The sequence below is a fragment of the Myotis nattereri genome (assembly GCF_964212035.1).
Source record: "Myotis nattereri genome assembly, chromosome: 3".
In the NCBI taxonomy this organism is placed as follows: Eukaryota; Metazoa; Chordata; class Mammalia; order Chiroptera; family Vespertilionidae; genus Myotis; species Myotis nattereri.
Window position 1 is genome coordinate 168,114,767 of NC_138077.1, and position 143,538 is coordinate 168,258,304.

The 143,538-nt window shown below is 41.2% G+C and overlaps 2 protein-coding genes across 5 annotated transcripts; one reads left to right on the forward strand and one right to left on the reverse strand.

Annotated features, from left to right (window-relative positions):
- The first annotated feature begins 16,018 nt into the window (after positions 1 to 16,018).
- SERBP1 (SERPINE1 mRNA binding protein 1) lies at positions 16,019 to 31,725 on the forward strand. 4 transcript variants are annotated; one of them, XM_081087632.1, is made up of 8 exons: positions 16,019 to 17,039; positions 20,437 to 20,587; positions 21,201 to 21,341; positions 21,453 to 21,542; positions 22,183 to 22,257; positions 25,056 to 25,233; positions 27,753 to 27,926; positions 29,553 to 31,725. In XM_081087632.1, exons 1-8 carry the CDS (start codon positions 16,727 to 16,729, stop codon positions 29,607 to 29,609), a joined length of 1,179 nt encoding a protein of 392 aa, XP_080943758.1. In that variant the 5' UTR covers positions 16,019 to 16,726; the 3' UTR covers positions 29,610 to 31,725. The 4 variants fall into 4 exon arrangements, with proteins under 4 accessions (XP_080943758.1, XP_080943756.1, XP_080943757.1 ...); XM_081087630.1 differs by having other exon boundaries at positions 16,081 to 17,039; positions 22,138 to 22,257; XM_081087631.1 differs by having other exon boundaries at positions 16,081 to 17,039; positions 21,471 to 21,542; positions 22,138 to 22,257.
- Positions 31,726 to 40,195: 8,470 nt separating this feature from the next.
- On the reverse strand, positions 40,196 to 108,480 carry IL12RB2 (interleukin 12 receptor subunit beta 2). The gene is made up of 16 exons (XM_081087642.1): positions 108,397 to 108,480; positions 106,293 to 106,404; positions 103,852 to 104,139; positions 100,698 to 100,812; positions 99,606 to 99,790; positions 98,235 to 98,377; positions 96,905 to 97,055; positions 87,568 to 87,647; positions 75,154 to 75,373; positions 64,316 to 64,516; positions 60,097 to 60,195; positions 59,847 to 60,005; positions 51,725 to 51,862; positions 49,077 to 49,167; positions 46,990 to 47,089; positions 40,196 to 42,336 (listed from the first exon to the last, which is right to left on the reverse strand). The coding sequence occupies exons 2-16, from the start codon at positions 106,366 to 106,368 to the stop codon at positions 41,800 to 41,802; spliced, it is 2,583 nt and encodes an 860-aa protein (XP_080943768.1). The 5' UTR covers positions 106,369 to 106,404; positions 108,397 to 108,480; the 3' UTR covers positions 40,196 to 41,799.
- Positions 108,481 to 143,538: the final 35,058 nt, after the last annotated feature.

Below are 143,538 nucleotides of genomic sequence, written 5' to 3' on the forward strand. Positions count from 1 at the left end.
GTCCTAGGATGCTATTCTATGTGGGAAAAACCAGGGGCCAGGGCTGGGCATTCTGTAACCTTGAGCCTTTACTTTCTCCGGATAGGATGCTTATGCCTAGGAAAGAAGATCGTGGTTAAAAATATGTTATCCTAGAAGTATGGTAGTCAGGCTATGAGAAAATGGATCTTAATCTGGGAGACAGAAGGGAAGGAGTGTTGAGGGAAGGCAGTCCTGAGGAAGGAAAGGTGGTTAGGCTCCAGGAATAGGACTGGAATTGGATCTGACAGTTTCCTCCCCCATTCTCTCTACTTTCTTCCCCATCTCCTCTCTCAATTCCTTCCTCCCTCATTCCCTTGGCCACCATCTTACACACTTTCTGTATCACTCCCTACCCACCTCCCCACCCTCTCTATCTCCCACTTTTCCTTATAAATGTACACCCTCAGACAGAAACAGGTTCTGAAGAAAGTACAAATGCCTAATACATTTAAGAAAAGCTGCCAATCTCTCTGCAAACATAGGAAATTGAAAACAAAGCTAACAAACGTTGGGGGAGATTTTAAACAGGGGAGGGAATATGGTGAGAACATTTTTTTTAAACATGCACCTTTGTTTGACTCAATATTTTAATGCAGTGTATAATTCTCAGGATACATCACCAAAACAGAGGATTTAAAACCTGAAAGTTTTTTTTTAAATGCCAACAAAAATAGACTAGTGTTTTGGTATTTTAAAATAACATAATATTGTTATATATGGAAAACTAGTTTCACAATTACCAGTTAGCTTTCTTTTTCCATATCTGAAGGATTTCTTTTACCTTGGGACCTTAATTGAAAAATAATGATCAGTGATAAAAAAGCAAAGGGCAAGGTATATTCTAATATGAACAATTTAAAGTTTTTTTTAAGAATTATTGAAACATATTTAGATATGTATCAATTTCATTTAATATGAAGACACACCTTTGAGTAGTTCTGGGGTTAACTACATAAGTCAGAAATCTTTTGAGAAGTTCTAAAGCTAAAAGTTGGTGGTGTTTTGTTTTGTTTTGCAACTCATTCCTGGTAAGACCTAACCTGACCTGAATTTATTTAGTGGCAAAACCTGAACTGAGCTCACATGCCATGTGTCTATTTATAGTCTTTACTAGAGGCCCGAGTATGAAATTCATGCACGAAGGGGGGGGGGGGGGAGGAGATCCCCTCAGCCCAGCCTGCACCCTCTCCAATCTGGGACCTCTTGGGGGGTCGCCCACAACTGCCCCCCCACCGGCCTAGTCACCCCTCACAGCCCCCCCCCCCCCCGCTAGCCTAATTGCCCCCAACTGTCCCACCTACCAGCCTGGTTGCCCCCAACTTCCCCCCTCTGCTGATCTGGTCACCCTCAACTGCCCCCCCCCGATGGCCTGGTCATCCCTCAATAACCCCCCTGTGGGCCTGGTCGCCCCACGCAGCCTGCTGTTCAGTCGTTTGGTCATCCCTCACTAACCCCCCTGCCGGCCTGGTTGTAGGAAGCTATCTTGTGAGGGAGTGAGGGTTAATTTGCATTTTGCCTCTTTATTATATAGGCTTTTCCATTTAGTATGAATATTCATATCTTTCTCTGAAGAAATAATGTTTAATTACAGGTGTGCTGTATACCCCACCAAAGTGTTATATATGTTATATATATATACTAGAGGCCCGGTACACAAAAATTTGTGCACTCGGGGAGGGGAGTCCCTCAGCCCGGTCTGTGCCCTCTCTCAGTCTGGGACCCCTCAGAGGATGACCACCTGCTGGCTTAGGCCTGCTCCCCAGGGGATTGGGCCTAATATGGCAATCAGACATCCCTCTGGCAGCCCGGCAGCCCTCGGGGAATGTCCACTTGCCAGCGGGGAGCAGGCCTAAACTGCAGTTGGACATCCTTAGCGCTTCTGAGGAGGCAGGAGAGGCTCCCACCACCACCGCTGTACTGGCAGCCATCAGCCTGGCTTGTGGCTGAGCAGAGCTCCCCCATGTGAGAGTGCCCTGACCACCAGAGGGCAGCTCCTGCATTGAGCGTCTGCGCCCTGGTGGTCAGTGTGTGTCATAGTGACCAGTCATTCCCAGTCTTTCTGCTGTTAGGGTCAGTTTTCATATTACCCTTTTACTATATAGGATAGAGGCCTGGTGCATGGGTGGGGGCCGACTGGTTTGCCCTGAAGGGTGTCCCGGATCAGGGTGGGGGTCCTGCTTGGGTGCCTGGCCAGCCTGGATGAGGGGATGATGGCTGTTTGCAGGTGGTCACACCCCCTTCAGGGTGGGGGTCCCCACTGGGGTGCCTGGCCAGTCTGGCTGAGGGGCTGAGGGCCGTTTTCAGGCTGGCAGGTAACTGAAGCTCCCAACCTCTCCTTTTTTTCTTCTTTTTTTTTTATTCTGGGATTTATTTACCTTCTATAGCTGTCACTGGAGCTGATAGCTGGCTTTAGCTCTGAGGCTCGGCTCCAGCTCTGAGACCTCAGCTGCTGAAAGCAGATATCTGGGCTTTGTTTAGCTTCTATAATTGAAACACTGTTGCAACTCCAGCTCTGAGGCCCGGCTGGCTGAAAGCAGGTTTCTGGGGATTGTTTAGTTTCTATAATTGCAACACAATTGCTTAGAGTGCAGCTTAGAGCGGGGTGGTGGCAGGCAGGGAACCTTGGCTTCCTTCATCACTGGAGCAAGCAAGCCTCCTGTACGCTTCAGCTGCCTGGCTGCCGGCTGCCATCTTGGTTGGCAGTTAATTTGCATATTGCCCTGATTAGCCAATGGGAAGCATGTCGAAGGTATGGTTAATTAGCATGTTTGTCTATTAGTAGATAGGATACTAGAGGCCAGGTGCACAAAAATTTGTGCACTTGGGTGGGTCCCTCAGCCTGGCCTGTGCCCTCTCGCAGTCTGGGGCCCCTTGGGGGCCCCTTCCCTTGGCTGCTGTCACCAGTTTTCCTCTGGCGCCCAGAACCCAGGCCTTCTCTCTTCGCCGGGAGGGGCCGGCACGGCGGGCGAGGGGCTTAGCTCCTTGCTGCTCGCTGCACGCGGGCCCTGGGGACGTGGTGGAGGCCAGCACATGGTGAGCAGCAAGGGCCCCGGGCGTGTGGCCCCAGGGGTGTGGTGGAGGCCGGCATGTTGGGCTTCCCTCTTTGCTCTTCGCTCACCACGCCGGCCTTCACTCGCTGCTCCTGCCCGGGGCCAGCCGTCTTCACTCTGTTGCTTGGTACCTACGTATGCAAATTAACCGCCATCTTTGTTGGTGGTTAACCGCCATCTTTCTTGGCAGTTAATTTGCATATCGCCCTGATTAGCCAATGGGAAGCATAGCAAAGGTACAGTCAATTACCCTTTTTGTCTTTTATTAGATAGGATTGCTTAAATAAACACATTATTTTGCTTAAATCTGACAAGTTCTCAATTCTGAAAACCTGTGGTTCCAAAGGTTTGGGTTAAGGAATTGAGGATCACCTTTCTCAACTCGGGTATTAATAGCTGCATAAAAAATGTTAAAGAAAGAAAATATCTTAGAGATCTTTCAGTCCAACATCTTCCCCTTTTATAAAAGTGAAAACTAGTGTATATAGAGGAAGTACTTTCAAACACACAAATGGTAACTCATAAAGCTAGAACAGCATTGCCAAATCCTGTCTCTGATTCTGGAGAAATTCAGCCAGGGGGCTCCTGTGCTGTCGGGCCTGAATCATCTACTTTCACTCTCATGATTCTGCATCTGGCTTTCATCTGCCTCTCTCAGAGGCTGAGAGAAGCACAGGCCATGCATGGTTTTTGAGAATCTTGGTATGTTTTTTTAAAATGCTAAAACAGGATTACAAAAATTGTCATGCTTATATTAAGAGGTTTTTAGTAACATATGATAAAAGCAATATACAGTATTTTTGCTATGCACAAAATAATTACAGGATTATCTTACTAAACTTATTAATATTATTACAAATATCAATTGATAAAACATTATAGGTATTATCGTCCAGCCCTGAAAAGCATGTTTAAAATTGTATAATGGCCTGGCCAGCGTGGCTCAGTGGTTGAGCATTGACCTATGAACCAGGAGGTCATGGTTTGATTCCCGGTTGGAGCACATGCCCGGGTTGTGGACTTGACCCCCAGTGTGGAGTGCAGGAGGCAGTCGGTCAATGATTCTCTCTCATCATTGATGTTTGTCTCTTCCTCTCCCTTCCCCTCTGAAATCAATAAAAATATATATTTTTAAAAACTGTAAAATGAGCATGACCTTCTTTCAAGTCTGGAAGTGTATTTCTAAGACAGCCAACTATATAACCTTATTTGGCGATAACAACAAAAGTCTGGAGGGGCTTTGAATGTGAGGTCCAGGCCTTGTGTCCAGCCATCTGGACTGTCCCTGAATTGTTCACTTTTATGTTTTAAGGCTTATCTGCCAACTGCACAAAACTCTCAGTGTCTGAAGCTGCCCAAAGTTGGGTCTTTCAAGCATGGGTTTCCCTCCACTATATATTTCTTTTGCTGGATTTATATTATTCTTATGTTTTGCTTCTGTACTTAATAGTTATAGAAAAGATCCTCATATATCAGGAGCCGTTTACTCCCTCCAGTTAAAATCCATCTGAAGGCTCTAAACCAGTGGTTCTCAACCTTGGCTGCACATTAGAATCACCTGGGAATCTTTTTAAAATCCTGATTTCTGGGCCTCATCCTCCGGAAATTCTGTTTCTTTGTTATGGGTGGGGCCACAACAGGATTTTAAAAAGATTCCCAGGTGATTCTAATGTGCAGCCAAGGTTGAGAACCACTGCTCTAGAATGTCAGCCACCCTTCTCAGTCCTATAGTGAAAGGACAGGCTTAGAAACCTAAGTCTCTAAAAAAAGTCTATTGAAAAAAAGGCTGACTTTTGAGCCAAGTATTGCCTGGAAGACTCTCCTCTCACTCAAAAACCTTTTCCTCTTTGGTTGTTTTCTGCCTCTCACTGTAATTGTCTCCCTGGCAGAGGAACCACCTGCTCTGGTCCTCTGGGAGCTGAATGTAGCCAACTGACCCGAGTTTTTCTCATTAACCACTTCAAGCCTATCACATATGTGTTATTATTTACTCTCTGCAGGCAAGGAGGCAGAGGTTGAGAGAAGTTATGTAATTTGAGGTCTTATTGCTAGCAAATGGTGCAGCAATGGCATCAAAACACATGCCTTGCCCTCACCAATTTGGCTCAGTGGATAGAGCATCGGACTCCAGACTCAAGGGTCCCAGGTTCGACTCCCATGAAGGGCATGTACCTTGGTTGCAGGCACATCCCCAGTAGGGAGTGTGCAGGAGGCAGCTGATCGATGTTTCTCTCTCGTTGATGTTTCTAACTCTCTATCCCTCTCCCTTCCTCTCTGTGAAAAATTAATAAAATAAAATAAAAAAAAACCACAAAAAAACCCATGCCTTATTCCACTACCCTAGATAGGTCAGGTGGTTTATTCCTTCTGACTTCTATAAAGTTAATGACTTAACTCCACTATTCTGTGGCCCACATTTCTCTCTCTTTCTTCAGGGAATTCATGAAATGCTTTTCTAAATGCCTTGAATTCTTTATAAAATGTCTGGTAATGCCTTTAAAAAATAAGATTAATTCTTGATTACCTACTGTGTACCAAGCCCTCTGTCTACCATGACTTATTCCAAGTGAATCAATGTGGGATCCTAGTGGTCAATTCTTCTTCTTAGTAATTCATAAATGATTCCTTTAACCTGCTATTTCAAGAATCTACCCAGGATGCACATTGAAGTAACTAAGTTTGCAGAATTCAAGTTCTTCACCTTTTTAGAAAATCAAACTATTTATACATCTACAGAAAACTTTCTCATCCTCCCTGATACCTCAGAAAGATAACCAAAGTGGGCTGGCTTCCTCATTTTTAACTTCTTCCCATCACTCCAACAAATCTAATAGAATACAACTTCATGCATATTTTGTTTGACTTGTTTGTGTTTTTTAAAAGGGGCTACCTCTTCCCTTAGTTGTTACTGAAGCAGCTGTATTGACTGCCTTTTTCTTCCAGGGTCTGCCCAGATGAGAAAAAGCTCTCTGACCCCAAGGAAGCCTTACTCCTAGATCTGGGATTTATGTGTTTAATTGTATAAAATCAAGCAGTAGGTCCTTTTATAGACTTGCTGCCTTTAACACTTTTCTGGTTAGGGTTACCTGCAGCTGTTTTGTGGAATTGTTCTGACTTTCTATTGCTGCATAACCACCCCAAGGCTTTGTGAATTAAAATAACAATTTATCATTGGGTCTCGTAGTGCTGTGGGTCGACTAGACTCAGCTGGGAAGTTCTCACTTGGGGGAGTCTCTCAACTGTTTGCAGTGAGTCTACCACGGTCAGTGCAGGCTTCCTGGCATGTGACCTGTGTGGTCACGCAGGGCCCGCTGTTTAGAAGAACCTCACACTTGATTCAATACCTGCTGTTGCTGTCTTTAATTTCTTAATACTTTTTAAACAGGGAACCCAAAATATTCACTTTATACTAGGTCAGTGATGGCGAACCTTTTGAGCTCAGCGTGTCAGCATTTTGAAAAACCCTAACTTAACTCTGGTGCCGTGTCACATATAGAAATTTTTTGATATTTACAACCATAGCAAAACAAAGACTTATATTTTTGATATTTATTTTATATATTTAAATGCCATTTAACAAGAAAAATCAACCAAAAAAATGAGTTCGCGAATCACCTCTGACACGCGTGTCATAGGTTCGCCATCACTGTACTTGGTCCTATAAATTATGAAGCTAGTCTTGGTTGAGGTTGCAGTCAACTGAAGACTTTTACTAAGCTGGATGTCCAACATGCCTCATCACAAAGCTGGCAGCTGATGCTGGCTGTTGACTGGGAGCTCCACTGACATGTCACCTGCAGTCCCCACATATGACTTCTCTGTGTGGTCTGGGCTTCTCAGAGAATTTCAAGAGCGAGTGCTCCAACAGTCACAAGCAGAAGCTGAAATGCCTCTTATGACCCCGCCTCAGAACACACAGAATATCTTGTCACTTGCGACATTCAATTGGTCAAGCTAGTCATTAAGACCAGCCCAGACTGAAGGGTAAGTGCAACAGACTCCACCTCTTGATGGGGAGTTGCAAGATCACATTGCAGAAGCGTCTGTGGGATGAGATATTGTTGTGTTCATCTTTGGAAAAATACACTCTACCACAGAGCTATTTGGGGCACGGCATTGCTTTGTTTGGGTGCTCTGCCTCACTCAGGCTTCCCTGCAAGCTCTGCCCTGTTGGTAGGCATTACCCAGTGTGGATAGAAAAGACAGCTTCTGAGTATTAGCCCTGTCTTTTGGTGTCTTTCTAATATGATTAAAATGGGTCTTGCTCCGAATCTCTTCAAACCAATCATGTGTTTATGAGAAGTGTGCTTATGAGGGATTCTGATCTTAAGGTGGAGTAAGGACTGCTGGGAGGAACTACCTTTTGCCACAATTCATGTTGAATAAAAATATTAAGCTTTTCTAGATTACATTGCTAAATCTTGAAGCCTTCAGATCTAAGACCTTAGAGATGAAAGAGAAGAAGGTTTGGTCTTTGATAATCCTGTAATAAATACCAATTCCACACTTATTAGATAGGTAAACCTCTGAATACTTTAGTTTCTCTACTTACAAAGTAGGACTAATGATACTCACATAGGGACTATTGTGATGATTAAGTAGGATAATGTATTAAGTGTTCAAATAGGTAGTTATTAATAAGTATATCACTTGTCTTTGATTCAAGTCACTACCTTTTAAATTTCCTTTGCCCTGAACACTCATAGTTGAGTTCTTAGACCCGCCCAGATCCTCTGGGTGATTTACTGGTATAGACATAATGAAAGCAAACAAAGAATGGCATGGTCCTGAAGCCTCTGTACTAGAAGGTGTAGTGTAAGGTGTTGGTTCTCACTTGTCGATGTTGAGGACTGGCAAAATTAGTAGTGGCGGTAATTAACATTTACTGAGCAGGTTAAATGTGTTAGAAACTTTCGATTTAATCCTCACTACAACCCTGTGAGGTGGTTACTGTTTTATTCCTAATATTAAAGATGAAGAAATAGTAATTTGGTAAGAATAAGCAATTTGTGCAAATTCACCAAGGTGGTAAACAGTGAGCCAGGATCCAAACTGAGGTTTCTCTGACCCCAACGTGCTTTACCAACTGGCTATCTAGCCTCCCAGATAGATTAAAGCATTAACATATCTGAATCCTTTACATGTTTAGTGACTGATTTGGGAGCTTAAGAACTTAATATTTTAATAAGCCTGGTTGTAAGACCTTGTTGAGGAAAGTTTCTAAAGTCATCCAATTTTTAGGCTGCCGGTATAAATTCCCTTGGAGGATTGTTATCTTGTGGTGGGTCAATCCCTCATGTTTGTGGCTGGGTAGCTTTCAGCGAGGCCTCTGCCATTTGGCATTTTTTTCCTGGCAGGCAGCCAAAGGAACTGAGTATTTCTCTGTTTTTCTTTTACTTTAATTCTTAACCATTTCCTCTCAACATAAACAAAAGGGAACTCAGAGATTTTACTAGTGGAAATGCATTTCAAAAAACTTGTGGGGGAAATGTGTAGCTAGAGGGGAAAGGGAAAAAAATGATTGAGGGAAAGAAGGAAACAGGGTCCTTAAACTTATTAACAGAATTCAAAATCTACTTGAGCTATAAAGGTTCTGTCTAATTTTAAAAGCTACTTAAATTCCTCAAAAGGGAGGTTCTCTAAGTATAAATATGTGGTTAGGAACCTCTTAATGAGCCATGGAGAATCACTAAGGTGATTATTTATTTGTATTGTGTCCTCAGTATTTCCCTTTAACAAACATTTACAATGGCCTCTTTCCAAACATTTAATTTCTAAACTTGATGTAAAGTAGCAGGATTGGCTTAAGTTTGGATCCTTTTTCTTTCCTCTTCTACTGACTTAGAAAAGGTGCTGGTAGCTCTTTACAAACCACTGAAATGATTACTGGGCTTTAGTGATCCTTCCCAAGAGGAAACCACTTTTCCCTCATCTTTCTTTCTTTTTTTTCTTTGATTCTTTTTTCTTTTCTTTTTTTTTTTTTTAGCACTCTCTGTTCTGCTTTAAGTATTTTACATGTATGAACTCATTGAATCTTCAAAATCCTAAAAGATCTCTAAAAATTACAACCCTATTTAACAGATAAGGAAACAGGCTTAGAGAGGTTAAGAAATGAGCCCAGGTCACATGGCCATTAAATGGGGTGATGGTTAGATTTTGATTTTTGTTAATCCTCACCCGAGGATATCTGTCCCATCAATTTTTCAGAGAGAGTGGAAAGGAAGGAGGGAGGGGAGAAGGGAGACACAGAGTGAGCGTGAGGGAGAGAGATAAACATTGATATGAGAGAGACACATCAATTGATTGTCTCCCGCACACACCCCAACCAGGACCAGGGATCAAACCTGCAACCCAGGTATGTGTCCTTGACTAGGAATTGAATCCGCAACCCTTCGGTGCATGGGCCGATGCTCTAACCACTGAGAAACACTGACCAAGGCATGGGGTAACTGATGGGAGGTGGAGAGCAGGCTTTGTTTCATATCATCCCAATGGAATCAGTTTCACACAGCTGGAGAGGAAGCCCAGGCTCTGCTACCCCTCAACTCACAATTGCTTATGCTGCTTGTAATGTCCCTGAAGTTCTCACAGTCTGTATTTCAACTGATCCCAATGAAACCTATAACCTAAGCCGATGAGAAATTAAGTCTGTTCCAGTCCCTAATGCATTTTCTATCCTCCCTCCTTCAATAGGTTCAGAGCTTCTGGGCTGTATTCCTAGAGGTTGGAAGGGATTCTATTTCTTTATTCCCTCACTTGACAGACACTCACACACACAGGCAAAAAGGCATAGTGTCAGAGTGCAGACACTGGAACCAGACTTTGAATTGTCACTTTACCATTTACTCGCTCAAGGTCACACAGCTTGTTACTGAAATTTTTGGTGCCTCAATTCCCTTATGTAAAATGGGTTAATGATAACATTGATCTCACACAGTTATTATGAGCTTTAAATGAGTATTAAAAGCTTAGATCTGTGCCTGGCACACAGTATATGCTCAATAAGTATAAAGTATCGTTAAACAGATATTTAGAAAATAGAAATATGCTAAGCACTGGAAATAAAAGGACTTGTAATCTACTGGGAAATAAGAGGCACAGTCCTCCAACAGATCCATTTACATGCTAAGCACCAGGGTGGGGGAGGTGCGAAGGTGCTAAACAAAACACCCTCATTGCCAAATATTTACAAACTACTAGAAGAGGTAAATAAACAAACAATGACATTTCAGCGTGGTAAGTATTGCAAATGGGGTAGAAATGAGTAATATTAGACACATGGGGGGAATGAGGTCATGGTGTTTGAGGGTGAAAGAGGGCTCCTTACAGGAAGTGAACTCAAAGGAAGACCTGGCAGACAAGAAGGAATTATTAGGACGATATGTGAATTGTAAGGTGTATGAAGGACATGGAGCATGTGCATGTGCACGGTGTAGAGTGAGTAGTCCTGCATGGCTTGAGGGTTAGGGTACATAGGGTGGGAGACAGGAAGAAGGGGGCTGGAAAGATGGCACCAGATTACATAACAGGGAGCCATGAAAAGCTGTCAAGTCTAGGAGTGATATAATCACATGATCCAGATTTTAAGTCAGGGCCACCAGTTACAGTGATACTCCTAGAGAGAAATGAAGGCCTGCATTGGAGTGCTAGCCCTGGGGATACAGGGAGGAGATGTTTGGGAGATAATAGGAAGAATTGTTAGAATGTAATGACTGAATAGAGCAGAATGGAAAAGCAGTACATTGCCACTGAAAAGAGGTATCTTTAAAGCTATTATGGCTACTTCGCTGGTGGCATATGGGAAGAACGTGAGTTTGGGGAGCTGAGTGGAACTGAATTCAAATCCAGTCTCTACCATTTACTGGTTTCATGTTTAGTGTGGATAATAATCCTACCTCAAAGTTTGTTATGTAATAATACACGAATACATGTGGAGCACCTAGTACAGTGGCTGAAACATAGTAAGCACTCAGTACATGATAGCTGTGAGTATCCTGGGATTGGAAAATAGAACATGATCGAAGTTTCATGCCAGGCAGCAATGGTTCTTAGTCCTTTGATTGTCAAAGATGCTTTTTATTTATTGAGATATAATTCATATACCATCAATTCACCCATTTAAAGTTTATAATTCAATGTATTTTTTTTTTAAGTATATTCACAGAGTTGTACAACCACCACCACAACTACAATCTAATTTTAGAACAATTTACTGGCCCCTAAAAGAAACTCCATACCCATTAGCAGTCACTGCTCATTCTTCTCAACTGCCCCTCCACAGCCCTAGGCAGCCAGTAATCTACCTTCTGTTTTTGTAGATTTGCTCTGAAATATTTCAGGAGTCTGATGAAAGTAGCTTCTACCCTGGTAATATGCAAAATTTTGTGTGCAATGTCAAGGAAATCAGACCCAGGTTAAAATTTAAAAGAAATACCCAATTGCTAAAATCTCTACTAGAGGAAGAAGCTCCCAATGGGGGTGGTGGGCAGCTAGTCCTTTTAGCCCTCACTCCGGTATCTCTCCCTGATCTGAGATCTCTGCGCAGGCATACACATACACACAGTGCTCCAAAGATTCTACACGTGACCTCTAGCCATGGAGGCTCCATTTCCTTCACGCTTACAATCCGTTTCCTCTGGGAGCAGCAGAAACCTAAGACATTCCAGCCAGCAATCAAAAGTAGCACCTCTGATTGGTTCAAGCTATTGAGATAATGGTTACCATTCATTCAATGCTATTATGTCTCAGCATTGTGCTTATAATGGTCTCTTCTAATTTTTCAGTTTTAGGAATACTACCTGGACATGTTCTGTCTCAGCTCTCTGGTAGCTCCTGGTAAATAATGATGCCACCGTGAAGAAAGCTTCTGCCAACATCTTTGTTGGGTATTGTTGCCTTTAATCCACTTCACAGAAGCCAAAAACAGTTGCAGTATAGAGGTAATGTTTCTCTTAGTAAAAAAGAGCAATAGAGTGATGTTTAAGTTCCCATTGGATCAGGAAGAAATGTCATTGCCATCTCAATGCATAAACTATCAGGTTAAAACTTCAAGAATGTGCTGAGCTGGCCTCTTTTAGAATAACAAATGAGAATTTTGATTACAGAATATTTTCCTGGTTTCAGTTTAAACCTTATTACCATGTTAGTTGAGGGATTCTTTTTGAAAAAAAACAAACAAACTGGAAGCAACTTAAAAACACAGATGGAATTACCTGGTATTCACTACAGGATCTGTCTCTTCAATTTGCCACCCCAAACTCAGCTCATTTGCTACAGACACTTGTATGTCTACACAATCCCTGCAAACAAATATCATAACAGCCAAAAAAAGCAGAACCCAAATATCCACTAATTGGTGAATGAATAAAGTATAGTCTCTTCATACAATGGAAAATTATTAATACATAAAAGGAAGTACTGTTACATGCTACAACATGGATGAACCTAGAAAATATGCTGAGTAAAAGAAGCTAGTCACAAAAGACCACGTACTACAAGATTCCATTTATATGAAATGCCCAAATAGGCAAATCTATGAGACAGAAAGTAGATTATTGCATGCCTAGGACTGGTGTGGGAGAGAATGAGGAATGACTGTTAATGAGTATGGATTACCTTGTGGGGAGGGGGTGTGTGGTAAAAATGTTTTAAAATTAGATAGTAGTGATAATTGTACAACTCTGTGAATAGACTAAAAACCTTTGAATAGTACTCTTTAGATGGGTAAATTATGTGGCATGTGAATTATATCTCAATAAAGCTGTTTTTATTTTTAAGAGTACAATGTAGGAAAAAAAGGTAAGTTTAAAATCAAGAGGATCGACCTTCAAAGTAAGTTTGAGGTGACAAAATAGAAAGTGTAATATTTCTATATTTAGCTTTGATATTCGAACTTTAGCAAGAGACTCGACTTGCAAGATTATACTTAGCATTCCATCCTGAGACATAGATGTTATGCCCTTTCTGTCTCAAAGGTTGAGTATCAACCTATGTATGAACCAGGAGGTCACAGGTTCGATTCCTGGTCAGGGCACATGCCTGGGTTGCAGGCTGTCCCTAGTGGGGGGCGTGCAGGAGGCAGCCAATCAATGAGTCTCTATCATCACTGATTCTATCTCTCTCTCCCTTCCTCTCTGAAATCAATAAAATATATCTTAAAAGAAGAACCACCTTTATTGCTTTTACTTTAAAAATGCATAATGTATTTAAAGTACATTAAAAATTAGAGTCTCTTATTTACATTTTATGTGGTGTCTATATCTAGTGTCCCAAAAGTGTCTTAACAGAATAATAGTTTTCTATTGCTACAGGTGGCAGCAATAGAATGTTCCTCACAAGTATAATAGTTGGATGTCCAGGCTGTGAGATCAGACTGCCTGAACTCTTTCAGGCAATGTGAATTTGGGAGATGTTCTTAATCTCAGTCTTCCTATCTGTAAAAGGGAAGTAGAGATACTAATACTACTTACTTCACACTGTTGTTCTGAGAATTAAAGAAAAAAATGCATGTAAGGTACTTAGCACAGTGTTAAGTGTATACTAAAGGCTCAAATTATACTTGTTAGTAATTATGATTATAATATAGTAACAGTAATGGAGGATTGAGATTATTAATAAATGGGTGAAAACAAGTTGTAATGTGGTTGAAAACTGAGTATTAACATCCTAAAGGGAAGTGAGGGTTGCTAGGAGGTATAATATTGTTGCTCAGTTTCATAACCATTAAGCAAACATATTGGATATTTAATCAAGATATTTGGATAGTATTCAGCATTTACTGTTTTGAGAGCATGCTATAGGTAAAGGCTGTGAAGTGTATGTTTCAGAAAACAATATGTGAGTTAAGCCTGCTAAAGAGATCTTGCTACATTTCTCATCAGTGGTATAACTTGTCATTTTACAATGCATGCCTTTAATTTGAATAACAGTCTGCCATGAAGTCTCCTTTCTTCCTCCCTTAGGTTTATTCAGCAATATTATTTTCTAATGAAAGTAGCAGGGACATTTAAATATTTTTAAAAACTATTTTAACTTCTTAGCAGAATGGAAACTTTAGTGAAAATAGTTACTTATAAGATAATTAGAGGCCTGATGTATGAAATTCGTGCAAGAATAGGCCCTCACAGCCCCAGCTGCCTGGGCCCTCGAAGCCCTGGCTTCGTCCAGAAGGTCATCCGAATGATGGTTCCGCTGTTCGACCGTTTTGTCAATTTGCATATTACACTTCTATTATTATAGATGATTGATTTGAGATGTAAAAGAATTACCATTTTGAGCTTTATTTGTATACTTTAAAAATGGTCTTTAAAAATTTCCTGGATTAACCAAAATTCCAGGAAAGAAGGGAGAGAAGGAATTTGAAAGTGCTTACAAGTTTTTCCCTGTTCCTCCAAATTTTACTCATATTTTCATGCTATATTAATAGGTAAATTCTCTAAAGAGCATTAAGTGAACCTCATAAATTCATAGCCATACAATTCCTCTATGTGTAGCTTATCTTTAAACATTCTTATTGTAATAGTGCTTGGTGGTCATAAAAATCGATTTGGAGAAACCAGGGATCTGTACATAGGATAAAAATGATTACGAACAGGCCAGCCCCACTCCCCAGACTATGGCAGAAGTAGGTAAGTTACTTAGTCCCTTCATTTTCCTCACCTTAGAAATGAATGAGTTGATGTGAGGATGAAGTGAGGTCACACATGTAAAGTACACCAAGCACATAGTGAAACATCAAGTTTTAGCTCTTAATATTGTGGCAGTGGCCAGAAAGAGGTAAGTTGTGGCATATATCTCAAGGATGCAGCTAAGCCTTGGTAAAGAGAAAATGTTTTTAGAGCATGGAGATCTTCCAAATTGCACTTAAGCTACTTTCAAAGGTGCTTGAAGAATGTGGTCAAAAGCTCCTTGTCTTTTATCTTGGTTGGATCCACAAGAGCCAGAGCTTGTAGAAGGGGGTGCGGATGGGGGTGTGTGTGAACAGGGAGTGTGTGTGGCAGGGACTCAGGCAACAGAGAAATAGGTGACTTTGAGGAGTGGGGGCTGGATTTAGAGAAAAGAAAACCACTAGGCTTGCTGCCACATGCCTGTAATGTGACTCTGTCTTTTATTTTCCCTGGTAGGGAACTGATTTAAAATCTGCTCAGAAATTAGGAAGATCACATTCAGCCATGCTACATACTTTGCCTGATGTGCCAACGATATTTAAGTCTTACTAAACACTGGAAATTAAGAATGGACTGACTTCTATCAGAAGGCAGAGTTCGGATTAAGGAGTTGATGTCAACAGTCTCCTAGTGGAGTTAGAAGCCAGCGTTAACTCCCGGCATTTGAACAGAGGTGTGAACTTGGTAAGCCATTTCCCCTCTGAAATGGTTTCACCATCAGTGAAAAGGGAAAAGCACCCACCTAAAAAGCTGTCCCGGTGAAGGTTATTCACAGCACCTGGGACAGAGAGGTGGATTTTCTATTATATTTTGTGTTAATGGAAAAAAAGTTTCAAAACTATGATGAAATACTTAAACACTTACAGTGTTACCAAATACGCTTGAATAGGCACTGACACTCAGTTACCTTAACAGACGTCAACAGTCTCAACTAATACGAATGCTGTAAGTGTGACCAGTCGCTGACATTTTCCTCTCCTCATTGTACCTCTCGGCACACCGCACGCTCAGATGCTGTCAAAATGTTATTTCTTGAGCACCTTTTACGAACACCTAATCCTTGGCTCGCTGGACACTCGTGGACAACTGGACTGACTCTAGAAAGTGTTCCTGCAAACAGTGCCTTTTCGAGGCTTGCCCGGTGTCTAGCTTTTGCTGCCCTGTAAGGAGTTAACAGCAATGACAGCATCCCTCGCAAAACCGTATTTCTCACCCAGGAGAGGCGCGCAACACTCCCACGTGATGGTTGTCCTTTTAATTATTCTGCTCTCCCGTCCCTGCGAGAAGAATCGTATTCTGCGTCACGTTAAACACACTGTCGATTCATTGTTAGGGATACAGGAGGGCGACTCCAGCAACTGTGCAGCGAGGGACTTGAACTGAAACAGGTCGGGTCCTGTCTGGGTGAGGCCGGCGAGGCGCCGCCGCAATCCCCCCCCTGGCCCCGGAAGTTTGCGAGTCTCCAGTTGTAAGATCTGCGAGTCACCTTGACCCTCCCGGAGAGGTGGAGAAAGTTATAACGCCTTGGGCCGGAGACTAGGGGAGTAAAACCAAAGATAGAGTACTTTCGGGAGCAAAACACGCCGACACGTTTTCCTGTTTTCGGCACAGCTCGAGACTCGAGAGTTTAAGGGTGGCGAGAGCAGGTGGCAGGACTCCGCCCATCGCCGCATTTCCCCTCCCTCACCTCGCAAGCTCCACTCCCTCCCTGAAGTCCGGCCTCCCAGGCGCGCGCGAAGAGTTGTCGCGCTGTGCATTCTGGGAATCGTAGTCCCGGTGTCGGGAGCCGTCTCGGTAAAAGCGACTCTGGCCTACATACCCCATAGTGCCCTGCGGCGCCGGCCGCTCCCGGATGTGTGCCTGGCACCGGAAGAGAAGACGGCCCCCCTCTCTCGGCCCGGCCATCTTGTGGGAAGAGCTGAAGCAGGCGCTCCTGGCTCGGCGCGGCCCGCTGCAATCCGTGGAGGAACGCGCCGCCGAGCCACCATCATGCCTGGGCATTTACAGGAAGGCTTCGGCTGCGTGGTCACCAACCGATTCGACCAGTTATTTGACGACGAATCGGACCCCTTCGAGGTGTTGAAGGCAGCAGAGAACAAGAAAAAAGAAGCCGGCGGGGGCGGTGTTGGGGGCCCTGGGGCTAAGAGCGCAGCTCAGGCCGCAGCCCAGAACAACTCCAATGCGGCAGGCAAACAGCTGCGTAAAGAGTCCCAGAAAGAACGCAAGAACCCGCTGCCGTCCAACGCCGGCGTGGCTGACAAGAAAGAGGAGACGCAGCCGCCCGTGGCGCTTAAGAAAGAAGGTGAGTCCGTGGTGGAAGGTGGGGAAGACCCGGCGTGAGGGAAGGAGCGGGGCAGCTCCTCGGGCTCCGAGCGTCCGCGGGAGGCTCTGCGGCCGCTTTCCTCCCGTTGCCCCCACATGACCAGAGCCCGGCCCTGCGAGCGTGGTAGCCTCGAGTTCAAACCAGCTCCCGCAAGGTTCCCGCCGCGGGTCCCGGAGGCGAGCCGCCGTCAGCGTGCTGGGGTCCTGGCGGCTGTCGCCTTCCCGCTGGCTCCCGCCCGCCGGCGGGTGTTGGCCTGAGGCTCCCGGGAAGCGTGGGGTCCCGGTTCCCTCCCGCCCAGAGCTCGCTCTGTGCTGCTCTGAGGTGCGGTTGCCTGGCTTGGGCTGCTGTCCTGCCATCTTGTCCCACGACGGTGCGGGGGGCCCCCGTGAGCGAGAAGCTGGGGGCCGGGTACTGCGGCGTGAGCTGCCTGTCTCAGGTGCCCCGTGCGCCTTCTTGTACCACCCCCCCCCCCAACACACACACACCCCCTCTCCCCTATTTTAAACTTGGTAAGTGGCTGCAGCGAGTGAAGCTGTTGGGAAGGGGAGGCTTTGGGCTGCATTCGATGACGCAGACGCGGGGCTTCTGAATGGAGAGTGGCTCTTGCAGGGAGCCCTGGGGGTCGCGACCATTTCTCCGCCCCCCGCGCCTCAGGTGGGGCGGCCCCGCGCCGGCCGCGTGGTGAGAGGAGCGCGCGGGCTGTCACGCTCGCCCCGCGGCCGCGGGGAGCTCTCGGGTGCCGCTTTCCCTCCGCACGTGCGGGAAGCGTGCTCGGCGTCTCATTGGCGGCGGGCGGGTGCTGCTTCCAGGTCACGCCGGACGCTTCGCCCGAGCGGCCCGAGCTTGGCTGTGGCGTTCTCACGCATGACGTGTGTGTCTTCCGTGGTGACTGGGAAGAGCAGAAACAGTTGGGGGCCAGAAAAAGCGTACGGGATCCACAGCAAATAGCCCGGCTCCGGATCTTGGTTGGTTTTCTACAGTCAACGTTGAAACCTCGCTTTGCTGCCACGTGCTCCGGGAAGGAGTTGTTTCTCAGGAGCTTTAAGTTGGATTCTTCCTCAACATTCAACTAATTTTCTTTTTTTAAATTTAAACACGTGTATTATATTTTGGTTTAGGGTTTTGGTGTGTGTGTGTGTGTGTGTGTGTGTGTGTGTGTGTGTGTTTTAACTAGAACTGTGAGGTTTTGACATAAAAAACTAAGTGGTGAATAAAACAAAAGAATTCCTGTACTAAAATTATGGGTTGGGGGAAGCACAAGTTGGAGTATTAGAAAGCATGTGTACACCGAGTAAGCCAAATACCTGTTTTGTCAACTAAGACAGCAACCTGTAGCACAACTGAATAAATCGTTTAATTTAGCTTGTGTAATTATTTAAACTGCTCATCTTTACCTCTTTGATCAGAATAATCCCAAGAAAGCACATGAAAAAATTGAGTCTGAATCGTAAATCTAAAATGTGCAAGGTAGGTGTGTTCACCCACTTCGAATGTTCAAAGGATGAAGCATGTTTGAAATCCCTCAGTTGTTTTGATCATAAAGCCCATCTTTGAAATAAGCTCTTACTTGGAAACTAGTATTTTAAGTTACAAAGGTAGGGAATTGCTTCATAAATTTATAATTCAGTGGTCTTCGGGAAATCTCCCCTATTAGCTATCAACATTTTCCTTAGGTCAGTATTTCAGAGCACTCCTAACTTTAAATTGCATAAAACATTTATAAATAAAGGGAAAATGTTGAATGAAAAAACTCATTTTGAGATCCTGCTGTCAGTTGATGTTGTGGGCATTGGGGAAGGATAGTTAGCCTGATCCTGTGTTTGTGCTTTTGAAGAAAGGTCCTGGCATAGTGCTAGACTACCCTAGATATATATTTAATGTTCATATTATAAGAATTAGCTTTGTAGCTAGTCTTTTTTCCATTTGAAGAATTGAGACTTGACACTACAGACTATCACTGAGTATAGACCAATGTGATGTTTTTGTTTTTAATTAAAAGCCTGGTATCTAGTGAAAATCAAGTGAGCTTGCACGTACAGCTAAATATATCAAGAGAAGCATGCATTTTTAAATGATGACTATTGGTTGAATATATTTGGTAAGTTTTTTAGATTCCGTAAGCCTAATATTGAATATTGGGTGGGGAAATAAGCCATTGTTCATTTGGGTGTGTTTGGCTTGGATATCATTATAAAGACTGGTTCCAAGCTCCACCCCAATACACTTTAGCTCTGATGAAATTTATTTAAGATGCCTTGGTGTAAGATCTAACAATGTGCCTACACTGAGAGTTTATGTGGAAAGGACTTTAAAATTTCATCAGAGTTTGGTACTTACTGTTTTACTCTACTTACAGGCACCTGAACAATTGGGTGAATCTTGATTGTGTTCCACTTTCTTAGTAAGAACCAGGGTAAATCAACTTAAGATCTTGTTAAAAAACAGTTCCTTGGCTGCTGTTTGGCCTTGACAGAAATTGTGGTTTGGGAATTATGGCATACCTGAATTTACAGACTTGAGTTTAACCATCAATCTACTTATTCTTAAGGCCACCAGTAATGCATATTGGTTGCTTCTTGGAATTAGATACTAACAGGGTAAATGCACTGGTAAGAACAAACCAAAAGAAATGTTCTCCATCCATAATAGTAAAATATTGAGTATTTTAGAGGTTGCATAACAGTTTTTCTGTCAGGTGTAGTGTGTATAAAACATGTAAAACTAATAGAGGGGGTACTTTTTTCTGGTTAAATAGCTATTTCAGACTGGATATGTAATTCTAGATGCTAGTTGTTTTCCTTTCAATTTTGTAATTTCATAGAATTATCAGTCTTTTTTTTTTTTTTTTTTTTTTTACACGAGGTTTTTTTCTCCTCCAGATTATGTAAACTAAAAGTGTGGCCTTTACTTTAAAAAAATTTTTTTAGGGTCCTTATCTGTTGAATGTGAATGTGTATGGATTTGCTTGGTTATTTATGAATGGCTGCTGGTGTTATCTTTGGTGTATTTAAAGCCAAAATGTATCATTTGCCTAAAATTTATTTAAATTTAGAATTTTAAAGTAAGAGACTGGCATTTTAAAAAGTGAGAGGAGAAATGGCCACCTACCCAGGTAACTTCCAAGTCAGTTGCAGAGAATGCTTTTAGGGGGTGAAAGTGACTTGGCAAACTAGATAGAAGTTTGAAAGAAGTTTATTTAAAATAGGAGTTTCTCTAAAGTACTTTGTTCCACTTTAGATATGCCCAGTGTTTGCCTTTTTCAACATTAAGTGCTAGTTAGGGGACCTGAAGATTAACATTTTTTTTTTTTTAGTCTAGGCCTAAAATTTTTGAGTTGCAAAAATAATTTGCTTATGCTGGTTATTTATCGTTTTAGGAATAAGACGTGTTGGAAGAAGACCTGATCAACAACTTCAGGGTGAAGGGAAAATAATTGATAGGAGACCAGAACGGCGACCACCTCGTGAAAGACGATTTGAAAAGCCACTTGAAGAAAAGGGTGAAGGAGGAGAATTTTCAGTTGATAGGCAAGATTTTTTCAAACCTCTTCATGTTTTGTCAGTTTATAGAGTCTCAACACAAAGCTATAAATTGGTAATAATTGCCAGGTAGCAGTGTGGCTGGTTATGTTTATCAGTTTTACAAAGAAACATCTGAATTGTTATTTCAGTAGCAGTTTTTAGTGTTCAACCTTAGATCCCTTGTAGTGAAACACTTTGTTGAATTGATAGACAATTTCTTTTTCTTGCTATCCCCGGATGTTAACAGGAAAGTTGTATTGTTTATAGCAAAGCAGATTATTCATTATGCAGGTTAGATTTGTTTATTTTAATTATTAAGTGTATTGATGAATAGTAGTTTTATTAGGTTATTATGTAAAATGAATAACAATAAAAAGTATGTGCACTAATAAGTTTTAGACAATGTAAAATTAATGTTCTTGTTGTGGGAGTAGCTTCCTAGTTGTTTTTATTTCCTTTATGTGATTAGAAATAGACTGTTCTGAATTTTCTAAAACATGTGTTTATAACTGTTGGCTTATGAGCCAATAAACGTATTCCTGTATTTTGAGTCTTTGAATGAATTTCCCTATTCTTTTTTCTGAAAACCTGGGATGTATATAATCTTTATTTGTTGTAGACCGATTATTGACCGGCCTATCCGAGGCCGTGGTGGTCTTGGAAGAGGTCGAGGAGGACGTGGACGCGGAATGGGCCGAGGAGATGGATTTGACTCCCGTGGCAAACGTGAATTTGATAGGCATAGTGGAAGTGATAGATCGTAAGTCTTATATTGGTTTTTATTATATTATATTTGAGTCTACTTTTTTTTAATAAAACAAACTTTGAATTTCTAGAATTAAAGAGTATTATGTTAACTCAGTTTTGTTAGTTCTTTCTCACATTACAGTGGTCTGAAGCACGAGGACAAACGTGGAGGTAGCGGATCTCACAACTGGGGAACTGTCAAAGATGAATTAACGTTGGTATTCTGATTTTTTAAAATAATTTGAATAAAATTGACCCTATACCTTACTAGAGGCTCGTCCATAACTCTTAAATATTATTTGTCCCTGGGACAAGAATGGAATAACTCTTGTCTTATAGCTAAATATCTTGTATATCTTCCATACAAGATAACCTCTTGTTGGATATGTTTAGATTATAGTTATATGAAGTGACCAATTTTTTCATATTTCAGTATATGTGATATCGGGTTTTTTTTTCATATGTATATATAGCTTTTTCTGAAACCCTGCATTGAAGTTGTTTGGGTATTCTTATTTGTATGTCTTTAATAGTTTGTAGCTATTGACCCTTCTGGTTATTAGAAAAACTTGATAAGCAAGTGAGGCATTATTTTAAAACTAACTTCTGTCCTGTTTCTTTTTGAGTAAAATACTATAACTTGGATCAGTATACATTTTTAAATTATTTCCTCTTAAAGGTCTACTGGAGTATACATTTAGTAGGAAAAGACACAGGGAATGTGAGGATTTTAAAATATTTTTGTATAATGAATTCTTCAGCTACATGTAAATGGACCTAGATGCCTTTCTTTTTCTTTCTTTCCTTAGAGAGTCCCCAAAATACATTCAGAAACAAATATCTTATAATTGCAGTGACTTGGAGCAACCAAATGTGACTGAGGAAACACCAGAAGGTGAAGAACATCCAGTTGCAGACACTGAAAATAAGTAAGTTGGTTTATGTATAGTAGTAATGCTCCGTCACTGAAATCAGTTTGGACTTTTACTAAGAAAGCATATAGATTTAATTCTGTTACTTGATGGGTTTTTAAGAGGAGAGACTTTCAGGGTACCCCAGTTAATCAAGTAGTGTTTATATAGAGGAGTGTTTTACACATGTATATATTGGTATATTGGGCTCTAATGATTTGAAAAATGGAAATGGTTATTTCTATTTAAAACTACCATTGCTGTTTTAAAAAAAATAAGGGAAGATAGTAAAACCTGCTAGCCCCAAGCACAAAAATTAACTATTGTAACCTCAAAATAGAGAATAAGATGCTATGCATTTTACCTAATTAACCTTACTTGATAGAGATAATAGTAATGGATAATTCAAGTGATAGCTGTCCAGAGACATCAAATAGACGAGAACTAGAATCTGAAATTGGGGGTTACTAAAAATTAGATGAAATGGTTGAAATAAGAGAAGTTGTATATAGGACTCATAGTTCAAAGTACTTTGGAATCTATAACTGCAGGTTTTATTTTGATACAGTTTAAAACTAGGAAACATGACTTTAAAATTGTACCTCTATGAAATTTATTTTCCATCAACATTGGATTTGGAACATAGCATTATTGACTTGCTTTAAAATATATGAAGAGAGCAAATGCCAGAATATGTTATTCACTAGATTTCTTAATCTTTTTCATTGTCTGTGTGAGAGTCTTTTTAGGTAGAAGACCTGATTTTGAAGTTTTTATTTATTCAAGGGTGAGAGTTTTAAAGTTTCAAGTTATGCTGGTGGAAATAATTTAATGCCTTTCTCTAGTTTCCATCAGTCAAAGCAGAAATTATATGCCAGTCATTTCTTATGGTATTGTGGTTTAAAGTCTTGCATTATAGATTACTTAGGTCTAAATCTTAACTGGGGCATATTCAAATCAATTGGAGGAGATGCTTTTCTAAACTTTGCTTTTTCTTAAGGAAAAATTGCTCTTACAGTGAACTATTACTAATGATTAGGGTATCATATTCCATGGGTTTATTGGAATAATACATTTGCTATTATTGGAGACAGAAAAAATACATGGTGTTAAATGATGTGTTGAACTTAGATAAATTCATTTATATGAAACTATATAGAATAATTTATTTGGTAAACAATGAAATTGTGGATGCATAAATGAGCCTCATGTAATATTGAGTACTTCACAATGCTCAATACAACCGCTCTTCCTTTAATAAAGAGTCCATACTTAAGTCACCGTAAGTGTGACCTGCAAAGATTATAAATGTCTACCAGAAGGAAATCATGCATTATTGATAGGGTATTGGAAGCAGATCTTGAATTCAGGACCCAGGAATGAAATTGAGGGTATTTGGTCTAAAAAAGATTATGATGATGGTATTAAGAACAGTCTCCAGAGTGGAGAGAATCTGAACATAGTATTATATCTTGTGTATGGAAATACAAATTTATAAAGCAGCGCTTGGCTGACTTTGACTCCCTTATATATAGTTTCCAGAGCGTTTGTTTTGTCTCACTTGATCCTTACAATAATCTTTGAAGGTAGGTGTCATGGTTCCATGTGACAAAATGTGCTGAGTTACGTTACATTCTTGGCTCTGTCACAACTTAGGAGTAACTAGGAGTTTTTTTTCTTAGCTTTCTCATCTGTAAACTGACAGCTGGACCTTATATCTAAATCTCATCAATTCAATGTAAACTTGAAATTTTAAGGTAGGATTAGTCAAACAGTACAGAGTAGCATAGAAGAGAGAGATATTTGAGCTCTGAGGCTAACTGGATCATCTGCTATCTTTGGAAAAAAGCAGAGCTCCCAGAATAGCAAACAACTTGTTTGGTGACAATTGGAAATTGATATATTAGATTAAAATAATGGATTTCTAGGCTTGCTTTCTGCAAAAATGGAAACTCATATAATAGTTATAATCTAAGAATTGCATTTAGAAATAACTAATTTACTATTAAGTATTGAAACCAGTGTGTTTTATGGAGAGTTTCATTTCTAGTGAAACCTCAGTCTCCCGCCCACACTCAGGTTGGTTTGAAAATTGGCATATATAGAATCTAGGATTTGTATAAACCTGGGTTTTAAAGATTCTTTTGTTTTGCCATCGTTATCCTAAAATAAAGGATAGAGGAACAGTTCTTTTTATATTCTAGAATGTGAAGTGTGGTTCACAGGCATTCTAGATGATAACATGAGTTATGTATTGTGGGAAATTAAAAAAATGTTTTAGGAGAAGTTAGGCCAAATATTTTAATTATGTAACGGTACAGTTTTAAGAGAAAAATAGTGTTATTTTACGAAATGTGTATTTTAGCCCCAGCGGGGGGGGGGGGGGGGGGGGCGAGGCTTGGTTGGAGCATCATCCCATGCACCAAGGAGGTAGCGGGTTTGATTTTTGGTCAGGGTACATACCTGGGTCACAGGTTCAATCTCAATTGGGGTGTGTATGGGAGGCAACCAGTTGATGTTTCTCTTTATGTTTGATAAAGTCAATTCCAGGTTGTATTACTGATAGATGAGCATTTAAAAGTTTATGAAGATGAATTGTGTTTTTCTTACTTATCCATACTTTCACTAAAACAACAAGCGTTGAATACCTGGTGTCTACCAAATTAATGTTAGCCACTGGGTTACAAAAATTATGATCCTTCCACCCTTGGATAATTTTCCCTAAAAGATTGATTTACCAAGATTTAACTTCTTATAAGTAATACAAATTTTTGTCAGCCACCTAGTAGGTATAAAACTTAAACATCTTTTCACAGGGAAAACGAAGTTGAAGAAGTAAAGGAAGAGGGTCCAAAAGAAATGACTTTGGATGAGTGGAAGGCTATTCAAAACAAGGACCGGGCAAAAGTAGAATTTAATATACGAAAACCAAATGAAGGTGCTGATGGTCAGTGGAAGAAGGGATTTGTTCTTCATAAGTCAAAGAGTGAAGAGGTAAAATTAGTTTTTATGGTATTGGAAAATTTTTAGGTGTGTCTTGACAATTCAACACATAATTTTTGTTATTTATAATCTTTATAAAAAAGAAAAGCTTTGCATAGTGTCATTGGGTTAGGTAAATTGTTCAAAAAGGAAAATAAACTGCATTACCAAATAAACTGCATATTTTAAGAAATTTAGTCCTTCTATTTATTGTTATATTCAATCTGGTAGTCCCCATCCCCAAAAACTGTTAGTCAATATATATCTTACAATTACTATATTTCATAAATACAGTCGGTCTTTTCAGAGTTTTAAAAATCATGCCTAAATTCAAGGATTTGTATTAGATTGAAAGATTGGCATTTTCATGTGGCTTAACCTACAATAAAATGAGTGCCTTTATACAGTATTTAATACTTGAAATTGTCTGCCTATGCCATATTTAATGGTCAGGACTCTTCAATAAATGGTACTACCTTTCTTTATTGAGGAATGATGTAAAGACCAGAAAATTAATTTATAGGTTTCCTTTACTTACAAAACATGGAAACTAATGAGAAAGATATGTTGGTGGTTTTTACTTTGGCATCTTCTGCTTAAGCCTTGGGGAACATTCTTAGAGGAATGTCCCATTGCTACATCCTTTTAGAGCTTGTGTAAGTATGATATTTTAGTCATAAAGTTAAAATGTTATGAAGGCAACCTGTAATAAAAAGATGCAATAAGATCTTAATACATTTTAATTTCTTTAAAAAATAGTTGTGAAGCAAACTTGGAAACATTTTGAAATGAAACAGGTTGAAGAGTTTTAAATATTTTTCTAGATTTAGAGGTGTTTTTTAAAAACTGAGTCTATAAAAATAGTATAAATGAGGACATTGTTAAGTGTCAAGTCATACAGAAAAAAAAAACACAGAACATGTGGTTATTTTTTCATAGTTCTTGCAGATATAGTTGTATATCTGGGTAAAACAAATAGGATTTCAGATTAAAGAACTTTGAAAATTCTCCTTGGGGAGATTGTTGAACTAATTATTAAACTACTTAGGTTAATATGAGAAAGATTTATTGGGCACCTTTGAGACAATTATTTGTAACTGTTATGAGGTCCTGATAGAACTTTTCTCCAGAACAAAACACATACAAAATTATGATATAATTTTATAGGTGAGGCAATAATATCCTGAATCCTCTTCATGTATTTTATAGACCAGGTTAGGTATCATAGTTTTAAGTATTATTTTCCAGTGTGCTTTTCAGAAATAATTATACAAGGTGATGTATATGATTAGATATTTTTGAAACTATAAAATGTGAAATTGGTTATGAATAACAAACTAATACATTTTCACTATTAAGACACAGTCATATGCTTTGCCAATTTATCCTACTAGTTACTCAAAGGTTAGGGATGTGCCCTCAACATTCAGACTTTATATTGTAGTAAAACCTTTTAGATTGTTTCAGTAGTATATCAACTTAGACTTTTTTTGTTTCTGTGCTCTAGAAAATTGTAAAAGCTTCTCTTTAATAGATTGATATTGCTTTGCAATATCAAACATTTAAAAGTTAGACAGTATATATAATGGACTTTAATTTGCTAGCAATTTTTTGGACTTATCTCTCAGGCTTCTTTACAAAGACTTCTATTGCCTTTAGGTTGGTCTGACACTTAATTTGGTATTATATGATTAAAGGGATGAAAGCATGGATACAAATATAACATTTATTTGTACTTTAGGGGTAGTTATTGACACTTGTAATATATTTTTTGTTTGTTTTGTTGTTTTTTTTGCAGACCTGGTCATGTAGCTTATTACATAAATACAAAGGATCTGGATTTCACAAACATGACGTTTTCATTTTTAAGATGGTTCCTTTAATATGTTTAAGGCGTAGTTTTATTTGGGTTCAGCTTTTCAAGGTTCCCTTATGTAAAGTTGTGATTCACTTGAATCTGTAGCTCTCCTGTTTATATGAAAGAACATATGAAAGTGTATGAACAAAAGTCTGTACACAATTTCTTAACCTGTGGTTGGAAGAATATAAAGTTTTCTTTAGAACTTATAGATTTAGTATTAATAATAGAAGCCTTAAATGCTATCCATGTCTTTATCAGGGGTTCCTTGATGGGAATCCTAATCTGAAGGCATATTTTAAATGTACTGGTAAAGATTATGATTCATTAGGTTTGAGATGAGGCCCAGTCACTTGAGTGGTTGTGATTAGATACCTCTAATTGAGACTTGCCAATATCACCTGTAATTTTTTTAAATAATACTTTTATTGAATTCAGAGAGGGAGATAGAGATAGAAACATCAGCGATGAGAGAAAATCATTAATCGGCTGCCTCCTCCACGGGGGATCAAGGCTGCAACCTGGGCATGTGCCCTGACTGACCAGGAATGAAACCTTGACCTCCTGGTTCATAGGTTGATGATCAACTGCTAGGCCCAGAAGAAAGCTCATTCCAAAATTTGCAGCATTACTTTCCTAGTAATCATCCAGTGGCTTTTACTTAAATTTTCAGGCTCACGCTGAAGATTCGGTTATGGACCATCATTTCCGGAAGCCAGCAAATGATATCACGTCTCAGCTGGAGATCAATTTTGGAGACCTTGGCCGCCCAGGACGTGGTGGCAGGGGAGGACGAGGTGGCCGTGGGCGTGGAGGACGTCCAAACCGAGGCAGCAGAACTGACAAGGTAAGTTTTAAAGATTTATTTTGTTCTTTTAAGTAATTCAAGGACCTCTTTTGGTAAATCACTGTTTAAAGTCCTTTGGGGGACATATTGGAAGGAAAAAAGGTAGACCCTGGCTGGGTACTTGATTAGAGTGTTGTCCTAATATGTCAAGGTTTTGGGTTCAGTCCCCAGTCAGGGCATATACAAGTATCAACCAGTGAATGCATAAATAAGTAGGACAACGAGTCAGTGTTTATCTGTTTCTCTCCCTCACCATTTGTCCCTCTTCCTCTTCTCTAAAATCAGTAAGTAAAAAAAAAAGAATTTTTTTTAAAGAAACTACATTTTTGGTTACATATTTTTTAAAGTGTTTAAATGACTAAATAGTGCTGCCAGTAGAATTAAATTACCACACTTTATTGAGCACTTAATTAGGTGCTGGTCATGGTGCTATGCTAGGCATTTTATGTGCTGCGTCATTTGATTCATGTTACTATGTTGACATCCTCATTTTACAGAAGAGGAATTCAGTACAGGGAACCAAGTTAACTCTTGGCCTTTGACAGGGTCTACCTGAAATGCCAACCTATATCCTTTGCCTTCACTGGTTTTTAGGTCTCAGTTTAACATAACCTTTGTGTCTATTGTTTATTGTGTGAAACTCACTAGATGATGGTCTAGTGAACACCTTTTTAGTTCTTTATTTTTTTTTTTTAACTAGACTGTTACGTAAGAGGTGGGATTCATTTTTGTCCTAATTTTTGTCATGTTCAATGCCTTGCATATAGTGTACTACACAAAACAAGTTCTTATGAAATATTTTGATATAAGCCCTAGTAATTGATAGATTTGAGCTCTGATCTGTCTGATGTCATAGTTCAAGCTTTTAATGTTTAGGTATTATTAAACTAAATTATTTGAGAAAACCTTTTAGTTAGTTCATTGTCTCTTATTGTCTATCTAGGATACAATCATGATGTCCTCCTGAATTTTGAACAACTGATAGACAAAGTAGAGGACCCATTTGCTTGATTGGGTCTGCCAGTGTTTGATTATAGTGGCAATTTAAATATTACAGATTTTATGGTCACCAGTACCAGTGTAGTGATATTTTGTTTCTGTTTCTTCCCCTCATATCAGGTGTTTTTAAAGCCAATGTTATATATGTGGACCTTTTCAATACTCTTTTGTTTTGTTTTGTTATTTGTACGTTATAAATAGCAGTTGGCAGTTTGGTCCCATTCTAACATTGATGAATGTGCTGCTTAAATAATTGTAATCGGTTTGCTTTCAAATTACTGCCATTATTATTTAGCAATTGGAGAAAATACAGAAATGCTTAACAAAGTAAGAATTTCCACACATATCCCATGTGAATCCACTTGTGTGAGTATTAGAAAAATAAAGTAACCCAGGCTGTTACTAGGGAATTTTCCTAGATCTTGATAGAAATTTAGGGCAAGACTCATTGCAAATATTTGTGAACCTAGTCTGATCCATAATTTTGCCTTTAAAAGGTTTGACACATTTGAGTATTTAATTAGTATTTTAACTTCAAGGTATTTTAGAGTTCTTGTCTACATGTAGACACTGGCAATTTATTTTCAGGGTTTGAGCATTATTAATTTTGGTTTGTTTCTTTTTCAGTCAAGTGCTTCTGCTCCTGATGTAGATGACCCAGAGGCATTCCCAGCTCTGGCTTAACTGGATGCCATAAGATAACCCTGGTTCCTTTGTGGACCCTACTTCTCTGAGGTTTTGCATGCTTAAGGATCCCAACCGTCTAAGAAATTAAAAAAAAAAAAAAAAGAAAAAAAAAAAAGACTGTCATTCATACCATTCACACCTACAGACTGAATTTTATCTGTTTTGAAAATGAACTTCTCTCGCTACACAGAAGTAACAAATATGGTAGTCAGTTTTGTATTTAGAAATGTATTGGTAGCAGGGATGTTTTCATAATTTTCAGAGATTATGCATTACTTCATGGATATTTTGTATTGCTGCTTGCAAATATGCATTTCCAAACTTGAAATATAGGTGTGAACATGTGTACCAGTTTAAAGCTTTCACTTCATTTGTGTTTTTTAATTAAGGATTTAGATGTTCCCCCAGTTACAGACCGGTTTTAAATATTGGACATAATATCCGTTTTAGTACCTGCTTTGCATTTACACATATGGTCAACTGGGACATGTAAACTCTGATTGTCAAAATTTATGCTATGTGGAATACTAATGACTTTACGTATTTTAACTTAGTTTTAATATTTTTATTTCTGGGGAAAATCCTTTTTCACGTCTCATGATAGCTGTTATATGCTAAATCTTTATATACAGAAATATCAGACTTGAACAAATTCAAAGCACATTGGTTTATTAATCCTCGCTCCTGCATAGTTCATTAAGTTCAATTTATAATTGATTGACAATTTCAACTATATTTAAAAGTGTGTGACTTTCCCATTTCAAAAACCAAACTAGACACCTTACGGTCTAATAGAAAGTTGTTTAAACTACTTATTGTTGAAAAACACATCCTGTCAGGTGAAATAGCTTTATGGGTGTTGGGCTTTTCACCCTCCAACAGGGTGGGTATAACAAAGTTGATTTGTTTAATTCATAAACTGCTTCTGGCCACTCGATATGATTTGTTTGTGAAAGGTTCCAAATCAAAATTATATACCCATAATCAATGATCCTTTATCCCTTCCCGTTCTAAAGAAACCAAAGGGCCTGGTTAGTATGGTAAGATGTGGGAGTGTGTTACTTTTTGGAATTTGGAAAGCAGACAGCTTTACTTTCTAAGGTTGGAACAGCAGCACCACCCATGAAATATAAGCCAAAAATCTTATTGATGCCTAATTTCCTACATTGCTGTTAGCTTTGGTCTTAAGTTGATAAATGACTGTTCCACAGAAAATATCTTTTACCTCTTCCTATATTAGAAAAGTAGGTTAATAATGGATTACTGAATGGGAGTGTCAGCACACTTAGTAAACATGTAGAGAATGATCAATAAACAGGTTTTCTAGGATTTTTTTAAAACCTTCTGCCATATTTATTTTTAAGCAGAAAAGGAATTTTATTTAGCTTTAAAAAATTTTTGTCACTCATTTTCAGTAATTTTCTACCTATGTGTAGTAATGTCCAGTTTTTAAAATATTGAAAATCTTAAAATCATAAAATGTCTGCTGTTTGCTGATTAGCTCCCCCATATACTTCCAAAAGAGATGTACAGTATAAAAGTTATTCATTTGAATTACATTTATTAACCTAGTTACTTACTAGTTTGACATCTTATTAGGAAGGAGGTAATTGGTTTTTAATGATGAATAACTTGTGCTGATGATTTGAATCTTATGCAGAGTGTGTTCTGTACTGGTGCTAATGTCTAATATAATTTTATATTTACCAACATAACTGCTACCCAGAGGCAAGTGTTAAATTAGTCCATATGGACTCTTGATCCCTCCTAAGTTAGTGTGTTTGGACTTTTCATCTTAACTCATTTCTGGACTTGCAACCTGCTTATAAACCTCTTGATTTCTAGCGACATAAAGAAAACACCTGCTATTAACACTTCACAAGTTCCACTCTGTCAGCCATTGCTGGCATTTTGTCAGTAGAGAATACACAGCAATATCTGATATGTTGCAAGCTTTCACAATAGCCTGAACTTTAAAAAGTTAGTCCATTAGTTGTATCTGATGGATGTAAATTTGCCTCCTAGTTCACTTTGTGTCAAGCTAAAACTGTGAACCTAACTTTCTTTTATTGGTGGGTAATGACTGAAAATAAAGATTTTATTTTCATGCTCACTTCTTAAAAGTCATAAAAACAATCAAATAGGAACCCATTTATCGTCATGTGTTTTCTGGCCTGTGTGTGCACCCCAAAGATAATGCTCATATTTCATTTTTTACCTTATGCTTAGATTTTGTTTATCTGGGAGGGATGCCTATTTTAATGAGTATTATAATTAGAAAGTTGAATTCTTATAAAATGAATTTCAAGGACTGACTTTACATTGGCATTTCTCTTAGCATATCATATTTTGAATGCAGAGGTTAGTTATACTGAGCACCACTGTTTTTTGAAGGGAGTATTAAACTGGATATAATACTCTAAAGAAATCCCTTGATACAGATCCATAAATAACAATTGTGGCTGATTGAATGTTTTAGTGAACTTTTATGGATGCTTTTAATTGGAAGTAATGCCAGAATTTATTAAGATATTTTCAGTTTGCATTGAAATGATTGGAATATGATTTCTTCTTTAGTGTAAATACTGTTTGAGACCTGTGTGGAGTTATGAAAGATTTTTAAATGTGTCACTAGGTATTATACATATAGTTAACTTTACTCACTTTTAACAGTGAAAGTAGGACATACACATCATCTCCAGGGTTTAAATATATTTGGGGCTTATTTTTTGGTATGGGTTTGGAGGGAGTATATTAAGTAATCATTCTGAATGTGTTATTTTTCTAATCGCTCGTGATGATTGCACTGAAATAGAAAAAATCTTATATTCTTAGGGAGTTGCATATGAAGTCTAAATATTATATATTGGACTTCAAAAATAATCTTTAAGAGCACTAGCTTTGTGTTGAAGGAATCAACGAGTATTAAAGGTTAAAAAAAATTAAAGAGAAATGTGAAACTGCTGGAACCTAATACTATGGACATCTATCCCAACATTTAAGTAACTGGTATAACAAATCCTTGGCTCTCAGGTGCATGTAATTCTATTTTTTAAAGTAAATAGAGCAGTGGTTCTCAACCTTGGCTGCACATTAGAATCACCTGGGATTCTTTGAAATCCTGATTTCTGGGCCGCCTCCTCCAGAAATTCTGTTTCTTTGTTACTAATGTTGTGGCCCCACCCCATAACAAAGAAACAGTTTCCAGAGGATGAGGACCACAAATCAGGATTTTAAAAAGATCCCTAGGTGATTCTAATGTGCAGCCAAGGTTGAGAACCACTGAAATAGAGGCTTAGAAAATAGATTCTAACCCAAACATTTGTAATTATGCTGAGATTAACATGTAAATAAGTGTTTATTGAGTCTGAACCTTATAAAAGCCAGATCTACAAGTTAAGTGGAAAAAGCCTAGAAGTTAATTGCCGTTAATACTTTGCAGAGTATATCTAGTGACAGTGCAGTAAAATCGCTAATCAAGCTTCAGACCAAATTTAACAACATTTGCAAAATTGTCAGGTTTTATAGTTGAGGTATAGATTGTCAGCTTTCAGAAATTTGGGTTCAATTACTTTTTGCTCGGCCTGGGTTTACCTTGGATATGTTCTCTCCATTTGAGACTCTTACTTGATTTTGAAGTTATGCAAATAGGAAGTTTATATGAGAAATGATTGAAATAGGTCTGTTTCAGTCTGAGAAGAATATAGTGAAAGGTTGTGTCCTAAAGAATTAGAAGTTTAATTTCAGAAAGTAATTAGGGTATAAAGATAAATGATTATGGCCAAGATTTTGGCTACAGAAAAAAGTAATAGTATGGAAGTGTCATTGAAATAAAGTGCTATGTCTAAGCCTGGGGTCTGCAAATTTTCAGCCTGTGGCTTGTTTTGAAAGGGTTAGAAACAAAACTATTCTACAAAGATGTATGTAGCCCACATAGCTTAAAACATTCTCTGGCCCTTAACAGAAAACGTTTGCTGAATCCTGATCTAAGCTATCACTCCTAGGTCAGCACATATAAGAGTTCTTTTAAATAAAAGTGTCATTTTTAGCTACAAATTAAATCATCCTACCCTGTGGGAAGTTGTGAAATCAGAAGTATTTTCAAGCAATTTTTTTTTTTTTTGCCTCTTCTATACTCAGGATAAGGGCCAAAATATCCGGTAGCCACTTAGTAAAGATGATCTTATTTTAAGAAAAGATGTAGTTTGTAACTTAAATATGTTACCCTAAAAGCTGTTAAGGAAAGTATAAATTTGCTATAAAAATAAGCTTAATGCCATGGTTATAGTTTCATGATTCATGTTTAGTGACACTTGTCACTCAGTGCTGAAATCTTTCTATTGTGATTAATTTTTCCATGAGATGAGAATTCTGAATGGGTAAGAAATCATGTCTGTTAACTTCATAGGTTGAGCTAGGACAAGAATGAATGACTTCTGAGGAGTACTTTATTAGGATATTCATTTGGGTAGAGTTTAGATTTTGTGCCATTGATGACTTCTGTACTGAATAACTGGAGTCAGTTGTTCACTTCTAAATGGAAGGAAAGAAAAGGTGAGAAATGGCCTATACAAGTTAGAAAATAATTTACCAAATTGTTAGTTTGAGGTATTATGTAGGTACTTAGTGCTTTAAATCAGTAACCTTTGTCCCTTTTGCTGCCCATTTGGGGGAGAGTAGCAGTTCCCGGTGCATTGTATGTTTATTCTAAGCCTTGTGCATTCAAGACAAAAGATAACTGGTGATAACGTTTATGAGAATTTTGATTATGGATTTTTTTTAACCTATTTAGATAATGGATTCATATCAGGTAATGAGAATTGCTCTGAATAGATCTTGCTGTGGTTTTGATTACTTATAATAGCTGCATTACTGGTATGGAAATGTGAACAGTGAAGGGCTAATATTCAGGATTATGATACCTGTTATTTGTTGAACTGAGTAGGGAAGATGGGAAATAGCTTATCTTTAGGCATTATTATATCACCTAATCGCAGTTATAGCTGATTTAACAGACTTTAGGAACTTTAAAAGACCTCTAATTGGAAGAAATAGCATTTTTATCTATCTAGAATGATGGTTCTGTATAAAGTGATCCAGCTGAACGTGGTTCTTGACATTTGACTGCATAGAATTTTGTCAAATTGCATTAAATTTTTTTATTAGCTAAATGTCAGGAGCTTGGGGAACTTTGCGTGTTGGAATTCCTTGTTTCACGCCTTGGGTGTAGTAATCCATGGTGAAATGTTGCTTTGTTTGGCAACCACACTCTGACAATAATAGGCCAGCACATTTAGACATTTTGTGCTTAGACTGCCAGGGGCTGTTTTGGAAATTGATGACTTAAACACATCAGAGAAGTTGGTAGATTCCTCTCTACCCCTTCCAATTTTATGCCTGAAAATGTTTAGGATTTAATAATTGGTGAGTTGAACTAAACACCGGCAGATAGCTTTTCAAAGATAGTTGGTTTGTCTTCTCCCTGGAAATTCTGAATTTCCAGTGAAGCTTCCACTGTTTTTTTTTTTTCTCAGTAAAAAAGGAAGAACCTTTCTTACAAACTACAAATAATTTGGTTTCGACTTGGTCTTGTGTACACAAACCTTACATGTACAAGGCTTCACTTAGATGCTATAGTTTAGGAGTTTCCGAGGAGTGCTTGGGAAGACTGGATTGGATAAAGCTACTTTTAAGACATGTTCATTGGTCACTAGCATAGGAGAAAAATCACATACCTAGCAGGTATAGTGTGTAATACAGACCACTGTATTTTGTTCATTACAGTATTCTTTGAAGATTGAGTGGCACTTTGTCACTGTTTCTCGACAAAATCCAGTATATCAGTTTTTAACAATTGGACTGACCTCCCCTGCCTTTTGCCAAAAAGTAGAATTGGAAGTCATGCTGACTGAAGCAGAGAAGTGGTTTGGAGGCTGTGTAATGAATGCTAAGTGAAAATACTTGGCATGTGAGAAATAAATTCTCTTCAGGAAAAATTGGTAATGTTTATTAAGAACAAAAAACAAACAAACCTGTACTGTTGATTGAGGAACATAACTAGCACCTCCAGATTATAGGAGAGCATGAATGTGCACCCCCCCCCCTTTTTTCCAACATCATCACTTGCTACTAAGGTACTACACTTTAAAGTGGGTGTTTTAAAAAAACAACTCAATTGCAAGGAAAGCTACCCTGCCATAGACAGGAGAGGGTAAACTAAAGGAAGTGAATGTAGGAATGCAAAGGAATCTTGTGGAGTTGTAGCACAAGTATGAGAAGAAGAACCACAGGAGAGAAGATTTTATTTTCTACAGTGTTGAGAAAAGAAGGCAAATGGTCTTTTACTCTCTGTGTTGGAATAAAGTGAGATTTTTGTTTCTGAATGAAATCCTGCAGTGTCCTGTTTTCACCTGGAGGGATTTTTGACTGGTGAAGGCTGGGTATGGGCGCCTTTTGGACTTGGTACAGCACAAGAACTATCCTCGCGTTAACACAGGCCACATTCTCACCTACTTTGCAGGGAGATGTGTAAGCCATTTTAGCAAGTGAATTGTGATTTTCTTTAGTAAAGGAACAAATTTTTCTTTAATGTTTTTGCAGCTTTTGAATATAGTGAAAATTTCTTGTTTGTGGGTGGGCCTGCCTGTCCAGTGGTAATTTAGGGCCTTTCAATACAGCTTATTCTCTGTGAGAATCTTATAACAGCTTTTACAGTATTTCCTTGGCTCCTATGACCTATAAGTAGTAAAATGTCTGAAATTGGCAAGGGAGGAAAAGCTATTTTGAACCTTGCCTACATTCTCTTTCCTAGACAAGGCCAGGGTTTTATGGAATACCTTAAAGTTGTGGAATTTGAAAAGTGGCCCCAGTTGACTTAAAGTGACCCCATTGTAGCAAATAATGTGTTTGTATATTTCTTAGAGATGTTACTGAAATTTCAGCAGAACCTACTTAACCCCTTGTAAGTAAATGACCACTAACAACATGTGCAGCCAGTTACCATAGCATAAAGGACAGGTATTTATGTTTTAATAATACCAGCAACAAAATTGAGTTATGTAGTCCTAATTCCTTTTTGCTTAGGAAATAATAGCCTTCGTGTTGGGGAAAAAAGCAGTAGACAAATCCAATGGGGTTATAGCTATTATAACTAAAGAGCACAATTTCTCTGGTTACTTTTCTACTTAAAAGGCTTAATGATATTTATAGCTTGAAATTTCCATTTATAATTTTCTTAATATAATTGGATTTTCTTGGGAGTATTCTCTCCTTTCTTTGCCTACCTGTGCCTTGTAGGATTTAGATTAGCTGGGTAGATAAATGAACAAATTCAGGAGTACCAGGTTTGTCAACTTAAAAATTTACCTGTGTGGTTTTGTTTGTTTGTTTTTAAGGTAGATTTCTTAGGAACCAAGAGTGATCTAGGACTTTGGAAGTATGGAAATGCCAGGTTTTGGTTATTTAGTAAAAACAGCTCCAAAGATGGCATCAGTTTTAACCCCAATTGATTTAAGTTTGTAGAGCAGTCATTTGCATAGGAAGAACTGTATAGCTGAAAGTTAGGCCCTGAAACTAGACTGTCCTGTATTAGGTACTAGTGTGACTTTAGCTAATTGTATTTCAGTTTCTTTTTCTGAATAGTGATCTACCTTAAACCAGCCATGGTGAGAACTGAGTTACATATCTTAAAAACAGCATGCACTGAATATGATCCTCTCTATCCATGGTTCCAGATCCACAGATTCAATTGAGGATTAAAAGTATTCCAAAAAAAAAAAATACATTGTTGCTGACATTGTACAAGGGACTTGAGCATTCAACAATGTTGGTATCTGAACAGGGGTGGTCCTGAACCAAACCACGGAGGATACCAAGGAACGAATATACTGTGTTATATGTTGAGTGGGAATTTGGCAATATTTGGCTTGTTATATAAACTTTGTATTTCAAAGATGCATTGCTTCAGTTATTACCTTAACGTCCCCAATCCCCACTCTCACCTAGGGTGTCATAATGAATTTTCTACCAACTGACAGGCGAGCTAAAGGTCAGTGAAGGTGTCAGGTGGAGGATGAAAGAGATACAGATCATAAAGAAAATGGTTGGTAGTGTCTCGACCCCTTGTGTCAGGTCTTTTGGGGGAAATCCAATTACCAGAGTAAGGAGTATTTAATGAAAAGAATGTAGAAGTGTGATTTAAAAACCTATGGCTAGAAACCACTATTACCATTTTTGTGTATATTTCAAAAACCTTTGCATTGATTTATAAAGATGATGTGATCATTCTGTTCATTTTTTTGTAGCTGACCATTTCTATGTCAAATATTGTTACACTTTTTGAAAGATTGCATAGTATGCTTTTCAATTCTAAGATCCATTCCAATTTCAGGCATTTCAGAGGGTTAGGGGCTCGTGCACCATAGAAATTGAGGCATTTTAGTTTAGTTAGCATTTTTTCTTATTCAGAGCATAATGAAATAGGGGTAATGGTTTTGTATAGATGATTTAGCCAAGTTCCTACTAACAGGCCCTTCTGGTTTAATCAGTGCTGTGATAAGTCTTATTCAATTTGTTATTGATAAAATCTGTTCTTTAGTCTACATTTGTAGGAGTGGAGTTGTGTATTCAAATTTTAAAAAATATTGCCCAGCCTGGCCTTTGTGTCTGGTTAAACATCGACCGATAAACCAGGAGGTCAGGGCACATGCCTGGGTTGCAGGCTCAATCCCCAGTAGGGGGTGTGCAAGAAGCAGTCAATCGATTTTCATTGATATTTTTCTCCCCTCTCCCTTCCTGTCTCTGAAATGAATAAAAGCATTAAAAAAAATACTGCCCAGCCTCCAGAAAGAAGCTAGCTAGCATACCTGGTTACAAACACCCAGTTTCTGGTTATTCCTTACATTTTGCTAATTTGGTAAGTGAAAAGTGGTGTTCAATTTTCATTTATTTGATTGCAGGTAATTGTTTTCTTAATGCTTGTTGAGCATTTAATGTTTTCTGTTAATCTATTTTCTTTGAAGTATTAGCTTTTTTCAAAATGATCTGTAAGAATGTGTTATTTTTGGCACATGTTGCAAATATTTTTTGCTAACTTGGTGTGGGGATTTTGCAAATTTTTAATTGGAAATTTATTCCAGAATAGGCTGATGTAAAGATATGACTTGTTTCTTTAGTTGTCCATTAGCCAATTGATTGAATTATCTTTTTTGGGGGGGAGAGGGGGGAAGAAGAAACCTTTCTAGAGCAGGGGTGGGGAACCTTTTTCTGCCAAGGGCTATTTGGATATTTATAATATCGTTTGGAGGCCAAGCAAAATTATCAACTTAAAGATTGACCTACTATATTCGGTCAAACATTTAACTTACCCTTAATGCCTGGGTAGGGCCAGATCAAATGATTTCCTGGGCCTTATACAGCCCATGGGGCTGGACATTCTCCACTCCTGTTCTAGAGAGTAGTTTGAGGATTGACCTGTCCTAAAGCTTGGGTAATGTGAACACCCATGAGTCCTGCACATTTGAAAGAGAAAAGCAGGGCTCCTACACGATAAGTGTGTCATGTGAAGGGAGAAGTTTCAGAAAAACTGAGAATCAAATGGATATACCGGAATAGAATGCCTAGCTTGGCATCTTTTCACTGGCCTCAGGCATTGGCAAGTTGCAGCTGTAGGCTATTAATGGAAACTGGGAAATTGGGACAGGGTGGAGGGGGAAAGACAGTAAAAGAAAAGAACTAGATAGCACTAGTTTAAGACAAGCCCAGGAAATAGAATCTCCGCCTCCTAGGAAAGGCCCCTTTCAAGGAACAATTCAGAGTTGGATTTCTGCACAAGGATTGGTGGAGAGTCCCATGTATCCAGTATGTTTGAACTTGGACTTTATAATATTTCAGTCACAGAAAACAAACTTAATGTGTTTGAATAGAGCAGAAATTCCTGGATTGGCTTTGGATGTATATTGGGAGTGAGGATTTAAATCATTGCTGATTTTCTTGAGGAATGAAACTGGTTGTATGGATCTTGGTGAGCTCCACCTAGTCCTGGTAAATTAAGCAACCTGACTTGAGATTTCGTGTGGGCAGAAAGGGGGTGTGTGAAACTACTTAGTGCAAGGACAGAAGAGGGTTACCCGTCCTCTGTCATTCATGGGAAGAGGACATTTTCTCTGGCACTGTGAGCAGCCAATGTCTTCCTCAGCTATGTTTTTAAATTCTGCTACATGTGTAACAGCAGTACTGCCAGTGGACAGCAGGGCAGAGGAGGCATTGGGGATCAACAAATGCAAACTCAGTTGTCCCAATAAAGAGGAAGCACACACAGCTAGACTGGCTGCTGGGACAGAAGGAACACAATGAAAGTGTGGCCGGTGACATCTCTTTATTGATAGCCTATCCTGTACCTGGTATGGTGCTGCAGAAGATTGCATGTTCCCACCTTCAAGTTATTTACAGTCCAGAGGAAGTAGACTGTATAGGCATCATGCTAGGGGAGCACTGAGGAGGCCTCTGCATCCTTAGAAGGAGAAACCTTTAGGAGTCCGAGAAGTCTCCGTTTAATATTTATTTATTTTTACTTTTTTAGGAAAACAAATGAGGACTGCATTATCCCCTGGGGTTTTAAGGGAACAGAAAGGATGGGGGGGGGGGGAATGAGGGTGTAAGGAAGACTGGGAACTAGCTATCTTTGGGACCAAGTGGAGAAGGGCAGAGTGACTTAAGATGGAAAGGTAATCACAAGGAGATCAAGGATTGTAAAACAAGTATTGCAAGAAAGAAAAGTTGGCTTCCATTGTTAAGAGGTGATAGATTGGCTGCCATGTAAGGAGGTATCCTTGCCTTGGCCCATTGCCAAATGAGGCACCACATCCTGGGTGCAAGCCAGCCAATTATGGAGCTGCTGAGATGCAAGGAACTACACACAGCGGCTAAAGAGAATTGAACAGAGATGGAAGGAAGGAAAGGCCTGGGAGAAAATACGTTACGTCTGGAATGGCAAGAGCATGGGTGAAGAGTTAGACATGCCTAACAACGTGAACAAACAGACCAATGTTTGTTACTTCAATTGCTGAGGCTCTGAGGGACACATGCCTCAGTTCCAGTGGGTGGGATGGGGGTAGGAGGTAGGTCCCATGCTTGACAGAGATTAAAGAAAAAGAAGTCTTGTACCTAAAAGTTACTATCAGCAATTGGACCACCAGCTTAACAAATGCCTACAGTGACTGCATAGAGGCAGTGATGGGTAAGGGGAGGTGACAGGCCAGGGCTACAGATCTAACAGTAAAGTACGGCTCATGTTCCAAATTTGTGCTGAGGAAAAGAACTCTGAGGACCAGTGCAGTTTTCCCCAAAAAGGAAAGCAGGAAAGATGACGGAGTGTGGCAGCCCACTCCCTTTTAAGACACCTGATGTTAGAGGGGAGGCAGTTTGCTCAGGGTCCTAAGGTGGGTGTACAGTAGCTTTTCACCATCAGGCTGCTCTGGATTCACTGCATGATGAAGGCAAAACAAACTAGCAAGGCTAGGGGGGAAAATGCATTCTTAGGCCTCCACAAATAAGGACAGTCAGAACCATCTTGGAAATCCTTTTATATTGGTGTTTACTAGGGTCTTTTATGTCAATTGCAAAACTAGGCTGGTCTGTTTTGAAGGCTCCCCCTGTATTTCTCACCAATGTGTCCATTATCTGTAGTTGTGCTGAATACAGTAGCCATTAGCCATGTGTGACATAATTACAACCAAAATTCAGTTCTTCAGTCATATTTGGCACATCCCAAAGAGTCAACAGCCAGTACTGAACGGTGCAGTTAGGCTGGTGAGACATAAGACCTGGTATGAAGTAGCTGCTTTTTAAACAGTTGTGTGAACAGTCCTCAGGACTATATGCCATTGCCAGTAAGAGCTTTGGTTTCCACTCTGCAGCAAAGCCAAGGAAGTTGTGGGAACTTAGTCTGGAGTCTGTAGGTCCACGCAGTGAACGATGTAATATCAAGCCTCCAGAGAAGGCAAGGTGAAGTATCTGGGTTGCAGCCAACTCGCAGTTCCTGCGATCACCCTGAGCCGGCTTGACTGCCCTCTAGCTGCAACCAGACCTAATGGTAGCACCAGAGGTGATGACAGCGAGCAGAGGGCTGGGTCCATGGGCCTGCTGCGCTGGTTGGGAGCACTTCAATTTTCCAAGTTTCAAGCTTCCCTCAAAGCATGAGGGGACCGCACTCCATCTTTAACCGATCCAAAGTCAGCTTCTCACCACAGGAGAAGGGGAGTGGTTGCAGGGTACTTGAGGGGAACACAGAAAGGGAGATGTGCTGAGGCTCCAGTTCTTCCGGGGGCTCAGTTCCAGGAGCCCCGTGTGCAGGGAGGTAATCTATATTGGAGGGTAAGTAGTCCTCCTGGGTGGGAAGGTAGTCCCCTGGGAGGACCCGCGAGGGGCTTGCTGGGTTTCCTGGCTTTGAGTTGGGGCTCCTGCTCCCCAGCACCTTGTACAGATCCACTAGCTGCCCTGCCTCTGCCGTGAGAGCTCTTGGAGGTGGTAATCTCGAGGCACTGTACCCTGTTTCCTCAGAGGTATAGTGACCTTGGTCTCCTTTTCCCTTCTCTGGCCAGTTGGCACGAAGGAGCTGTCTGAAGACTGGGGTCACTTGATGCAAGACTTCGCTGATGACCAGGGGCTCGGGTTCTTTCGGAGCGGGCCCATCTGTCAGGAGCCTCTCCACGGGCAGCTGCACCTCCTGAGATGGGAGGAAGAAACTCAGGGCTATGCTAAGTGAGTAGCCTGGACAACTGACTTCTCCAGGTTCCAAAAGGCCCCGGCCAGCAATACCTAGTCAGCTCAAGGTGGACACCGGGCCCTTTGCGAGGTAAGAAAGCAGTTCACATTGTCAGGGAGGAAGACAGCAGGAGTCCTGGGGTCCTCTCCACCCCCAGCCAATGAGTGATTCACCGCCCTGCTCCACCTTCAACCAGACTGTTTCTGGTGAGTCAAACTGCACTCACTGCTTTTCCTCTGGGATAGAGGCATACTGCGTGCAAAGGGAAGGCTGAGCTTGCCTCTGTCTGGGGGAGGAGGCAGGGAAAACTATAGAAGGGTCAGACCAGAACTGAATCCTGAGAAGCAGAGTCTTTTTTCAGATAGGTTGTGAGCAAGAGGACTGGTCTATTCTGGAACCTGCCAGTTGTTATGACAGGCAAACTGAGGCTTCAGAATTAGGAGGAGGTCACATAGGGGGCTTTAAAGGGATGCTAAGGAGTTTGGGTTTCGATACAACTACTGAAAGGTTTTAGGTAATATCTTTATCAGTTCTACTCTAATGAATGACCCTTCTAGAATAACTTTTGGAAGAAATTTTCATTCTTTTCCCCCCTGTAACTAACTTTCTCTTGCTTACCTTCTCAACAGCACATTGGTTACCAACTCTTCAATGTCTTATCTCTCCTTTCCAAACTTGCTGCTGATCCCTGATTCCAAGTCCCAGCACTTTATTAGCATTTATTGTAAGGGGCTTCATTGGGCTCTCCTTGCATCCTGGAAACCACCTTCACGCTGACTGATCAAGCAAAGCTCCGGAGCCTTTCAGGGCTTGGACTTCCATATGGAGTAAAGCTCCAGCCCTGACCTTATCCATCAGATTCCTTCCTCCACTTCCCCATGTTTTTGTTCAGAAATTATTCCAGGCACACCATCCTAGTCTTATTAAACACAGGTTTTTCTCTCTCTCTATGCCACACTTTTGCTTCCACTGCCAGCCTCGAACGGCTTCTGTTTATGGTACCATCCCCTGCTTGACACCTTCCTCTTTCTGTTTTTCTTTTTTCAAATGTTTTTATTGATTTCAGAGAGGAAGGGATAGGGAGAGAGGGGTGGAAACATGAATGATGAGAGAGAATCCTTGATCAGCTGCCTCCTGCACACCCCCGACCAGGGATCAAGTCTGCAACCAGGAAACGAACCGTGACCTGCTGTTCATAGGTTGATGCTCAACCACAGAACCACACCAGCCAGGTACCTTCCCCTTTCTTGAAGCCCCTAATGACTGCTGCCTCCACTGAACTACAGTAGGGAAGCAACCTCTTGTTAGGTTATTGGCACATGGTGCTTTATAATGTCACTCTTTAGAAACATGTCTAAGCATGTCAAAGCCATTTGTAAACAGGGACCATGTCTTAAGGGAGGCATAAGATGATAAAAGATAGCCTTGGGACAGCGCAAACCCTCAGGATTAGTCCCAAGTCTTGACACCTTACCGCTTGGGAAAACAACCTCTGTGGCCTTTGATCCCCTCATCTGTCAGATGTCAAGAGTGATTTGGTCTGGATTGGCTCTGATGTCCCTTGCCTTGCCTGGAGCATGAAAAGTTTCTAAAAAGTGAATGATGGTGCTGTCTCAGGACAGACTTCTGCCAAGGCCCACAAGCTGGAGGGTATGTGTATGTTTCTATTTTCTGGATCCCTGCCCACAGTGGTGCTGGTGTGTGGGTGTGGCTTGGAACATGGCAGGTGGCTCAGGGTGTGGAAATGGTTCCTATCACAAGGTGAGGTGTTCACCTGCCTTCCTAAAAGCTTGGGCAGTGTTGATAGAGCTGTTTCTTTGATAAAGCAGGCCCTGTGGCGGACAGTCCTGGGGCAGGGCCTTTTACACCCCCATTAGCTCATGTGCCTCATGGACACTACTTTAAGATTTTACAAGCTCAAAATGGATTAGCATTCCAGTGATCCCCTTTATGGTTTGGCTTTTTCCTCCAGAGCTTTAAGACATATGTTTTTTTAGCCACATGTTAAGAAATGGTAGGGGCACATAGGGCCTGAGAACAGAAAACGTTTTGTTGGAGTTGTAAGACTATTGTTGTTCTGACATCTGCCAAATCTGCCAAATGTCAGAGTGATCTGGTCGGGATTTGGTCTGTCACCAGGAGAGCAGTTTGGGTCTTTAACGCCAGACTACTCACTTCAGAGGTCAGGCGACACAGGGCTCTGAGGCTGTCTCAAGGCCTTCATTACAGATGCCATGTCCAAGCTAAATTTTTACAGTTTTCTAATTTACCAGTTATTTTTACAAAAGATATATAGTTTTGTAAGAAATTTTAAAAATTCAAAGCAAACTTATGATGAAAATTAAGTCGCCCTCATATCTCCAACCCCTACTCCAAAGGCCACTCCAGTTATCAATTTTACATGTAGGCTTCCAGAATATCTGTGAGCGTGTGGAGGGCTGTGTGTATAAAATCTCTCTCCTTTTTATGCAAATAAAAACCCACTTTAGAAACTGTTGCAAACTTTTTTGTTTTACTTTTAAATATCTTAGAGATTTTTAGACACATATCTTTTTAAAAAAAATAATTGTATAATATCCTGCTGTATGAATATACTCAAAATATTCAACCTGTCCTCCTAGTGGCAGCTTACATTATGCCCAATTTTTGGCTTCTATTTATAGTGCTCTAATGAACATATTTATACTATATGACTTTGGGTATGTGTGTGGCAATTTCTGTAAACCTTTTTCCGTGTTATTTTCTCTAACCCTTTGTGTGTCTTTCTTAGCATTTCTTGTAGGCTTTTTATGGGCTCTTGTCATGCCCATACCCCCAAAGCTACCAGCTCGGAAGCCAGGTGTCGGTGACTGACCGGAGCTGCTTCCCACCATGCTATTTCAGGCTTTTAGGAGATGAGACAGTGGTATCTCAGCATTGGAAGAAAGTGATCTTAAAGCTAAGCTGGTTCAACTCCTAGTCCTTGAATCCCCTCTAATGCTGGCAGCGGCATCCTTACAGAGTGCATGCCACAGGTCATCACAGTATTGCCGCTAAGTGAGGGCCTCTCAGTCTGTTCGGCTCAGAGGCGCTGGCTTTGAGAAAGACCCCTCGTACCCAGTGCTTACAGATCCTTCAGAAGGAACGGTATAGTGGTGGGTGGCACATCCTGCTCTTATGTGGACTTGGGATCCACCATCTACTAGCTGACTAACGCTGGGCAAGTTACTTAGTCCTCTGTGCCTCAGTTTCCTCATCTAAAAAATGAGGATAATAGCACACCTTCATAAAGCTATTGTATGGATTATATGTTAACACATGAAAAATGTTTTTTCAAAGTGCCTGGTATATGTAAAGTAACATATATGTGTATATAAACAATATAATTATATACCCTATAATTATATATCATGCAGATGATATGTAATATATGAAAAATATATACATAAAATTTAAAAGTATACATAAGCTACTATTATTACTGTTCTTGCTATGATAACTTAACAGTGATAAAACCCCTAAACAGGCAGAAGAGACATCAAGTATGAGTCTTCCTGGGAAGAAAGTGATCGATCTTTGTTTTGTTTAAACCATGTGCTTTACATTAAGAATAATCTTTACTTTTCTTAATCCTCGTAACAGTATACATGGGAGATACTATCAATTCCTACATCACAGAGGGTAAAACTAGGGCTCAGATGTTAGGCAAGTTGCCCAAGGGTTATCCACATAGTAAGGGGCAGAGGAAGGGTTTGCAGCCCAGCCTTATGTCAAAGGCACTAAACTGCAGGGACTGAAATCCTATTGGGGCAGACATGGCTGAGACCAGCTCTTTCCCTAAGCAGTGGCTTGTACCATTGGCTTCTGGCCTGAGGAAGGGTGTGGTTAATAGAATACACTGGGCATTTGAAGAGAAGAATCTTGGAGGAGAAGGGCTATAAGGTGTGAGAAAGGGAGTGTGGGGCTGCCAACAACCTGGGCTTGGGAAGAATATTTGCATACCGCTTTCCTCCCCTCTGCTTTCCATAAATGCACAGTCTTGCTCCATATTCAGATGTCTTAAGCTTCCAGACCTTCCACCAGAGATGGACCATCTGGCCCACTGTGAGCTGTTCTCACCTCCTCAGACTGCACAGCAGCGCCTCCCTTTGCTTCCTCTATCATCTGCCAGCTGAGCAACCTCTCCTCTAAAACCCTTTCCATACACAGTGGGATGACTTACTGGCTTCCTGCTAAAACCAAAATAGTCTGGGTTCTATCTGTTCTATGCTCAGACGGGGCTGGGAACAAACATCATGGTAAAGCTTCAAATCTCAAATTTGAATGAGTCAGTGTCAGGCTAGGGGTAGGCAAATTTAAAAATACTTGCTTTTTAAATTTATTTTAAAGTAAGTTAAGGTAGAGGAGGGGAACATAGGCATAGAGAGGAATGAAAAGCTATGAGCCTGAGTCGAGGTCATAACCTTCAGAAAACTCCCATCAGGGCAGTAACGACTCAGATGGTAACCTAGTGTGAATGACTTCAGTTGATTCATGGGTTCCAAGTACCCAGGTTTCCTCCTAACTACAATGGGAAACTTAGATATGCTCATGTCTGGAACCCCATCAACTGACCACTGAGGCTTTATACCTTACCTCCATAATGAGATAGTTCTTGGCCCAAGTGCTGTTCGCTGGGTCTGGAATTTCTCTGTTACACCACTGAGGTCTGAGGGCTGACAGGAGAACAAATACCCTATAGATATAGAAAACACTGACATCAGGTTAAGTGAGTACACGTGACATGGAAGCACGGGTTCTTAGCACAGTGATTTCAGTGCAGGGGTATGCAAATAAGTGAAATGTAAACACTGAAGGAGAAAGATGATGCATCATCTAAGGATGGACTAGTTTTTTGTGAAGTTTGGATAGGTGATAGAGTCACAATGCAGTCACGTGGGGTTTGCTAAATAAATGATGGCACTTTTGCTCAGTGTAATGTTTAGCTGTCACTATAAGCAGCCATGCACTTATTCAACAAACATTCCCTCAGGTATGACCAGCACAGTGCTGGGGTAGGACAGCAAACAAGAAGGCATGGTCCCTACTCTTGGGAGTTTTCTAATCATGAGACTACAATGTTTATAAAGAGTTTGTAATGACAAGTAAATTATGCTAAAAGTAAGAAAACAAACAGGATACTAATGATATAAATAACTTAAACATAGACCATGCAAAACAATGCCAAGAAAAATACCGTAGAGAAACATTCAAACTGTTAAAAGAGTACTTGTGTTTGGTGATCAGAGGAAATATGGGTCTTTTTTTCTACATCTCTAGGTTTTTAAAAATTTTTTTAAATGATTTTATATCACCTTTATGATGTAGGAGGGAAAAAGTCCTTCCTTCCTTCCCTCCCTCCCTCCTTCCTTCCTTCATTTTTTAAACAGCAGAAGCTTTGCCCCTCACTGATACTATTTCCCTGAAGAGGATACATGTGATCCTAGTTAACTCTTTTTTAGTTAAACTTTTTCAAAATCTACCTAAAGAGAGCTCTGCTTTGAAGTACCTATCACATACAGGGTTTCAATAAATGTAAAGCCTTTCAGACAAGTTCAATAGCTGGCAGAATGACTTTGAGCTAGTTTTATTTTTACCTCTTCTCTTACGTTATACAACATTTGAAGAAAGCTTTGTATTGAGTAACTACCTCCTTAAAAATTCTTTCAATAAAATAGTATGTTTAAAGAAATTTTAGAAAGTATAGCTAAATAAAAGAACTAAAACCACCTAATATGATTTTATTCCCTGATATAACCACCATTAATATTTTGGTGTATATTCTTGGGGCAGAGAGTGTTAATTGCTGCCCAATACTTGTTTTCCTCTCTGCCTTAGGAAGAACACCTTAATGTATTGGGACAACCATGAACCCAGCTGTAAGGCCACAATTCTAAACCTCCCTGCCTCACCAAGTTCTGGCCAATGAAATCTAACCAAAAGTATCCCGTGTGACTTTTTCATGTAAAGTCTTCTGAAAAGGGAAGTGTAGGCACCTTCTTTTTCCCTGTAGTTGTAGAAAGCAGGCATGATGGCTATCATTCCTGCAGCCATTGGACCATGAGGTGAAATGGATGGAAGCCAATGTCAGGATAATGGAGCAGAAAGATGCATTGGAGCTATTCACCAACCCTTGACCTGAGTTTACTTCCCTTACCTGGGTGAGAAGCTGTTAGCTAGTTTGTCATATTATTTTGGATTTTTATCTTATATACAACCAAATTTAATGATAACATAATATTTTGTGTGTGTGTATGTACTATGCTTTTAAAAAATGGAAGTACATCTTTTGCAAGCTGCTTTTAAAATACAGCAAATATTCATGATTTCATTTTCTTCTACATCTTTAATGGACACATAATATTGCTAGATAGCATGAGATATATCATGATTTCATTAATCCCATGTCATTGGGTCTTTATGTTTTTCAAATTATTTTCCTTTTATGAACAATACTTTAGCATACCCTTATGATATACTTAGAATAAATTTCTAGTTAGAAATTGCTAGGTCAGTGATAGAACATTTTTCTTAAATTTAATATATATTGCCAATCCAAAAAGAAATAAATTTAGTCTGCCATCAGCAATGTATGAGAGTGTCCATTTCTTGGACTCATAGCAATGATAACAATTATCATTTAAAAAGACAGTTACCAAAACTGGCAGGTGTACCCAACTCACTTTTGCCGGAAGTAACGTATTGAGAAAATGCCCACCATGATGATAGCAGTGCAAATGCTCGGTGCCACAAATGTGCTCCAATTGCCTTTACCTGAAAAGATAGCAAACCCTGTGATTGAGTTATCTTCAGTGAACATTTCAAAATACTCTCTATAGTGGAAACTCGGCCCTACCACAGCTCCTGGGTAGCTGGGCCCAGGAATAGGCCGAGTCATTTTATCCATTCATTTAAGTCACAGCAGTTCTCAACCTGTGGGTCGAGACCCCTTTGGCAGTCAAACGACCCTTTCACAGGGATCACCTAAGACCATCCTGCATATCAGATATTTACATTACGATTCATAACAGTAGCAACATTACAGTTATGAAGTAGCAACAAAAATAATTTTATGGTTGGGTCACAACATGAGGAACTGTATTTAAAGGGCCAGAAGGTTGAGAACCACTGAAGAGGAGGGGCCTCAGGGAGCCAATGCTATAGTTCTGGGAGGAGCTCCAGCCCTACCAGGGCTCCTTCCTCTATGGGTGGGGGGAAAGAGCTTGATATACAATGCACTGGCTGTGAACTGCCCTGGATTCTAGTACTGTATCTTCTACGGACTGATATGTGATCTGTGGACTTCAGGTTCTTGATCCATAAAAGGTGAGTGATGATGTCTACATGAAGCTCAGGATGGTTTCCCAAAAGGCATGATGTTAAAAGTGCAGAGTTGGATGGACAGGAGTTGGCTAAGCAGACAAGTTAGGGAAGCGCAGACTAGACCGAGAGCTATGCAAAGCCATGAGAGGATGAAACAGCTTAGCACTTTCAGGGGACTAAGGGTGTCTGGTCCTGCTTTGGAGTATAAATGAGTGCGAGGCAGAGGATGAAGCTAGATGAGTGAGTAGGACCAAGTCATGCAGGTCCTGGTAACAGAGCAGTTTGAATCCTAGCTTGAAGCCCTTGGGGAACCACTGATGGGTTGCAGCAAGAGGTGGAATGTCAGCACTAGGGGTCTTGCAGAAAGATTCTTCTGATGGAATGAAGGACAGGCTGGGAGGGAGAGTGAGCAGGGGAAGTAGGGACCAGAGACCTGCTAGGTTCAGTGAGAGAGGTGTATTACCAGGGCTGAATGGGGGAGTTATCACAGGCAGCCTTGTTACCACCCCATACAACCAGCCCAATCTGACATTTCTTCAGCATCTGCCTTCCTTCCTGGGCAGATGGGACGGTCTGGAGCACCACAAGTAGAATGATGCTGAGCTCTTCATCTAGTTAACTGCTCACAGTTAACTTTCATGGGGGTCACTGGGAGATGAAAAGATGGGTTTTTAATTTTCCCAGTGGAGAAGTACCTGGCATAGAACAACAAAGTCCTGAATAACCAACTGGATACTCCCTGTCAGAAAGCAAGAACAGTGTGTTTTACTCTTGGGGCAAATGCAAACTAGTGATGCTAGAGAGAACAATGTAACTTAGCTTGTGGAATCACAGGATAGCTGGGTCACTTTACATATTCAACCTTAAGTAACTCAAATCTGAGTTTGATTTGTAGTTCTGCCATTTACCACCTCTATGACCTTGGGTAATATTTCTGTACATTTGTAAAAGGCATCCTAATCCCTCATTCCTTTATTCATTTCATATTGAGTGCCTGGTAGTGTGACCAGGTATAATCATGTAAAACAGGCACTTTACATGGTTGTGGTCAAGATTAAATGAGCAAAAGTATGTGCTACGTAGGTTGAATTGTGTTCTCCCACACCAAATATTCATATGTTGAAGTCCTAATCTCCAGTACCTCAAAAAGTGACCTCATTTGGAAATAGGGTTGTTGCAGGTGTAATTAGTTAAGATGAGGTCAGACTGCAGTAGGGATGCCTCTAATCCAATATGACAGGCGTCCTTATAAAAAGGGGAAGTTTGAACACAGACACACAAGGAAACCTCAACGTGAAGATGAAGGCAGAGATCCACAAGCCAAGGAATGCCAAAGATTGCTTCCAGACTCCAGGCGAGAGGCATAAAACGGATTCTTTCATAGCCTTCAGAAGAAATGAACTCTGCTGATACCTTGATCTTGGACCTCCAGCCTCCAGAAATGTGAGAAAGTAAATTTCTATTGTCTAAGCAACCCCCAATTTATGGTGCTTTGTTACAGGAGCCCCAGCATACTAATATGGTGTAAAAGCACTTAACACATGACTAGTACATAACTATCTGATATGCAATAGCTGCTATTGCTATTGTTGAGATTATTCTCATTATTCATGAAACAGATATTTAGTGAACAAGTAGTACGAGGTGGTGGGCACCATTCTAGACCTTGAAGATAGAGATAAACAGATACCAGTCCCTGCCCATTGGATTTGGAGTTTGAATATGGGTCAAATATAGTACACTGTAAGGGAAATAGGAGGTGCGTTTGGGAAGGCTGCCTGGAGGAGGAAACATTTCCACTGAGTTTTGAAGATTGAGTAGACACTGTCTCCAAGCAGACAATAGCATGGTAGGGCAGTCCAGTTATAGGAAACCAGTGCAAAGGTGTAGCAGTAAGAAAGCTATGAGCACCTTAAAGAAAATCGGATAATCTCCATGCCAAAGGCCGTGGGCTGTACACCTGTGTGGGAACCCAGGGTGGACTCTCCACCTCTAAAGTTGTTCTTACCTTGCAGACAAAATTCCCTCTCATTTCCTTGGGGGCTTTCGCCAGCTGCTGTCAGAGCTGTCATCCACAGGACATATCTCACTCTGGGCTGCAGACTGTCTATTGGATGTGAATTTTCAGAGACGCTATAGGGAATTTCTGAGAGGAAGATAAAGGAAGCAAGGTACAGATTAAAGGGAATATTTGAATATGGGCTTTTACTCATTGGTTAATGCTTCATTTAATTTGAAAGAGAAAAGCACATTTCTGTTTTAAAATAGTCTTAATTAATTAGTACTTAACACTTTAGTAGGCCCTACATGCAGTCATTTATGGAGGTCTCACTTTCCAGGATATTAGAAGAAGTAAATATTTTTTCTGGGGCAAAATCTTTTGAAAGAATTCTTATCGTTTTGTTTTTTAAATTACTTAGTTGTAGTTAACTTCTATTTTTTTAAAAAAATGTTTTTATTGACTTGAGAGAGAGAGAGAATCATTGATCTGCTGCCTCCTGCATGCCCCCCACTGGGGATGGAGCCTGCAACCAGGAATCAAACCAGTGACCTCACTGCATGGGACGACACTCAACCAACTGAGCCATAGTGGTTAACTCCTTTTATGTCCTATAATGTTTCTGGCATTTACCAGGTATATTTGAGAATCTTTGAGAAAGAAATTCAATATACAAATTGTTTTCAGTTAACCTTTTAGAAAGCTAAGTTTAGCAATTAATGAAACAGATATTTAAGCAACATTTATTAATTTTGATTTTCCACTCAGTAGGCTTAGTAGGCTTAATATGATGATCTGCTACAATGTGATGTAAAATTTAAAACCTAGAGCAGCGGTATTTAAGATTAGATTTATTTTGGCAGTTTAAGCCTAAATCATCAGTTCCCTATGCTCTCCACACCCCTGCAGATTCTCAGCAGGGAAGATTTTGTTTTTGAGCAATGCACTGAGGCTGTTTGTAGGTAGCCTTCAGTAAATAGGCAGTCTTCTCCTCCAGCGATCTGCTGGGTGGGATTAGGGTGGGGGGACATACAATGAAGGGCAGAACTTGAGCAGGAGCAGCCTGCTGGCTCGCTCAGCAGACTTGCCCCTGTGCTGGTGACTAGAACTCAGCACTTTGTGCCTCAACATCACATTTACTAACTCACAAAGCCCAGGACAAGTCACATGACCCTATTTGCTGAAATTATTTCAACAGTCACAGATATGTACTGAACATCTGCTCTGGAAAAGGCACCAAGTATACAAAGGCATTGTATCTGCCTCAAAGAGTTTACCATCATTGAGGAAAACAGACCCCTTACACTCCCCACTCCTGCTCACTGTGGGTGCCCAGCAAGATGGAGCCCTGTAATATTATATCCACTCCACCCAAAGGGGCTGAGGTTGGAGCGGATCATTTAAGAGCTGTGACTATCAGAGCAATTTCTGCATTTTACATCCTGTTGAGAAAAAGTACCCTGTGGAAAATTCCCAAGCCTACTCTAACCTGATGAAATTGCTTGCACAGACTTAAGCTTTGAGATCAAACTAAAAAAGCTCTTTCCTTCTTCCTAAGTCAGGGGATTAAAAAATTAATTTTGAAGCAATCTTCTGCTCATCTTGCTGCAGCAAAGCATCAGTGAGTCAACCATTGGATTGTGTGAGGGCATCCTTGGCTCTGGGAGTGAAATAAGATGTCGGAACATAAGAGAAGAAATTTGAATGGTGTGCTGGGCCAAAAGGTTTACACACACACACACACACACACACACACACACACGTATATTTAAAAAATATATTTGAAAAATAGGAAACTATGGGGGAGCAGTAAGGAGGAGGATGGTGTCAGCAGTTTGGTTGGCAAAATAGGTTGAGTTGAGTAATGGGAGAAAGAAATCAAGCAGGAAATACTGGTTCTGCTGCCTGGGTCTGGGCTGTGATCTCAGGCACAGATAAAAGGGCCATTCGATCCTTAGCCCTCTGAAACTTTAGGCTCAGGTGGTTAAAAGACAAAGGCGCCAGTTTAGGAAGATGTGATAGTTGCCAATCATCTGACAGGCAGTGGGTAAGAAGGTCAAGTGGTCTCCGGCAAAACAGCTGCATTGTTACCGAAAATTAGTCTTTCCCTAATAGTCTACCTTGATTTAACAACATGGAGGGTGGTGATCACCCATTTGTTATTCAACAAGTACTGTTTTTATTAAGCACCTACTGTGTGCCTGGCTGTCTTGTAAGAACAGGGGAGACAATGGTAAGCAAACAGCCATGGTGTCTGCCCTCATGATGCTTAGGGTCTGTGGGCAAAAATAGCCAAGTAGAACAAAGCACAGTGTGTGCACCAGTACAGAAGAGCACCTGCCACTGGTGCACATGGCAGTACCAACCAACTTCCCGAGGAGAAGTCTCGCATATTCCACTGGGATTGCACTAACATGCAGATGCCGGGGCCCGGCCCAGGTCCACACCTCTCCTCTCCTGCCCAGCAGGGCTCAGTGCTCCAACCGCACCCTGCATGTCTGTCAGTCTGGGGCCTGGTGGGCAGTGCCACAAGACACATTAGACAGCGCCCTCCCCCTCGGTCTCCATCCTGCTCTTGCTGTTGTGGTGCCTCCATCCTGGTGTCTTTTTCCTTCAGCCTCCTGCCTTCTGTCACTCTCTAGAAGCTGCATTTGTGAATTCACCTGTGATTTCTGGTTATCAAATGCAATAGACCAGGGGTCCTCAAACTATGGCCCGCGGGCCACATGCAAATACAAATATTGTATTTGTTCCCGTTTTGTTTTTTTACTTCAAAATAAGATATGTGCAGTGTGCATAGGAATTTGTTCATAGTTGTTTTTTAAACTATAGTCCGGCCCTCCAACGGTCTGAGGGAGAGTGAACTGGACCCCTGTTTAAAAAGTTTAAGGACCCCTGTAATAGATAGTTGTCAGTCCCTGATCATAGCAGTTACATCATTTTTGTGTGTGTGCTTTTCCATCTCCTTCAATAGACTGTGAACTCTGTGAGACAGGGAATGGGTCTTACTCATCAATATGCGCTTCATGAATAAAAGGAATACTAGTATAACCTAAACAGGTATAAAACAGGACTTTGAATCTGGGCCTCCTTCCCTTTTGATGTATTTTTAAATACCCTTATATAGACTTTAGAGTCATCAGATTTGTGGCAAAATAAAGTAGATATTTTCTTCTACATCTACAACAGCAGCTTTATGAACCAAATGACCATGCATATGTCTGGTTGTAAATAGGCCTCTCGGTTTAAACTCTGCCAAAATGAAAATTGGAAGGTGGAGGGGAGCAATTTCCACATGAAGAGTTCAGAATAGCTCAGGAGGCCCTGACTGGTTTGGCTCAGTGGATAGAGAGTCAGCCTGTGGACTGAAGGGTCCCAGGTTCAATTCCGGTCAAGGGCATGTACGTTGGTTGCGGCACATCCCCAGTAGGGGGTGTGCAGGAGGCAACTAATCGATGTCATTCTCATCGGTGTTTCTAACTCTCGATCCCTCTCCCTTCCTCTCTGTAAAAAAATCAATAAAATATATTTTTTTAAAAATGGCTCAGGAGGAGGTCAATTGATTCATCACCTTCTGGGGCGGTGATGGCGAACCTTTTGAGCTCGGCGTGTCAGCATTTTGAAAAACCCTAACTTAACTCTGGTGCCGTGTCACATATAGAAATTTTTTGATATTTGCAACTATAGCAAAACAAAGACATATTTTTGATATTTATTTTATATACTTAAATGCCATTTAACAAAAAAAAAAATCAACCAAAAAAATAAGTTTGCGTGTCACCTCTGATATGCGTGTCATAGGTTCGCCATCACTGTTCTGGGGTGTTTTTCAGAACTGACCCTGGCTGGCCCAGTGGAAAGCAGTTCTGTTCAATGCTACATCCTGTTTATCAATGGTGGGTTAGTTAAGTGAATGACTGTAAAGTCTTATAGTGGAATACTAGAGGGCTATTAAAAAGAATGAAGCAAATCCATCTGGACTGATGTGGAAAGATCTCCAGTATTTATTATTGAGAAGTAAAAGCAAAATAAAAATCAGAATACAGGGGGTGGGTTAGAAGAGGATAATGGGGGGTGGGGAGGAGGACATATGTAATACTTTCCACAATAAAGATTAAAACAAACAAAAAAGATCAGAATACAGATGATTATTCAAAACACTAGAGGCCGGATGCACGAAATTCATGCATGGGTGGGGTCCTTAGGCCTGGCGGGTCATCAGGGCTGATCAGGTTCCCCGCCTCCCGGCCTCCTCCTTTCCTTGCTCCCTCAGTGCCCCACCGCTGCTGGTTGCCCACCATGTTCCATGCCGCCCCCGGAGGTCAGCACACATCATAGTGAGCGATCGAACTCCCATTCTCCCGGACAAACTCCCGAGGGGACACTTTGCATATTAGCCTTTTATATATATAGATAGGCTTAAAATTTTTTCTGGATGAGCATACAAAGAACTGCTAATAGTTTATAAAGAAAGGGATAATTTTGACTTTATGTCTTACTGAACTACTTAAATGTTTTTATCACTTGCAAGTATTATTTATATAATAAAAATTAACTAGCTTCAAAAGTCCTAACTCAGAAAAGCAACATCAGGTCTTGAAAGGTCAAGAGAGAGGACCGACAGCTCAAGTTTCCCAGGTAAAAATCCCTCCTGCAGGCAGCACCCTGGCACCCACATCTCAGGGTGGCTCTGTTACATTCTTCTTAGACCGACTAGTTCTCATGAATGAACAAAAAAGTTGCTTCTTTATGATAAATTCTCCTGAAAGAAAGCTGCCTTTGAAATAAGGAGAAGGGCAAGCCAGAATAAATCAAAATTAGAACATCAAGTCTGGCAGGTGCCTTGGAGCTGCTATAAATAAGTGATCCATGAAGTCACTCAAGATTATACTCCAGCCAGAATTTATTTTAATTGCTTTAGTCTTATAGAATAACTAGTGGCCCAGTGCACAGATTTGTGCACATTGAAAGGAAATTAATTAGAAGAAATATTTTAATATCACTATTCACCCTTTCTCTATAATAGAAGTGTCAGAGGTGAAAAGAATTAGTAAAATGTACATGAAAATAATATATAAATTGATTAAGAAATAAATAATAACATGATATAACAATAAAGACATGAAAACAAAAACATGATATAAAAATAACATTGATAAAAACAATGACTGATAAATTGATTAAACTTATTCTAATATCTCCCTGTATACCACATTAAGAGTAAAAACACTTTCAGAGTACTTGACTAATTTCCCTTGTGATGAAGTATTTACAACTTTAACATCACATGCTCTTTGGTCTCAAGAGAACGCAACATACAACTGACCATGTCCGAAAACTTTTTCCAGCCCAGTGAAGCACCTCAACTTCTCTTTCAGGTAATTGTCAGCAACACAGCAGTAAATATCAACATGAAGCAGATTATTGTAGATCACACAGGGAGAACAATGGGTAAAATATTTAACTATAGCAGTGTTTGACTATATTCTGCACAGTGAGAAACCCTGAAATCATTTTCAAGTTCTACCATTTCCTCTTTTCAGTTAGGTCAAGTTTCTAAACTTTGTAAATCTCCATTTTCTGGCTCATGAAAAGAAAATAGGATTCCACCAGGTCTCCTAGCTACCTACTCCAGGACTTCTACTATAAAATGTTTGCACCTGGCTATAAAGCAAGTTGGGTTCCTGGGCTGAAGAAATTCCCAGGAGGCTAGTCGCTAGGGAGACGTAGCTGGCCATTGCTACGTGATGTCATTACCCGGCACCCACAGCCACTGTTTCCAGGCTGGGCTGGGCTGTGGGCCACATTTTGCACCATGGGGTCTCAGCAGTGTCAGCTGCAATTTGGTGGGCTGTCGATCCGGGGTGGTGGCAGGGGCCTGTGTCCCACTTGGGGGAAGCCGAGTGTTGCTTTGTCAGTGCCAGGTCCATGGTGCCATTTCTCTGTAAATGGCCAGTGCGCATCACAGCAGCACCTGCATTGAGCATCTGCCCCCTGGTGGTCAGTGCGCATCATAGCGACCAGTCGGAGGGTCAGACACTTAGCATATTAGCCTTTTATATATATACTAGAGGCCCAGTGCACAAAAATTTGTGCACTCGGGGGGGAGGGGGGGTCCCTCAGCCCAGCCTGTGCCCTCTCGCAGTCTGGGACCCCTCGGGAGATAACGATCTGCTGGCTTAGGCCTGCTCCCGGGTGGCAGAGGGCAGGCCCAATCCCTAGGTGCAGCCCCTGGTCAGGCTCAGAGCAGGGCCGATTGGGGAGTTGGGGCGCCGCCCCCTGTCATGCACAGAGCAGGGCGGATCAGGAGGTTGCAATGCCACCCTCAGTCACGCTCAGGGTAGGGCCGATTGGGGGGTTGGGGCACCGCCCCCTGTCACACTCAAGGCAGGGTCAATGGGGAGGTTGCGGCGCCACCCCCTGTCTCGCACAGAGCAGGGCCAATCAGGGGGTTGGGGCACTGCCCCCTGTCACGTACAGAGCAAGGCCCATCAGGGGGGTTGGGGCTCCGTACCCTGTCACGCACAGAGCAGGGTCAATCAGGGGGTTGGGGTGCTGCCCCCTGTCACTCACAGAGTAGGGCCGATAGGGGAGTTGGGGCACCGCCCCCTGTCACACACAGAGCAGAGCCGATCAGGGGGTTGGGGCGCTGCCCTCCATCACCCACAGAGCAGGGCCAATCAGGGGGTTGGGGCGCCGCCACTCTCACACTCAGGGCAGGGCCAATGGGGAGGTTATGGCTCTACCCCATCACACACAGAGCAGGGCCGATCAGGGGGTTGGGGCGCCACACCCTGTCACACACAGAGCCGCAGGGCAATCAGGGGGTTGGGGAGCTCCCCCCTATCAGGCACAGAGCAGGGCTGATCAGGGGGTTGGGGCGCCTTCCCCTGTCACAAACAGAGCAGGGCGGATAGGGAGGTTGTGGCCCTGCCCCCTGTCACACACAGAGCTGCAGGGCGATCAGGGGGTTTGGGCGCTGCCCCCTGTCACACTGATCCTGGTGCCGGGAGGCATATTACCCTTTTACTATATAGGATAGAGGCCTGGTGCACGGGTGGGGGCTGGCTGGTTTGCCCTGAAGGGTGTCCTGGATCAGGGTGGGGGTCCCCATTGGGGTGCCTGGCCAGCCTGGGTGAGGGGCTGATGGCTGTTTGCAGCTGGTCACACACCCTTCAGGGTGGGGGTCCCCACTGGGGTGCCTGGCCAGTCTGGGTGAGGGGCTGATGGCTGTTTTCAGGCTGGCGGGTGACTGAAGCTCCCAACCGCTCCTTTTTTTCTTTTCTTTTTTTTTTATTCTGGGCCAGCTTTAGCTTTGAGGCTTGGCTCCAGCTCTTAGGCCTCCGCTGCTGAAAGTAGGTTTCTGGCCTTTGTTTACCTTCTGTATTTGAAACAATGTTGCGATCCTGCTGGCTGAAGTCCGGCAGACTAAAGCAGGTTTCTGGGGTTTTGTTTAGCTTCTATATTTGTAACATAGTTGCTTAGAGTTGCAGCTCAGAGGCCTACAGCGGCAGGCGGGGAATGTTGGAGTCCTCTGTCACTGAAGCAAGCAAGCCTCATGTTCGCTTTAAGCTGCCTGGCTGCCGGCCGCCATCTTGGCTGGCAGTTAATTTGCATATTGCCCTGATTAGCCAATGGGAAGGGTAGCGGTCATACGCTAATTACCATGTTTCTCTTTTATTAGATAGGATAGATTATAGGTCATAAGGAATTAAGTTGTAATTCACCCATTTTGAGAATAAAATAGTATGCTATAATGGTATTTGCAAATATGGGAACTCAAAAAGTTCTCCAAATGCATTCCCTGTAAACCTCAAGGGTCTATATAATAGTACTAAAGTGTCTTTATTGCTTTTTGAAATGCTACCTCCCCATGTGAATAAGCTCCTTGAGAGCCTGGTCTATCATCTTCATTTCTTTAATTTGCTTGGCACATAACATATATCCAGTAACTGTGCTTATGAGTTCAGATGTCTTTTCCTTCCTTCAGTTAATTTCACAATATTTATTGAGCATCTACTAAGTGCCAGGCACGGTACTAGCACTTTGTGTATGTATGCACATGCATGTGCTTGTGTTCTCCTGGCATCTGAACAAGGAAGGCCCTGCAGCATTCTTTTCTCACACGTACCACAAAATCGAGGTTGGGAAGTGGAGTTCTGTTCCTTCCAGTATATCCTGTAATGGAGGATGCAGCCCATTTGTTCCTGGGCTGGAATTTCGTCCCACGACATTAAAATGCGCCCCTTTTCCTCTGTGATGGCATTAATGTGGGGGCCACTCAGTGGTGCTGTAAAACAGAGCACAGGAGGCGTCGTCACCCCTCTAAATCCAAATCATGAAACTAAAGCAAAACGTTGCCAAAGGTTCCCAAGACTCACCTTTGCGCGCAGAGTCAGCCCGGATGGAGTGGCATCCTCCCCGGTGCCCTGACAGTGCGTGCACGCGGATTTCATAGCAGATGTGAGGTTTTATGTTCTCTGCAAGGAAAGAGAGCTCTTATCACAGGGGCGGTATCACCTGTGAGTCACTAAAGGAGCCGCCTCCATATCTGTACAGACGCATTCAAGGCATTTCTTGCCTTTTCTTAGTGTGAAGATGGCTCAAGGGTAAAGGAATGACCTGTTACAAAATCTCAGCCTCCTATTTGCTATGGAACCGCCTCCTAGAAGCCACGGCTCCCAACTCCAAAGTTTACCTCATAGCGAACAACTAAGCAAACCTGAGTTTCTTTTGAGGGTCATCGTGATTAAGGAGACAAAAGCTAGCCCAGTCTAAACCAGGATTTAAATATAACCACACAGACCACTTTTGAAACAAAACTTTCCTTCCGGAAAAAAAAAACTGACTTCTACAAATAAATCATTTGCCATTTATCAAAAAGTGAGGCTGGGTGTTTCAGGCATAGAACCTGGAAGGCTCTTCAATTCCACAGACGCTTATCAGGATCTGACTGGGGAGCTTGGGGTGACACGTTCGGGTGTGGCTAACCAGGGCACGCTCAGTGCAATCCGACCCATTGCTCCTTCCCTACCTGCCCGCACCATGATCCAATTAGATCTCAGTTGCTTTGCAGCGTGGAAGAAGATTCCCGGGAATGTTAATACACCTTCGGAGCTTTTAAACTGCCACCCTTTGCAGTTTTCTATCAGCTACAAAGTTTATTGGCAAGTTGCTCTTTCCTGCCCAAGCTTCTTATTTCCATGATTTCTACTTGTTATAACGAAAAAGGCCCCTCTCGTATTACTGCCCATGACATATCTTTAAATTCCCCATTAAAATTTAAAGGAAAAAGAGAGAGAATCCCTACTAGGTAACGACAGTATCATGTGGTCAAAACCAGAGCTCTCTCCCCTATTGTTTAAAGCCCTGCCATAGGTAGATCTGGTCCCCTACCACGGGCGATTGATTAGGATTTAATATTTCCTGTTTGGGGAAGAAGAATTCCACTGAATAATTTACTAAACTGTGTGTTTTATAAGAAAACTCGCTGTCCTTTAAATATTCCAGCAAATACGCAGCATATAAAGCTCGAACACACCCCCAGTTCTGTCAGAATGACCATGAAGAGAAAAGACTAAGCCACGGGTGAGCTCCCATTTGTATTCATGAACTAAGTGAGATGGAGGTAGGGACACAGTCAGCTCAGCCCTGTAATCCAAAGATTATATGTGGGTGGCATCCAGACCCAGGGGCCCCAAGGGCACCGTGGAGAATGGAATCACATTTCATTTCAGAGTGGCTAGTGCCTGGCTGCTCTGCTACTCATCGAGGATGGAGCCAACCAACCACGGTGCCATACAGAGGCATGGGATTTCCAGATGAGCTCAGCCGGCAAATGCTTTTGTTACATTTTGCCATGCAAACTGTGTTTAAGGCAGAAGCCTTGGGAATGGCTCTACAGAAGCTGTGGGCTGCTGCTTGTGAAGAGCCTACCCTTAGTGGAGGAGGGAAGAAAATGTGGCTCCTTAGCTCAGGTGACATTTCCTTTTCCGTGAAGCATGGAGCCCTAGCAAGCTAGTTCCCTGGTTCTGATCTTGAGGACTCCCGTTGAACTGGCTAAGTCTTATACAAACACTCCTTAATCATGTCTGCTCTCCACCCCGAAAATTCCTTAGCCCTGTTCCCCACAATGTTAAGATTTTTATTTCTTCATCCTGGCCCCAACTACCAGCTCATTTCCTCATACTGGCAAGCATACCTATATACCTGGTGTCCATGTTTATAAATACTCTTTTAGGTGGATTTTCTGCAGAAAGCTAATTTCCCCTATTAAGTATGGGGCAGTGGTCGGCAAACTGTGGCTCGGCAAACCGCGGCTCGCGAGCCACATGTGGCTCTTTGGCCCCTTGAGTGTGGCTCTTCCACAAAATACCGACTTCTGCACATGGGCCATGAAGTTTCAATCGTACTGTACGTGCGCGCCTGCACGTGGTGTTTTGTGGAAGAGCCACACTCAAGGGGCCAAAGAGCTGCATGTGGCTCGCGAGCCGCAGTTTGCCGACCACTGACCTAGAGGAAGAATGAGGGAGCATGAAGAAGGGGGGCCCAAAATAGCCTAGGAATCAGGGAAGGTTTTCTGGACATGGCGATGGCCACCTATTGTAAAAGGTGTGGCTCTGTATGGCCTGAACCATCTTTATGCAGACAGGGTGGGACTGACGATCCCTCGCCTAGTCTCACCGACCTACAGTCCTGGAGCTGGACTGTCTTCAGCCCCACTATAAGCAAGGGCCCCAGCCAGAAGCTGAGGATGCGAAGGCCATGAGTCATCTCACTGAGGAGAGAGGGCCCCTCTGATTTCGTGGTGTGAATTACTTAATTTTTTAAGAGTTTATTTTCATAACATACAGCAATACAAACTAATAGTTCACCAAGTGTTTTCAAGTAGCAAGAAAACCATTATTAAAGTTATTTTACCAACCAGTACATGGATCTAATTCAAATGAATATTTCTAAAATGCTTAAAAACACTTTAGTTTCCTAAATACGGAAACCATTCTCTCTTTTCATCTGCTTTATGGTATTTGTGTAGAATCATACGAGGAAGGACCTGTAGGGACTATATGATTTAAACCATCCTGCAGGGGTAAATCCTAATTCAGTTGACAATAAGCATTTGCAGTTTTGCAGCACTTCAGAGCTCACTAAGCACCTGCTCTAGGCACTGTTTCATCTGATTTGATAGGCAAAGCAGCCCTCACGTAAACTGGTGCTACTGCGACAACTCCAGGGGCAATCACTTGTCCTGCGAGAGACCATAACAAGTAAGGAAAGTTCCTTCTCAAAAGAGAGCGGGCATCTGCCTTCTTATAATTTCCACGCAGTAAAGAATGCATCCTCCTTTTCATGTATGTCAAAGCCAGCAGCAGCCATCAAACCACCCCACCCTCATTTAGAATTCTCTTCCATGTGCTAAGTAGTTTCCACATTAAAAGTTCCAGAACCCCAGGGACTTGCTCACCTTCTGTGGCTCACTGGGCAGCATTCTGTTTACGTGTAGTGATGACAATTGAACACAACTCACTAAAAATCTGAGCAGCTAGACTATAAAAAAGGGCACCCAGGTAAGGACCGGCTCATGTATTATCACGCAGTGTGCTCTGTTTATTTCATCTGTGTAAATTTTTTTGCCTTAAGCAGTGCGTGTGTGTCCTCCTGGACAGGTGCAATGATTGTCAGGATGTGATGGAAGTGCTATGGGATTTAGAGCTTGAAAGTCCATTAAAATCTTAGCTCTGTAAAATAATAATAATAATGATAATAATAATATAATAATAATAATAATGCTAGCTAGCTAAATTATCAAGCACTTAAAAAATGCTAGGCACTGTCCCAAACATTTTCTTTATATTAATTTAGTTAATCCTCACAATAACCCAATGAGGTAGATAATATTGATATCCCCATATTATAGATAAGCAAACCAAGGCACAGAGAAATTAATTTTCCCTAGATTATCCAACCTAGAAAGGGGCAGGGCCGGGACTCAAATTTAGATAGTCTGGCTATAGAACTAGTACTTAAACTTACACTTAAAAAGGACATTGCCTAAGTTTTGTCCAATCATCTCAATATGCTTTCAGATGCTTTCTTTCACTTGATTGTAACCACTGACAGATTTGAAAAATGTGAGGATTAGAGACACCAATTAAATAGATAATTCTGAATTTATTATCACAAAAATAGGCAGCAGACCTGAGCATGAAAGACTTCCTGGAATCCTTGTCTATATAATGGGCTGCACACGATATTTCTGAGACTTAAATGAACTCCCCATTGTAAGTTGCCCATCACACTGACTAGTTACTACTTAGCTCTCAACCACACTCATTTGGTTTATTCACTTATATGGCACCGTGTCAGGCACGTGGGTTTTCCATAGATACTAGAGCTTTTAGGCGACCAGTTGGTTGGCCTTCTATAGCTGCTTGTGGTGTATTCTGGGGTGCTGTCCTGAAGAACCCTAGGTGATCACTGTCCCACATTCTCATGTAGCCACTCGTAATTGAAGGGCAGGGTTTTGGGTTCTCACCTGCAATTTCCTCAAACAAATGTGAATTTAGAAACCCTCCTGAAGGCAGGTGAACAATCAAGTACCTGAAATCAAAGCAGACACGTTGTAGGGGGGAGTCCGTAGCCAGTTCAGAGGGGACCGCGTGCCGCGCCCAAGATGGAGCTCCCTCCATTCCACCACGTACTCTTGGACAGCAGAGTCGGCTTCCCCGGGGGGCTCCCAGATCACCATAATGCTGTCCATGCCCTCTGAGTTTGCAGAGACCTGGCCAGGAGCCATCAACCCTTTATGGGGAAAGTGGGGAGGGACAAAAACAAAAATCACTGTGGATAAAGATATAAAACATAACAACTCATCCTAGCAAAGTTTTAGAAGAACTGATTTCTTTTTAAGGTCTTCAGGTTCACAGATTTAAGTTGATGGTACTTCTCAATTCGTGGAGATCTGGCATCAACAGCTTGGACAAGGACCCTGTGTAGAGTTATTTATAGAATTATTTCCCCTTCATATTTCACTTCACTTTTCATTTTGTGTCCCCAATGGTACCTGCTCTAGTGAATGTAATAGGAATCCTTCTAATCCAGCTTATATAAGTGTCTACTCAGATATATATGGATCCTTGGAAATTAGTGCTGCTTTGTTTGTGAGTTGCTATTTCATGAACTGTGTTGGGAGTAAATCTAATGTTTTTTCTAACTCCCCCCCCCCCCCTTACAACATTTTGTTATTGCCCGAGCAGTGCATTTTCAAAGAAGAATGGTCCGATGATGCCTACAGCTCAAAAGCCGCACCAAACAGTGACACGTTGTGGATGCATTTGTTTCTCAACAATCACTCATGGATTTTCTGAACCCCAAATGCGACAATTTTGTTGATTAACCAAGCCATCAAGATAAAAATGAGCCTCATCGAAATTTAGCCACATTTATGCAAAAACGGTCATGGAAAATTTCAACAAAAGAGTGCGTATGGCCGAAACCGGTTTGGCTCAGTGGATAGAGCGTCGGCCTGCGGACTGAAAGGTCCCAGGTTCGATTCCGGTCAAGGGCATGTACCTGGGTTGCGGGCATATCCCCAGTAGGAGATGTGCAGGAGGCAGCTGATTGATGTTTCTCTCTCATCGATGTTTCTAACTATCTCTCTCCCTTCCTCTCTGTAAAAAATCAATAAAATATATTAAAAAAAAAAAAAAGAGTGCATATGTGCCAGCAAAGCTGTGAAGGCCATTTACCAGATATGCTATTCCATACATAACCCTATACTGTGTACTTTATGAATCAATAAAAAAAATTACAATTTTTAATTATAAACCTGTGTTTTCTATCAAAATTACTTCTTGCGTGAATTTTGGGACACCCTTTATAAAGATGGCCAGAATGGTCTCTAAAATAGCCAATCAGTTGACACTCCAAAAAGAAAAGCTTGAGAGATCTCATTTCCCCACCTGTCCACACTTGGTATTTTCTGACTTCCTAACTTTTGCCAATCTGGTACGTGTAAAGTGGTACTTAACTGTGGTTTTGTTTTCATTTTCCGGTTTCTCATGAGACAGCTTCTCTTCATATATTACTAATCATCTGACTTTTTCCCCTTATGTGAACTGCCTGTTCATATACTTTGCTAATTTTTTCTGAGTTTCCTGTCTTGTGTCTGATTTGCAGAAATAGCTTTTATATTCTAGATCTTAATCACTTGTCAGTTTTCAACTCTAAAAATATCTTACTCTCGTCTTTCGACTCTGATAACTTTATGATGTGTTTGTTGCCCATAAATACTTACTTTGCTGTAGGTAAACCTATGTATGGTTTGTGCATTTTGAGTCTTGTTTATGAAATCCTTCCATCCAGGGGTCATGAAAATACTCAACCACATTTTCTCCTATTGACTTTTGGTTTTACGTTTAACACTCAAGTTTGTTTGTTTTTTATCCAAATATAGCTGAAAGTTTTTCTTTTAAGGGAATAAATTTTATTATCATTTTTTAAAAATTTTATTATTTTCCCCACACAGTAAGTTTTTTCAACTGTGACACCATCCCTAACATACACAAAGTTCTATATATGACTAGGTCATATACTCTTGGTTATACATAAAACGTTATTCTTCCTTTTAGGCTCACTTTATTAGGGTCCCCCAAAATTCTAGCTGTTAGTTTTTACTGGAATTAAGTTAAATATATAGTTTAATTCAGGGAAAACTGATGCTGTTACAATGTTAAATTGTTCCATTAGAAGATTACTCAGCTCTCCTTTGACATCTTTTTTTTTTTTTTTTTGTCATTGACATGGTCTTTATTCAGAGTTGTCTTTATCACTTTTATTTTTTTTTCACTTTATTAAATCTTTATTGTTCAGATTATTACATTTGTTCCTCTTTTTTTACCCCTTAGCTCCCCTCCTTCCAGTTCCCACCCCACCCTCCGCCCTCACTCCCCACCCACTGTCCTCATCCATAGGTGCACGATTTTTGTCCAGTCTCTTCCCACATCTCCCACACTCCCTTCCCCCACAAGAATAGTCAGTCCATTCCCTTTCTATGTCCCTGATTCTATTATAATCAACAGTTCATCCTGTTCATCAGATTATTTATTCACTTGATTCTTAGATTCACTTATTGATAGATGCATATTTGTTGTTCATAATTTGTATCTTTACCTTTTTCTTCTTCTTCCTCTTCTTAAAGGATACCTTTCAGCATTTCATATAATCCTGGTTTGGTGGTGATGAACTCCTTTAGCTTTTCCTTATCTGTGAAGCTCTTTATCTGACCTTCAATTCTGAATGATAGCTTTGCTGGGTAAAGTAATCTTGGTTGTAGGTTCTTGCCATTCATCACTTTGAATATTTCTTGCCACTCCCTTCTGGCCTGCAAAGTTTCTGTTGAGAAATCCGCTGACAGTCGTATGGGTATTCCCTTGTAGGTAACTGAGTTTCTTTCTCTTGCTGCTTTTAAGATTCTCTCTTTGTCTTTTGCTCTTGGCATTTTAATTATGATGTGTCTTGGTGTGGTCCTCTTTGGATTCCTTTTGTTTGGGGTTATCTGTGCTTCCTGGACTTGTAAGTCTATTTCTTTCACCAGGTAGGGGAAGTTTTCTGTCATTATTTCTTCAAATAGGTTTTCAATATCTTTCCCTCTCTCATCTTCTGGCACCCCTATAATTCTGATGTTGGTACGCTTGAAGCTGTCCCAGGGGCTCCTTACACTATCTTTGTATTTTCGGATTCTTTTTTCATTTTGCTTTTCCGGTTGGGTGTTTTTTGCTTCTTCGCATTTCAAATCTTTGACTTGATTCTTGCGCTCCTCTGGTCTGCTGTTGGGAGTCTGTACAGTATTCTTTATTTCAGTCAGTGTATGCTTAATTTCTAGTTGGTTCTTTATCATAACATCGAGGGTCTTATTAGATTTCTTGTAGATCTCATTAAGTTTATAGGCGGCTTCTAGACAGTTCTTGAGAGACCTTAAAAGTGTGGTTCTGAACTGAATATCCTCCATTGACAATTTTGTCCTGTTTCTTTGTCTCTGCATTTTTTTTTGCTTTCTTGGTACACCCCCCTAGTGGTCTTTGTGCACAGTCTTGTTGTAGTTAAGCCTTGATTGTTGTAGTTAATACTGGGGGGATTTGACCTCCAGGACAACTGGCTGTGAGAGTCAGCTGTGTCTGTAGTGGGAAAACTTCTGTCCTCTGGGGAGGTGCTAATCTAGCCTTTGCCTGAGGCTATCCAGCAAATGGCTCTGTGCAGGGCTTGGGCGGGGCGGGTCCCAGGGGATCTACAGGGCGGGCGGAGGGAGCAGTTATGGCCGCTCTCAGTCCCGTCCCCAGGGGCTCTGCCTCTCAGAGTCCCAGCAACCGCTGCAAACTTCGGAGAGAAAGCTGCCCTCGCGTTCTGACCGATGCCAGACAGTCCCGCTTCTCCCGTTTGAGTCTGGGTCCCTAGAGACTCGCCCAGAACTGGAGCTCAGAATCTGAGACTCCCTCCCAATTGAAAACAACAACCTCGCCCTCAGCCACCAGCCCGCTCCACACACCTCCACACCTTTGTATATTCCGCACTGTGCCTCCTCTGAGTCTCTGTATGCTGTTCTCTTTCCTTCTAGTTGAAGAATTTCCCCTCAGCCAGCCTTCCTGTGGTTCTGGGTGATGTCCAGTCCGTCTTTTAGTTGTATTTTTGAAGTGGTTGTGCGAGGCAGCATTCTCCGGTTTTTACCTATGCTGCCATCTTGGTTCTCCTATTTATCACTTTTAGTGAATGTCTCCTTTGACATCTTTTAATGGAGTTTTAAAAAGTCCTCCTTAAAGTTTTCATGGATTCTTTGTTAGTTTAATTCCTAGACATTTGATACTTTGAGTTTGCTATGTAAATGGCATCTTGTTTTCTACTTTTCTACTATTAATTTGTGTGTGTTATTCTTATTTCTGACAAATTTGCTAAACTCTCTAATTATTTCTAATAATTTATCTATTGCCCATGTTGAATTTTTCATATAATAATCTTACTAGCTGCATACTTAAAATACCTCTTCCTTCCATTCTTTAAATTAAATCTTTTATTTCATTTTTTTTTGTTTTTATGTTGTTGCTAACTTTAAAGAGAAGGTGCCTACATATCTTTATTAAGATGATATTATCTACTGCATGTTTTTATTGAAAGTCTTAAAACACTAAAAGTTTTATTTTATTCATAGTTTCTCTATAGGTTTTAAAAAATAATATATTACTAAAACCTTTTTCTAACTACTTTTCTATATCTGCGAAGAACATATCTCTTTTTTTCTCTCTCTCTCAGTATTAATGTGATGAATTACATTGATACATTTTTCTGATACTCCTCCATCTTTAGATTCCTAGGATCAACCTTGCTTGGTCATCCTGCACTATGTTTTGCAGACACTTAACAGTATAGACTATTTTTTAGAGAAGTTTTAAGTTTGTAGCAAAATGAGCAGAAGGTACAGAGATTTTCCAAGTGCCCCTACAGAGCATCCCCTACTACCGACATCCTGCACCAGAGTGGTACATACCAGTATACAGTAAGATTCTTTTCTAAAAAATATATATATATTGATTTTTTACAGAGAGGAAGGGAGAGGGATAGAGAGTTAGAAACATCGATGAGAGAGAAACATCGATCAGCTGCCTCCTGCACATCTCCTACTGGGGATGTGCCCGCAACCAAGGTACATGCCCTTGGCCGGAATCGAACCCGGGACCCTTCAGTCCGCAGGCCGATGCTCTATCCACTGAGCCAAACCGCTTAGGGCTACAGTAAGATTCTTGATAAATACTTTCAATAATGTCTTCCCTTTCATTTACTTTCTGTCTCACTGGGACTCCTTTCAGGCAGTCATCCTATTTCCCTCTCAGTGCTCTCAGTGTTTTAAGTTTGTTTGTTTTTTCATCTTCTTTCCCGTTTCCGATGCCTTTTGGAAGAGTTTCTTACCCAATCTTCCACTCACTCGCTCGTCTCCCAATGAGTCCTTTTTGCTCTTCAACCCATTGGCTGAGCTCTTTATTTCAGCAATTAGACTTTCCATTCCGAACCTCTTTATTGCAGGCTTCTTCACAACCACCTGTTTCTATCATTCTCTCTTCTCTTCCTGCCTGAGGACACTTATTATGCTTATTCTAAACTCTTGTTCTTTCTGTTGCATTCGTTATATTTCCTATGGCACAAGTTGTTCTATTTGTTGCCTTCTCCTCCCCCCCCCCCAACCCCCCAAACGTGTGCCCCTCCAATTTCTCCTAATTTTCTCCTTTGGGATCATGATTTATTTTTCTTGGATTGATCAACAGCCTTGACCTTCATCTTCCTGTAGGAGGAGGAGTGAAAGCTTAGCTGTAGCTCGTGCTCCTACAGGTAAGTGTAGGTAAGGAGGAGGAGCTTTTCAGGGTGGAGAGCTCGAAGTCAGAGGGCCTGTAATGATGCCAACTGAGCTCTACCTGTCCACAGGCCCCCCTCAGGTGTCCCCGGCACCTCCAGAACTTACCTGTGCTTTTATGTCTGGCACTTCCCTTTATGGGGGAGTGGGGCTCTGATTCTCTTAACTGCCAGGCCCACAGGGTGGATGGCACCAGAAATCTCAGGAGCCAGCCAGCTCACAGGCACTCTCTGCTCTCAACTCCTCTCCCCGACTAGGTTCCAGGGCTCCTTACAAGACACTCTGCCCTGCTCTCAGGACTTCCCTGCCCTATAGTAGAAATGCCCAGGTGATGATCATATCAGAACAACACCGGCAAGAAAAAGGAGTGCAACAGCCAACGCTGCCTCAGCCCTTCCCTTCATCACTATTCCCCTTCGCACAGCCTCTGCCTCCCCTGGCACCCTCAGGGCTGGGCATGGTAGTTAGAGCCTGTAACCTGCATAATTCTACAAGCTGGAATTCCACAGCTATGGTTCCTTTATCTTCACTTGCCTTCGTATCTGACTTCCTATGCCAGGATTTTTTTTTTAAATGAAATGCATTCATTCGGTAAATATTTATTGAGCACCTATGGTTCACAAGACCCTTTGCCAGTGATGGGCTAACACAGCCAGAGCCTTTCTGACCACTGTTTTCTCTGGAATTAGCTAAAAAAAATCAACTTGGCATTGCCCTGCCCCTGAGTCACCACGCTTGCCAGGAACCAGCCTGGACGTCCTCCTGCTGAGGGCTGCCAGGGCTTGTTCTCTCCTTCAGATCTCGCCTCACACCTCACTTCCTCTCTGTGGCCCTTCACACTATTCCTTTAGCCTCAATCATTCAACTTCCCATCCCCATTTCCACTGAGAGCTTCCGAATAGAGTCATGAAGTTCATGAGATATTTGGAAAGAGACAGGTGGCCTGGTTTTTCTGTCCAGCTCTGCCACTAATTGGATGATCTTGGCTTAGTTACTGCCCCTTCCTGGGGCCTAAGTCTTTGACAGCTGTATGAGCCTGTTTATGACTACTGGCTTTTGATTCTTCCCAAAGTTTCAATAATTCTTGAGCACAAGGACTGGTGTGAAAATATGTTTTACTTGTTGACTGTGGGTTTGGCACACATTCAATTTTCATGATAAATCAACAAAAATGTTCTAGTGCTTCTTGATATGCAATGCGATGGCAGGTGCCTTTGATAATAAAATTGTCCCTACTTTTCTCAAAATCAACATAATTCTACCTACTGTGAGTAGTGTGAACACATTCTGAACAAGAGGGACACACAAAATTATGGCACAATATTTCTACAGATTATTCAGAATATGTGTGAGACAAGAGCCATCAAGGATGGGATTATGTAATTTGCCAATCTGTCCTCTGGCCACTCTGAGATGCACAACTTTGCATTGAAGGGTCAGGTGTGGTCTTAGGAGTGGTAAAGACTCTTGAGAATCCAAGGTTTCCACCTTCTGAGACCTTCTTAGAGACAGCTCAGTTGTAGAGAACTGTTTCAGTGTCATTCCTTACCTTCTCGGCATGCTCATCCTTACTGAGCCTCATCCTTATTTAGCACCTGTCCATTCTGAGAGGAAGTAATGTTCCTTTAACTGCTTTTGTTACTGGGTTCCATCAACTTCCAGCTCCCCAGGGTCTTCCTTCCATCAATTATCCCCTTTATTTTCAACTCTTCCCTACCCCTGATTCTGTTGTTTTTGTTTGTTTGTTTTTTTGTTTGTTTTTGTTTTTTACTTATATGCTCATTCGGATCCCTCTTTAAAACAAACCCTCATGCCTGCACACCTGCATCCCTTCACCTGGCTAGTACCAGGTGGTCTCTCCATACCCTGTTCCCATGTTGCCTCCTCTCCAAGCCCCATACTTGGGCTTTTCTCAGTTCCTAGAGCTACCTGTGCATACCACTAGCCTCACACTTACTATACTGTACTACAGTTTACTCGTTTATATGTCTGCCCTTCCACCTGAGTAAATATAACTGGAGGATCTTATCTTTTAACCTACTGCTGGAGTCCAGTTGACTTAGATAGTATATGCTCAATAAAGGACTACTGGATGAATAAAGAATGTGTCATTTTGAGAAGTTGTTATCAAATCTAAATAAAGAGTCTGGAATGGGCCCAGAAAATTCATGAGGTTTATATCCCCAAGACTCCTCTGCAGTGAGGTCTGAAGAAGTGAGGTATTCTGACATACTGCATTTTAACAACAACAGGATATAAACAATGGTATGAGCTCTTCTCCCGCAGAATTCACTTTAAAAAGTTACATATGTAGTCCTTACTCATCGAAGAAAAAAAATTAAAAAGTATAACAAGCAAAAGGGAAGAAAAATCACCTGCAATCCCATGATGCAATGATGATCTCTATTAACATTTCCATTATATCCCACTAAATGTTTTTAACTTGCGAAAAATGTATATTCATGTAAATACATATTTTAAATGACATTATCCCATATACACTATTGGAAGCCCACCATTGTACTTATTATGTGCATCTTTCCATGGCAATAAAAACATAGCTACAACATCACTTTAATGCTAGTATGAAATCAGTGCCAGTGAGAGTCAGGATATATCAACCCAGTTCATTTTCTATTATTTTACATTTAGGTTATTTGTACTGTTTCACTATTTTTTTTCAACAAACATATTTTTGCCTATTTATTTTAAGCACTTACTATTTGCTGAGGATACATTTATAATGCTAAAATTTCTTGGTCAAAAGATATGTTTATCTTTAAAGTTTATTACATTTGGCCAAATTGTTCTTTAGAAAGGTATGCCAGTGCACACACCCACTAGCAGGGTACAAGAATACTTTAATCATTCACCAGTGTGGATTATACTAATTTTTTACTCTTAGTCTGATTTGGTTTCTCATGGTTTTTTAAAATTTGCATCTCATTGATTAGTAATTAGACTGAACATATTTTTATATCATTATTATTCTTTTTATATTTATTATTTGAGTTGCTTGTTCATATCCCTGCTTTCTTATTTTAAAAGGTTGGATAGGCCCAGCTGGCATGGCTCAGTGGTTGAGATTCGACCTATGAACCAGGAGATCACAGTTGGATTCCTGGTCAGGGCCTATGCCCGGGTTTCAGCTCGATCCCCAGTGTTGAGCATGCAGAAGGCAGCCAATCAATGATTCCCTCTCATCATTGATGTTTTTGTCTCTCTCTGCATCTCCCTTCCTTTCTGAAATCAATAAAAATACATTTTTTAAAAAGTTAGACAGATAATCCTCTTTTTGTAAAAAAATGTGATATATACTTTTCTTAAGTTTCTATTTATACATCTGAACAAAATAATGTTGAAAGTAAATTGTAATTGAAATAAATAAATAATGTTTTTAAAATAGAAAAGAAAATCTGGCCAACTGTTAACATTTGTTAGATCTGAAAATGGGAACATGGTTTTATTATGTTACTCTGAGAAAAATTGCTACTCATATTTTTAAAGTTTTATTTTTGGTGTTTTCAACTTTTTAAATTTTACTATGCAGAAAGTTTAAGCTTTTTTCCCCATAGTTAATCCATCTCTTCCATCAGGTTTCCGCCTTAGGTACCTAATACACGTGAGCGAGATTACCATTGGCCTATCAAATACCCACCCGCCTTCATCTTCTTTAGCGAGGCAACACTGCTGCCTGAAATACACTTCTGAGCCTCCTCTGAGCTGGGTGTGGCCTGGTGACCAATTAGAGTCAATGGCTGCAAGTATGTTGTGTGTGACTTGGGGCAAAGCTCCTCAAGGGAGAGGGGGTGTGCCTTCCTCTCTTCCATCTCTCCTGCTGCCTGGATGGAAATGGCTAGAACTCTGGGCAACCATCTTGAAGTTCAGGAGTTCATCCATCTTGAGGACGAAAGCCAACTTGGCAGAAGGAACAGAAGGAGGAGGCTGGAGTCCTGATGATGTCACAAAGCTGCCACACCAGCCCTGGAGAAGGCTGGCTACTTCTGACTTCTTTAATGTGTGAGAATAAATAAATCACTGTGCTCAGGCCTCTGCTAAGAGCAACCCTTTACTCCTAAGAGCAATTCCTAACTCATATACCAATCCAAGGTTATCAATATTTACTTGTATTTTCTTCTACTTATTTTTATTACTCTATTGTCTCTATATTTATAGATATGTGACTGAAAAGTTATATAACCCAGATTTAATAGTATACATAAAATAATCATGTTTTGGTAGAACCTTCTTCAAAATGATGATTGCTAGACTCACATATAGATAAAATTGTTACATTGAATTTTAAGCAAGGATCTTATTAGAGTTTTATTCTATCAGGCAGTTTTGGAAAAAGGCCCTGAGAAATAGCATTAGCATCCTTTTTATCCCCCCTCTTTTTCTTTCTTTTTTTACCTTTTTTTTTAATACTAATTATAGGTTTTTATCCAAAGAAGTTAGTTTTCAGAGAATGCAACTATGAAATGTGTATAGCTAGTTGGGAGGTTTTCAATTAGATCATTGGGATCACACCTAAATTTGTGGTATAAAGAACTATAACATATTTTTTTTTTTTTACTATAGTTTCATTACAGCCAGAATTTCATTTTAATACGATTGGTTTTAAAATATGTTTTGACTATAGGTGTAAAATGTTTTCTTCTAGAATTTGACAGCCCATATTATTCTTGCTTCTGGAAAAATTAGCCAGATATTCGTGTTCAACTTAATGCAACTAATATTTCCTCAACTAACACTTATTAAGCACCTGCTATGTACTAGTCTCTGTGTTTAATCTTACAATGACCTGCAAAGTGGATGACGTAATCCCCGCTTTAAAGACGGGGGAATTGAAGCCCAGAGTGTTAACTCACTTGTCCACGGCCACTCCTAGTCTGAGTGAAAAAGACAACCTTTGAAAGCTGTTGATTCAAGAGTCTAAATTCCAGGGCTACCCACACCAGGCCCTGAACTGAGCCTGAGGAAGATAAGAGGTGAGTAAGACATGGTTTCCCACAGGCAATATTAAAGAAAAGTTGGTACTTACCTGTCCCACACAGGTCTGTTATGTTAATACGAGTGGGCAGGGAACTGCCTTTTGAGTTAGCTGCAGACACAGCCACAGCCCAGTTCTCAGTTCTGGGAATGACCCAGGTCCAGGAGGTATGTTCTGTGATGTTCTGTAGTGTGGCTTTCTCCCCAGCCACCTCCAGCAAAGTCACCTGATAGTGGAGGATTTTTCCTCTTGCCTCTGATACACTCAGATTCTGCAACAAAACGCATCCACTTACTGTGTAGGCTCAGACAAGGTCGCTGGATGCTCTATGGCTGGACCTCATGGTCCCCCGAAGCAGGTGGCTACATCTGAGGGACCTTTTTATTTATATCTTCTCAGCTCCTCAACTGCACACTTTATGCTGCTGCCCACCCCCACCATTTAGAGAAAAATATCACTTAACATTTTTTAAAGCTAATTCTTAACAGAACATTGACTTTTCTTGCTTGCTTCAAAATGAAACTTCCTACCAGTAGAAAACTCTACTGCATTCAATGGAACAAGAGCAGGATCTAAACTGGGAAGATCTGGATTTGAATTCTAGCTCTACCGATCACCAGCTATGTGACTCAGGGCAAGACACTCAGCCCCTCTGAATCTCCATTTCTAACTTTCTCTCTCTCTCTCTCTCTCTCTCTCTCTCTCTCTCTCTCTCTCTCACCTTTTTAAATAGAAAGCACAATGCTGCTCATGAAATAAAAACCAAGATTTTCAAGAGCTAAACTAGTAAAATCCATTGGATGAATTGGATGAGCCGTCTGTGCTAGGAGATGAAGACACTCTTTTTAAATGTGTACCCAACGAGTTTTTGGAACTGCAAAAATTCCAACTGAGATCACTTGGGAGCAATCCCAGAAAGTAAGCAGAAAGCTAATTATTTGTATTGTAGCCCTGTTTGGACAAGGACCATGAGAAACAGAAGCAATGAGAGCGGAGAGCTGCCAAGGTCAGCATTGGCAGTGCCCGTCCATGCCTACTGCATGGAGAGGAAGGCTTAGCTCAGCAGACGTAAGCATTACAGTTTTCTTGGCAAGGCTATTCCTCCCATGGGGTGCAGGGTGGCCTCAAGCTGCTGAAAGACACACCTTAAAATTGTCAAATGCCCCTTTCTCTGATTCTCCACTCCCTAAGCAATCTTCTAATAATTTGTAGTTTATCTGTCAGGAGAGACTTGGCTAGCATGAACATCTGGTTCAGTTAAAATTTGTGTTTTTCACTTTAAGTGAATAAATTGCCCTTCTGATTATAATTTAGTTTCCAAAATAATTAGCATACTGAGAAAGAATATTCCTATCTGCTGACTCAAGCCTTCTGGCTTGCCCAACAGCTGAATTTTTCACTATAAATTAATCATGAACATGCAGCTTTTTATTATATTTTAGTCTCTGAGAGCGTGGTTAATGCAGGTCCTGTCCTAGGTGCCTCTCAGGATCCACAAGGCCTGAGACTGGATCTTAAACCATGGTCTGTGCACCAGGTAAATACCATGTTGCTGAGGGCTCGTTGGGGTGCACATCCAGCCTCTCCCTAGAAGACATCTTTGTGTTTGGGCAAGAACCAAGAAAATGTCCATCATTCCAAATGTCTGCCACAGCTGTTCCCATAGGCCTGTTGTGTAAATTAAAATAAGTGAGTGCTTTAGAAATTATGGTGTTCTAAACTTATTCATAAACATACCCTTTGTCATAAGAGAAAGAAAGAGAGTAAAGAAACAGGGTAAATTAAGGCAAAAGCTGGCTAGGGAAGACCATTCCCTCAGGTATCTCTCATTCTGTCCTTCACTATCTGTTTCCTCTGAGGTCCAGAGGTATGATTATTACCCCACCCTACAGCATCCCCATAGTTAGCCAAGTTCACCAAGCTCTCCAGTCCTGCCACGGACACAGAGGCTACAGTCCCACCCTGACAACTAAGCAAACAGAGCCTTAATTGGAAAAAACACCTTGCAAACCAGCCTTTATCGTCTCTCTCAGTGTCCTGCACAGACACCGCAACACTCTCATTCAGAGTGCTATGGTAGAATGCTGAAAGGCGGGGGGAAATGTCAAGTCATCTTGGATCTACTGAACTTGCCCAGTGATCGCTGGGAAAATCTAGCTGATCACAGTGATCCAGTGACCAGAGGTGCGAGTCTGGAAAAGCAGTGACGGTTCCCAGAGGGCAGTAAAGGACTGGACCATACTTGGCATTTTTCTTCCATACCCCATATCTTAGAGCGGAAAAGATCAGTGAGAATGTGAGGGCGGGGTTGAGGTAGTTAGACAAATAAATATGTATTTCGTGAGTTGTGCTTTTATAAAATGTGAAGCTCAAGTTTGGGGATAAAGGTTAATCTCTCTCGGGTAACTGGCTTCCTTAACCAAATTAAAAACCGAGCCTAACTTGTCTGACGGGGTCTTGGAAACAAAAAATTCAGTGAGCCAATGGGAAAACAAGTATTTATCCAGCTGGGCTAGCAGCAGCTTAAAACAGGATAATTAGTTGAGGTTTTTTTAATAGCAATGTAAAATTTGCAAAAAATGTATGTCATCCATCACCCTTAAATCACACGTGGCCCCGATGGAATGGAATATCATCACAGAACAACAGAACAGGAAGGGGTTCCACAGATTCACAATTAATTCAACATTTCCTTTTGTCAATGGGGAAGCTAAGCCCCAGGGCGAGGAAGTGACTTGCTTAAGGCCACTCAAGGGATCCGTGGAGGAGGAGAGTGTGGAATCCAGGGCGCCTGGCTTCTAGACTAGTGACCTGTCTACTCTGACGTCTGCTCCACACGGGTGAGTCTGAGTGATGAACTTAAGTATGGGCCACCATGTGTCAGAGCTGGAATCCCCAGCCACCCTTCTTCCCTAAAGTTGCAAAGCAGCGTCTCTAACTGTGAGGTTGATGTGGAGCATCAGAACTGGAATGAGGTCAGCAATTTGGGGGAGGTGGGGATCCAGAATTCTTTTCCCCCCAGTGGCCCTGAGTCACAAGGGGACCAGCTGTGAACCCAGAAGAACTACTACCTGAGAAGCCAGCTGGGTCTTTCCAGATGAACTTTTTATTTCAGTATTTGTTTGTTTGGGTGAGTGATAAGGGAGAAACTATCATTTATGGGCCATACCATGAGGCAAGAGCTTACATCTGTTGTTACATTTAGTTCCTATGAGGGTGCTGAAGCTCCGAATGGTTAAGAAACTGACTCCCCACAGAAAAGTAGTCCCCACGGACACGTGAGAGTTTAGTGCGCCCCCTGGTGGCTGTGGGAGAGGAAGGGATGTCTGGACCATTCCTGGCATCCCGGACAGTGTCTGGAAGACCTGGTACTTCTCGTACCCTTTTGGGCAGCGCCAAAGCTGGTCTCACTTCAGTGTTGCCATTGCCACTCTCCTATTGGTAAGAGTAAGCTGAAAAAGGAAACGCTGTCCTCGTGCCCCTCTCCTGCGGCTTCCTCCTGCTCTGTCCAGTGGGAAATGCTTTCACTAGTAAACTTAGCCTTTTTGACTGAGAAGCAGAGTGAACAGCCCCCTCATAAACCTATTCTGAGAGTGCTGCTGCCTGAAAAGGCTCTCAGCATCAAAAACGGCCCGATGAACATAACCCATGAGAGGACAAAACCTAACACGTGTCCAAATTCAGGGCCCTTATTTTTTGTTTTGTTTTCAAGTACATTAGAGGAAGGGTGTTTCTCTGAATTGATAAATTATTTCTCCTTAGGACTTAAAAATAAAAACTTCTGGGAAGACTTTTTTGCTTGCTTTGGGCAGACCCTTTGCCTTCTTGCCCCACCACATAGCAGCTATGTGGCCTTGGACAAGTTATTTTACTTCCTTGAGGCTCAATGTTCTCATCTGTAAAATGAGGATAATTCTGTGGACAGCATAGGAGTTTTGGAGGATTTGATGGGCTAAAGGAAGTAAATTGTTTCAAAAAGTGCTTGGCACATGGCAGGTGTAAAGATACTGGGTGAGTTCCCTTCTCTCACCTACTCTAATATAAAAATCATCATAATTAGCACTTTTCCCATCATAGTCATATGACTCTTCTGTCAATTTATGGAGAGACAAGCCATCTTGACTTGGCTTATACCAGAGCTCTATAAAGGAAGTCTCACCAATGTCACACAGTTGATTACAAAGAACATATAAGAGAGGAAGGGAGAACGAGAGAGAGAGGATGAGAGAGAATCATTGATTGGATGCCTCCTACGAGGGATCGAGCCCACAACCCAGGCATGTGCCTGACCAGAACTGAACCTGGAACCCTTCAGTCCACAGGCTGGTGCTCTATCCACTGAGCCAAACTGGCCAGGGCTATCTACTTTACTCTTGGGGAAAATAAGGCACAGAGAGGTTAAGCACCTTGCTCAAGAACACACAGCCATTAAGTGGTAAAGCTGGAACTTGAAGTCAGGTAGTATAGTCTAGCTAGAAGATGAACTTTTTTTTTTTTTTTAGATTTTTTAAATTGATTTTTTTTTTCCAGAGAAGGGAGAGAGAGGGAGAGAAACATCAATTATCTGCCTCTTGCACGCCCCCTACCAGGGATCAAGCCTGCACCTCGGCATGTGCTCTGACCTGGAGTCAAATGGGCAGCCTTTTGGTGCACAGGATGGCACCCAACCACTGAGCATACTGGCCGGGCGAGAGGATGAGCTCTTCTCCGCTGTGGTGCCAGCTGGCACTTGGCAGACACTGCCCAGGTGTTGTGCTACACTGAACCGATTTAATTCCAGTCACAGCTCACGGTAGCTACCCCACATAATTTCTATCCTGTTTTGCAGCTAGAAAAACAGCAAAATAATGGGAACTTTCATAAGAGTGGAACTTTAACTCCCCTTTCCACCTGGGTTTTCTATTTTCTGTTCATTCTCTGCTACCTATTCTCTTATTTTTGCCATTGACGCCATTCTGCTACCCAATGAGAAATCCCTGTTTCACAGCTGGTATCATATGTGTGATTAGAAAGCCAGGGAAAGCAACCAGGTTGGCCTTGGCTGGGATTCTGGCAGAAAAAGGGGGAATATGTGTAATGTTGGGGCCAGTGCTGTACATTCACCCCTGACAACACGGTCAGGCGGACCATCCCTGAGGCCCTAAGGCCGTGGTCAGCAAACTGCGGCTCGCAAGCCACATGCGGCTCTTTGGCCCCTTGAGTGTGGCTCTTCCTAAGCCTTAGGAGCACCCTACTTAAGGTAATAACAATGTACCTACCTATATAGTGTAAGTTTAAAAAATTTGGCTCTCAAAAGAAATTTCAATCGTTGCACTGTTGATATTTGGCTCTGTTGGCTAGTGAGTTTGCCGACCGCTGCTAAGGCCATGGCAGCTTTAGTGACGAGTGAGCTGGAACCTGGGGTCGAGGCTCCCGTCTCCGACCCACCCGAGCGATGGTTTGGACAGTGGCAGGGCGCCATGGTGTCCACATTCACCCCTTCGATTGGGAGCTACAGTGATGGGATGCGACATCCTCCCAAGTATTATCCAAAGGTTAACTGAAACCCCATGGGCCAAACAGCAAATTAGCCTCCTCCTGGAGCAGGAAAGTCAATGAATGCCAGCCGAGTTTGAAGGAAAGAGCTTAAATAAAGAAAAGGGGGGAATTGTGAGAATAACCAAGTCATCTTTTCTGTCAAAGAACAGTTCAGGCAGCCTCTATTGTGGCCTCACGGCTTGCAGCTCCCCTGGGGGCCGCCATCTTGAAACCGCAAAGGTCAACCCCTCCCTTTGAATTAGCCAATCGGGAGAGACTGTGCGCCTGAGCTCCAATCAGGGGTGAGGAACAGGTCACGTGCATCAGGATTAAAAAGGGAGCGACTGCCTGCTCAGTGTGCGCGGGCTCCCAGACCATGTGCATGCGCACCCTCCTGCAGGAGTAAATGGATTTGCATTGGAAAAAAGAAAGAAAGAAAGCAACCTATTCTTTTCGAAACAGTCTTCTGAAATGCTGTGCCAGCCTGCGATGGGGCAGGTTTGGGGAAAGGAAAGAGATAGAATTGAATATTGTGACAAATTACTGAAATCCTCCCATCTGGTGCCTTTTGTATTTAAGTATGGATTCTGAGATTGCACACATCCTAAATTACATAAGCCCTCGGGCTCCTGGCGGCCAGTCTTCTCTGGGGATTTACAACAGGCCTTTGTCCTACATCAAGAAATCAGGTTACAGCCCAACCGGCGTGGCTCAGGGGTTGAGCAGCGACCTATGAACCAGGAGGTCATGGTTCAATTCCTGGTCAGGGCACATGCCCGGATTGTGGGCTTGGTCCCCAGGAGGGGGCGTGCAGGAGGCAGCCAATCAATGACGCTCTCTCATCATTGATGTTTCTACCTCTCTCTCCCTCTCTGAAATCAATAAAAATATATTTAAAAAAATAAATAGCCAGAACCGGTTCGGCTCAGTGGATAGAGCGTCGGCCTGCAGACTCAAGGGTCCCGGGTTCGATTCCGGTCAAGGGCATGTACCTTGGTTGCGGGCACATACCCAGTGGGGGGTGTGCAGGAGGCGGCTGATCGGTGTTTCTCTCTCATCGATGTTTCTAACTTTCTATCCCTCTCCCTTCCTCTCTGTAAAAAAATTAATAAAACATATTTAATAAATAAATAAGTAAATCAGGTTACAAATAATACAGTCTACTCTCACTGAATCTCTTTCCTAGGAGCGGACCGAAACATCCATCCCTTCAGTGCAATGTGATACAGGTTGGGATATTCTTCACGTGATACTGAGAGACACAAGGGGAAATAGACAAAGCGCGTGCACTGAGGAAGCTGCCGCTGGTCCCCAGTCTCCGAGGCTGGCGTTTGAGGCTCGTTGTTCTCTCCCCTCCTGTGGTCTGAGGGCAGCTGTTTATCAAAATGAATTGCTTCATTTAACAAATGAATAAAAAACACCAAATATTTTCCCACGTTTGTAACCAGGAGTCTCTCTCACTCTCTTCTGTGTTGCTTATCAAAGCCCTCGAGCTGGCCCTTGCCGGGTAGCGCATTTGGTTAGAGCCTCGTATTGAGGCCAAAGTTGCGAGTTCAATCCTGGGTCAGGACACATACAGGAAACAACCAAAGAGTGCATAAATGAGCGGAACAACATCATCTCTCTCCCCCCACTCCCCTCAAATCAATTTTTAAAAAAGAGCCCCCTAGCTGCACTGTCCATTACAGGAGGGCGCCCTTTGCTGCAGGAAATCATGGAGCCCGGGCAGTGTGGCCGGCCTGCATGGGGTGTGCTGCTGCTGTCTGGGGGAGGCGAACCCTCAGCCATTGCACTGGACTGATGCTTAGTAGACACACCAGTTTTCAATTACTTAGTAGGGGAAAAAGTAAAATAGCTCATTAATAACTTTAAAATATTGATTACATAATGAAATGAAACTATTCCAGATATATTTGGGTTAAATATCTTTTTAAATTAATTCTACTTGTATCTTTTTCTTTTAAAAAATCTGGCTATGAGAAAAAATTTAATTACCCGTGATTGGCTCGCATTTGTGGCCTGCTTTATATTTCCATGGGATGGCCCTTCACTGAAGTGATGCATCATTTCTACGCTGAATCCATGGTCCCCAGAGGGTCTCCTGACAAATGTGCTTTTTCTTGTCCTGGCTCTCCCGTTCTTCCAGGCATTATGTTCTGAGAGGTCTGCTCTGACTTTTTATCCATTCCCCTGCTCTCCTGTGTGAGCCCAACCATCACGCCCCCAGCTGAACCCTGAACTCCTCCTAAATGCCTGAGTGCATCATCATCCCCACTCCTCTGCCTGTCCTCCTGCTGGACTGTGAGGTCACGCACACGAGGACTGGATTGATCTTGTTCACTTCCATATCCCTGGCATGAAGAACATGTAGTGTCCAGTACCAACGACTGGCTTTCATATATTTGAATGAATGAATTAATGGAATGAATTCAGCTTCATATACACACAGATATTTTTCTTCCAGACTCATGGCCTCATAATTTCAGAAAGTTTTTAATTTGTTAAGATCAAGATAGTGAGAGGTCTCTGAAGAAAGTAACAGAGGAAACTACAAAGGTTAATGTGGCTTTGTCCATCATCTTTTCATACGTTACCTATCTGTATCTCTATACCCCTATCTCTTATCTATATCTACACATGTATCTATATCTGTATCTACATATGTATCTGTCTATATCTATATCCATATCCATAACCATATGCACATCCACATCCATATCCATATCTATAACCATATCCATATATCCATATCTATATCTATATTAAAGGTGATTTATATGTTCATGTTGACCAATGTCACTCCAATTTAATAATTTTTTAAAAAGGTGAATTTTCTTCTTAAAGGATACATGTTGTATTAACTTGGAGAACAGTGTATTGGACTCACAGACTGAAATGCTTAATCTAAGCAAAGGAAACAGTATGAAACTTTGCACAGAGAATGACAGAGGGAATCGGAGGGACAGGATTGCTAAGAGCCTCCTGTGAAGGCCTCTCACACAAAACAGGTTGCTTATGACAGAGAAACAGTTTCTAAATGTTACTGCATTTGTTTTAACAATACCTGGTACTTTTATTGCATTCCATGGATTAGGTGGTACTTTTTGGCTTCAACAGAGAAAATACTTTTTCTCTTAAAAATAACTATGGCAAAAAATAGTACAGGACATTTTTGAAGAAATGTGGTTTTCAGGAGAAACCAAGGGCTGGGAAAATAAGTAATTATGTGGGAACCAGAACAACAAAGCAAAGGTCTCCTTCACTCTCACACACACACTCACATTCACACAGACATAGATGAAATTCACACACATTCACACCCACACTCAGACCCACATGCACACCTTCCACACGCTCACACTTATTCACTGCTATGGTCTGAATGTTTGTGTGTCCCCAAAATTGGGGTCCTAATGCCAAGGTGACAGTGTCAGGAGGTGGGGCCTCTGGGAGGGTGATTATGTCATGAAGATAGAGCCCTCATGAATAGGATTAATGATTTTATCAAAGACACCCCACAGAGCTCCCTAGGCCCTTCTACCTTGTGGGGACACAACAGAAAATCTGCAGCCCAGAGGACACCCTTCACCAACCATGCTAGCACCCAGACCTTGGACTTCCAGACTCCAGAACTTTGAGAAATAGATTTATGTTCTTATAAGTCACTCAGTCTATGGTATTTTGTTATAGCAGCTTAAATGGACTAAGACCTTCACATACATGCACTTACACACATATTCATATAGACATACCCATGCCCACATCCCCACTCATATCCCTCACACGTATGAAAGACTCACACGCACTCATACACACATTCACACATACCCTTTGTACTCACACACGTATATAACACACATGCACCCACATCACTCACATACACACCTCTACTCACACTCACATACATTCACACCCACACTCACAGGGACTGTGCCTATTCAACACCTGGCTGTTCTCCTCTAATGTAAACATCCTGCAAAAATGAAAGGTCACCTCACATTTCCCCAACTGCAAGAGAAACGTGCTCTCACTTTGTTCACAGACCAATGGGGTTTTACTTGGGGCTTCCTTTGGTTCCAACACCCGAAAACCCCCCGCTGCCGTGGTGGGGTGTCCCCTCATTGGGTTTCCCAGTATTAATCACAGTTAAAAAAAACCAACCCACCGCCTGCATGTCTGTGCTTCCTTTCCTCAGTGAAGTCTAATTTGGGCCCCACCACAAAGCACCTGGTCTGGCTGCAGCGTTTCTTTCTAGTCTGAGTCCCCTGTGTGGCGGCGCCACCCGGTCAATTCCCAAGCCTGCCTGAGGGCGCATGAGGAGTCCCCGGTGGGACGAGTGGGACAGGAGTGGTCCAGACAGAAGGGGCAGTGGCTTCTGCCTGGGAAAGGCTCCCTGGAACAAGCACCATAGGCCCTCTCATTGGAAATCATTTCACCACCCTAGAGCTGTTCCCGCATTCCGCCCCCCCCCCAAGTTTTTTGTTTGTTTGGTTTGTGCGTGTGTGGGGGGGGGGGTGTGGGTGTGTGTGTGTGTGTTTATCCTCACCCGAAGATATTTTTCCATTGATTTTAGAGAGAGTGGAAGAGAGAGGGAAAGACAGAGAAATACTGATGTCTGAGAAACAGGACCCAGGCCAAGGAGGAGCCTGCAACCGAGGTATGAGCCCTTGACCAGAATCGAACCCGGGACCCTTCCGTCTGTAGGCCGACGCTCTATCCACTGAGCCAAACCGGCCACGGCTATTCCCACATTTGTAAAATGGGTGGTGGGACTGCATGCTGGCTAAATTCCCTTTGACGCCAGAGCCTGTGACTTGGTGGTTCTGTGGTCCAAAGCAGGCCTGCTCACTTTCGTGACTCTGGCCAGTGTTTTATTCCCACCCTCAGGTGAGTGGTCTATTTGGGGCCCTGGAAGCTGCCCAGGACTTGGCACAAAAGGACTTAGCCGAGAAGGACTTAGCCCAGGAATGGCCCTACAAGACTGAGGACTAGACCCAACTTTCCAAGGAGCCTCTCAGACTGCATGGTCAGTGAAGGCTTTGTGGGTGCCCTGTCACTACCACAGTCAAGTTACAGAAGCTCCCAGTGTTTGCATTTTTGATTTCTTATTCCAGCCAGTTCCAGTCCAAGCATCTACAATTCTGGCCCCACCTACAGGAAGATTTTCTGACAATAGGAAATGCCTGTCCTGGCATGGACTGTAGACAGAGTGGAATGCTCCCTGTCGGAGGTCCCAGCAGAGACATCTGTCTGTCCCGGCTAACACGGGAGCAATGTCCGTGAGAGGAAGGGTGGACTGGGAGAGGATTAAAGTCCCTTTGCATTCCAAAGCCTCATTTTATAACCTCTACTTTGTGAGGATTAGGGGCAAGATCAGAACGAGAAGCAGAGAAGAATTTGCATACGTATGTTGAAGACCTTTTGGGAGGAGAAATCTTTATGGGAAGAGGAATTTTGGGTTTAACCAGTCATTTACTTGTGAAAATGAAAACCACGAGCCAAGAATTGAGCTGGGTTCTCCTATCATAGGCACAGATATGGCTGCTCTAAATGTCTTGCTTTGAGAATTGTCTTGCTAGTACAAAATGGCTTTATTTTAAAATGAATTTTAAGCTTTGGTTTTAGTTTCAAAGTTAAGAGCTTGATTATGACTCACCATGCTATTTATAGTAGTCCCCTCTTCTACCAGACATTTTGTGTGTGTGTGTGTGTGTGTGTGTGTGTGTGTGTGTGTGTGTGTGTGAGAGAGAGAGAGAGAGAGAGAGAGAGAGAGAGAGAGAGGACAGAAAAGAGGGATAAAGAGCTTATTGATTGCCTGGCTCATTCCTTAAATCTGAAGAAGATTGCAACTATCCAGATCGATCATGCTAACTCCATCAGGGGACCTTTTATTCCTTACTCTGACCCTTTCTGGTTTTGTGCTCACCAGCTTCATAATTCCAAAACTGTTTATTTACCCTTATCTGGGGGAGGTTTGGGGGAAAAAAGGAAGAGTACAGTGTACCTGAACACCTCTTATTATGAGCATGCTAATTAGTAGCTCAATTCAAAGAGCATTTTCTTTCAACAAAGAAAGAGTCAGGATGTAGCAGAAAGCGTTCTGGATCAGGTTTTAATCCAAGCTCTGCACTCAGTAGCTGGGTGACTTTAGGAAAGACTTCCTCTCTCTGACCCCCCGTTTTTATATTTGTGAAGTGGGGATGCCTAGCACCTACCTCACAGGGTTTGGGTAAGGACTACATGAAGCGCCAGCGCCAGCTTTCAGCACCCTGAGGAACTTTGACATCTGTATAACATTAGCCACATGTCTTCTGGAAGGTTACCCTACGTCCTGCTGTTCTACTACTATTCCTGAGGAAGAGCTGCTTTCCCTCCCCGATCCTATTATTTTCCGCTATTATTCATGTTCCTGAGGTAGGGCAGCTTTCCCTCTCCCTTTTCAATGACTATAGAAAATATAGTCCTAAATATCCACATCCACAGATTTCCAGCTTTAATTTCCCCAAAAGTGCATAAGTCTGGTGGCCTGGTCACTGCTGGGCACACTGTATGTAGGAGAGAAGGGTGATAGAGGGGGCAAGAGCCAGAAGAGATGATGTAGTGGGGTCCGAGGGTGGGCATGCATAGGGGTGAAAGGGACTTTGATGAGGAAAAGATGAAGAAGTGGATGAGGAAAAGATGAGATTGTGTGGAGTCAGAGCTCCCACCCTTATCTGGCAGAAGTAAATGACACTGAGTTGAGTATCATGAAGATGTGGTTGAGATAATGAGCACCAACAAAGTCTCTGAAGCCTCACTGTGTGAAAAAGGGCCTTTTTCCATCCTGAAACATACTGTTCAAATATAGAATCCTCTTTACATGTTATTTATAGCTCAATAAGAACAAAATAAAACAAAAAACACAAATAGGCAATTCCCTTGAATTTTAAGTTGACATTGAAAACTTACCTTCCAGAAAAGAGAAATCTGTTGTCTCCTGTAGTCAGTGTTCTGTCTGATGTACCAGACATCTAATGTCCCCGTAGGCTCTGATTTGAAAGGGAAAGAACATATTTTCATATATATAAATGTACATACATTACAAAACCTTTAAAAGTCAATGGCTTATTTTATAAATGATTCTGGGAGAGTAGGATTATAAGATACTTTCAATTTTCTTGTGCCCCAGTATTTTTCTTCTTCTTTTGTTAAACAATGAGCATGTATATCTTTGGCCATAGAAACCTCACAATTACCTTAAAAAATAAAATAAAATAAAATAAAGTAAAATAAAATAATGCAGAGGAAATTAGATTCCTAACTTACTCTTAAAATATATATTAATAAAATAACTCAAAACATGTGTGGTTATTTCTTTTTTATTGGAATGCATAAGGAATTATCAGCCAAAAAACAAAGACAGAAATTGTAACGAACACATTTTTTAACCCAGTAAAAGTACAAAATACAAATAATAAATTTTGTGTTAATCTCCATTCCTGACCTAATGCTGTAGTATAATTAATTGGTTTTATGACTATTAGACAATGATCTACTTGAAAGGAAGGCCTATCTCATGTATCTTAATATTTCTCCTACCTAGCACCATACTTAGAATGTAATAGGCTCTCAGTAACTCTTTGTTACATGATGAATGAACAAAGCAGGCAATATTATCTACTTGATGCTAAAACACAGGCTGAACTGATAGAAGAAATATCCACCAATCTATAAGACAATGGTCAATCAAATATGACCTAATATGAGAAAGTTAATCAAACATGCTTGAAAAGAAACGAAATAATCAACTCCTGTGTATTAGAGAGGGAGGGTGTGTGTGTGTGTGTGTGTGTGTGTGTGTGTGTGTGTGTGTGTGTGTAAGTGGACCAACCTCACTTGTTTAACATTGACACTTAGAGTGTACCTGAGGTGAGGCTACAATAGGGTTCCTTCTGGAGTAGCAGGTTCCTTTTAACCAGATGGAAATTTCCAGAAAATTAAGTTCCATCTGGATAACAGAAGACAAGCAGCCAGGAAGAGAAGAGAAAGAGAGAAAGGAAGGGAGCACAGGCACCGGCACATACTAGGGGCAGATCCTGGGTGGGCCCATCCACAGTTAGATCTCAGGTCCTCCTCACCACCACGAAGTGGGTAGCTTCAGGGCAGCGGTTAAAGTGTTAGCTCCAGAGCCAGACCATCTACAGGCAAATCCCAGCTCTGTGACCTTGAACAAATGTTAACTATGTCCTTAAGCCAGCTCCTCATCTATCAAGTGAGGATCACAATTCTGCACGCCACATGGGCTGTTGGAGAATTTAAATGCACAGAGGAGTGCTGATACATGGTAAACATTCATAAAACTTAGCTGATGTTTTTTTCTTCATTTGAAAACTAAAGTGCTGAGAGGTAAAGGAGTTGTTCAAGGTCCCAGAACTAATCAGCAGAGAAGCTGGGCTTTGAACACAGGTCTGTTTTATTTCAGAGCCTGTGATCGTCACTCGGCACCATGCAGTGGCCTGGTTCTGAGAAGGCTGATGATTTCTCTACAACACTTCCATTCCCCAGTAGCTGTGCCTCTTTCATGTTTTATTCTCTTCCTTTGTCACTTCCTTTTCCTGCCTCTCTTGCCCTCTTTTCTTTCTGTTTTATTTTCTTCTGAACATTCACTTCTTTTACTTTCCCCCTCTTTCCACCAGTGAGGACTTAGCAGTAAGAAATACATGCATAAGCCCTGACTGGTTTGGCTCAGTGGATCAGTGGATAGAGCGTCGGCCTGTGGACTGAAGGGTCCCAGGTTCGATTCCGGTCAAGGGCATGTACCTTGGTTGCGGGCACATCCCCAGTAGGGAGTGTGCAGGAGGCAGCTGATCGATGTTTCTCTCTCATCGATGTTTCTAACTCTCTATCCTTTTCCCTTACTCTCTGTAAAAAATCAATAAAATATATTTTTTTAAAAAACGAAATATATGCATAAGACATCCTGAAACTCTCAATGCTTTAGGGTTATAAAGAATAACCCAGGAATCAAGCCAGGATTTTTATTCCTGCTAGCCCAGATGCACAAAGAGAAAAATGAACAGGCAACAGAAGAAAAGAGAACCTGACATGTATTAAATTACTATGTGCCAGGTAATATTTGGACACTTTATATACATTATCTCACTGAATCCTACACATTGCAGGGGGTGCCTGTGATTACGCATATTTTACAACTGACAAAGGATAAATGATTTACGAAAGACATAGAGCTGGTAAATGACAAAATTGAGAGCTGAGCCTAGGTCCTCAAAGACCCTGCTCTTCCATTACAGCTCATTATGTGGAGCAAAGATATAAACACTTCACAAATCAGGTAATCTGGACATTGACACATAATCAGGATATGGTCACTTGGATGTGCTCAGTGGCAAAGCCAACTGACTTGTACCGAAGCACTAAATGTCTTCAGTTAATTACATATTGGTAAGAAATTTAAAGGAAAACTCATTGCCTCATTAAAGATCTACAACCTTCCATATTATTACAGAGCCAAAACCCAAATTCTAGAATCATAGTCTCTTCAAAGGAGAAATTGCAAGTGAAACTGAAATTTTAATGGTGGCCACCTGCAGTGTAAGTCACTATGGGAGAGAAATCATTAGTTGAATCTATATGAATTTCAAAGTGTAGAATTTCATGACCAAGGGTGTCAAACCACTACTGTTTAATGCAATGTAAGGGCTAATATTAAAGAGAATCTCTGATAGTCAACTTTCACAAAATCACTTAAAATTCTAACCACAGTGTCATCTAGCAAAAGACATATTAAAGATATTATAGGCAGGTGGGAAGAGGAAAGTCAAAGGCCCATATATCAAAGTGATTTCAAAACAAATGGGTACAGCCCTGGCTGGTTTGGCTCAGTGGATAGAGTGTCAACCTGTGGACTGAAGGGTCCCGAGTTCGATTGCCGGTCAGGGTACCTGCCCAGGTTGCAGGCTTGATCCCCAGTGGGGGGGTGTGCAGGAGGCAGCCAATCAATGATTCTCTCTCATTTTTGATGTTTCTAGCTCTCTCACCCTCTTCCTTTCTCTTTGAAATCAATCAATCATCAATCAATAAACAAATGATTGTTAACAATTATTAGATTAATCTTTAAAAAAAAAAACCAAATGGGTACAAATGATTAATATACAAATATTGTGAAATGGAAGTCAGCTTTCCTGAGATAAAACTAGCTCCAATACAAAGGGGAAAATAGTAGGGTTAACTAGAGTCACCAATATGAAATAAAAAGAAAGATCCTAAATTAAGCAGGAGATTGGCCTAAATGACTTAAATGACCTCAAGGATTCTTTCAACTCTTAAATCCCAGGATTCTAGGGTTCTATGAAACTGTATGTGTGGCAACCAAATCAGAGCCAAGCCACTGTTTCTCTCAGCTCAGCATCTATATCTGAAGCCAAGGTAGTGCAGGGCTGGGGACAATAGCAACTGAATTGGGTGGAAAGCAGTTCGACCACAGAGGTTTTAGCAAGCAGTGAAGAGAAGAATCAAGAACAGTGAAAATAGAGAATTTGACAAACAGTAAATACAGAAAAGACATATCTCAACTTTCAGGTAGTGGACTAAGTGAAATGCACAAAATTTCTTTGATCCAAGTCATGTTCTAAGCAGGGCAAGAGAGATAAGTCATTCACTGCCTTGGTTTCATGATGTCCACTCGTTAGGCTGTGCTACATTTCTCTCATTTATCTAAAATTTAGTTTCAAACAATTCAATTCAAATAGAACTTACAAGTGCCTACTTGATTAAACAAATTCTCAGTGATAGGTTCTTGCCTTCAGATGTTATCATCTGCTGTGCCTGCATCCACTTCTTCCAGGGTACATGTTGGGCTTAAAGGAGACCAAAAGAAGACAAAAGGGTAGGGACTGGCATTGGATCTCAAACAAAACATTTTCTTTCTAATGAAAATGTTTGCACGTAAGTCCTTTAGGAATAGTGATGGCAAACCTAGGACACACGTGTCAGAGGTGACACGCAAACTCATTTTTTTGGTTGATTTTTCTTTGTTAAATGGCATTTAAATATATAAAATTAATATCAAAAATATGTCTTTGTTTTACTATGGTTGCAAGTATCAAAAAATTTCTATATGTGACACGGCACCAGAGTTAAGTTAAGGTTTTTCAAAATGCTGACACGCCAAACTCAAAAGGTTCACCATCACTGCTTTAGACGGTAAAAAGCCATTCATTCCCATTTCCTCAAGTTTTAAGCAAGAAGGCACAAGTATGGAACTTTCAAGTTTAGCTAGTTTAGGACTCAGCAAACTATGGCCCATGGACCAAATCTGGCACATTCCCTGTTTTGTACAGCCTTTGAACTAATAATAATGGTTTTTATATTTTTAAATGGTTGAAAACAAATTTTAAAAAATCATTTTCAGGGAGAAACCAAGATGGCGGCATAGGTAAACACCGGAAATTGCTGCCTCCCACAACAAATTCAAAAATACAACTAAAAGACAAAATGGACATCATCCAGAACCACAGGAAGGCTGGCTGAGTGTAAATTCTACAACTAGAAGAAAAGAGAAAAGCACACTGAGACTCAGAGGAGGTGCGGAAGTGCAGAGGTACAGAGGCGCATGCGGCAAGGGCTGGCAACTGAGGACGCGGCTGTCTTTTTAAATTGGAAGGGAGTCACAAGCCACTGACTGCTCTGAACTCCAGTTCCAGGTGAGTCTCTGGGGACCCAGACTCATACGGGGAGAAACTGGACTGTCTGGCAGCAGGCAGAACTTGGAACTTGAGGGTGGCTTTCTCTCAAAGGTGCTTGCAGCGATTACCGGGACACTGAGACGCGGGGCCCCTTAGGGCAGGGCTGAGGATCAGCCATAGCTTCTTGCTCTGCCCTGTTGATTCCCTGAGACCCTGCCCCACCCAAGCTTCAGCAGAGACTCTTGCATATGCATGCCCTGGCCCTGTGCAATCTGAAAATTACCTAACAAACTACAGCTGGGCTAGACAGACCCAGAACTTCCAAGAGGAGGCCCAAGGCCCCACAGCAGCTTGCATTGCTTCACAGCTGGGCCTCATTTGGGCACCTCCAAACCCCAAACAAGGAAGGGGAATCTGCAAATCTCTTCATAGCTCCTGCTGGGTAGCCTCAGGCAGAGGCTAAATTAACACCTCCTTAGATCCAAGAGCCAGTGTACCCAGTGGTCAGAGTGGGACCATCCAATTACAACCCCTCAGATCTATAAGGGACACACTCAGGGGGCAGACTTAGTGAGCACCAAAGCCCCACTGAAGCAAGTCTTGCCTCATAAGGGTGTCTTCAGCACAGAAGTTCTCCCACCGTAGACACAGCTGACTCTCACAGCCAATTGGCCTGGAGGTCAAGTCCTCCCAGTGATACCTACAACAATTAAGGCTTAACTACAACAAGACTGTGCACACAGCCCACAATGGGGTGCACCAAGAGTGTCCACCTCAGGTAATTGGGGAGGGTGAGCCACTGGGCCCTATAGGACACTTAGCACACAAAGCCACTCTACCAACACAGGGAAGCATAAAAAATGTGGAGACAAAGAAACAGATCACAAATGACAGAAATGGAGGAAAGCAAATGACTGGATATAGAGTTCAAAACCACACTTTTAAGGTCTCTCAAGAACTTTCTAGAAACCGCCGATAAATTTAGTAAGCCCCTCAAAAAGACTGGTGAGACTGCCGATAAATGTAGTGAGACCCTCAAGAAATCTAGTGAAACCCTCGAGGTTATGAAAAAGGACCAACAAGAAATTAAGCATACACTGACTGAAATAAAGGATATTATGCAGAGTTTCAACAGCAGACTAGAGGATCGTAAGAATCAAGTCAATGATTTGAAATACGAAGAAGCAAAAAACACCCAACCGGAAAAGCAAAATGAAAAAAAAGAATCCAAAAATACGAAGATAGTGTAAGGAGCCTCTGGGACAGCTTCAAGTGTACCAACATCAGAATTATAGGGGTGCCAGAAGAAGAGAGCAAGATATTGAAAACCTATTTGAAGAAATAATGACAGAAAACTTCCCCTACCTGGTGAAAGAAATAGACTTACAACTCCAGGAAGCACAGAGAACCCCAAACAAAAGGAATCCAAAGAGAACCACACCAAGACACATCATAATTAAAATGCCAAGAGCAAGAGACAAAGAGAGAATCTTAAAAGCAGCAAGAGAAAGACAGTCAGTTACCTACAAGGGAATACCCATACGACTGTCAGCGGATTTCTCAACAGAAACTTTGCAGGCCAGAAGGGAGTGGCAAGAAATATTCAAAGTGATGAATACCAAGAACCTACAACCAAGATTACTTTATCCAGCAAAGCTATCATTCAGAATTGAAGGTCAGATAAAGAACTTCACAGATAAGGAAAAGCTAAAGGAGTTCATCACCACCAAACCAGGATTATATGAAATGCTAAAAGGTATCCTTTAAGAAGAGGAGGAAGAAGAAAAAGGTAAAAATACAAATTATGAACAACAAATACACATCTATCAACAAGTGAATCTAAAAATCAAGTGAATAAATAATCTGATGAACAGAATAAACTGGTGATTATAATAGAATCAGGGGCATAGAAAGAGAGTGGACTGACTATTCTTGGGGGGGAAAAGGGGTGTGGGGGATGCGGGAAGAGACTGGACAAAAATCGTGCACCTATGGATGAGGACAGTGGGGGGCGGTGAGGGCGGAGGGTGGGGTGGGAACCGGGTGGAAGGGAGCTATGGGGGGAAAACCGAGGAACAACTGTAATAACCTGAACAATAAAGATTTAATTTTTAAAAAAATCATTTTCAGTGACATGAAAATGATATAAAATTCCTCCTGGGTGTTCTGAGTGGTGAGGGATCACTTCCCCCCGGAACTTGAGCATATTATTCTCAGGCCTGTCTGGACCCCATGCAGCCCAAATTCAAAGTGTTTTTCCACTAGACACAAAATATGGTTGCTCAATTCCCAGTATCAATCCTGCCTTTAATGGATGATTGTGGGACACAGAAAGTGGTTTCTTTCCTCCTATACCTTACTTAGTGGTCATTTGAAAAGTGTTTCTCATGGAGGACCATTACTGGAGTTAAATTTAATGACATAGGAAAAGGCCATATGGAGTAAATAACGACCTAATTTCCTGCTGATATGATATAAATAACTGTGCCCAATCCACCAGGAGACAACATTTTGCTCTCAGTTTTGGTAGCAAAGTATTATTTGGTTTTAGAGTGACATTTTAAAAAAAAAAGCTTACTAGTAATTTTTTTAAATGCCAAGTTACATATGAGTCTATATTTAAAGGGTTAAAAGGAAGGCGTGTTAAAAAAATTTCACACCTTTTAGGTTTACATCAGTTGGTGTTTCATAAAGAAACTGATGACAGAAATAGTGGTAAAAGGTGAAAACCATGCAGCTTAGAGTAAGAGAAAAGAAATCCTACAATAACCCACAGAAAGATCAAACACCAAAAAGGGAGATTCAGACATTGAAAGGAAGCCAACAGAGCTTGGTAACCGTGGTATATCTCAGAGTATAGGTTTCTCTCTTTATGAATGCCTGCAATTACTCTGAAGGAGCCAGCTTTCTTGGTTCAATTCACAACCATCCACAAATTCTTAACCATAACAAGTTGCTGCACTCATTGTTATGATAGTGGTTTATTTGATAAGACATGAGAAAGTTACTACTGTCCTACCTTGAAGGGTTTTTAATTCAACAGATAAACACTTACAAGAAAAGAAAACCCTTTTAACAGGTCATTACCAAAGGTGAGTAAGAATGACAAGAATTCACAAACCCAGAGTTTCCCTTGTTTATAGTTTAGACTCACGTAATATAACAAATATTTACTACCTTGAACTTAGAAAATATGGCCCATTTTCAAGAATTTTATCTGTACTGTGTATAAATAAAATCAACTCCATGAAGTACTTCTAAAAAATTCATTGACTATGTGTAATGCAAGGATAATAAAAATAAGCTCTGGATTATGAAAATGGCAAGCATTTAAGCAGACAGCAAGTGGCTCAATGAGATTTAATTTACGAGATTTTTATTATGAAATGAGAGGAAATAAATTCTAACTTGTTGAATGATTTCATTTTTAAACATTTTTTTTAAATAGAAGTAATGCGATTCATACAAGAAGAGGGGAAGAATATACAATTATCTCAAGAATTATATTTTATTAATAGGTCCTTTAGGTGCTTGAATGTCATTGAAGAATGATTGATAAGTGTCATCAATTACCAGAAGCCATTACTAGCTCACAGAAAATGAATGTAACTTAATCACAAGGTTAGTTCATATGCACACAGATCCGTAAGTTTCCACAAGTAAGTATTAATATTACAAAACCTCAAGATAATAAAGCAGTGTATTATATGCTAATAATTTTTCCTGAGCCAAATGTACACAAATTATGAAAAGTCCATGCTATATAACTAATTGAGAGCTTTTGAATACTAATATTCAGGTGGCTATTTCTTTTGTTTCCCAAGATTTGTTAATTACTGAAATAATGCTCATATAAGCATTTTTGCTCTAATAAAAATATTTTTATTATATTTCAGTAAAATTACCTTCCCAATGATTACCAAATATAAAAGCCCATAAGACTGCAAAATACATTTGATATCCTTTTCATAGCTATGGACAGTCTACTGGCACTCATCTGAGCAGGGAATCAAAGCCTGGAAGAAGGACAATGCTGCAGTATTTGAAGGAGAAAGATGGCTGGATGTTAAATTTTACTTTAAAATATTATGTGTCCAGAATCCTCCTCCTTTCAAGCTTTTAGTGGCTCACAGAGCCAAATTCATTTTCATAGAATCCAAACAGTAAACTGAATCAAGGTTTAACTATGAAAGAATGAAATTAATTACTGGTTTAGCTCTGTAACTTAAGAGAGAGAGAATTACTGAGATGGTAAGTAAAAAAATAATAAGTGCAATAAAAATAGGAAGTTATAACCAAAGATTACTGAGGCTTAAGCTTGTCACCAACATGACATGTGCCAAACAGGAGTAGGATTTACCTAATGTTAAATATTTCCTAGCAATATAAACAGATCTCTCTGACAGTTTCAGAACTTAAGTTCATGTGGAAATTAACTTGTTAATTAATGCAATCATACTCTTTGACTCAGTGTCAGTACTTTAGCGACTCTATTCCAAGGAAATCATTGCATCTTCTTCTTTCCCTCCATCCTTTCTCTCTGCCCCCACCCCACCGCATTCCTGTTGTTTTTTTGAGGTTTTTTTTTTTTTGACACATACCTTCTTCTGGCGTTTGCATTCTCAATGATTCACTCCAATCACTCCAACTGCCTTTATAAAGATGTAGTTTAGAGGAAACCTGAAATTCATAATCTGTGAATGGTTTCAGATCCAATAAATCATGTCTTCCTTTGGCATTTGTAGTACTAACCTTCAAACAGACAAGATTTTTAAAGTGCATATTAATACTCTACTAATTTAAAGAATTTTAACAAAAAGGTAAAAAACTAGACCAGGTAACTCATTTTTTTTTTCAGATCTGTCATTCAATGAGAAGATATATCAATGGTTGGGTTATTGAATACACTGAAATAATACTGTTTTAGAATAAGCAAAACAAAAATATCTCCTGATATTAAGAACCTATCTATGTAAGTTCCAAGAGGATTCCTAAAACTAGCTGAAAAGGAAGTATAAGTTGAAAACTACCAATTTTCATAAAGGCCTTGGAGAATTTTCTACATTTGATCACAATTAGAATGCGATGCATATTTTAATACTTATAAAGACATAGAACTGGGTTCAAACAGAAAACTTTAATTATATAAAAATATTTAAGAAATTTAGTTACTGTACCTCTCTTGAATATCAGCTGTATATGAAACTGATCCTTTGTCATTATAAGACATTATAGTTTAGATCTAGCTGGTTTGGCTCAGTGGATAGAGTGTTGGCCTGCAGACTGAAGGGTCCTGGGTTCAATTCCTGTCAAGGGCACATGCTGGGTTGAGCGCTTGATCCCCAGTAGGGGGTGTGAAGGAGGCAGCCAATCAATGATTCCCTCTCATCATTAATGTTTTCTTTTTTATCTCTTTCTCCCTTTCCCTTCCTCTCTGAAATCAATAAAAATATATTTTAAAAAAGACATTATAGTTTATAAAAATACTGGAAGAAATTATAATCCTATACTTTTTATTGTAAAAAAAAATAATGCCTAATATATCAAAGTGTGGGGCTTTAACTTTGGAATATTAAATTCCACATAAACTTCTGTGGACAGACCCTAATATTTCTGTTTCTAATATGTTAAAAAATTACTAAAAAGTAATAATAGGGCAGGGGTTAAAAAAAAAAATCTCAAGGAGAAATGAGCCCTTTACTAGACACAAAATATAGAAAATTAATACTGGTCTACAGAAGCTTGCAACTTAAAAAAATCAGTGATCAGAATTCAAGATATTTCTTGATAAATAGAGGTATATCTGGCTTTCTGGTATAACTCAAGTATATACTTTAAACTACATATTTCGCTGGTATGAAAAGACAGAGGTCTGTGCAGTAATATCAAGAACCCCTCCCTGTTTTCCCCTTTCACTCCAAAAACCATTACCATATTCCAGGACCTGCTGTTACTGGGCCGATATCTGAGTCGATTAAACAGCACCATCCCCTCATCTCTCCACTGAAGCGTACACCTGCTCACAGAATCATTTGCACATTTGATTCTGATGTCCCACGGAGGAAGAGGCCTCACTGGTAAACAGGATAAACAAAAAGGTGTGATTCAGGCTCCACAATCAGAAACTCTCTTATGTATTCACATGAGCTATAAAGAGTTGAACAAAATTCATCTCTAAGATGCATGACCACCCAATTTGGTGAAATAAACAAGAGAGAAGTCCCTGGCTTTTAGAAAGAAGAAAAAGTTTGATTCACTTCTAAATCCTTAAAATAATTCCTCTTAATCTGCCCTCATTTTTACCAAATAAACTACCACCGACAGCAACGATAGTGTTGATTCCACTGAATTCAATGATTTAAAAAAAACAAACGATGTGCCAAATCTGAGAGTCCCAATGCTGAGTTAGAGGTGGCTAGAGGTGATCCCCTCAGGAAGAGAAGAAATGTTGGTAGAAAAGTCACCAGAAGGGGATATAAGAACAGGGGAACAGAAGAAAAGAATAAGAGGGAAGAAGGTGGCTTAGAGATACCTATGTAAAGAGATGCAAAGCAGATGGGGAGAAGTGTGATAGGAAAATGCATATTAAATGCCTATGTTCAGACTTATAGTTAGCAGTGTGTATGCAAAGAGGTGCTGTGGGAAGAGAGAAGAGAAACACATAGTGTGAGGCAGGCCAGAAACCCAGTTCTACCTGGGATGGGCAGAATCTGGGAATGCCTGGGATTGGTCTTTGATTCATCTGGGCCAATTATATTTGCTCAGAAATGTGCTGGGACTAGCTCATTCCAGCAACCACGCTGAGAGGAGCAGAGGTAAGTACTCACAGAGCGAGGTGCACATAAACCTTGATCCATTTTATTTATAGTTTGCACCAGCTGCTCCAGAGTTGCAGGCCTACATGTAGCCTAACTCAGAAGAGTGGAACAGCCATGGGGGTAAAAAGACATCTCTACCAAGAATGGCCTACACTGAGCTTCTTGAGATAACCTCACAGGACCCTCTCTCAGACAGATAGTATTACTGGCAGCTGGTGCCTTCGTGGGATTGAAACCAGGGGCTCCTGTTTGTCCAATATAGAGAATAATGTTGACTTTTATACAACCATCTCTATATAGCTCCAGGATCATGCACCCTTTTACCTGCATCAAAGTAATGTTTATCCTATGCCTGTGCTTGTTGGTCACTTTCCATCAACCACTGCCTCTTTTGAAACGATCACATACAGGACATTCAAGTGATTTTTTAAATAATGTTCATGTGCCAACGTATGACACCTACAAAAAGTGAAATAAAATGTACCTATGTCCAAGAATGTGAATGTGGATGGAAATGAAGAAGCATTTCCAAGATCACTGATGGTAGTAACCCTGGCTGTGTAACTGGATTCAGGTGATTCCAGGGATAGGTTGATTCCAAGGTCCAAATGGTCACAGTAATAATCATTACATGTCTTCTGCCAAGTTAAATTTTTTGGTCCATTTAACCTGTGAATAAGAGACATCTGTGTTTAGCAGGATACGTTATGTGCTACTTCCCCCTTTTAACACAAAAGAACGAAACTTTCAAATATTTAAAATTCTAGACATATTTTTAGGGTCAGTCTTATTACTAGAGGGTACACTATGGAAATGTTTGTATTCTATGATCATAAATAGGACCATACTTCCCCCTCTCCCTTTCTTTGGTAGGACTGAGATTTTTTTTTTTTTTTTTGACATTCATAGAGATGAGTAAGCATCCCTGCACTACCCGAATTCCCCAAACCCTTTCTGATGTCTTGGTTCCTTAGGTCAGATCCAAAGGATCCATGGTCCACCTTGGCATTTACTGCATAAAAGTGCCAGTTTCTAGTACAGACCAGAACCCTGGGGCCCACTTCCTTTCCCCATCTGCTGCTCACTTAGGCACAGTGCAACCCAGCGGGATCTTTGGATGGGATTATGGAATCAACTGCAAGAAACAGAAACTCCCAGACTCTCTCTGTGGACGCTCATGCAGGTCAGGCAAAGGTGCTTCGAAAAGAAACTCTCCCAGGCTGATGGAAAGCTCCACAAGGACGAGTCTATTTATATATCATGACCACAAGAGTCTGCGAGAAAAGGTATATAAGGCAGCCAGTTTAACCCTCCTAGAGCAGGGAAGAACGTGCAAAAAATTGGCCTTGGATGCCCTGAAGAGAGCTCTGAGTTAGACCTCACACCCATGCATCAGTTCCCACACTGTAGATGAATGAACCAGTTTTCATTTATGAACGCTAGCATTTTTTAAAAAAACATCTAATGATCTAGAGCTGTCTATTGCTTCTTCTCACCGGTTAAACTAGAACTATTAGGTATTTCTCAATGTCCTACAGAGACCCACGAAAACCTGCAAGAACAGTCTCTCACTCACTGTAAAGTATACGCAGTAGGTAGGTGGGTGTCTCGTCCTCTGTCCCAGGTGCAGGCCACAGTCCCACGTTCTCCCTTCTGTGTGCATGATAAGTTTTGAGGCTGTTCTGGAACAACTTTAAAAATAAAGAGCAAAGCCATATATTTGAAATGCCACACAAGTGATAACTCAATCACATTGTTATTATTTGTCAACAAGATAACAATACTTTCTCTCTATGTCCCATCCCAGACAAGCTGGTAGCTATGTTAGATCCCATCAAGTTCAAATTTGCCTCCGAGGCATGAATTTCTTCTACTAACAATAGCAATAACAGTGGCTATGAGCAAACACTATATGCCAAGTCCTGTGCTAAGTGTGTTTTATGTGCGGTTTTCCTCAAGTAGACGTCACAGCAGCTACATTATGTACACACTATTACTATCCTTGCTTCATTGAAGAGGAAGCTAAGACTTAGAGGTTAAGTATCTTGCCAAAGATTACAAATCTATGAAGTGGCAGAAGCAGGGCTCCAGCCTAGGAGTGGCTGATTTATGTCCAAGCCTTTCACCACATTTTACTATTCTCCCTGGCAGGTGAATACCCAATGCTACCTCCATGGCCCCAGTGACGATGAGTTTACCTTTCCAGAATAAAGTCCACTTAATATGACAAATCTTTACAAATCGGGGGCTCTTTTTCTCCATTGAACCTGAAAAGTACTGCCAAGACATTGCTATCCATTGGCCCTACTCATGTCCTTCTGAGCGGTACCACCTAAATCTAATTTCTGCAGCTTTACTTGGAGTACATACTTCATGGACATTTATAAATTAATTATTTAAATAGACACTGAGTAGTTTCCATGGGCTAGGCTGCTTACTCTCTCACTAGGTAGGGTTACTCTTACTACACTGGGTGAAACCAACATTCACTGTGTCTTTTCCTGGAATGACTAGCTATATTCAGAAAAAGGTGTTGCTTCCAGTCAGTCCTTGACCTCAAAGGTGTTAAACTTGCTCAAAGAGCAGCCATTTCATGGTGTGGTTACGCCTTGAGCGCGTTGCACAAGCAACATTCCGGCAGGCAGGCAGCACCACCCAACTGAGCTGCGCCTGACAGATCTCCTCCCCACCTCCCTAGATCCGCTGCTGCTGCAGGCTGTCACAAATGCATACTGTGGGTGGAAAAGTAAACTATGAAAAGGACTTGCAGCACTCCAATGTATCTGAGCAAAGACAGGAAATGGAACAAAGTGGCTAAGGATATCGACAAGGATACCGACTTCCAAGGCCATTGTTAGGCCACCAAAAAGAAAAACAACAGCAACACAGCAGCACTGTGGACTCCTGGAACTGACATCACAGAGCTGGGAATGTCTAATACAAATACGCAATGTCAGTCTGTAAGATGGCAAATTACTTGGGTGAAAAATTCAGGAGTTCTGAAGACAAGGGAGGTGAGGATCATTGGCGTTTTTTAGAAAAATTTTCATTTTGTCTATAACCAATGCTTATGCTTTCTCTTAAGGGAAAGAAGAGAGTAAAACTGGACAGATGTGCAATCTCTGCACTCATGACCTAGGTGCCTCCTATGTGCCTGGTACTAGATGAAGCACTTTGCATACAAGGTGTCATCTAATCACTGAAACCATCTTATGAGATAGGTGGTAGTATCTCCATAATGCAGAGGGAGAAACTGAGGCTCAGAGAATTGAAACTGTCGAAGGGTACATTGCTGGTGGCAGGGTTGGAATTCAAAGCCCAGGCTCCTCTTATGACACCGCAGGCCGTCAGAGCTGAGTACATGATCCATTAGGGTGGGGACAGGAGACTGAACTGAAAGAGGGGTACTGGACCCAGTTTATGTCTCTTTGTCCCCCAGTGATTTGTTTGGCCATCGCTTGGTGTTCCGCTCAATGCTTCTGGGGACCCTCCAGGAAGACTGCCTGGCACCAACCATATCCTTATAGGTCACACAGAAGAGGCTCCACCTTTGCAGGAAGGAGCCTTATTGAGGTCTAGGTCACTGTTTTTATGACGGGGACCCTGTCCTTGCATTTGGTCAGCCTGCTGCAGCAACTGCTCCTACTCTCTTCATGCCTCTCACCTGCTACTCTGGACCTTCCCTGGAACCACAGGGGCACAGAGCACCACAGGATCTCTCAGGACCCATGTATGCTCACTGGTTTGTCTGGCTGGGCCTTTAAGGCTGCAGGCTGCAGACTGCAAGCTGCAGGTAGGTCTTCTGCTGGCTCACTCTGTGTACTGTGGCTCATGCTACAGATGCCAACTGTGACATCTTAGCTCTTATTCCCAGCAGCTGCCTGGAGGGACCCGCTGTGTAAGCCAGCAGTAAGGGGCAGTTGATGCTCTGACCACAGGCAGACAGTTAAAGTCTTCTCTCTTTCTCCTGTCATTGCATTTCCATATGTTCTTTCTGGGGATGTTCCTAGTGACCAAGCAACCAGCTGTATTTTCTGATGCCTCTGTGACCAGCTCAGGAACTTAACCACCTTGTGTTTGCTTTGCTACTTTCCTGGCTCCCTTACTCTTGCTTCCCTGGAACTATACAACTCTTTTCCCCCTAGGGAGTGTTAGCATGTCAGGTTTACCCTAGGCAATTTTCACGGAAAGATAAATATAATGATAGTTTTCTTTTAACCTCTGCTAAGTATGATGATCAGTGATCAGGAGTGACTATGGGTGGAAGAACTATTTTTTGTACATAAAGTTAGAGAGGGGAGAAGTGTTCAGCCTTGGGTAGGCAGCCTGGGCTGTATAAGTCCAAAGAGACATCTCTTTCTTTTTTTTTTAGGAGGTTGTAGTTTTGAACAAATTCTCAAAGTCAAGAAGGCATGAAGATTGCAGAGATCCATTTTCCTGCCATTGCCGTCCAAGGACAACAGGTAAATGGTGTTAATGGCCAAAAGGGGAGGGAGGAGAGGGACGTAGAGAAGGAAGAAGAGAGAGAGGAAATAGAGGCTTACTAAATGAGACCCCAATTTCATAGATTTCTGGACTTCTTACATTGAGGTGCTCATGTTACTATCAAGATAAAATATATCCACATGGTGGGAGAAGAAAGAACACAGTCCTATACTGGGCTTTCTGCTTAACACAGGACAAATACCAAACGATCACCAATTTTTAGGAATTCAGAATGGAATGCTCACCACCAACTGAGATCTCTGCCCCACATATCTGGATCTCCTCACTGGTGCCGCAGGCCAGTTTGCAGACAAACACTGTTGTGCCCAGAGGAAGACCTGAGACCTGCAAACTGAGGGAGTGGCCATGCTGGAACTTTATTTTTTGGCGAAACTTGTAGAGGCTTAACCTGTTAAAATTAGAATATGGAGAGCAGCCTTGCTTGGGCTTTAAAGAGCATGAAATGTTGACAGCAGATCCAAGTGGGAGGACACGGGAAGGCTCCACAGTCACATCTCCTCTCTTGCACACATCTGCTGTGAGACACAAAACGCAATACTTTCGTTGGCATATAAGCAACCCATTCCAAAATGGAGGGTTCATTAATTCCCCAAATGCAGGGCAAAATGAACCCCACCAAATCCTGGAAATATAAATAACCTCCATTGCTCTGGCTGTATTGGTGACGCACAATGAGAACAGAAGGCCACCATATTAAAGTCTAACTGAATTAAAACATGCATTCCTCTCAAAACAGTAATATTAGAACCAGAACTATAAATAGGAAAGTGGTGAGAAAATAGGGTTGGAAGAACATTCAAGAACACAGTTCCAGGAAAAGCCAATCTCTCTGTATGTAAATTATTCACCAGACTACTAAAAAGTACTTCCCAGAATAAATCACATTTGTTTCCATTCCCATTTATGATTTATGATGCTTACTTAAATACTCATTCCAAAAAGAGACAATTTTAAAAGCCTATTACAAACTTTAGGGACAGATTTTGGAATAGTTCCCTCTTTTATTATATTAGTGGTATAAAGTATGTGTAATCTATAACATTATTTTATAACAGAAAATATTCAGGGGCTCTGGTGTATTTGTAGTTGGCAACAAAGATAGAAATTAGGTCTTACCGTGCCATATTTTGATATTCCTTCAAGATATAAGACCTTGGGCTAGATGAACCATTACCCAATACAGCTAATATGAAAAAAAGAGTTCTCCATATTATTTACTATATGTCAGTTACCACATTAAACTCTTATTTAAAAGAGAGGTCATTCTTATTACTGAAGTTTTTGTATAAATAAATATGACAACTATTCAGAATTAACAGTTTTTGGTGGTACTTAGTAATTGCCAATTTAAAAAAAAACACCTCAGAATTATAGATTCACCCTGAATTTTTAGATGTGATATAAAATATTCACTGAAAGTCTTTTATTTTTTTATTTTTGGCAGGGGAGGTAATTGTAAGATTTCTTGGATCAACTACCATAAATAGAAATTAATGTAAAAAAACATGTTATTTAAATCAAATAAAGGAAGTACTGAAAATTCTTTTAAAATAAAAAGTTCTCACTTCTATTTACAGAACTAAAACTACATCTTTCTCTTATCTTAGTTATGTTTGTTTTCTGCTTGTTTGATATTCTTTGATCCTAATAGGCCAGAAAGTAAAAAATAAGCTCCCAATAGAAAGAAGCAAAGAAAATGCCAGCCACCACTTTTAAAAAATAGCTGACTTCAACCATAAATACCCTTTTAGAATCTATACTAATAGATTCCAGACATCTTCCGGATGTCCTTCCAGACAAAGCCATGGTGATGGGGGCCAGGGCAGAGGTGATCAGGCTGGCAGGGGAGAGCAGTTAGAGGCAATCAGGCCAGCAGGGGAAAGCAGTTAGGGGTGATCAGGCCAGCAGCGGAGAGCAGTTAGGAGTGATCAGGCAGGCAGGCAAGCAGGCAGAGGCAGTTAGGGGCAATCAAGCAGGCAGGAGAGCAGTTAGGGGTCATCAGGCTGGCAGGGGAACAAATAGGGGTGATCAGGCAGGCATGCAGAGGTGGTTAGGGGTGAGCAGGCAGGCAGGCAGAGGCGATTAGGGCAGATCATGCAGGCAGGGAAGCAGTTAGGAGCATCAGGCAGGCATGCAGAGTGGTTAGGGGTGATCAGGCAGGGAGGCAGAGTGATTAGGAGCAATCAGGCAAACAGGTAGGTGAGCGGTTAGGAGCTGCCAGTGGTCCCAGATTGTGAGATGGATGTCCCATTGCTGGTTTAGGCTCAATCCTGCAGGAATCGGGCCTAAACAAGCAGTCAGACATCCCCCAAGGGGTCCTGGATTGGAGAGGGTGCAGGCCAGGCTGAGGGATCTCCCACCCCATGCATGAATTTTGTGTACTGGGCCTCTTGTACATTATAAGGTAAAACATTCGTTCATGATGCTGAGCTTGGCTACCTAGCCATTTTCAAGAGGAAATGTTATCACTGAACTTTTAATCATTAGTACAAATTAAATAAAATACATGTTAGTTACATACGTAGAACCAGATTATCCACTTACATGGTAGATTGACTACAAAAGACCAACTACCAGAACATTTACCACAAGTGCATATTTTTAATCTGTAACTGAGAATTTAAACCACAAATCCTTCCACAGATAGATTACAGAAATATCTTACCTATTATTGCTTTAACCAATGGCGACATGATGACAAAAATAAGTGCCAAATAGCATGCTCTAACTATATGTGCCATGAACTGTCACCTCTGGAATACACCTCTATATTTTTCCTGTAAAAGAAGACAGATTCATTCATGTTAAACACATTAAAAAAAATACCAGAACCAACATCATTTAGAAGGGCTTAAAATGCCCCTTTAATTTTCTCCATATTGTTAAGATTTTGCTTGTTATTTTTTAAATAATGAAGTGTATCTTTAAAACTAGTAAATTGAAAAATCTTAGTCATCTCTAACCCCCACGTCATTTAAGTTTCTTGGGGTCAGCAAAGGGTGGGAAAAGAGCCATGGCTTTTGGAGTCCTTTAGAACTGGGTGTAAATACTTTGCGACTATTGGCAAGTCACTTAACTTTCTAAGCCTCAATCCTACACATTTTTTTTCTTCCAAACATGTTGCCTCATCACAGTCAAACACAATAGCGTGAAATTCCAAGACTAATGAGAATTTCTGACCTAGTCACCTACTTCTGGAAGTAAGAGATTAAAAGTAGCTCATAACACCCACCTCCCCCACCCCCCACCCCCCCGCACACACACACAGCCTGGAACTTTGTAAAAGATTGATCTCTTTGACAGTAGGAGAAAAAGTCTACGGGTTCTAAAGAGGGTTGTTGAGGTTTTCTATAAAAGTTCAATTTTACTTGTGTGTTTGCTTGTTCATATATTACTATTTTACGGAGTATTTTCATCTTGAATGGTTTGGAAAAATGCAAGCTGGTGATTTCTGATTGTTTCCAAATGTAAATCTAAGGAATGGCTCTACTAGTCATTAGCAAATTATCTAAATTCTATTAAAAGTGGGCTTTCACAAAGTAAGATGGAAAGTTCCCTGATGTCAGGCCACTGGGAAACAGCCATTCCAAATGTTCACTTCTTATCCCCATACCTAGAAACGTGCCAGAGCATGCTATAGAGCCTCAGAAAAATTCACTTCTTCATTCAATGATGCCAGTCACAGTGTTAACTGCTAGACACAAGAGTCTTGCCCTAATGGGCTTCCCTACTGCCTACTTGCTCCTTTAACGCCTAGTCACACTCAGGGTAGCCCCAAATAATATCACTATCTTTTCAATAGTCTTTGCTGGTTGCAATTCTGTCTCCTCCTGACATTTAATCCTTGGAAGATCTCAGCTCGCCTAATGCGTTAATTTTTCTCCATTTCTACTTTCTCCCAGGAGATCTCATCTGATCACCTGGCTCTAGATATCATCTGTATGCTAACAACTCTGAGATGCATATCTTTTTTAAAAAATATATATTTTATTGATTTTTTTACAGAGAGGAAGGGAGAGGGATAGAGAGTTAGAAACATAGATGAGAGAGAAACATCAATCAGCTGCCTCCTGCACACTCACTACTGGGGATGTGCCGGTAACCAAGGTACATGCCCTTGACCGGAATCGAACCTGGGACCCTTGAGTCTGCAGGCTGACGCTCTCTATCCACTGAGCCAAACCAGTTAGGGCTCTGAGATGTGTATCTCCAACTCTACTTCTCCCTGAGATCCAGTCTCACATGTCTGTTTCCTTCGAATCACTTCCTGGATGTCCAGCAGACTACTCAATATTAACATGCTCCCTTCTCCAAACTGGTTCTTCCCCCAGCCTTTTCTATCTCAGTGAATAACATTTTTATCCCTGAAGTTGCTCAAAAACCTAGAAGTCATCCTTGATTCCATTCTCTTTTTCATCCCCTACAACCAAACCATTACTAAGTCTTATCAATTTTACCTCCAAAGTATATCACAGATCATTCACTTATCTCCTTTTCTACCATCCTCACTCTAATCCCAACCACTGTCATCTCTCCCATAGATGACTGAAGTAGCCCCTTAAAGTATCTCTCTACTCCATCTTGCCCTTTCTAAGTCATTTTCACATAGCTGACTACCTTTTAAAAACATAAATCAGAAAAGCAAAAAATAAATAATAATAAAAAATAAAATAAAAAAATAAATCAGATTCTGTTACCTCTTACACCATCACTTTTTAAAACCCTTAAACGGGCCCCCCATGGTTTAGAATAAAATTCAAAGTCCTTACCACACACAGGATCTCTCAGCCACTGCATGGCCTCACCTCTCCACCACCATTTGCTTTACGTTTTTGCCCTGCTCACTCTGCTCCATTCACACTGACCTTCTGACTGTTTGTTAAACAAGACCTGCCTTTTGCTGCCCAGGGGACTCTGCACTTTCCATTTCCTCTGCTAGAAGTTTCTTTCCCTTGTTCTCAGTGGCTGACTGACTTGCATTCTTCAGATCTCATCTCATGTGTCACTTCCTCAGAGAGCCCCTCCCTGACCACCTAGCCAAAGTGGTCTTGCCCAGCTAGCTACTTTCTACTCACTGCCTTCATGGTACAATCTATAACCACCTTGTTTGTTTACTTCATTACTTGTTTGTAAGTACTTGTTTGAATTTAAGCCACCATGAGAGCAGAAACATTAACTGTCTTGCTCACTGCTGTATGCCAGCATTTAGCATTGGGAAAGAATACTCAATAAATGGTTCCTGAAAGAAAGACGGGAGGGAGGGAGAGAAGGAGGGAGGGAAGGAGGGACACGGAATATAAGCTATAGAAAACTCCCTAAACATTCCTATGGCAGGCAGAACAATGGTCCACAAAATATGTCTATGCCCTAATCCAGGGGTCGGCAAACCTCGGCTCACGAGCCACATGCTGCTCTTTGGCCCCTTGAGTGTGGCTCTTCCACAAAATACCATGTGCAGGCGCGCATGTACAGTGCGATTGAAACTTCGTGGCCCATGCGCAGAAGTCGGTTTTCTGCCTGGGAAAGTCTATTTTGAAGAAGTGGCGTTAGAAGAAGTGGGGGTACGTTCGCTGAGGTCAACCCCTCAGATTGAGGATGTTTTTAGCAAAGGCCAGCTTAGGAAGTACCCTAATTAAGTTAATAACAATGTACCTACCTATATAGTTTAAGTTTAAAAAATTTGGCTCTCAAAAGAAATTTCAATCGTTGTACTGTTGATATTTGGCTCTGTTGACTAATGAGTTTGCCGACTACTGCCCTAATCCCCAGGCCCCATGAATATATTAGGTTACATGACAAAGGGATTTTGGAGATGTCTTTAAAATTAAGGACCAGGAGGTGGCCAATGGGCTCATAAGAGCATGAATTCATAAAAGTTGAGGCGGGAGGCAGAGAGCTTCAATGCAAGAAGTACTCTCCCCACCTCTGCTGGCTCTGAAGATGGAGAAAGGGGGCCAGAGCCAAGAAATATGGTGGCTTCTGAAGTCTAGGGATAGATCTCAATGTGCAGATAATATAAAATGTAGTTCTTCTGGGTCTGCATTAAAAATGTTTGAGAAACACTGATCCAAATAGAAATCTGACAGTGTCCCTCTCTCTAAACCATAAAGTACAAGTTCATGGCCTACAATGGCCTCTGTGAGCTAATTCCTGTCTTTACCACCAGCCACGTCTTCCACCCCTCTCTGCTGACATTCAGCTCTCTACTGAGACTGAACTGCACAGCTCATGCCAACTCATCCTTCTGTTCTTAGACTGGCTGAGTCTTACTTATCCCAGACACCTTTTATTCATTCATTCATTCATTCAACAAATATGTATTAAATTTCTATGTGCCTGGAGTTTGGGACAGAGTGGAGAAGAAGACAGAGAGAGTTTTGGCTCCCATTGGAACCAACATCCTGGAGTAGAAAGGTAGAAGACAAAGAGATAAATCACAAATTCAGATAATGACAGAAGAAAGAACACAAGGCTGAAGGGAGAGAGAGCCTGGGAAGAAGAGAAGCTGGTCAATGAGGTGTTTCTAGCAGGTGAAGCTGGAGCTGAGACTAGGGTAGGCCAAGTGAAGGCTCAGGAAGAATTTTCCTGACAGAGAAAATGGTGACTGCAGAGCCAGAGGCAGGGGAACAAGCTTGCTGTGGATGAAGCACTGAAATAAGGTCACAGTGGCTAGGGAAAGTGACTATGGGAGATTGGTATGAAGTGAATTGGAGAAGGCAGGAGGCAAATCTATCATGGGCTTGTTTGCCATGGAGGGGAGCATGCATTTTACCCTCAACACTATGGGAAACCACTGGTGTTTAATTTGAAATTCCATTTATATATTTAACTGGGTTTTAATTGGGGGTGATAGAAGATATGAATTACATTAAATGCACATACACAAAACAAACAAACAAAAAAACCCCAAAACAAAAAACTAGTCTTGGCCCCTTGTGTGGGGGCCAGAGTGGAAGCAAGCAGACCAGTTAGGAAGCAATTGCAGAGACCCAGGTAGGAAATGATGGTGGTGTAGATCACTGTTAGAGCGGCAGAGATGGAAAGAAGTTGTCAGATCTTTGGAAGCTTTACTTAAGTCTTCAGGTCTGACAAAAGCTCATACTAGTATCTTCATAGCATCTTGCATCCTCTTATCTTAGCACCTGCCTTAAGTAGAACTGACTTATTTAGGTATCTACCTGTCTCCTCCATTTGCTTGCAAGCTCCTCATGGGCAGAAGCCACAATCTGTGGCACATAGTAGGCACGTGCTGAACTGAATGAAACTTTTCTGTGTTTATCTAATCCTATCTAATAAAAGGATAATATGCAAATAACTGTCACTCTGTCACAAAGATGGCAGCGCCCATAGCCCAAGATGGCGGCGCCCAGTTCTCTCAGCCCCACCGGAGTCCCCCAGTCCCAGTGGTGGGGGGGTGGGGGGGGTGGCGGTGGTGGCTGCTGAGAGCGGGCAGCGTGAGGGGCCTGGCAGAATGCTTGCTTCATCACCCCAGCGACAAGGCAAGTGTTACACGTCCAGCCGCAGAGGGGCCTCTGGCCAGGCCAGGGTGCGGATGGGCCTCTGGGCTGCAGAGAGCCTCTGGGCAGCAGGCATGGAGCGGCCAGGCCCCGCAGAGAGCTACTGGCACATGGATTCATGTGCAGGACTACTAGTTTACTTATTGTTTAGTTTTATGTAATTAAAACTACATTAAATCTTATTCTGCTACATTGTGGCTGATGTCATTAAGAAGTTTTTGTTTATTATAGTTACCTTACTTACATCATTAAAATTTGAAATATTCTCCATAAAGGAAATTATGACTTGAACTAGAATGGACAGATACATAGGATTAAACAGGTTTCTGCTTCCTAACTGCAAAGAGTGTCTACAGGGTATCTTCCAATGCGCATTGCAATTTATGAAGCTGCAACATTCTCCAAATAGTATAATATTCAATATTAAATTATTTAACTGGATGGTATAAGAATTTAAAAATATATATAATATGTATGTAGGGTATCCCCCAAATTGTATATACACTTTGAATAATTATAAATTCCAATGGGTTAAATCTGAAAAGAAAGGAACATCAATTGATCTATCAGCTTTCAGTAGTGTATACATTTTTGGGATACCCTATATATATATGAAATAGGCAAAATAAAGGATCAAATTCAGTTTATATAGTTCAGACACAAACTTGATCATTTTCTCTGAATACCAGGTAAAACACCTTCTCCATTTATAAGAAACTCAGAAACCCAAAGACCTTCAAGTAAATGAGGTATTTTCCAATAAAATGAAACCCCATATCTACTGTAAACATCCTTCACACAGCCTGCCTGGAGGATCCGTATTAAAACTACAACTCTACATTGAATCAGAAAAAGAAAGAGTGTGCTGTGTCACTGACTCATCACTCCAGTTGTGACAGTTCCCAGACAGAGAAAACAATGTCTCAGTGAGGGGGGCGGGGACTAGCCAGACATAGAGCTCCTGGCAGGTGGCAGCAGCAACGACTGTCTCTCGGTGAGTCTCTTCCTCCATTGCTCCAGGAAGAAGCGTAAAATATGCAACGACTTCAAAAATCTTATTTTACTAGTTTAGGAAAAACCCTTACCACAGGTGATACGTTCACAGGGGGAGAAACACTTTCTACTCTGCTTTTCTTCTGTAGCACCTTATTAAGTTCCGGGGGCAGCATGGTAGGGTGGAAAAGAAAAAGGCTAGCCGATCTCAGTTCCACTTTGCCTTCTGAACCATAGAGGACCATTTCCTCATTCAGACACCAGGTACCTAGACAAAGTTTTTGGGAAGATTAACATGATATTGTCTTATCGTGTCTTGGACCATAAGAATAACTAACACAAAGTAGCACCACTCCCAGGCTAGTTTTCATTTCCCCTTCTGTATCTTGTTTTTGCATTTCTTTTTAAAATCACTTACTACTTTCTTTTGTTTTGTTTTGTTAATCCTCACCAGAGGATATTTTTCCACTGATTTTTAGAGAAAGTGGAAGGGGAGAGACACACAGAGAGACACATCGATTGGTTGCCTCCTACATGTGCGCTGAACAGGGCCAGGGGTCAAACCTGCAACCCCGGTACATGTTCTTGACGGGAATCAAACCAGGACCCTTCAGTCCACAGGCTGATGCTCTATCCACAGAGAGTGCTTTCAATGCACAGGAATTGTATGTTCTGTCAGACTAAGTAAAAAATTATGTTAGACACTCTTTATTCGAACACTGACCATCAGATAATTTAATAAGTCAGAGGAAGAAGGAAGCTGAAAGGTTTGCTAGTAAATGCCATGTGCCTACTGCCCCCTTCTCTTCCCAACTTGAGTTTGGGCCACTGCAGAACAACCCTGAACCTACATCAAGGTTGGACGTCTTACAAATGCATGCAGTTCATTACCCAGTTGACTCAATGAGGCAGGGTCCAAAATCCTTCCCTTCTGGGAAAGCTACTTATAGGCATAGCTTACTGGTGCCAGATCAGTATAAAGACAACACTTTGGAGCTCATCTCTTCTACCTTCCCCATTTTACAGAGAGACAAACTGAGGCCTAGAGAAAAGAAGGAGTTTGCCAAAGGTCACACTAATAGCAGAATCCAGATCAGATCACAGTTCCCAGATTTCTAATCCAACATTACTTCTGATCGAACATGTGCGACTGTTTCTGATCAGTAGCAACAGTAGCAGCATAATACTAAGAGTAATGCTACAGTTTGTTGATCTCTATGTCCCGGGCACCATACACATTACAAACACGATATTCATGATACCGGTACATCTAGTAAAGTACTTATAATACCTAATGCTTGTGATCTTCAGAAGCTTGAATCATTATTTCTGATACCCACCCCCCTCAAAAGAGGATGAAACAACAAACCCCAATGCATATACAAGATGTAAGTATCTCTAATGATCCATTCCACTATGAGAATGGAAAAGGAAAATCACATCCACCAAGGAGCTAACTTGCAGCCTAGCATTGAAGCCAACCTCTGCTCCATGACTTCTCATGATCTATGTCATGAAAAAGAACAGTCTCCTGAATGAAGCATTGTCTCTTTTCTCTTTCTGAGGTTTTTGGAGAAAAACCTAACAAGCTATAACATAAACAAATGCTGGCCTGTCAGTCCCCGATCAAATCAGCCCCTTCGTACCATGTTAGATGGCTTGAAGGGGAAGAAAAAGTAACATATCAATCCTCTCTGCTTTTTCACCCAATAGTCTCAACACCCTTTACATGAGCCGAATTGGACACACCCCTGTTTTCCTTTCTTATGCAGCTACTGCGGCTCTTGAATTTTTCCTGTGTAGTCCTAATTTTACCATGTATAGAAATTTTCCTCTCTTGCCCAAATTCAGGAGACTGCTGAAGTTTCGGTACTTTTTTTTTCTTTTCATTTTAGTCACAAAGTTTTCTCCTTTCCCTCTTTATGACCCCTTTATTATTTTTCTTAACAAAGATATTCTTATATTTTTCTCCTTTCTTTTCTCTTGTTCTTTCTACCGGTTCACTTGTCTTTATTTCCATTTCAGATATATCACACTGGACAGGCTCCCCAAATGTTGTGTGTAAATTTTAAAATGCATTAGGGAATCTTATCCAGTCTTAATCCCTGAATCATTTTTACTGTGAACTGCCTTATAAATTGAAGAAAGAAGAAAGAACGGAAGAAAGAAAGAAAGAAAGAAAGAAAGAAAGAAAGAAAGAAAGAAGAAAGAAAGAAAGAAAGAAAGAAAGAAAGAAAGAAAGAAAGAAAGAAGAAAGAAAGAAAGAAAGAAAGAAAGAAAGAAAGACAACATGGGTGGAGTCTTGAAGAAAGAAGGTGCTTTAAAATTAACTGTTATTTGCTACATTTTGTCTTTTCATTCTTAGAATAGCTCCACAAGCCTACACTATTCACCACACTTGTTCAATTAAGTTTTAACAATCCAACCTTCTCTATTTAGCCCCCCCGTCTGCAGTCTTCTAGAGCTATGCTATATAATAAAAGCCTAATACGCAAATTGTCCCCTCAACTGGGATTTCGACCGCTCGCTATGGCATGCGCTGACTACCAGGGGGCAGCGCAGAAAATGGTAGGTGTTGGCAACGTGGCGCTGGCAGTGGGTGGTAGTGGAGGCGCTGCCGGCCCTGATGGGCCCCAATGAGAGCGAGACTGCAGCAGGTGAGCAGGTGGTGCCAGGCCAAGGCAGGTGCGAGCAGGGCCCAATCGCCCCCGCTGATCACCCAGCAGACAGAGACCAGCGGCGGCAGCAGGGAGGGGGGCAGGCACTGCCCGGCTCCCAGGCACTGAAAGAGCCCTGCAGGGGCCTGATGACTCAGGTGCAGGGGGGACTCAGGAGCCTGGGGGCCCAGGTGCTGCCCAGGGCCCAGAGGTCAGCTGGGACCTGCCCTTCCATGCCAGATGTTCCCACTTTGATCGCCGGCCAGGCCTTGGGACCACACATGTGCACGAATTTCCTGCACTGGGCCTCTAGTAAATAAAATAAGCCATCTTCTACTGGGAAGGATGATGAACTGGAAAGAGCATGATGTTTGGGGCCAGAGAACCTGGGTGCCATTCTGGGTCCTCCACTTCTACCTCTATCACCATCACAAGTGATTTCACATTTCAAAGCCTTTTTTCTTGTTTGAAAAATGACAATCAACATTTATTGTGAGAATTAAATCTCCTTCACTAACGTTTCATCCTGAGTTTACTGGAAGGTTTCTCATTGGACATCCTCAATCTTGAAGTCTCTAATTGTGGACCATGGCATGGGGGTGGGGATTTAACCGTGGGTCTTGCCAGTTTGTAACATCAATCCCTGAGTCTTTTCATAAAGCGCGATGAGACATTAAAGATATTAAAGCACATTTCAATTACTTTGTTTTGGGAATTTTCTAGGAACTTCACAATTATCTTCAAGTAACTGGAGGCACATGTGGAGATGGGGTGGGGACTAAAACTAATGATTGCATCCTGCAGTGTTCCTCAAGTTTCTCATATAAACTAAGAATTCAACTGAAGTTTCTACACTAACAACCCCATGCCTCAGCATCTCTGCCTAACATTTTACTTAATGTTTCCTTTTCTTCTAGACATCACAAAAAAAGTAAATTAAGATTCTAATCTTAATCTTTTATAAGTATTTACTTATCAAATTATCACAATTCAGAGCACATAACTGAGTTGTTACTATTTGGTCTTCTGAATAAAGTATCCACTGGCATTTCTATTGTACAGGTGGAGAAATCAGTGACCAAGATTAAAAATAATAATAATAATAGGAAGAAAAGGAGGAGGAGGAGGAGGAGATTGGACAAGTCTTTTTTGGGATTTGGCTTTCTTTTGTGGGGGTGGAGGGACTTGGCTTTCTTTACAGGTTAGTTTGCAAAATTTATATATAGAAGCCAAATAATTTTCACATATGACATATGGACCGGAAATTTTGTTCATTAAATCCGAAGTCAGTTAAATTGAGGTCTGCAAAATCGAGGGTTTACTAGAATGAATTGAGGATTTCACATTAAAATGGGGAAGAGAGTGACCGCTCTTGAACCCTAAGGTCTTTTCAGTTATCTGTGGGACAGAGAAATAGGACACTTGTTATAGGGAAATAAGGATCTGATGCTTGTTTGCCCACGTGGAGGTGGCTATCACCTTATTAAGCCTGAGGTGTGAAAAGGCAAGGAGCACAGAACTTAGAGCCAGAAACGTGTAACACTATCTCTGAGAAAGTGCCTAAGTGTCCACATTGGTAAAATGGGAATACTAATAACCACTCACTGGGTTTTTAAACAGTTATATGTGATAACAATGCAGTTATATATATATATATATATCCCACGTTCAAAGGCTGTTAAATCGCGTTGTTTACCCACATCTTCAGAAAAAAATCACTTCTACTGTCGTGGTGAACAACCTGCTTTCCTATTTATAATGGTCTGGCCCTCTAGCAACTTCAGCGCCAAATTATAGCTAATTTGCCTACAGGTGGTCATAAGAATCTGGCCACTCAGTGTATATGGGATAACAATGCAGTTATATGGGAAAACAATGTGCTGGGTACATAGAAGGTGCTCAACAAAGACTTTATCTGTACCGGATATACACCTAAGGATTGTAACAATTATCTAGTTTTCTCCCTCCTCTCCTCTCCCCTCCCCTCCCCTCCTTTCTTTCAAGGACTAATTTCACCCTGTTCTTTACACATACCAGGGTATAAAGTTTTATCATTGGCCTACTATTGTAAGACCTATATCTAGACCTTAATATAGAAGACCTCAGTCTCTTACAGTGCTTATATTTAGTGTCCTTCAATCAGGTGACAAGGGCCTCTGAGAGAGACATTTCACAGATGAGAAAACAGGCTGGCCGGACAGTCCGCTCACCCCAGAGCACTGTGCTAGGAACTGGCCAGCCACTGTACCTGAGAGGCCACAGGAAAGCGCTGCCCGAAAGGGGGCAATCGCCCTCATGCAAGACTAAGTATCTCACAGAAAGTCCATTTTCAAGCCCCGAGTCACGCCCGTGGGCCTATCAAGGCTGGACCCTGAGGGGTGCCCTCTGCCCTTTTCCAGATGCCCCGTCGTCCCCCCCCCCGCCCCTCCCCCCCTCTTCCTCAGGAACCTGTGACTCTGTGTCTGGCTGAGCTCAGTGTGAGCGCACACGCCCCTCCACCTAGCCAAAGCCCACCCAGCACCCTCAGGTGGACACCAGCGCCTGAGAATGAGGACCTTGAGGAGAGGCCAGCACTGAAGCTTGGGCACTTACACACCCATTTCGCCCGTCTCCCTGGGTTCCCCGCCCCACCCGGAGTCCCCGGTCACTCACCATGCGGCCAGCACGGCCCGGGTGCTCCCTGTGCTCTGGGACGCACGTGTTGCGCCGGCCCAGGGCGCGCGGGGGGTCCCGGCGTCAGCGCCCCCTGGGCCCCGCGCCCGCCGCGCCGCCTGGAGACCCCGGGGTGGCGCCCGCGCGCAGGGGCCGAGGTGCGCAGACGGCGACGCGGGCGGAGGGACGGGGCTGCCGCTTCAGCCCTGACGCCCGGCGCCAGCGCCTGCGGTTTCCGCGCAGCCGTCGGTCAAAGCGGGCCAGGGACCCCTCCCGCCACCGCGGCTGTGCCTCTGAGGCCCCGAGCAGGCAGTTCTCTCTCCACCCCTCCGCTTCCCCTCTGTAAACGCGGGGGTACAGCCGGTCTCGGGAGCCCGAGCGAGGATGAGCTGGCGTGGTGAATTCTGCACCGACGGGGTGAGCGCGACACCGTCATGCTGTGGGTTTTCACAGTCGCAGAGAAGTGGCACTTGGCTGACGGTCTGATTAGAGAACTTTCCTGAGACGCTTTTCCTCTGTGCGGCCTGGAGCGCCCCGCTCTCACCACACCCCAGGGCCCTGGTCTCCGAGGTGGGCCGTGTGCAGGGCAGGGTGGGAAGGAAAGAGCAGGACGTGCGTTTGTGTTTGCTTTCTAAAGTATAAGGAAGAAGTGAACATTTACTAGAGGTTATGACACCCACCCCAAATGGGCCCATGTTCTGTGTTGCCAGTGGGATTCTGGGGGAAGAGCGGCAATTGCACAAAATGCAGCGGGGATGACAGCGGCGCCCTTACTCCTGACAATATTGCACTGAATCTAGGAATTCAACTACTAGTGTAAGACGCCCTTTTTTTATGTACCAGTAAGAAACTAAAAGATCTGTCACAGCCCTGGCCAGTTTGGCTCAGTGGATAGACTCTATCCGATAGAGCGTCGGCCTGCGGACTGAAGGGTCCCAGGTTCAATTCCAGTCAAGGGCATGTGCCTTGGTTGCGGAAACATCCCCAGTGGTGGGTGTGCAGGAGGCAGCTGATCGATGATTCTCTCTCATCGATGTTTCTAACTCTCTGTCCCTCTCCCTTCCTCTCTATAAAAAAAAATCAATAAAATATATTTTTTAAAAAATCTGTCACATAAACTATGACAATGCTTTCTTATCACTTAGAATATTTTAATTACATTTTTATTTATTGAAGTATTTCTTTTAGATTTATTTAAGCATATATGTTTATTAGCTATCCTTATTCGTTCAAGAAAGAAAAAGGAAACTATGTATAAGAAAAAATTGTTAAAATATCTTTAGATATTCAGATTTCAGTGTTTCCCATCTCTTTTTTGTTTTACCCAATATCACCCTCAATGATGTAAGAGTGTTAATAAGGCAGCAATTCTTAAAAGAATGTCCCACTAATTTCTCTGGGATATTTTTTCAGTCCATTAAAACCAATCTAGGTTTGCTGAGCATGCTCAGAGCCAACTACCTTACTATATTTGGGTAGTAGGCATAAGATCAGATGTTAAAATTTTTTAAAATGTACATTTTAGAATTGACAATGCATAGATTGCTTTTATGACATTGTGACATTTTAGTTTATACTAGTGGCCCAGTGCACAAAATTCATGCACATTAAAAGGGAATTAGAGGAAATATTTTAATATTGCTATTTGCCCTTTCTCTATAATAGAAGTGTCAGGGATGAAAGAAAATTAGTAAAATGTATATGAAAATCTCCCTCCTGTCAGAGTCTGAGGCATGCTGAGGGACCCAGAGTCAAGTCCCCGCCCACCTGCTTGCGCCACAAAATCACGTGAGACCCAAACCAGGCCGGCCCCACGCCCATCAAGCCCCACAGGGCAGGGGATGCAGCCTCAGATCCCCCGGCCCCAGTGCGAGGGCATGAGGGTGTGATGACAATTTGCATATTAGCTCTTTATTATATAGGATACTTCAGCAATTTATTTATGTGGACAACTTGATAAAAATGAATTTTATAAATTGCCAAATTTTAACATTACTGTGTAGTAAAATGGTGAATGATTGTGAAAATCAGTTGCAACAAAGTTAAAAGAATAATTTAGCCCAGCTGGTATGACCCATGAACCAAGAGGTCACCAGTTCAATTCCTGGTCAGGGCACATGCCTGGGTTACAGGCTTGATCCCCAGTGTGGGGCATGCAAGAGGCAGCTGATGGGTGTTTTTATCTCTCTCTCACTCTCCTTTCCTATCTCTCTCTCAAATCAACACAACATATTGGGGGGAGGGAGTAATCTTAATTAGAAGTGGGTTATTTTTTATTTATCTTTTACAAAAGAGCAAATATTCTCATTTTAAAAATATTTTCTGGAATGATAGCTGTCTCACAGTAGTATATTACCTAATAGATTTTCCTTAAAAAATAAAATAAAATAAAATAAAAATCTCAGACTTCTTTGTCTTTTCGAGGTAATGTTAACATTTTAACACTGAGTGAGAACATGCAATAAAGAGAACATTTGAAAAAAATGTTCAAAATATTGCCATTAGTGGTGGTGGTGGTGGTGGTGGTGGTGGAGGGGGGGGGGGGGGGGACCGTGGGGGAATGGCTTGCTAAAAATTATGTAAGTTTGTCATCTACCAAAAAAAAAAAAAAATGCTTTAAAACCCTTGGAAACAATTTGCTATCTTTTTACAAATGAGTAGTTCAGTGAATTCTTAAACCATTTGTTAAAAAAAAATGAAAATGCAACAGCTTTTGATTAGTTTAAAATGACAACTAATCAATATCAGTAATAATAAAGTTATGGTAACCAAATATTAATAATTAGCTTGTATAATTTATGGATTATCTTATTTTTCAAAATTTTTAGTGAGAAGGAAGGCTTTTATTTTGTTAATAGTTAGTTCAAAAATATATTGTTCTCCATTTAATTTTCACATTTAATTTATTTTTCGTGTATATTTTACAATATCTATTTGCAAAACATTTATTTGTGTATATAAAATTTATAAGTAAATGAAAACACAACTGAACATATAATAGGATGTATTCTCAAGTCCCTTTTTTTCTGAAGGAATGCACAATCTAAAATGTTTAAAGACCACTGATCTATTAACTTTCATTGCAGCATCTTAGAAAATTGCTAATTCAGACACAAGACAGTGTTCCAAATGCACCTGAGCCATTTTCTCTAGGGGAACAGATGAGAGATATTGGACTGAATCTGATTGTACAGCAAGCAAAACTCATTATGAGAATGCAGTAAGATAAAGGCAACAATGACAGCCTTCTTTATTATCTTCTTTTTCTTAGATGCAAATACATCAGAAGATGACCAATCTTACATAAATATTTTTTTGAAGGGCAATTCTTTTTTTCTTTTTTAAGCTTTTTAAATTGACTTTTACTTCATTTTATTTTAAAATATATTTTTATTGATTTCAGAGGGAGAGGGAAAGAGATAGAAACATCCATGATAAGAGAGAACCATGAAACCGGCTGCCTCCTGCACGCCCCCTGCTGGGGATCGAGCCTGAAACCTGGGCATGTGCTCTGACCAGGAATCAAACCTGTGACCTCCTGGTTCATAGGTCATTGCTCAACCATTGAGCAACACCAGCCGGGCTTTTAGAGAGGGAGGGAGAGGGAAAAACATCAATTGGCTGCCTCCTGCTTGCCCCCTTATAGGGATCAAACCCGCAGTCTGGGCATGTGCCCTGACCAGAAATAAAACCGGCAACCTGTTGGTGCCTGTGATGATGCCCAACCAACTGAGCCACACCGGCCAGGGCTTACATAAACATTTTTAGAGAAATTATCATCTTCTAAGTCTAACAATATATTATCCAATTAAGGCTTAAAATCAAGATAAGACCTGTGCTAATAGTTATTGGTAATAGTGATTCTCTCTATATCATAAGTTGGATGAATGCAAGGGACACATCTGTCTTGTTTGATCCCTTATCTCCAGCACCTGGCACAGTGAGTGGCACAGGACAGGTGCTCAATAAATATTTACTGAGATGAATTGACATTCGGGAGAGATCTCACTGTCTGGTCAACCAAAGTTATAGGTGATGTTAAATCTTCAAAACTTTCAAAAGGGTATTTAAAATGTAGTTTGAAAATTATATATAGTTTTCCTTAGCAAGTAGGTGGCCTTCCCCTATGGAATCTGTAGAGACCTTTCTATTTTCCTTCTCCCTTTCTCTCCTTTCTCTTCCTCCTTTTTTTAACTTAAAAAAAATCTTTATTGTTGAAAGTATTACATATTTCCCATTGTTTCCCCTATTGACCTCTTCTAGCCTGTCCTCCCTCCCTCCCCCCCACCAGGCCTTCACCACCCCCTTGTCTGTGTCGGTGGGTTATGCATATTCCTCCTTCTCCTTTTAATACCTGGGTAGTTTTCCTAGTCAATTCATGGCTGTTGTCAGTAGTTGCCTGTCTAGTTGGAGAGGAAAAAAATCTTGCCTCTATATTTTCTGAGAACAAGACCTAGACCGTAGAGAATGCCTGATGAAGCAAGAGCTTCAAACATACAAACCCAAATATCAACCTAGGATTGTTAGGATGATTGTTGTTAGGTCGATGGGTGTGAGATGGCCTTCTGTACAGCTATAGCAGATGGATGTACATACTTGCAAATTAAAAGCTCAAGTAAGTGAAAACCACAGTGACAGTGACAAAGACTTTTCTAGGAAATATTAGTTCAGTTTCCATTTCTGATACTTTTCCATTCCTTTAAATGTCTATTTTGGTTCATTGTTGATACCAACAGTCCTGAAAATACTTACTCACACTGTGCTGTGAACAACTGAGTCATTTGTCAGAATAAATACTAAGAGATGGTTGCCAACATAGTGACTTAGGACATCAGACAAATGTTCTCCTCCTAGCATATTAAAGATACTATCCCATGGTCTTCTTGATTTGCATCGTTTCTAATGAGAAGTCAGTTAAACTCTTACCTGTTTTCCTGTATATAATGTCTTTTTTTTTCCTCGTGATACTTTCAAGATGTTCTCCTTATCACTGATTTTCAGTATTATATTGTGACTAGAGGCCCGGTGCACAAAAACTTGTGCACTCGGTGGAGAGGGGGGGGGTCCCTCAGCCTGGCCTGTGCCCTCTCGCAGTCTGGAACCCCTTGGTAGATAATGCCCTGCTGGCTTAGGCCTGCTCCCAGGTGGCAGAGGGCAGGCCCAATCCCTAGGTGCAGCCCCTGGTCGGGCTCAGAACAGGGCCGATTAGGGAGTTGGGGCGCCGCCCCCTGTCACACTCAAGGCAGGGTCGATGGGGAGGTTGCGGCGCCACCCCCGTCACGCACAGAGCAGGGCCAATCCGGGGGTTGGGGCGCTGCCCCCTGTCAAGCACAGAGCAGGGCCCATCAGGGGGTTGAGGAGCTCCCCCCTGTCACTTACAGAGTAGGGCCGATAGGGGAGTTGGGGCACTGCCCCCAGTCACACACAGAGCAGGGCTGATCAGGGGGTTGGGGCGCCGCCACTGTCACACTCAGGGCAGGGCCAATGGGGAGGTTATGGCTCTACCCTGTCACACATAGAGCAGGGCCCATGGGGGTGGGGGGGTTGGGGCTCCGCACCCTGTCACACACTGAGCAGGGCCGATCAGGGGGTTGGGCGCTGCCCCCTGTCATGCTGATCCCAGTGCTGGGAGGCCTCGTGGCTCCGCTGATCCTGGTGCTGGGAGGCATATTACCCTTTTACTATATAGGGTAGAAGCCTGGTGCATGGGTGGGGCTGGCTGGTTTGCCCTGAAGGGTGTCCTGTATCAGGGTGGGGGTCCCCACTGGGGTGCCTGGCCAGCCTGGGTGAGGGGATGATGGCTGTTTGCAGCTGGTCACACACCCTTCAGGGTGGGGGGTCCCCACTGGGGTGTCTGGCCAGTCTGGGTGAGGGCCTGAGGGCTGAAGCTCCCAAATGCTCCTTTTTTTCTTTTTTTTTTTTTTTATTCTGGGCCAGCTTTAGCTCTGGCTCCAGCTCTGAGGCTTCCGCTGCTGAAAGCAGGTATCTGGTTTGTTTGGGTTCTATAATCGAAACAATGTATAACTCCAGCTCTGAGATCCCGGCTCACTGAAAGCAGGTTTCTGGGGTTTTGTTTAGCTTCTATATTTGTTACAATGTTTCAAACTGCAAGCTCAGAGGCCGGCAAGGCAGGCGGGGAACGTTGGCTTCCTCCGTCACTGAAGCAAGCAAGCCTCATGTTAGTTTCAAGCTGCCTGGCTGCCAGCCGCCATCTTGGCTGGCAGTTAATTTGCATATCGCCCTGATTAGCCAATGGGAAGGGTAGCGGTCGTACGCTAATTACCATGTTTCTCTTTTATTAGATAGGATGTGCCTTGGTATGGTTTCCTTGGTGTTTATTCTATTTAGAGTCTTTCAAGCTTGTTAGATCTGTGGTTTTTTAGTGTTTGCAGAATTTGAAAATTTTTCAGACATTATTTCTGTTCCCCCATTTAGATTCCAATTACATAATTTTAGAGTACTTTATAATGTTCCACAGGTCACTGAGGTTCTGTTATTTTTTTCAGCTCTTTTTCCTTTCTTTGCTTCAGTTTGAATAGTTTCAAATTTATTGCTCTTTCTTTGGTAGTGTCAAATCTGTTAAATGCATCCAATTGGTTTTTTATAAGATGTTAAAAAATTTATCAGCTCTGGAAGTCCATTTAGTTATTTTTATAGTTTCCATTTCTTGTGTTATATGTCTTTTCTTTAAATTATTGAATACATTTATAATAGTTGTAGTAAAGAACTTCTCTGTTATTTCTATCATCTCTGCTATTTCTGGGTTTATTTCTATTGCTTGAATTTTCTCCTACTTATGAATCACATTATTGGTGCTTCTTTGTCCATCTAGTAATTATTTTTACTGAACACTAGAGATTGTAAATATTATGTGATCTACAAAGGCTAAAATATTTGCTATCTGGGTATGTACAGAAAATGTTTGTCGATCCTGCCCTAGTTGTATTGAATTGGGTTGTATACAGTTATCACTACATAGAGTACACAATATGCAATTGTCCTCCCTCTCCCCCCCCTCTTTTTTACAATTAATATATCAGTATTTTTTTTCTGTTCAGCAAGAGTCAAGAATACAAAAGAATGGGGAACAAAATATGAACAACCCCCCTTCACAAACTCAACTATTGTTGACCTTTGGTTTAGGAAGAGTTTGGTCCTCTCATGATCTCTATCAGTCTTCCCATACCAATCTTTGAAAGTGACATTTTCTATTTTTTCATTTTATGAAAAAAGTTCCAAGCAAACACAACTATGAGCTGGGTCTGCTGTTAAAAAATTATAATCTCTATACCCTCTTTCTATTAATTGTAATCACAAACATATACCTTTCTTTGTATGGGTATATTTAGGACTATAGCATTATTCACCTTGGAGTTCTTTGCATATCAAGGTGTATAAGTCTACCTCATACTTTTCTTAAACAACTTCATCACATCTACAGGACAAATGATCCATAATGCATGAATGATTTCTATTTTATTGGACACTTTAACTTGTAATTTTCTATTATTATTCATGATATTGCAAGAAACGCCCTTTATATAGTTTACATACTCATTTCTGAACATATGTGGTTATTTGATGGGATATATTTTGGAAGTAGAATTTGAGCATTAGGAAAAGTGCATGTTTACAATTTTTTTAATTGAGATATAATTGATATGTAACATTATATTAGTTTCAGGTGTACAACATAATTCAATATATGTATATATTCTGAAATGACCCCCACAATAAGTCTAGTTAATATTCATCATCACACAGTTACAGTTGTTTTTCTTGTGATGAGAACTTTTAAGATTTACTATCAGCAACTTTCAAATATACAATATAGTTTTATTACCAATATGCTTTATATTACAACCCTGTGATTTATTTATGTTATAGCTGGGAGTTTGTACTTTTTAACTCACTTCATCCATTTTTTTCCCACCCCTCACTTCCCCATGTCTGGTAACTACCAATCAATTCTCTGTATCCATGAGCTTGGTTTTTGTTTCTTTACTGTTTTTTTTTAGATTTCACATATAAGTGAAATCATATGGTACTTGTCTTTCTTTGTCAGACTTATTTCACTTATCATGATGCCTCCAAGTTCCATTCACACTGTTGCAGCTCTAGTACTTTTTTTAAAAAAAAAAATTGATTTGAAAGAGAGAAAGAGATCCATTGACTTCTTGTTCCACTTATGCATGCATTCGTTGGTTGATGCTTGCATGTGCCCTAACTGGGGATTGAGCCCACAACCTGGGGGTATACAGATGACACTCTAATCAACTGAGATACCCCACCAGGACTCAACTTCACTCTTAATAGTAGCAATGCAAACTACACAGAGGCCATTTTTTGAAACAGCTTGAGATATATTAAGATATAGTCCATAAACCATAATTCACCTTTTTTAAGTGTATAATTCAATGGTTTTAGTACAGTCACAGAGTTGTACAATCATCATCACAATCAATTTTAGATTATGTTCATCACCCCCTAAAGAAACACTATAACCTTTAGATATCATTTCCAATCCTTCCATGTACCTTAACCTTAGGCAACCACTAATCTACTTTCTGTATCTATAGATTTGCCTATTCTGGACATTTCATTCAAATGAAATCATATGATATGCTGTTTTTTGTGACTGACCTCTTCCATTTAGCATAATGTTTTCAAGGCTCATCGTGTTGTAGCATGTATCAGTATTTTTACTGCTTTTTTCCTGGTTAAATAATGTTATTCCATTGAATTAATATACCATATTTTGTTTACATTTTCATCAGCTGATGGGAATTTTGGTTGTTTCTGTCTTTTTGGTGGAATGATGCTGCTATGAGCATTTGTGTACAAATTTTTGTGAGGACATATATTTTCATTTCTCTTGGATATATCCCTTAGAGTGACATTGCTGAGTCAAATAGTAACTTTATGTTTCAGTTTTTCAGATACTGCCCACTGTTTTCCAAGGTGGCTGCATCATTTAAAATTGCTACCATCAGCAGTGTATGAGGACTCCTCACCAAAATATCTATCTATCTTTTTTATTATAACCATCCTAGTGTATGTGAAGTGATATATCTGTGGTATCTCATTTGCATGAGACCATTTTTTACCTATCATATTGGTGAAGATCAAATTTTGAAGGAAAAAAAGAAAAAAGAAACCCACAGGGATGGAGAATATATTGGGGGAAAACAGGCACTGGCCTACATGGCTGGTAGGAATGTGAATTCGTGCACCCCCTATGAAGGCCTATTGGCTTTTCTGTCAGAAATTAAAATGCACATACCCTTTGAGTTAATAATTCCTCTTCTAGCAATTTGAACTTGAGATTGCCTGCACATGGAAATGTGGAAATTGATTTATGTACAGGGGTTTTCACAGTAGCATTGTACCAATTTCCATATATATGGGATTGGTTCTCTAAGTGATACAGTGGTACACTTTAAAAGGATGAGGCAATTTCATATGTACTGATATGAAATTATTTCCGAGATATATGATATGGGAAAAGAAGTGGGGTGCTGGGCAATGTTCTTCTATGCTATCATTTTGTAAAAAAAGTAAGAATGATACATATTTGCATGTGTATGTCTAGGATATCTATGAAAGAATGCATAAGAAACAGAGTAGCTGTCCCTGCAGAAGGGAGTCAAATAGCTGGGAAAGGGTGGGATGGAATTTCTAAATAATATTTCTTTCTTTCTGTATGTTAAATTTTTTGAACTGTATGTATGCTATAGTTACTTTATGCATAATCTTTACTTAAAATTTTCTACATAAGGTCTGGCTTTATTTATTATGTTAAGTCCTACTTTATTGTTCATTGCTATTATGAATGAAATAAAAATTTTTGAGAGTATGTTTATTAAGGCTGAGGACAGTGAAACAAGGGAGGGCTCAGGATAGAAGAAGCAACAGGAGAGAGACTAAGCGGGGCTCCTTTGGCTCTAGAAATGTTATGGAAAAGAAGCAGCCCAAGGCAGTGCTGCTGTCAGCTCACTGAAGAGTCAGAGAAAAGAGGACCTTGGGGACAGGTTCCGGGGGTTAGTTTAGGATAAGCTGCTGCTGCCCATTGCTCCCCGTATTGCATTGTGTGCCCACCACCCAAAGTCAAATCATCTTCTGTCACCAAATATTAAATGAAATCTTTTGATTAGGTTTTCTAATTAGATATTGCTGGAATTGAGAGACAGTAATAATTTTTATATACTGATCTTGTTCTGGTAAATTATTATAACAACCTTTTATAATAGTTTATCTTATTGGTTATGATAGTTTACCTTATGTTTTTTTAAAAAATAATTGTGTCACCTAAAAATAATGAAAGCATTTGTCTCTTCACTTCTAATTCTTATACTTCTTATTTCTTTTTATTATCTTATTGTGTTGGTTTGGTAGAATTTTTCTTTTCCCATTTTCACTAAAAGGACAACCTTGGTTCATAGGATTATTCAAGTTCTCCCTCACATATGGGCTGAAACTGTTTGCTGTTCTTCTCAAAAGTATTAAAACTCCCGTGCCAAAGGTCTCTAATTATTTCCTTCGCCCCTGTGAACTGTTCTGTTTTAGCTCCTACTTCATGCTCTTATTTTAGGCTTCTCTTCATTTCTGGCAAGTGGGGTTGTTCTTTCTTGCTTTTGGCTTTGCTATGTACTTTAAACATTTTTTTAAATATTCATAATTTCTACATGTTTAAGGTTAGAAACAGCTTCCTGTATCAACTTCTATATTATCATTTTTAAGTATATTTTTTATTGATTTCAGAGAAGAAGGGAGAGGGAGAGAATGATAGAAACATCAATGATGAGAGAGAATTACTGATCGGCTGCCTCCTGCATGCCCCCCACTGGGGATGGAGCCCACAACCCAGGCATGTGTCCCAACCGGGAATCGAACCGTGACCTTCTGGTTCATAGGTTGACACTCAACCACTAAGCCATGCCGGGTGGGCTCAGCTTCTATATTATTATCTGGAAGTTTCCACCTGCTAAGGACAGTATGTTTGTGTCACCCCCAAATTCATGTTATGGCGTTGGAGGTGGGGCCTTTGGGACGTTATTAGGTTTGGATAGAGTCATGGGGGTGGAGTCCCTATGATGAGATTGAATAGATCCATACTCTTCCTTCTCATTGTGAGGAAACCAAGAAGAGTAAAAATGACATAGAGTTAATGTTGTTTTTCTTCCCTCCTTAATGTTTGCTTGGTTGTCAAATTCTTTTAACCTTGCCACTTTGATATTCTTAGTACTTCTATCATCACTACTAGCATCCTAGTGAAGGTCTTCATTGCCTTTGTATTGTACTCCTAATTACTCATTTGTCAATTTAACTTTCCTGAAACCCATATTTACCTATTCAACCATTCATTCAATTTACAGTGCCAATTGCTGACAATACCAAAATGAGTAGGTATTTTCTGTCCTCAATCTTTTCACCATTTTGGTGAAGAAAACAGATAAAGATATACTTTAAAAAAACAACAGCATATGTGCAAGAGTAAATTTTATTGGGAGGGTACTCATTTGTCCTTTGTGAGGACCCATGAAAGATTCAGCCATCCATTCTATCAACAATTTGTTAAATGGCTGGTATGGGTTGAGTATTACGAAATTTCCTAAGAGTAGAATTTAAATGTATTCACCAATAAATAAATAATTAAATAAATAAATAAATAAAGTGAATATGTGAGGTGATAGATGTGTTGTGTCCCCCACTCCCAAATTCATCTGTGCCATAGAACATGGCTGTGTTCGGAGATAGGATATTTAAAGAAGTGATTAAGTTAAAATGAGGTCTTTAGGATGAACCCTAATCTAATATGACTGGTGTCCTTATAGGAAGAGGAGATTAGGACACACACACACAACAGAGGAAAGACCACGTGAGAACACAGCCATCTACAAGTCAGAGAGAGGCCTCAGAAGAAACCAACCCTACTGGCACCTTGATATCAAACTTCTAGCCCTCCCAAATTGTGAGAAAATAAGTTTCTGCTGTTTAAGCCACCCAGTCTGTAGCACCTTGTTATGACATCCCTCACCAATTAATACAGAAGGTGTTCATGAGGCCAATACACACACAAACAGGTATTCTATCTCATTAGTCATCAGGGAAGTGCAAATGAAAAACAAGTAGCATACCACCACTCACCCACCAGAATGGCTAAAATTTAATTGTCTGACAATGCCAAACGTGTTAACTATTACTATACTTGTTAACTCAGTTAATAGATATTTATAAAACATTGTTGCTGGAAGCCAATTCCAGCATGTCATAATTGCAAGAGTTTCATCAAAAGGTTGATGGAACTTGGGGACTCAACAAGGGCTGAGTCACATATGTTATTGCCTGTTGGGAATGGCTGAAGGCATTTCCCCAAACCTGAAAAGGATGATTGCTTGCTGCCAGACAGCTCAGGGCATCTTAATCTGCATGTTATTGCCTCCTAATGGCCAAACACCTGAACAGCTGAAGGCAGTTTCTCCAAAACCTGACAATGGATTCTGTACAAACCCTACCCTTTGATGTGTATATCTCTACCTCGCCTTAGGACAAATCTACACTAATAAAAGACAAACATGCAAATTGACCGTACCTTTGCTATGCCTTAAGCCATGCTCACCAGCCAATCAGAGTGGCTATATGCAAATTAACCCAACCAAGATGGCGGCCAGCAGCCACGGAGCTGGAGCAAGCAGGAGGCTTGGTTGCCTCAATGATGGAGGAAGCCAAGCTTGCCACGGAGGCTCTGAGCTCCACTCAAAGCAACAAAGTTTCAATTATAGAAGGTAAATAAACCCCAGAATAAAAAAGAAAAAGGAGAGGCTGGGAGCTTCCGTCACTGGGGGGGCTTGGCCAGCCTGAAAATGGCTCTCAGCCCCTCACTCAGACTGGCCAGGCACCCTAGTGGGGACCCCCCACCCTAAAGGGGGTGTGGCCAGCCTGAAAACAGCCCTCAGCCTCTCACCCAGGCTGGCTAGGCACCCCAGCGGGACCCCACCCTGATCCGGGTCACCCTTCAGGACAAATCAGCTGGTCCTCACCCATTCACCAGGCCTCTAACCTATATAATAAAAGGGTAATATGCAAACTGACCCTAACAGCAGAACGACTGGGAATGACTGGTCACTATGACACATACTGACCACCAGGGGGCAGACTCTCAATGCAGGAGCTGCCCCTGGTGGTCAGTGTGCTCCCACAGGGGGAGCTCTGCTCAGCCACAAGCCAGGCTGATGGCTGCCAGTACAGCGGTGGTGGTAGGAGCCTCTCCCGCCTCCTCAGTAGTGCTAAGGATGTCCGACTGCAGCTTAGGCGTGCTCCCCGCTGGCAAGTGGACAACCCCCAGGCTGCCAGAGGTATGTCTGATTGCCAGCTTAGGCCCAATCCCCCAGGTAGCAGGCCTAAGCCAGCAGGTGGTCATCCCCCGAGGGGTCCCAGACTGCGAGAGGGCACAGGCTGGGCTGAGGGACCCCCCCTTGAGTGCACAAATTTTTGTGCACTGGGCCTCTAGTTGTGTTAATAAAAAGCAAGGGGTCCTGAGACAAGGAGAACTTAGTTCCTTTAGCTAAGTCTTCTTTGACTCCCTAATGCCTTTCAAAATTATGTTTCATCTCTGGACTCTTATTTAATTTATGCACAGCCCCTTCTCCAGATTTCTGAACCCTTCTAGATGCCGGAACAAGAACCCCGGCACATTGTCCCAGGAACCATTCTAGAGAAAGGGGCCACAAAGATAAACAAGACAGACACTGTCCCCACCCACCTTGAACTTATGGTCCAGGAGGGAGGCCAGACAACTAAACTCATTAACAGAAATAATATGCACTAAGTTCTATAACTGTGAAAATATAAGATGCTTTGGTGACACACAGCTAGAATATATAGCCTAACATCAGAGTAAAATCAGTGGCCGTAAAGGAGATAGGTAAGCATTTCAGGGCCCTTCTAAAGAGAGTTAGACTGAGATACATAGGCCCTTAACAGGCTAATACCTGGTACTCCTTCAGGGAGATGGTTTTCAAATAACTGTTCAACCTCTGTTCAGAGATGCTGCTGAGTCTGTTTGGAAGAAGAGCAGAGCAGGACTACGGGGTTTGCTCCTACCACACACAGCCATCCTGTGCTGGCCACAAGCCCCTCAGAATAGAAGCTGGCACTCAGGCTGGCTTCGAGGGTGTGTGACTTGTGCAGTTGCTCAGGCCCCAAGCTTAGAAGAACCCTGTGCTTCGTTTAGTGCTCTGCTGTCACCTTCTTGAAATCCTTAATAATTTTTGAAAAGGTGGTCCCACGTTTCCAGGTTGCAGGAGGCTTTTTAATTTGTGTAGCTGGTCCAGCCTAAGTACATTTGCAATTCTTAAAGGGCAATTTAGCATGCTCCTTGGGAGTTTCATAGGGCCAGGATTGTTGTAAATGCAGACACTCTGGGCCTACTCCAGCCCTACTGAGTCAAAATCTGCATTTTAAAAGTTCCCCTGGCAATTTAAGCATATGAAAGTGTATGAGAAGTGTTCGCTCAGAACACCTCATGCCCCCTGTGTGCTGAGAGTAGAGCTAACCCTACCCCTGACTCCTCTGATGAACACATGACTTGGCCTGGCCAATGAGAATTCCCTGGTAACAGTGATTAATTAGTTTAGAAATAAGCATGTTACACTGGTTACGCCAAGCATTGTAAATATTGAAATTTGTGTAGGAATGACTCAGCTGAGACCTTCTTCCCCCCACCCCCACCCACAGCCCCACCTCCATCCCCACCCTGGAACTGCTAGCTGTAATAGTGACCTGAGTCTGGAGTTGTGGCCACCATACACCATACAAAGCCTGCAAATGAAACCAACACCGCAGAAGCCAAGAGATGGGGAAAAATTGCCATCTGGATGCCATAGCCTTAGCTTCCAGATCAAGGTGTGCTTGTAGTTAAAGCTACACCTGTTTTTTTTTAATTACTTGATCCAATAAATTCCTATTTTCATTTCAGTTCATTTGAGTCAGGTTTTCTTCTCTTTGGTCCAAAAGAGACCAGATGGGTAAAAAAAAAAACTCCTGTTCTTGTTTACATGAAGTGACCCTCAGAGGTAGAGAGGTCTGGTTTGCTGTAATCAAGGTTCACAGCAATATATGCACTTTTCACTTGAACTATCCAGTTTGGTTATCGAGTTGCAGAAATTCACTGGATAATTACCAGATTTTCACTTTGTTTTACTTTAAATGATATACCAGTTCTGGATCAAAAATACTATTTTCTCTTTGCTTGTGTTTCTCTTCTGTTTCAATACATGCAATTCCACTGTAGCTCTTACTGGACGACCAGTCAATTCCAATGTGTAATAATATGTTTCCTTCTGGGGTGAACTTCCTTAGGCGGTTCACTGAGCCAACAATGCTAAGAATGGAAAGCTCCTGTTTTCACATCAGGAGTAAATAGCTGAAAGCGTTTCTCTAACAAAAGCCCGCCCTTTCTCCCATGTTCATTACCTCCTTTAATTGTTGCTTAAGTTCCCCAAGGAAATGATTAACCAAGCTTTTTCTTTAACACAACATCAGAGCTCCTCTTCCTTCAAAGCATTCCAAACCATGTTATATTTATCTCTGGCTACCTGGTAGGTAGCTCAGTGCCCTGATTAAGTATTTTCTTAATATGTACTTATTGATTTCTGTTAAATTAAGTCTACACACACTCATAAGCAGGCTAAGGGTATAAAGTTTAAGATTACAAATCTAGCTCGAATATGAACCGTTAGAGCTGCAGGGGACTGAGAGACCCTTTAACTCAGCGGTTCTCAACCTATGGGTCTCGACCCCTTTGGCGGTCGAACGACCCTTTCACAGGGGTCGCCTAAGACCATCGGAAAACACATATATAATTACATATTGTTTTTGTGATTAATCACTATGCTTTAATTATGTTCAATTTGTAACAATGAAATTGGGGGTCACCACAACATGAGGAACTGTATTAAAGGGTCGCGGCATTAGGAAGGTTGAGAACCACTGCTTTAACTGAACTCTTTTATTAGTCTGTCTCTCTCCCTCTATCTCTATAAGAAATAAAACAGTGTAGATATAACTAAAGCCCACCCTACCCTACTCTTCCTTCTCCCTCCCTGTAGCGGTTCTCAACCTGTGGATCGCGATCCCTGAAAATACATCCTGCATATCAGATATTTACATTACGATTCATAACAGTAGCAAAATTACAGTTAAGAAGTAGCAACAAAAATAATTGTATGGTTGGGGTCACCACAACATGAGGAACGGTATTAAAGGGTCGCAGCATTAGGAAGGTTGAGAACCACTGTGTGACTAGAGGTAAGCTCTGGTGAAGTTGGTGTATATTAACCCAGTGCATGTTTTTGTACTTTTATCATGTATTTTAGTGTCTGAAAATTTACATTAGTGGAATCATATGAATGTATCCTTTTGCACTATGCTTCCCCGCCCCCCCCCCCCCTGCACTCTTATATTTTTTAGTTTATCCTCATTGATACATGTGGATCAACTCTAGGATAAGTTTGCATGTGAACACAAGGAAGAATGTATATAGCTGCTCACTGTAGCACTGTTTGTAACAGTGAAAAATTTGAAACTACCCAATGTAGGGGAATGGATGAACTGAGGTTTATTTATATTGAAGCATAGTAATTCCTCCTTTAGAAAACTGCTGTTTGAAACTGCTCTTTGAACCACTCTGTTATTCTTAGACAGTCTCTTATTCTGTAGGTAAACTCTGTTATTTTTAGATAGTCCCTTATTCTGTAAAGTAGCTGTTTTAGTTTGAATAATAGAAAAAGATAAAAACTTAACTGTCTGACCTTGCAAGCTAGCCATCTGATGTAACAGGCTAATGCTGATACTGATAATAATTCCCATATTCTTATGCCAAGTGTTGGTTCATTATATATTCAAGGTTACAAACTGTCTGTAACAACAACCTACACAGAGCTCTTTGTAAAATCTGCAGACAAAGGGCTCAAAAAGGTATAAATAGAGAGAACTTCCTCTATTTGTTTGCTCAGAGATTTGGGAAACACCTCCTTCTGGGCCTGCACAAATAAAGACTCCTAATTAATTGGCTCATTAAGGTGTCTCGTATCTTATCTTGCTGATTTACGATACAACAATATAATGGAATGCCAACCCACAGTTAAAACATCTGTATTTTACGTGGTCCAGAGAGGTTTTGTGAAATGGCAAATGTCATTCAGATCGGTAATGGAACCCAGGACTCCTGCGTCTATGCCTGGTGCTTCTTTTTATTAATCTTATATTTTGAAGTAATTTCAAACTTACAAAAATAATTGTGAGAATAATACATACAAAGAATTTTCGTATACCTTTACCAGACTATTTTTAACACTTTGTCACTTCTCTCTCTCTCTCTCTCTCTCTCTCTCTCTCTCTCTCTCTCTCTTTCCAATTTCTTTACTAAGTTATCTGAGAGAGGTTGCTTATATATATTATGGCCCTTTAGCTATATTATTCCAGTGTGTTTTCATATAAATAAAGGTATTTTTAATGTATTCACAGTACATGTATCAAATGCAGGAAATTTAACAGGGATACAGCATTTTTAAAAAATTCTTTATTGTTTAAAGTATTACATATAGTATCACATATGTCTCCCTTTTCCCCCTTTGACCTCTCTCCGGCCACCCCCACCCCCCCAACACAAGCCCTCACGCCCCTAGTGTCTGTGTCCACTGGTTATGCTTATATGCATCCATACAAGTCCTTTGGTTGATCTCTTACCTGCCCCCACCCTCTCCTGCCTTCCCACTGAAGTTTGGCAGTCTGTTCAATGCTTCTCTGTCTCAGGATACAGCATTTAAAAAAATAATCTACACCTATATTAAAATTTGGTTGAATGTCCCAATAATAATCGTGACAGCAGACCTCCTATTATATTTGTCCTGGGCATAGAATTCAGTCCAAGATAATGTGTTGCATTTGGTGGTCAAGCCATTCTAAATGATTCATTATTGCTAAATCTGAAAATCTTTCACAGGTGTGCCTTTAAGTGAGTCCTCTATTACACACACCTGCTGACTATAATATACTCTTGGTAACTGCTATATTCTTGGCATGTACACATTATTACTGCCAAGGTTTCAGTCTTCTATGACAAAGGTTCATTGAAAGAAGCCATGTAAACAGCAGATTCCAGACCTGAGGAATTCACAGTTGGGCACAGCGCTGAGATCGGCACATGGTATGAGTGAGGGGACCCTGGCAGGATGCCCCATCTCTTGTGACTCAGTTTCCTCAGCGTTAAAGTGCTAATAATACACCAAAGGTTGTTGGGAAGTTAAACAAGGTATGGAACGAGCCAGGTATGAATTTGTAGAACTCATTTATTGCAGATACTGTTTTCCCCCAGTTTGTGCACTGAGATTTAGTTTCTGTCAAGTTTGTGTGTTAATAGTTATGACACCTCGTAGCCCTTAAGTCTATTCACAGCCGGAAATGTGGGAGGTGACACTGAAGTCATTTCTTCCCCAGTTTATGACAAGGTTACCTGGTTTCTGCACAAACACAGATAAAGGGCTTTACCTTTTGCATGCTACACCACATAAAACTTTGTAGCGTGCAAAAAAAAAATTGCTTATGTAGTCATAGAACAGGATTTGTACCTGGTCGCTGGAACATTTTGGTTAGCCATACCTTACTCAAATTCTGAAAGTCAGTCACATAATTTAAAGGGATTGTCCTCTTCTCAGATAATGTGCAATATCAATGTCTAGGCATAATTGTTGAGATGGAAAACTGAAAATTATAAATATTAAAAAAATAAAAATATTAGAACTTCATTTCCACTTCAGACTTCCAGTTAGGATGCACAAAGAGTGAATAGTGCGATCCAGTGCTCACAACCTTTTGAAAGGTACGGTTTTTCTTCAAGCTGAGTTGCATTTATTGCCAATCCTCTGTCTGTAATTGCAAAGAGGTTGATGTAGGGGAGACACTGTCAGGATGGCCTGAGGTCTAACTCCAGTAACAATTTACTGAAAACAACATCAAACATATCTTTGTGCAGTAGTACCTTTCAATTTTAGGTAAACTGATGTACAAGATAAACAGCATCATTGCTCATCATCATTATTAGAAAATCTATAGATTCTGAGAGCAAAATTCAAAGCTTTTTTTCTTTTTACATCTAGGGGGTTGTACTAATTAGAACTCTCAATTATAAATAATAGAAATACAACTCTAAGTAGCTTAAGCAAAAAGATGACTATTATGAAGGTTTCTCTTTAACTGTAAGTCATGAATGTGATTGAACTGTATTAACAATTAAAACCAGGTCCTTAGATGCATTTAGGCTTCTCATTTCATCTCTTCTCTTTGCCTTTTTCTGTTTATTTGTTTATTATTCTTGTTCTCGGTATGTAGACCATCCTCCTTTTATTCTGGTCAAATGGAGAGAAACATGACTGACAAAAGCTTCTGAACTTTGCATCAAAAATTCTACCACTGGAGAGAGTCTCTGTTTCTCCAGAGTGCCTGGGAGAAACCTTTGATTGGTCCAGCTTAGGTCAGGTGTGCACCTCTAGCCCAGTTGTTATACTCAGAGGTAGGTGTTGGGGAAGGCCTTTGACAGGCCTAGCTTGTTTTAGAATACCTCATACCAATCCCCTGCAGCCAGCTGACCAGGGTGACGCTGAAGGTACATGGATTGGAGGAAAAGAGTAGATCCTAGGAAAGGGGAACTGAGGAGAAAATAGATGACCACCATAGGGATGTACGCCATCCATTCTTTGAAAAAAAAAATAATTTCTGATTACCTGTTGCATCCATTATGATTAATTTAGATACAAAAACAGGATGACCAATAACAGTGATTTAAAAACGTTAGTCTCATCTAAAAGTAGAGAAAAGTGCTCCAGGGCAGCTCCTCAAAATCAACAGGGAGCCTGGCTGGCATGGCTCAGTGGTTGACAATCGACCTATGATCCAGGAGGTTATGGTTCATTCCCAGTCAGGGCACATGCCCGGGTTGCAGGCTCAATCCTCAGTGTGGGGCGTGCAGGAGGCAGCTGATCAATGATTCTCTCTCATCATTGATGTTTCTCTCTCTGCCTCTCCTTCCTCTCTGAAATCAATAAAAATATATTAAAAAAACAAAACACCAGGGATGTGGGCCTCTTCCATCTTTCTGCCGTGCTATGCCCAGTGAATGGCGTTTGTCTTCCAGGTCACCTGTGGTCCCAGGTAGCAGCTGGAGCTCTAGCTGTCATGTCCACTTTCCAGTCGTCAGGAAGGAGCAAGGGGGAGGAAGAGGGGAATTTTTTCTCCATTTGTCTGTCTCCCCCTTTAAAAAGACTTCCCTGAAATCCCTCTAACATCTTCTGCAAATATCTCATTGGACAGAACTCATTGCATGGCCACACCTAGAGGCAAGAGAGGCTGGAGAATGTGTCTTTCAGTGGGATCTATTGAGGCTTCAATAATGCAGAGGCTCTGTTAGTAAGTAAGAACATGAGAATGGGTGTTGAATAGACACTTAGAAGTGTTTACCACATTTACTCTGAGCCAGGCACTGGTGGATGAGAACAAGATGGGTGTGATATGTAAACAAATAACTACAGCCAGTCCCTACGGGGGGCACAAGATGAGGGGGAGAGTCCAGTGCTGGGTGGAAAGATTAGCCTGGAAGGGGAAAGGTGTAGTCCTTTTGTTTTATGAAAGCAAGGAGAGAGAATGAGTGAAAGCAAGTTTATAGATGGGGTGGTGATGAAATGCAGGGGCTCCCATGGATTGGCATCTATTGTTCCTGAGAAAACCAGGTGATGGAAGGATTGGGGATGTAAATAATAATGCATAAAGGCAGGAAGTTTCTTTTCTCAAGGAGGAGCAATTAAGTTAATGGTTTCAACCCTGGCCGTGCATACATAACCCCAAAAAGTATCAGTGAAACTGGTGGCAATCAGGCTTCCGTGGTTTTTGCTTCCGTTTTGTTTATGTTCTCAAGGTGATTCTAATGTTCAGGCAGGTGAGAACCACTGGTCCATTTCTAAGCAGCTAATTTGGTGTAGGTTGTGAAAGAGCCCTGGACTAGGAGTCAGGAAAGTGAGATCTGCCCTAACTCTGCCACCTCTGAACAAATCACCAAGCCAACCCCAGCTTCATTTACAAAATTTACAGGCTAGTTTGAAACTAAAGCAGATGGCATTTAAAACAACAACACACAAATACATACATTTTGTGGATTATCTCTACTTGACTATTTTTAGCGACATATCTTTACACCAAAGTTCCGATAAACTACGAGATGCTTGGTCTTTTAGAATTTAGCTATTGTTTTTTTTTAGTAGTAAGCTATTTATCTAATGTTCTGTAAGGTGAGAACACTTGTTTGTTTGGTCATTTTCTTTAGCACCACACACAATTTGTCTGCCCCTTTCAGTGAGCATCGACCCATGCACCAATAGGTCACCGGTTCGATTCCCAGTCAGGGCACATACATGGGTTCTGGGCTCGATCCCCAGCATGGGGTGTGCAGGAGGCAGTTGATCGATATTGATGTTTCTCTCTCATTGATGTTCCTGTCTCTCTCCCTCTCCCTTCCTCTCTCTATAAAATCAATAAAAGCATATTTTTTAAATGTATGCTTGATTTTAGGTGGTGGTGAGTGCCATGAAGAAAGGAAAAGCAGGGGAGGCGAGTAGGAAGTATGGGGGTGAGATTTGCAATTTTTGATGGAGTGACCAGGGAAGGCCTAAAGTTACTGTGCTACTGGGCAATGCATCAGTCTTGGGGAAGAGTATTCCAGGAAAAAGAAAGAGTAAGAAAAATCCTTGAGACCAGTGGGATAGAGAGAGACAAACCAGGTAGAGCTTCATAGGTCACTGCAGTGACTTGGACTACTATTATTTCGAGGGATGGGAAGCCATTGGCAGGTTTTGAACAAGTGTTTAGCGGGATCACTAGTTACATCTAGTTCTCTATTGAAGATGGACCTTAGGAGACCTTTGCAATAACCTAGGCAAGAGATGATGGTGGTTTGAACTAGGGTGGTGAAGTTGAGGTGGTACGAAGTGATTTAATTTCAGGATATATTTTGAAGGTAGGGTAGACTGGAGTTCCTAATAGTGTAGACCTGAGGAGTGAGAGCAAAAAAGGTCAAGATGACTCCTAGATTTGTGATTAATTGGGAAAAATGGCAATACTGTTTATTGAGATGGGGATATCTGTGAGAAGAGAAGGCTTGGGAGATCATCTCATGTTGGGTTCTCCAGGCCATGAGGATGTGCAAATGGATATGTCAGAAAGACAGCTGAATGTATGAGTCTGGAGTTCACGGTAGAGGTCAGGATAATCTGTTTTCTTGGCATGTAGATAATGCTTAAATCCACAAGAATGGACAAGATCACCAAAAGAGAAACTAAGGCCTGGGCGGAGGGCCCCCAGTGTCTGTGACAGACAGGCTAGGAGAAACGAGAAAAGGAGGCTGAGAATGAGTGGTCAGAGAAAAAAGTCATGGACTTGTGGTGTCCTTGGAGTAAAGTGGGGGGAAAAGTATTTCAGGAAGGAGAGAGTATTTAACTCAGTCAAATCTCCTCCCCCTCCCCCTCCCCCTCCTTCTTCTTCTATATATTTTTATTGATTTCAGAGAGGAAGGGAAAGGGAGAGAGAGAAACATCAATGATGAGAGAGAATCACTGATCAGCTGCCTCCTGCATGCCCTCTACTGGGAATCAAGCTGGCAACCTGGGCATGTGCCCTTGATTGGAATAGAACCTGGGACCCTTCAGTCCCCAGGCCAATGCTCTATCCACTGAGTCAAACCAGCTAGGGCAAATCTACTTCTTTTTAAAAATAATTTTTTTTTATTGATTTCAGAGAAGGAAGAAGGGGAGAGAGATAGAAACATTAATGCCAAGAGAGAATTATTGACTGGCTACCTCCTGCATGGCCCCCACTGGAGATTGAGCCCTCAACCCAGCCAGGTGCCGTGACTTCCTGGTTCATAGGTCAGCGCTCAACCACTGAGCCATGCTGGCTGGGCTCAGTCAAATCTTCTTTAGCAAGGTACACCCTGTCCCAGAAAATAGGACAAACAGAGAAAATATCAAATTCTGATAATTGTCCAAGGTCACACACTTGGCATTCAGTAGATTCAGAATTCAAAAACCCTGACTGGTTGACCTTATTTCAAGCTCTTCACTGGAAAATTTAAAAAAGGAGGTTTAGTCCACCTATTGCAACATTAGTTATATTTGTAGTTCTACATGCTTTTCTGCAATTTTTTCTTTTGCTAAATGAGGATTTTTATTGCTTAGTAAAACAAAATAAACAAAATGGAAAAATAAGAATTTTAAAGAGTGCTTTTAAAAAATCATTATTTCATTGAAGTTATGAGGATAGGTTGAATCTATCATCTGTTGTATTTCCTAAGCATTTCTGTGTGTGTGTGTGTGTGTGTGTGTGTTTTTAAATATTATTACAATTGCTTTTCTGCAGTACTCTGGGCTTTAGCAAGCTCCTGCCCAGCTCTCACAGGGTTCTGAATATGCTGCCTCTATTCTATCAAATGGAATCTCCAAAGTAGCACAGAATGTGCAATGAATACTAAAAAAGGAAAAGTGAACTTGCAAATATTTGGCAGCGGGCAGCTTCTTAAAATCCTAATCTCCTATTTAAGAAAACATAAGTGATTTTCAATTTCAACAACTAAGATAAAATAAATCTCCTACATTGAATCCCATAGTAAAATGAGAACTGAACTTTGTTTAAATTCAGATATGAAGAGGTTTGGAATAAGTATCACATCAGCCAGCATCCAAGGAATATATTACATTTTTCATGTTTACTATGAAATTCTGAACACGGAAACAGAACAGCCGAAGTGTGATAGGAATTTAGGGTTGGTGCTGTTTACTAGGTGAACAAGAGCAGTCCTGTGTTGCTTAAAAGTGCATTTTTTTTTTTTTGGTTTTCTAATGCTATTTCTTTACCTCCTGTTTGCTCCACAAGTCTCCTGACATGTCCTGCCTCTCCACTCAGGTACCTCATATTCCCCGTCTTTCTATATCCATTTAGGCATTTATCCCTCCCACCCCCAATTCACATACTTGTGTGAAGATGTATATAAGATGAATTATTACAAGAGTGGGTATAATAATGAAAAATGGGAAACATATGAAATATCCAGAATAGGTAAATACATCATAATACATTTATTCTATGAACTACTGAGCAACTATTTAAAGACTGAGATAAAGCTATACATAACAACATCTGAAGATATCCAAGATGTACTGTTAGGTGAAAATAACAAGTCACAGAACAATACAACATTTTTAACCATTAAAAAAATTGGAAAGAAAAACACTAATTTATTGAGAATGACTATTTTATTAAATGTATTGGAGTGACATTGGTTAATAGGGTCATATAGGTTTCAAGTGTACATTTCTATGATACATGATCTGTATATTGCACTGTGTGCCCACAGCCCAAAGTCAAATCATCTTCCATCACCATATATCAGGCCTCTTCATCATATTATTATGATAGGGATGGGGCAAGGAAGCAGGGGTGTACAGGCGGACTGTCACTTTTCACTCCATTGATACTGATATCACTTTGATTTTTTAAGAGCATTTTTTAAAATTCGTTACTGTGTGGCTTGAAAATAAAAAATGCTTTTTAAAAATTTTACTATTCTTTCCCTCTCACTCACTTCTAATAAAATTCTCAGGCCGGATGTGAACAGAAAGAAAACAGTTGGTTTATTGACTTCCGTGTGTCGCATGGGTTCCAGTCTTTGCTATTTATGATTTCCTTCCTCTGCCCTGACAGAGTCATGGCTGTTAGGTGTGCCTTCATGGCTAGAAACAGCATTCTGGTTTGCTTGAACTTTTGAACCAAGGATCTCAGGAAAGAACTGTTTCTCCGACACTTGCTTGATTTAGTTTTTAAAATTTTATTTCTTGTCATAAAGCAAGAGCAGACTTCTTTTTCTATCCCAAGCAAACATGAACCTAGTAAGAATAAATTCTCAATTTACTGCTAAATGCTAATTATTAAAATTAAATAATAAGTTGTTTTCCTGAACATAAGCATAAAGGAAATGCATCTTCAGACAGTTGATGGAAATTCTGGATAAAAAGTATGTTGAAAAGTGAAATTAGCAAAATGGCTAAGAGAGTCCTTAACATGAAACATTAATTGGGATTTAATGGTGTAATCTTAGCAGTGGGAAAGAGATGTAAGAATATTCTATCAAACCTTTGTTAGAGTTCCTTATAAAATTGCCTTAACTGTGGCATCCAAGAAAGTAGTACACAATCCACTCCATGAATCACAATCCAATTATTTTATATTGGTTTCATGCTTTTACCCCAGAGAGCTCCATAAATTGTTTTTAATCACTTTCTTTTATTTTAAATCAATAGTGTCTGCCAAGTGGATAACATTGCCCATTAAAACATCACCTCCTATAATTGGTATAATTACTTCATAAAGAGATAAACCACAGAGCAATTCAACAGTCTTTAGGGTTATAATCTAATTATGTTCACAGCACAATATTTTATTCTTAATGATCAAAAAAAGAACATAAACTTGAACAAAACCCAGACATTTATGATAAAGTAATTGGAAAGAAACAAGTTAATTATTGCATGTAGTACTGCTTCTATTAGCAACCTCTAAAAGAAAGCTCCTTTTTACAAAGTCGTTCAGGGTATAGGAAGTTGTGGTCCCATTAGCTTGGGTTGGCAGCCTATGGCGGAGATGGAAAGTTTGGTACAATCCTGAGGAAGGGGCTTCTTAAGGCTGGGCTGGAGTCCTGATCACCTGGTGTTGAAGAGAGAAATCCTTGGGTTTTCACATGCATGTGTAGGCTGCTTCAGACATGACCTTCAATCTCTGTTTTAACGGGAGATTTGCTTTCACCTGTTTTACAGTTTGGACTTCTGCAAACAGATTTAATGTCAGTTGCTAAAATTTATTTATGAAAACTCTGCCCTATGCCATAGTCATGTGATTCCTTTTTGTCAAGGACTGAAAATATAAGAAAAGAAGTTGAGAACACCCCCTGATTGAGCCAGCAGGGCCAGAGAGCAACCCATATTGCCTGAGAGCCACA

Coding starts and splice junctions, on each gene's coding strand:
- IL12RB2 (XM_081087642.1), bottom strand. CDS start 106,368: ATGGCACATATAGTTAGAGCATGCTATTTGGCACTTATTTTTGTCATC. Junction 75,374..87,567: donor AGATTTCTCTTTTCTGGAAG/GTAAGTTTTCAA, acceptor GTTTTGTTGCAG/AATCTGAGTGTATCAGAGGC. Junction 47,090..49,076: donor ATACGTTACTTCCGGCAAAA/GTGAGTTGGGTA, acceptor CTATATCTATAG/GGTATTTGTTCTCCTGTCAG.
- SERBP1 (XM_081087630.1), top strand. CDS start 16,727: ATGCCTGGGCATTTACAGGAAGGCTTCGGCTGCGTGGTCACCAACCGA. Junction 20,588..21,200: donor GGAGAATTTTCAGTTGATAG/GCAAGATTTTTT, acceptor TATTTGTTGTAG/ACCGATTATTGACCGGCCTA. Junction 27,927..29,552: donor GAGGCAGCAGAACTGACAAG/GTAAGTTTTAAA, acceptor TTTCTTTTTCAG/TCAAGTGCTTCTGCTCCTGA.